At 46.1% G+C, this 144,179-nt stretch overlaps 3 protein-coding genes across 5 annotated transcripts; all 3 read right to left on the bottom strand.

Moving 5' to 3' along the window:
• Positions 1-9,293: 9,293 nt before the first annotated feature.
• Positions 9,294-12,968, bottom strand: LOC120987514 (protein kinase C delta type-like). Its single transcript, XM_040415902.1, has 5 exons — positions 12,931-12,968; positions 12,212-12,413; positions 11,066-11,209; positions 9,780-9,905; positions 9,294-9,422 (listed from the first exon to the last, which is right to left on the bottom strand). Exons 1-5 carry the CDS (start codon positions 12,960-12,962, stop codon positions 9,294-9,296), a joined length of 633 nt encoding a protein of 210 aa, XP_040271836.1. The 5' UTR covers positions 12,963-12,968.
• A 44,032-nt stretch (positions 12,969-57,000) lies between these two features.
• On the bottom strand, positions 57,001-102,947 carry PPP3CC (protein phosphatase 3 catalytic subunit gamma). 2 transcript variants are annotated; one of them, XM_040414773.1, is made up of 14 exons: positions 102,458-102,947; positions 80,115-80,312; positions 77,708-77,832; positions 74,495-74,606; positions 71,858-72,003; positions 69,470-69,609; positions 69,299-69,376; positions 68,364-68,458; positions 66,160-66,285; positions 64,534-64,611; positions 63,772-63,853; positions 63,343-63,440; positions 60,264-60,293; positions 57,001-58,732 (listed from the first exon to the last, which is right to left on the bottom strand). In XM_040414773.1, the coding sequence occupies exons 1-14, from the start codon at positions 102,510-102,512 to the stop codon at positions 58,575-58,577; spliced, it is 1,521 nt and encodes a 506-aa protein (XP_040270707.1). In that variant the 5' UTR covers positions 102,513-102,947; the 3' UTR covers positions 57,001-58,574. The 2 variants fall into 2 exon arrangements, with proteins under 2 accessions (XP_040270707.1, XP_040270708.1); XM_040414774.1 differs by lacking the exon at positions 102,458-102,947 and adding an exon at positions 102,305-102,357.
• A 13,621-nt stretch (positions 102,948-116,568) lies between these two features.
• SLC39A14 (solute carrier family 39 member 14) lies at positions 116,569-143,441 on the bottom strand. Of its 2 annotated transcripts, none has more exons than XM_040414776.1 (9): positions 143,284-143,441; positions 141,442-141,683; positions 136,523-136,703; positions 133,420-133,589; positions 127,383-127,505; positions 126,416-126,592; positions 126,118-126,325; positions 120,239-120,423; positions 116,569-117,639 (listed from the first exon to the last, which is right to left on the bottom strand). In XM_040414776.1, exons 2-9 carry the CDS (start codon positions 141,673-141,675, stop codon positions 117,493-117,495), a joined length of 1,425 nt encoding a protein of 474 aa, XP_040270710.1. In that variant the 5' UTR covers positions 141,676-141,683; positions 143,284-143,441; the 3' UTR covers positions 116,569-117,492. The 2 variants fall into 2 exon arrangements, with proteins under 2 accessions (XP_040270710.1, XP_040270709.1); XM_040414775.1 differs by lacking the exon at positions 133,420-133,589 and adding an exon at positions 130,799-130,968 and having other exon boundaries at positions 116,574-117,639.
• Between the last annotated feature and the right edge of the window lie 738 nt (positions 143,442-144,179).

Raw genomic sequence — 144,179 nt, 5'->3', positions numbered from 1 at the left:
TGCGGATCCGTCCTGTACAAGTACAGGACAGATCCGCACGAACGCAAGTGTGAAAGTAGCCTTAGAGGGTGATGTTTCCATGGGATTGTGCGTTGGAGGCGGCTGGGGAGGAGGTGATGTTATTTACATGGGACTGTATGGTGGAGGGAGGATTATAACTGCAGGGGGCACTGCAGTCCAGGGGACATTATAGGCGGTCTTATTACTACTGGGGGCTCTATAGGAGGGTCTTATAGATCCGCCTTATTTCTACTAAGCGCACTATGGGGGCCTTATTACTACTGAGGGGTCTGTAGGGAGCTTTATTACCACTGGGGGAACAATAGGGGGCCTTATTTCTACTGGGGGCTCTGTGAGGGTATTATTAATATGGGAGGGCTCTTGTAATAATGGGGGCATTGTTAAGGGAGCATTATCACGGTTGGGGCAGTGTTACTAATGAGGGCATTCTAGAAGGGAATTACTATTGGTGGGACTATGAGAAGCACTATTACTATGGGGGGGGAGTAATGTTTCTTCAGGATAGTATTTGGGGGTATTGGGGGGGGGGGGGGCAGGGGCGTAACTAAAGGCTCATGGGCTCCGGTGCAAGAGTTTAGCTTGGGCCCCCCCTTCCCTCAGTGCTTTGTGTGTCTTCTTATGCGGCACAAGTGTCTTTGGGCCCCTTCATGCTCCTGGGCCCGGTAGCGACTGCTACCTCTGCACCCCCTATAGCTACACCCCCGGGGGGGGGGGGGGGGGTGGCACATCAGGCAGCAGGATAACACTGTGGGGACTCCAGTTGGGGGATAATGATAGAATGTGAGGAAGCTAAGATGTCTGTGTGTCACACTCTGCAGAGACGAGGCGGCTGAGAGAAGTTGTCCAGACTGAGTGGAGAAGATGATGAGAGAGAAGATCTACAGAGAAGATGATGACAGAGAGGAGACGTCACCTGGAGGCCCTGGACGTGACAGGTAAGTGCTGCTGTATAGCAAGTACAGCAAAGTGCGGAGGGGGGGAGGGGGGGAGGGGGGGGGGTGGGGGGATCCAGGGGGCCCAAGTAAATTCTTGCCCAGGGTCCAATAAATATTAAAGACGGCCCTGGAAGCATGGCACCCTATAATGGGGCAGAATCATCGCTGAATCTCCCATTGAAATGAATAGGAAGCTGAAAAAAACAGCTCCATGTAAATGCATTGTTTGTGCATTTTTATGCACAGATCAGCTTTGTATTGAAGCGAACACTCATTTGTTAAAAAGAAAGATGCATCAAAAACCACACAAAAAAATTGTGTTTTTTGTGCTAAAAAAAAACACGCAGATTCTGCGCTGATTTTTTAACTTGTTATTTAAAATCAGTTGTGTGAACTGGCCAGACACCTTTGAATATTTTACCCACATAAAAGCAGCAACAGTCCCGCTGCAATGAACCTAGATGTGGGATTTTCACGTGTCAGATCAGAGCTCATGTTGATTTTGGCGCAGATTCTGCACCCACATCTGCGTGAAATTCATATACCAGACGTGTAAAGGGAGTTTGACACAATTCTGGAAATCCATGTTGTGTTGGGTGGAAACGCAGACGATTAGCCCTATTGAATGACAAGGGTCCGATCCCAGAAATACATGTCTCATCTGTTATATTTCCAGAGCAACCAAAAAGTGGTTGTTTGGTTTGATTTAAGATGTTATTTACATGAATTATCTATCTCTAACCGACCCCCTGATGAACCCTAGTGGGGAAATGCGTTGGGGTTAAAAAATACCATTGACATCATATTTAACATATAGGGTTCTACAGGGCTAGACAGGGCAGGTACGGGGACAGGGAGATCCCACCATAAGGGATTATCCCTGGGCAAAGGGCTGGCACAGGGAGAGAGCTACTCCCAGCACCTATTCAAGTGCCCCAGCCTTCCCCTAACCTATATCTATTACCAATCTCATAAGTGCCCGTGTGGAATCTGTACTATCTATACGGCATCAAACTCACCTATTCACGGTGGTAGCTGGGCGGCATCTTGTCCTCACTTTCCTAAGGTCACCCAGATATCACAGGGTGATTTATTATCTTTTAGATAGAATTAATAAAAGCTATATTTTAAAAAGGGTCCAATACTCTAAGATAATACTAAATCAGATACACTCCTCAACACTAAAATTGAAACACCAAGAGGGACAAGCCTTAAAGTTATGGAAATCGAGGAAGTAGCAGGAGTTGCTAAGATTGGCAAATTATTGGTTTTTCTAGCACCTAGCTCCAATCTATGACATGTAGGCGAAGGGCATAAAAGCCAGATTTAGAGCAAGTTTTTTTAGCCCCATGAAACCTCAAAAGTCATGTGAGATGATTGTGCGTTGTCTCCTGTTCGTTGACATGCCACTTAGGGACAGAATCTTTTGAACTGAGAGACTTTGGTTTATCACTCTGGCAGATCACTACACGCCTAGACTGTTCAACGTTGTGTGTCCTGTGGTTGGGCGAATAACTATGAACTGGAATGACAGCAAGAGGTGCACAGAGGCGAACCGCTGCACAGACGGATTGTCTTTAAAAAAAGGCATGTAGTGATCCATTCTGTAATGCCAGTGCAATTGGACATCGCATCCCAAGCCTAGGGTTGCAAACAGTGTCTGCACAAACCATCAGAAGACGTTTGCACGACATTGGGCTTGGAGCCAGACGTCCAGCTACAGGTGTTCCATCTTGCTACGCTCTCAAATGCTAGCATGGTGCACAAGAAGATGGCAATGGAGGCTGGAATGGAGGTCTATCCTCTTCATTAATGAGTCCCACTTTTGTCTTGGAGGCAACAACAGCCTCTGGAAACCATGTGGACAATGCCATGAAGAGGCCTTCACAAGGGAACATCACACCAGTCCCACTGGTGATAATGATGTGGGGTGGCATAATGTATGGTAGCGGAACCCTCTAGTCTTCATTTTAGATACACCAGATGGTGGGCTGTTTTTTGACAGGACAACACCAGGCCAAATTTTCAGAGAGGATCCCAGCAAATTCTGGGTGGGATATATGTAATCCACACCCAGAAGTAGCCATTCTGGACCTTGTTTGGGGTGTGTCTGTGCATAATGCCCCAAATCAAAACAAATGTTGGTAAGAATGCTTTACTCAGCAATTTTTATCCAAGTGTTACCATAAAAAGTTCCTGCATCACTACAGTGTGTTCTATATACCGACTCTGATATTTACTCTCCATGTTTTGTAGAAGAATTGATGGTTTTATCTTCTCTTCCACTGTGTTCTTGTATCTCCATTATGAAGAGAGACAATTCTGTATAAATGTCACCTGGTTACTAACATCCTAGGTACATTATAAGGTGAATGTGAATGTGGCCCCTGCTGTGATCTGTAATAGTGATTATATTCATTCTTTACAGAAATCCTCAAGTCCTACAGGTATTAAGTTTTTATCTTCTATACTGATGTCCTCAGTTAAAAAATTGCTGAATACAGATGAATATTGGATATTAACCACCTAACAGTTTTGCCTGAGCTCACTTCGGGTTTTGGAAAATGCACTTGAAGGGGTTGTCCAGCCATTATTATTGATGACTTATCATCAGGATAGGTCATCAATATCTGATCTGCACCCCCGCCCATCAGCTGTTAGAAGAGCAGGCGGCGCTCCATGTGAGTGCTGCTTCCTCTTCATTACACTGCACTTTGTCCAGTGTAATACAAGTACCCACTTCATTCAAGTGCTTATAATTACACTGCGCCACTGCTACAGGGGAAACAAGACATAGTGTGATGACGAGGATTGGCGGGGGAGCCCGGTGTCAGACCCCGCCGATCAGATATTGATGACCTATCCTGAAGATAGGTCATCAATATTAACTGCTGGACAACGACTTTAAATGTTCTGCCCCAGCACAGCTTGAGGAAAACGAGAAAGAGGAGGGAGGACTTCTTTAACTGCTGATATCTCTGGATTGTTAGCAGCTGGGCCTGGTCTTGTTTGAAAGCTGGCATTCAAGACTAGAATAACAACATCAGCAGGAGATGTCGCTGTTAGAAATACAGCCAAGAATAAACTCTGTAAAACGTGCTTTTACTTTCACTTTCAGAGGCATTCACCGAATCCTTATTTCTAACAGCGATATCTTCCCATGTAGTAAAGAAAATGCAGTGGTTCTGGTATTTTTTAAAAGTTTAGAATGCCAACTTTTAAACAATACAAATATCTCTAGCTGCTACCAAATCAGAGAAATGAGCAGCTAAAGCATTCTGGAGGAGGAGGGGGCAGTTGGGGAGCTGATAGCCTGCAGGAGTAAAAAATTAAAATAAAAATATATAGAAATTTGGCATTATTATCATCATTTTACTGAATTAAATAATAAAATTAACCCCTTAGTGACCAGCCTGTTTTGGTACTTACTGACCAAGCGTTTTTCTTCCTTTTTTCATTGTCGCGTTCCAAGAGCTATAACTTTTTTTATATTTTCGTCTATATAGCTTTATGAGGGCTTGTTTTTTTGCAGGACAAGTTGCAGTTTTTAATGGCGCCATTTTTGGGTACACATAACTTTCTGATTAACTTTTATTAACTCTTTCTGGGAGGGAGAAAAACAGCAATACTGCCACTCTGTTTTTACATTATAAATTTTACGGCATTCATTTTTTGGTATAAATAACATAATATATTTATTCTCTGGGTCAGTACAATTACAGTGATACCAAATACATATAGTTTTTTTTTTACATTTTACTACTTTTCCGCAAACAAAACCATAAAAAAAAATATATATGTTTTTGCATTGCCGCTTCCCAAGACCCATAAGTCTTTTATTTTTCTTTCTATGGAGTTGTGTGAGGACTTGATTTTTGCGGACGACTTGTATTTTTCACTGATATAATTTTGGAGTAAATGGCGCTTTTTGATTGCTTGTTATTACGTTTTTTCGGTGGCAACTAAGAATAAATAATAATTTCTGTCTTTTTTTTTTCTTTTACGGCGTTTACCGTAGGGGATAATTTACATGATATTTATGTAGTCCGGGTAGTTACGGACGCGGCAATACCAAACATATTGGGAATTTATTTTTTTGCCATTTTTTTCATTGAAAAGCGTATTTTCAATAGATAAAAAAAAGCGAAATTTTTTTAATGGTATTTTTTAAATTGAATAAATGAGTTTTTTTTAAAAAAATTTACCACTTAATAGTCCCACAAGGGGACTATAACAGACAGCTTCTTGATTGCTTTTAAAATGCAATGCACTATCCCTATAGTGCAGTGGTGGGCAAACTTTTTGAGCCAAATATCGGCAAAACCACGATTGAAATTTATTTTGAGAGCCACATTTTTAAAACCTAAAATATTGCGTCAACAGTACCAGTGAGGACTATTAGGGCTCATGCACACGACCGTGTGCCCGCCGTTCCCATATTGCAGGCCGCATACGGCGGGTCAGCAATACACGGGCACTGGCCGTGTGCAGCCCGCATCAAGGACTTATTCACTTCAATGGGTCCAGGATCCGGGATATGAGTGCTACAGAGTGCTTCCGTGGTGCTTCTGGCTGTGCCTACGCACCGCAAAAAAGTAGCGCATGCACTACTTTTTTGCGGTGCGGAGGCACAGCCAGAAGCACCATGGAAGCACACTGTAGCACTTATATCCCGGATCCTGGACCCATTGAAGTGAATGGGTCCATGATGCGGGCTGCACACGACCGTGTGCAGCCCGCATCATGGACCCATTCACTTCAGCATGCGCTACTTTTTTGCGGTGCGGGCAGTCAGATGCGGATCGCGAACCCCATTCAAGTGAATGGGTCCGCGAACCTCATGCAGCTGCCCCATGGTCTGTGTCCGTGCATTGCGGACTGCTATTTGCGGTCCGAAGCACAGGCACAGCGCCCTTACATTCGTGGGCATGAGCCCAGAGTGTGTTTTTACATACTTTTATATGTACTTTCTTTTATTTGTTTATTTATTTATCTTTATCATTTTTTACTTTTATTAAACTTGTCTGCAGATGTGGATGTAATGTGGATGACGCACTTATGGGGGATATCTGTGGATGACGCACTTATGGGGGATATCTGTGGATGACGCACTTATGGGGGATATCTGTGGATGACGCACTTATGGGGGATATCTGTGGATGACGCACTTATGGGGGATATCTGTGGATGACGCACTTATGGGGGATATCTGTGGATGACGCACTTATGGGGGATATCTGTGGATGACGCACTTATGGGGATATCTGTGGATGACGCACTTATGGGGGATATCTGTGGATGACGCACTTATGGGGGATATCTGTGGATGACGCACTTATGGGGGATATCTGTGGATGACGCACTTATGGGGGATATCTGTGGATGACGCACTTATGGGGGATATCTGTGGATGACGCACTTATGGGGGATATCTGTGGATGACGCACTTATGGGGGATATCTGTGGATGACGCACTTATGGGGGATATCTGTGGATGACGCACTTTTGGGGGATTTCTGTGGATGACGCACTTATGGGGGATTTCTGTGGATGACGCACTTATGGGGGATTTCTGTGGATGACGCACTTATGGGGGATATCTGTGGATGACGCACTTATGGGGGATATCTGTGGATGACGCACTTATGGGGGATATCTGTGGATGACGCACTTATGGGGGATATCTGTGGATGACGCACTTATGGGAGATATCTGTGGAGGGCACCTATGGGGGATATCTGTGGATGACACATATATAGTATAAGATGCTATATAAGTGCCCTCCACAGATATCCCCCATAAGTGCCCTCCACAGATATCCCCCATAAGTGCCCTCCACAGATATCCCCCATAAGTGCCCTCCACAGATATCCCCCATAAGTGCCCTCCAGTAAGTAAAGTAATGTATTAGTGGGGGGGAAGGGAGGAGGCAAGGACACTTGCGGTGGGGCCGGTGCACACACCGGGGGCAGCTCCTACCTTTCTTCTGCAGGACATTTCGCTCCTCTTGGACCTGAGCGGCGGTCTCTTTACCACTCCTCACATGGCCGGTGTTCTGCTGAAAGTCCACCGCTGCCCGCCCTTCTGCTGCTGTGCGCAGCGTGATATCTTACCCTCCGTCATGCGCCTCCTGCCCCGCCTGCCTGCTTCATTCATAAAGTGGAAGGAGCAGACAGACGGGGCAGGAGGCGCATGACGGACATTTTGCAAGCTTGAGCGGCGCGATATGACTGCGCGGCCGCCCACCCGCCAGCCCGAACCAAAGAGCCGCATCTAAGGATCAAAAGAGCCGCTTGTGGCTCGCGAGCCGCACTTTTCCGACCACTGCTATAGTGCATTGCATTTTAATGGCAATGCTATTCTAACTTGAGGCGCAGCCTTCTGGAAATTACTAAAGGCCCCAGGCAGCCTTCACACACATCGGCACCCCGCGATCGTATTTGCGGGGTGCCAATAGGAGACAGAGGGAGTTTGCTCCCTCTTACAGCACTTTACATGCGGCGGGGGCCATTACCCGCGGCATGTAAAGTGTTAAACAGCCCGGATCGGCACTCCTGCCGGTCCGGGCTGTTAGAGCAGGGCTGCAGCTTTCATGTGCAGCGTTCACCCGTGCAGTGCTTAGACTTGGCCACCGTAAAAAAAAAGCGGCGGCCCAGCCTAAGGCCCCGTAGTTACCGCCGTAAAAACATGTATGGGTGGTCACTAAGGGGTTAAAAGTTATGACTTCTGGAACACAAAGGGGAAAATGTTACTGGTCCTTAAGATTAAATTAATTATGTCACTAAGGGACGAAAAATGCAATTGTGTCCCATGAGTTGTGCGCCAACAGGATTTACTTCAGACACATAATAAAAATCTCAAATAAGAAAGTTACATTTTTGGGAGGGTTTTTCCAGTTTTAATGTGACTTTTAGGAGGTTAATCTTCTTTACCTTGAACTCGTATGTTCTCTTTTTACTTACAGAAAGTAGAGCAGAAACTTAATATGTAATGATATGAGGAGACCAGTGAAATACAGCCCTGAGCGGCACATGGCTCGTCAGTGGAAATAAAACCAGGCACACAACGATATAGGGGGGAATAGAGAATTTTATTTTATTTATAATTTTATTAATGATGGGACAGATGATTTGGTGTAAATACCAAATCAAAGTCAAGGATATGTTAGATCCATTGACTTTTATTGATTCAGGGGAAGGCGAAAAAAACCCCCTGTAGGGGGAAAAAGTCCTTCCCGACTCCGCTTAGGGCAGTCAGACTATTTCCCTGGATCAGATATAATCCAGAGGAAGGCGAAAAAACCTCACTGAGCCTCAGCCATCAGCTTCACATGAGGGAAAACTCCTTCCCGACTCCACGCATGGCAGTCAGATTAGTCCCTGAATCAATTACTAAATAATCTGTCCACAAAAGGTGGTCTGAATTGTACTTTTGATTAGGGGAATGGCTGAATTGGGGGAAGGGCAACTGTGTTGATCCACAGGAAGGTGAGAAAAAAAACCTTTATGACATTTGCCAATCTGTCCTGATCTAAGGGGAAAAACACTCCTTCCTGACTGCAAATATGGCAGTGGGCATATAGTCCCTGGATCAAATGCCCGTATACTTACTCACAGTCATCCAGCGCTGATCTGTGAGATCCAGGACCAGTGTCCTCTCTCATCAAGTGTCTTCTCTAGATGTTCTTTTTCTTCAGCCCAGTGCCAATCGCAGGTCCTGTTGTCATAGTTCTTCATGGTCTTCACCCTGTAGGATATTTGACAGGATGAATCAGTACAGATACCACAAGACGTGGTATAATATATAAAGACCGAGTGCTCATGTGAAGATGAGGGATTGTACACAACCATTTAAGGCACCAGGCACATGATTATATTTTTGGTCCACATCTGAATGTATTTTTTGCAGATCACAGGCGGATCCAATCCTTATGGGGTCACAATAAATGCAGACAGCACATGGATGTCATCCGTCTGTCCGCATCCATGCAGCCGTATGTAACCCTGCAAAAAATACAATAGAACATATCCTATTCTTCTCAGATTTCTGGATAAAAATAGTCATTTTTACAATATGGCGGGACATACGGAACGGGAAAATGCTGGTATCCATGTTTTGTGGACCGCAAAACACATTCGGTCGTGTACATGAAGCCTAATGGTCAGAAAACTGAAGCTACACATTTGGAGCACCTTAAATCTTGAATCATTAGGAAATTCATACAGCTATATAGGAACACCACTTATTTCCAGCTATATACCTGGGTCTGGTCTTCTGTCCGTCTCCAGGAGCTCAGGAGGACATCTTGCTCTGATGACATTAGAGCGGGTGGAGGGTTTACCGGGTGACAAATGAAAACCCTCTGAAAATGGCCTGATGTTTAGATGGTAAAGGTCCCTTCTTGGCCGCTGCTGCCTCCATTGTGCCCAGGTTGAATTGCCTGGCACAGCATTGAGGTGTAGATGGCTAAAAGCAAATAAATAGATGAAAATGAGGATATGACCATCACAAGCGGTCACAGACCTGATATGAAGCTTCTGCTGGTAGTATTTTCACATATAATATGATCACCTTATGTACTCATCCTCCACCATAATAAGATATAGTCTTTCTGGAGGAGTATAAAGCATCTTACATGCCATCTTACTCATTCAACAACTATCGATGTGGGCGTGGTTTATCGGTTTGGGGGCGTGGTCAGTGAGGTCCGGCTTTCTGAGGTGAAGCCAGTAGCCACCCTATATCAAGCCCCTGACATTGAGAATCCTATACAGTATATAACGTGTATGTAGAGCAGGGAAGAGCTTCTCTTCATGTACTTACTACAGGGATGTGTGGTGGGGCCATCCGAAGGGCTTCCACAGAGACCCAGTCAATATGCTGGAAGAAATGATGGCCTCGGATGTTCCCGTGGACTCCTAAGCGCTTGGCAGGATCTCTCTGGAGGAGCTGAAAATGAGGAATGTAATTATAACTTAGTGACTATAACGACTAATGAACACAATGACCAATCAGACTCCAGATCTTACATTTGCAGAGGCTAGCTGGGAAACGAAATCTGCAATCTGATTGGCTTCTTACATTTTTAGAGGCTAGCTGGGAAACGAAATCTGCAATCTGATTGGCTTCTTACATTTTTAGAGGCTAGCTGGGAAATGAAATCTGCAATCTGATTGGCTTCTTACATTTTCAGAGGCTAGCTGGGAAACGAAATGTGCAATCTGATTGGCTTCTTACATTTTCAGAGGCTAGCTGGGAAATGAAATCTGCAATCTGATTGGCTTCTTACATTTTCAGAGGCTAGCTGGGAAACGAAATCTGCAATCTGATTGGCTTCTTACATTTTCAGAGGCTAGCTGGGAAACGAAATCTGCAATCTGATTGGCTTCTTACATTTTCAGAGGCTAGCTGGGAAATGAAATCTGCAATCTGATTGGCTTCTTACATTTTCAGAGGCTAGCTGGGAAATGAAATCTGCAATCTGATTGGCTTCCCTGGGCGACTTCTCACTTGTCTTCTCTTTTGTAGTTTTGATAAATTTTGCCTAATGTTTATTCTGTCTGAATGCTGGACTCAGGCTGTAGTGTCAGCAATGGGAGATTTTAGAAATCTGTGGCTTCTTGTTACATAAACTCCGAGGGGTGGACTAAGTGTGTAGACATGTCCTCAGTACATTAACTACACGTACCAGGCTCTTACTTTAAAGGGAAACCAATTATCCATTAGGTCAGTAATTCCCAAAAATGTTACCATGGGAGAATAGAAATGATATTTCCTGCTGCTCCTATGTAACCTGGCTCCAGGGCAGTCCTTGGAGCTCTTGGCAGACATTTGTGCTATTGCTGAGTCTGTGCTGGAGAAGTTGTGACTCCAGCATCCTACTCGGCATCCTCTCTGGTGGAGACCAGTGTTGTCACCTTGTATACTACAGAAGTGCTGGTTATGTATTGCTATCCTGAGGGGCGACCCCTCCTGAACACTACAGTGGTGAGTATTAGTGAAGGAGATCCTGGTGCACTATGGGGCATTGTAGGGGGAGATGTCTCCTATCACAGGTTGTCATGTAACATTGTATACAGTACAGTAGTGTCATGTAGGAACATACTGACCTTTTTAATGATGTCTTTAGCGCCGGAGCGTGTTTTGTCAAACAGTGCAGGTTGGTAAGTGCACTCACTGGTGAGCATTTCATTTAAGATGACACCAAATGAATACCAGTCCACTCCGACGCCATACTCCTCCTTAGCCAGCATCTGCAAGAAAGGAAAGAAGAGTGACTACACGGCTTATACTATAAACCCGCACTGTAGGTGCTCAGGCCATTGCTGGCATAGCGTAGTATTGGGTCACACAAGGTGTTTAGCTGAATGAGGACAAGATGTTCTGCCTCCATCCAGCTGCAGATAAACTGTAACCACAAGGTCATCTGCTGCTGTCGGGGCACCTCATACACTCTGTAGAAAAAAGCATGAAAATAACTATTTGCAATAATACAGAAGTATTGCTGTTAAGAGAACACCATAAAAAAAACTAAAAAAACATCTCAACGCCAGAATTGCTGTTTTGTTTTTTGTCACAGGGGCATGGTCAGCCACCCATGAATAATTTATCTTTATTTGTGACAGTTTTCTGGTACATTTGAAGCCAGAAATGTACGGACGCTCGGAGATGTCGTAGATTTTTGGTTGGGACATGGACTGCAGGAGCAACACAGGAGATATCAATACCGGCGCAGAAAGTGCGAGTCTTGATAACTCTTCCCCTGTGTCTGTAAAAAGGAATGAGTTAAGATGAGGCATTCATCAATACATAATGATCTGAAGATGAATGATTAATAATAAGAATAATTACCATTATTAAATGGATTTCTGGGTTCAGAATATTCATTATCTTTCTTCAGAATAGGCCATCAGTATCCGATCAGTTGGGGTCTGACTCTCGACATCCCCACCAATCAGCTGTATGAAGGGCCGGGCGCTACCTGCAGGTTATTGCAGCCTTGTCCCGTTCACGTCAATGAGAAGAAGCTGCAGTAGCCGGCATCAGGTAGGTGGCGTGCAGTAATCAATGAGATAGAGCTCAGACCATCAATGAGGACCCTTCAAACAGGTAATAGGTGGGGGTGCCAAGAGTCAGACCTCCACCAATGTGATATTAATGGCTGAAGCTGAGAATATGCGACCGATATTCCAAACCTGGAAAACCACTTTAATACAAATGGAATGGTGGAAATGAGGAAACCCCCTTTTTCTCACCTCAGGAGCCACATAGCCCTTTGTCCCAGCATATTCGGTGGCTGTGCGGTCTCCAAGCATGTTGTCAAGTGCGAGACCGAAATCCGTGATCTTAATATGGCCCGTCTCAGCCACCAGGATGTTCTCGGGCTTGAGGTCTCTGTGGATGATTCCCTTCGAATGGAGAAATTGGATGCCACACACGAGCTCAGCGGCATAGAATCTGTGAGAAAAGTAACAAAATGAATATAATGCGAGGATAACACAGAAGACTGTTAGACATTCTTACCAATCAGTAAAATAAGAGGCAAAATATATATCTTATCACTGTCAACTGAGGAGGCAATTTCTTATTGCCAGGGCTGCATGGTGGCTTCACATCCCTCACCCCATTAATCAGCTCAGCTATTGGAGGAAACCAGTTCTAGTCACATTCTAGGACAGGTTGCTTGGGACCATTGACCATTCCCATTAGAACCCCTTTAATACCTGGGAATGTGACTAAGGCTTCTTAACATCACACGGGGGAGATCTGTTCTCCTGTATGTCTTTTAATATCAGATGGAGGATCAGAGCCCAAGGAAGAGGGGACATTCCCTAACATTTCTTCAATCCTTCTTTGGTAGAGAAGAAACGGGGGAGCAGATCTCATCAGTGTGATGTACATGAGGCAGGACGCTGTATATAACATTTCATGGCATCTTCTGACCGTTTAGCTGAGGTTTTGTATCCAGCCTTACCTTGCACTGGGGATGTCAAGCCGCCCCTTCATCCTCAGGAATTGATCGAGGTCCCCGCAGCTCATGTATTCCAGCCCAAGTAGAACAAGCATCTGTGACATAGAAGACGCCATTACTGAACCATCAGATCACATTTACACATTTACTGTACAGAATATAGCAGTGGCTTCTGTAATCCTTGAAGGGATATTCCAGTTTCATTAAGTAATGGTTATTCTTTGTATATAGTGAAAGATTATACAGTTTTATAATCTTTCTGTATCAGATTGTCAGTTATGATCTCTGCTTGCAGTTATTGAATAGGAACCTTCAATGGTTTCCTGTAGCTGCTATAAATCTGTCCTGGTCCTGTGATGGAGACATGGTGGACAACCCTTAGGTTCCATTCACATGACCACATCCTTTTTTCCAGACCGCAAACTGCAGATTTGCCAAAAACGGACACCGGTCCTTCCACGTGCTTCTGAGTCTGTGCAGCCATGCCTCAAAAGATGGCACACGTCCCCTCTTTAGCCGCATCTTGCAGATCGCGGAGCGTATGAGTACGCACCCGGAAGCAGAGAGCACACAGCCATTGTATGTGTTTTAATGGAGTTTTAAATAAAGCATTGGTCATGTATGCAAACAACCTCTTCATTCACATGAAGGGGGACTCAGGGACCCCTGTTCTTCTTATAACTGGGGGTCCCTGCAGTTCTACCAGACCCATTCGCTCTGACATGGATAGTCATTCTGTCAGGTCTTACAGTGAAGGGTCTTAGGTTCTCCAGCGACTGCTGCTGGCCCCTTTTATCCTGATTGGGTTATGAGTGGAGACATTTGATAAAAGTGAGGTTGTCAGTAGTGTACCTTGGTCTGAAATGCAAAGGCCGCGTGGACAAGGAAGGGGCTCCCAGATGCCAGCTGTAACACTCGGTGCTCCACCAACACATCCGCCTCCTCACAGTCGGCAAGCATGGCTCTCTTGCTGATGATCTTCACAGCATACTTCTGATGGTTAGAAGTGTCCTCAGCCAAGATGACCTTTCCATAACTTCCCTGCCCGAGCACATGATGGAATAATAATCTCTCCTTGATGTTATCGGAGATTGTGCTTCTAGAGCAGGTTGGCCGAACACCACTGTCCTCAACTGGGGGGGAAATAATAGAAAAACAGGAGAAGACATTTAAAGGGATATTCCTATCTGAGGCATTAATAATGAATCTGCATTGCCAAACACAGAGCTGGGCTATCTCCAGCAGTTCCATAGACTTGGAATGGTGATAGGTGGGGGACTATATTATTCTATTTAACCACTTAAGGACCACAGGTTTATACCTCCCTAGTGACCAGGCCCTTTTTTACAAATCAGCACTTCACAACTTTAACGGTTTATTGCTCGGTCATGCAACTTTGCACCCAAATGAATTTTACCTCCTTTTCTTCTCACAAATACAGCTTTCTTTTGGTGGTATTTGATTGCTGCTGAGATTTTTCATTTTTCTGATATTAATCAAAATACACCGCAATTTTCTCAAAAAAAGTGTATTTTTAACTTTTTCAGGTAAAATTGTTCAAATATGACTACATTTCTATACAAGTTTGTGTCAGAATTTATTGTGCTACATGTCTTTGATAAAAAAAAATCCAATAAGTGTATATTTATTGGTTTGGGTAAAAGTTATAGCATTTACAAACTATGGTACAAAAATGTGAATTTCCGCATTTTGAAGCAGCTCTGACTTTCTGAGCACCTGTCATGTTTCTTGAGGTGCTAGAATGCCAGGATAGTATAAATACCCCCCAAATGACCCCATTTTAGAAAGAAGACACCCCAAAGTATTCGCGGAGGGGCATGGTGAGTTCATGTATGATTAAAATTTTTTTCACAAGTTAGCGGAAAATGACACTTTCTGAGGAAAAAATTTATAAAATAAAGTTTCCATTTCTGCTAACTTCTGGCGGACTCACTATGTCCCTCAGTGAATACCTTGGGGTGTCTACTTTCCGAAATGGGGTCATTTGTGGGGTGTGTTTACTGTTCTGGCATTTTGGGCGGGACTAAATTGTGAGCAACCCTGTAAAGCCTAAAGGTACTCATTGGACTTTCGGCCCCTTTACGCACCTAGGCTGCAAAAAAGTGGCACACATGTGGTATCGCCGGAATCAGAAGAAGTAGGGCAATGTGTTTTGGGGTGTATTTTTACATATACCCATGCTGGGTGAGAGAAATATTTCTGTAAATTGACAACTTTGTATAATTTTTTTTTTAAAGTTGTCATTTACAGAGATATTTCTCACACACAGTATGGGTATATGTAAAAATACACCCCAAAACACATTGCCCTACTTCTTCTGAGTACGGCGATACCACATGTGTGACACTTTTTTGCAGCCTAGATGCGCAAAGGGGCCCAAATTCCAATGAGCACCTTTAGGATTTCACTGGGCATTTTTACGCATTTGGATTCCAAACTACTTGTCACGCTTTAGGGCCCCTAAAATGCAAGCGCAGTATAAATACCCCACAAGTGACCCCATTTTGGAAAGAAGACACCCCAAGGTATTCTGTGAGGGGCATGGCGAGTTCATAGAAGTTTTTTTTTTTTTGGCACAAGTTAGCGGAAAATGATTTTTATTTATTTTTTTCCTTTCAAAGTCTCATATTCCACTAACTTGTGACAACAAATAAAATTTTACATGAACTCGCCATGCCCCTCACGGAATACCTTGGGGTAACTTCTTTCCAAAATGGGGTCACTTGTGGGGTAATTATACTGCGTTGGCATTTTAGGGGCCCTAAAGCGTGAGAAGTAGTTTGGAATCCAAATGCGTAAAAATGCCCTGTGAAATCCTAAAGGTACTCATTGGAATTTGGGCCCCTTTGCGCACCTAGGCTGCAAAAAAGTGTCACACATGTGGTATCGCCGTACTCAGAAGAATGGGGTCACTTGTGGGGTATTTATACTGCCCTGGCATTTTAGGGGCCCTAAAGCGTGAGAAGAAGTCTGGAATCCAAATGTCTAAAAATGCCCTCCTAAAAAGTACTCATTGGAATTTGAGCCCCTTTGCGCACCTAGGCTGCAAAAAAGTGTCACACATGTGGTATCGCCGTACTCAGAAGAAGTAGGGCAATGTGTTTTGGGGTGTCTTTTCACAAATACCCATCCTGTGTGTGAGAAATATCTCTGTAAATGACAACTTTTTCCATTTTTTTATACAAAGTTGTCAATTTGCAGAGATATTTCTCTCACCCAGCATGGGTATATGTAAAAATACACCCCAAAACACATTGCCCTACTTCTGAGTACAGCGATACCACATGTGTGACACTTTTTTGCAGCCAAGATGCGCAAAGGGGCCCAAATTCCAATGAGTACCTTTAGGATTTCACAGGGCAGTTTTACTCATTTGGATTCCGTGAGGGGTATGGTGAGTTCATGTAAGATTTAATTTTTTGGCACAAGTTAGTGGAATATGAGACTTTGTAAGAAAAAAAAAAAAAAAAACAATTTCTGCTAATTTGTGGCAAAAAAAAAATCTTCTATGAACTCACCATGCCCCTCAAAAGTGATCTTTATAGCGCCGCACCGATTTTACGGTGTTTTTGCAGTGATCAGAAAAAAAAACATTTCTGTCACTGCGGTGGGGCGGACTGAATGCAAGTGTGCGCACAAGATCAGGCCTGATCGGGCAAACACTGCGTTTTTTGTAGAGCCTAAGGTGACCCTAATGTACTGATATAGATCTGATTGCGATCAGTCTTGATCACTTACAGATACTATATAGTACTAGTGCTGATTAGCGACAGCGATGACGCTAATCAGCGACTAATCAGTGACTGCGGTGCGGTGGGCGCTAACTACCTAACAAGTAGCTAACTAACTGGCGGTGATAAGGGACCCTTAGGCCCCATTCACACATCCGCAATTCTGTTCCGCATTTTGCGGAACGGAATTGCGGACCCATTCATTTCTATGGGGACAGACTTTGTCCCGCTCGGATCCGGAATTGCGGATCTGCACTTCCGGGTCCGCACTTCCGTTCCGCAAAAATATAGAACATGTCCTATTCTTGTCCGCAATTGCAGACAAGAAAAGGTATTTTCTATATAGTTCTGAGGGTTAGGCAATGTGCGGATCCGCAAAATGCGGAAAGCACATAGCCGGTGTCCGTGTTTTGCGGATCCGTGGATCCGCAAAACACATACGGACATCTGAATGGAGCCTTACAGGGGGGTGATCAGGGAGTCTATATGGGGTGATCAGGGGTTAATAAGGGGTTAATAAGTGACAGGGGTGTGTGTGTGTAGTGTAGTGTGGTGATTGGTGCTACTTACAGAGCTGCCTGTGTCCTCTGGTGGTCGATCCAAGCAAAAGGGACCACCAGAGGACCAGGTAGCAGGTATATCAGACGCTGTTAACAAAACAGCGTCTGACATACCTTTCTGATGCGATTATTTTAACATCTACAGCCTGCCAGCGAATGATCATTGCTGGCAGGCTGTAGTATAACTTCCGAGCAGCGCGCGCGCGTTCACACAAAATCTCGAGTCTCACGAGATGACGCCAATAGGCGTCATTGAGACCTGAGAGAGCCGCCGCACTGACGCCTTTCGGCATTAGTGTGGCGGCAAGAGGTTAATAGCATCTAGCACCCATAGATAAATACCGACTCCGACCAGACTCCAAAATAAATACAGAAAACAGACCCCCTAAATAAATACAGACCCCAGGCCAAGTACCTTAACCCCTTAAAGGGGTTGTCTCACTTCAGTACAGTAAGTTGCATTTACCATGTAGAGAAAGTTAATACAAGACACTTACTAATGTATTGTGATTGTCCATATTGCCTCCTTTGCTGGCTTGATTAATCTTTCCATCAAATTATACACTGCTCATATCCAGAGGTTACGACCACCCTGCAATCCAGTATAGGTGGCCATGCTTGCACACTATAGGAAAAAGTGCCGGCCTATCCGGACTCCTGCAGTCCCAGCCACCAGAAAGGCCAGCACTTTTTTTCTATAGTGTACAAGCATGGCCACCTCTGCTGGATTGCGGAGGGGTCATAACCTCTGGATACGAGCAGTTATATTGAATAAACAACTTTTTTATATTTTAGAGCTGTATGAGAGCTTGTATTTTACAAAATTAACTATAGTTTCTATTGCTACATTTTGTGGGTACATACAAATTTTTTGTCACTTTTTGTTAATTTTTTTGGGGGTGGCACAAGATGACCCAAAATGGTGAATTGGGTGTTTTTATTCTTGTTAAGACAATCACCTCCTTTGAAAAATATCTTGATATTTTAATACCAACCCCTTTAACCCTTCCTGACATGTGACATACATATACATATTTGGCAGTGGAGTGTATAGGGCAGACGCCATACACAGTGTGTGTCAAATGTTTAATAAAAGGTTTCAAAACATTTAAAAAATATATGTTAAACAATGAATTTTTTTTTCACATTTATCATATGAAAATGCAAACAATACCATAAATTCATAACTGGTATCACCATGTCTGTAAACTTCCAACCTATTAAAATATCCCATACAGTGAACACTTAAAAAAATACACAATGTAAGATTTGCTGCTTTTTGGTCACTTCACCTCCCAAACGATGGAATAAAAAGTGGTCAAAAAGTTGTATGTTTGGTACCAATAAAAAATAAAGGTCTGTTGAATAAATACAAAAGTTCTGGGTTTTAGAATATTTTATTTTGTACATGTAGTAAACACATATATTTAGTATCACCATGACTGTTTTATGATCCCCATAAAAACAAAAACTTTGTAAACTTGCAGACCAGACCCCTGAATACGAATCCTGGAGTTAATACTCGCCCCATAATATATATAGACCTCAAACCACCTAAATAAATACAGTTTTCAAAGCTGCTGCAGAACAGCATTACACAGCTCGGATGCTGCAGACCTCCTCCCAGTCCATTACTGGGGGCTCTTTCCCACTTACATATTCAGGTCAGTATTGGGGTCAGTATTTGTGATTCTAAACCCAGAGTGGAGCCTACACAGAGAGGAAGGATCATGGAAAACTCTGCATTTCTTATGTATTTTCTGTTCCTGGGTTTGAATTACAAAAATCCTCATGTGAAAGTGGCCTAAAGAAAGAAGTTCTGCAGCAGCTGCAGGGTGTATCACAAGAAGTAATGCACTTCCTAGAATACATTATTAAAAATATTAGAAGTCACCTTGGAGGTCAGTGAGGTGTAGACATGGGCTCGGCATGTGGCCTTGTACATTTCTATGGCCTTGGAGCTCCTGACCACTTCTAACCATTCCCATTAGGGGCACATTGCTCCATGTATCAGGATCACTCCTGTGCATGCAGGGCTGTTACAGTGTGTACTGTACACACTATGGGCTGCTGTTTATGACAGCCTGTATTCTGTCCATGCACAGGCTCTGCTGACAACTCATACAGGACACTATTGGGGGGATTAGAAATAATTGCTATAATAACATGAAATGCTTAAGATTGGACTGTGTATGGCCTAATTCACACTTCACTGCCCCAGCCCTGTATCTAAATACCCTGACCAAGACAGAATGGCTTGTTGTCGCTTCCATGGAACTGAGCACCCAGTATACATGGCGGCTAGCACCCCTCCCCCACCCCTAATAATCCCCCAGCTGTAAATGTGGAAGCCCCTTCCTTCTGCTTGTCTCAGGTCTCAGCGCTACAGATCAGATTAATGTAAAGTTATAACAAAGTGTCCAGGACGTATAACTTGTGTATTCCTGTATGTGTGCATCTACCTGAGACTCTCTGGTCCTCCTGCTGGTCTTCTGTCTTCACCGTGTCGTCCTCCTTCTTGATCAGGGACTTCTTTGCTCCTTTTGAAGAGATAAGGATGAGTTTTCTCTTCTTGGCACATTTGGGCTCTTTACTCACGTCTTCTTTCACTTGAATGAGCTGATCCTTAGGAGACGTCTTCTTGGAGGAGCTGGATGGTCTTCTCTTCTTCCTCTTCTTGCTCCTCTTGGGTGTCTCCTTCTCTTCATCCGCTGAGGTCAGGATGGTCCGTCTCTTCTTCCCTCCTTTCCTCCTGATGAGAGTCTCCTCTTCTTTCTCCATCACCTTCTGCTCATCAGCCGATGAGTCAGGAATTCCTCTTCTTTTCTTCGCTCCTCTCTTCCTCACAACAATCTTCTCTTCCTCCGAATCCATTGTAGCGCTTTCCATCCGGTCAGCAGATACAGGTATGTCCTCCGTCGCCAGTCAACTCTAACTGCCACTTCCAACTGCCACCTACCATTCAGATGCGGGCACCACAGTTGCCCTGGTTACACGGTTGTGATGTGAGCAGGAACTGACCAATAGCGTTCAGCCATTTCTGCCATCTTTTTTTTTTTTTGAATACTTATTGAAAATACATTTCTTCTATGAATGTAATGGATTTAAGTTTCCATTTTTCTTTGATTTTTAGGGAACTCATTGGAAACTTATCAAATGAAATGTGCTGCAAAGGTGGAGCAATAATCTGCATTATAAAGATGGCCATAAACTACATGTGCCATATTTATGAAATAATCTGTCTCTAGGATAAATCTCTGTATTGTCCTGTTCTTCTGTTATTCCTCCTGGAAATCTATGAACAAATTAACCCTTTCAAGACCAAGCCATTTTTGACCTTCGTGACCACGTCTAATTTTGCAAATCTGACATATGTCACTTTATGTGCTATTAACTTTGGAACGCTTTTACTTATCCAAATAATTCTGGGATTGTTTTCTCGTGACACATTGTACTTCATGATAGTCATAAATTTGAGTCAATATATTTAACCTTTTTATATATGAAAAAATCCCAAATTTACCCAAAAATTTGAAAAATTAGCAATTTTCAGAATTTCAATTTCTCTGCTTTTAAAACAGAAAGCGATACCTCCCAAAATATTTATTACTTAACATTCCCCATATGTCTACTTTATGTTGGCATCATTTTGTAAATGTTATTTAAATTTTTTAGGACGTTAGAAGGATTAGAATTTTAGAAGCAATTCTTAAAATTTTTAAGAAAATTTCCAAAACCCACTTTTTAAGGACCAGTTCAGGTCTGAAGTCACTTTGTGGGGCCTACATAGTGGAATCCCCCCATCAATGACCTTATTGCAGAAACTACTCCACTCAAGTTACTCAAAACCTATTTTCACAAACTTTGTTAACCTTTTAGGTGTTCCACAAGAATTAAAGGAAAATTTCGAAATTTCACTTTTTTGGAAGATTTTCCATTTTAATCAATTTTTTTCTTTAACACATCGAGCGTTAACAGCCAAACAAAACTCAATATTTATTACCCTGATTCTGCGGTTTCCAGAAACATCCCTGCATACAGCACAGCGCAGAAAAAAGGAGCGCCATATGGTTTTTGGAAGGCAGATTTTGCTGGACTGGTTTTTAGATGCCATGTCCCATTTGAAGCCCCCCCTGATGCACCCTTACAGTAGAAATTCCCAAAAAGTGACCCCATTTTGGAAACTAGGGGATAAGGATTTAATTGCTTTATATTGCTCTATATTTTGTGAGGCAAGGTAACCAAAAAATGGCTGTTTTGGCACCATATTTATTTTTTACAACATTCATCTGACAGGGTAGATCATGTGCTATTTTTATAGAGCAGGTTGTTACGGACGCAATTATTTAAAATTTGTCTACTTTCTTTGTTTCAGTTTTACATAATAAAACATTTTTGAAAAAAAAATTGTTTTTGTGTCTCTATTTTCTGAACGCTTTATTTTATATTTTTTCTGCCGATCGTCTTGTGCAGGGGCTCTTTTTTTGCAGAAATAATTGACGTTTTTATGGGTACCATTTTTGGGTACATTTGATTTTTTGATCATTCATTATTACACTTTATGCGGTAAGGTGACCAAAAAATTGGTTTGTTTTGGAACAGTTTTTATTTATTTATTTTTCCAACGTTCACCTGCGGGGTTAGGTCATGTGACATTTTTATAGAGCAGATTGTTACGGACGTGGCAATACCTAATTTGTAAAATTTTTCTTATTGCCGGCATTACTGGACTGTACGCTGTCCGTGACAGCAGCAGTTCAGGGGCAGAAGCTTTAATCCAAGCGCTTTGCAGCGCTTGGATTAAAGAATTGCCATGACGTTTATATACTTGCTATCTGCATGGGGTATGTGCAAATAGCACGTATATAGCCGTATGGCCCAGTGAAGAGGTTAATAAACGAGTGTTACTATTCCTCTTGTCAAATGGTTGTGTCCCTAAACAGTTTTATAGTATGGACAAGGGGAATAGTAAGAACAGTTGTCAATTGTCAATAGCTGGAGCTACACAGAAACTTTTTGTAGAACTACTGATTGATTTTGTTACATTTTAAATCTTATTACTTAAAGGGGTATTTCTACCTGGGACATTGATGACATATCGCTAGGACCCACTTTTGTCTCCAGAACGGGACCTCCAAGTGAACAGAGATGTTGGATCGGTTACGTCTGACAGTCCCAAATGTTTCAGCCCACTTGCTCGGCTATTTTCGGAACTCCCATGTCATTAAATCGAGAGCACTTCACAGTCTGCATGGCATGCTGTCCTTCATTTTGGTGGCCAAGTTCTCTAGACAAGATCGGATCCCAGAGGTGGGACCCACATCTATCGGTTTAAGTCTGGCTGAACCACTCAAGGACATTCACAGAGTTGTGCCTAAGCCAGTCCTGTGCTGTCTTGACTGTGGGCTTATGGTCATTGTCTTTATTGGAAGATGAATCCTCAGCCCAGTCTGAGGTACAGAGTACTCTGGATTGAGGTTTTCATTAAATGGGTTGTCTCTCTTCATCAAGTGGCATTTATCACGTAGAGAAAGTTAAGGCACTTACTAATGTATTGTGATTGTCCATATTGCTCCATTTGCTGGCTTAATTTTTCATCACATTATGCACTGCTCGTTTCTATGGTTGAGACCACCCGGCAATCCATCAGTGGTGGTCGTGCTTGCACACTATAGAAAAAAAGCGCCGGCCTCTCTGGTGGCTGGGACCATGAGAGCTTGACCATGAGTGCTGTATACCACTGAGGCCAGTGATTGGTTACAGCAGTCATGTACGGTATACAGGCGTGTCACTGCAGCAGCTAAAACATTATGAGGCACATTTATTAAGACCCGCATTTTAGACACCGGGTTTTAATAAATCCCATAGCTGGCAGTGGTGAAGAGGCGTCGGTGTCTTCATAACGTCGACAGATCCTCAGTCAGTTGTTAATGTAAGACAGCCTCCCGCCCACACCTCGCCCACTTTCTTAGACCTGGCGTGAGCAGGGAGACGTCACAGACTGCGGCGCAATCTGCACCTGAAATACGCCTAATAAAGGCATATATTTAAGCTTAGTAATGACCCACTATGTCCCAGCGGCAGCGTGGTGGACAGAAGAGAGCCATGGTGCTGGATCAAATAGTGGTCAGGAAAGTGAGTTTAAGTGTTTTTGTTTTTCATTTTTATTTTAATAGCCTCCCTGTAGTTTGCCCTTAAAAATTTGAACTTGGGCACCCACTTTCAAGCTCAATACCAAGATACAGTAACAGAACCAACCTGTGTGTATATAGATACCGTAACAGAACCAAGCTGTGTGTATAGATACAGTAACAGAACCAAGCTGTGTGTATAGATACAGTACCAGAACCAAGCTGTGTGTGTATAGATACAGTACCAGAACCAAGCTGTGTGTATAGATACAGTAACAGAACCAAGCTGTGTGTATACATATTGTAACAGAACCAGGCTGTGTGTATAGATATGGTAACAGAACCAAGCTGTGTGTATATAGATACAGTACCATAACCAAGCTGTGTGTATATAGATACAGTAACAGAACCAAGCTGTGTGTATATAGATACAGTAACAGAACCAGGCTGTGTATATAGATACAGTAACAGAACCAAGCTGTGTGTATAGATACAGTAACAGAACCAAGCTGTGTGTATATAGATACAGTAACAGAACCAGGCTGTGTGTATAGATATGGTAACAGAACCAAGCTGTGTGTATATAGATACAGTACCATAACCAAGCTGTGTGTATAGATACAGTAACAGAACCAGGCTGTGTGTATAGATACAGTAACAGAACCAAGCTGTGTGTATAGATACAGTAACAGAACCAAGCTGTGTGTATACATATTGTAACAGAACCAAGCTGTGTGTATAGATACAGTACCAGAACCAGGCTGTGTGTATAGATACAGTACCAGAACCAGGCTGTGTGTATAGATACAGTAACATAACCAAGCTGTGTGTATAGATACAGTAACAGAACTAAGCTGTGTGTATAGATACAGAACCAGAACCAGGCTGTGTGTATAGATACAGTAACAGAACTAAGCTGTGTGTATAGATACAGTAACAGAACCAGGCTGTGTGTATAGATACAGTAACAGAACTAAGCTGTGTGTATAGATACAGTACCAGAACCAGGCTGTGTGTATAGATACAGTACCAGAACCAGGCTGTGTGTATAGATACAGTAACAGAACCAGGCTGTGTGTATAGATACAGTACCAGAACCAAGCTGTGTGTATACATATTGTAACAGAACCAAGCTGTGTGTGTATAGATACAGTACCAGAACTAAGCTGTGTGTATAGATACAGTACCAGAACCAAGCTGTGTGTATAGATACAGTACCAGAACCAAGCTGTGTGTATAGATACAGTAACAGAACCAAGCTGTGTGTATACATATTGTAACAGAACCAAGCTGTGTGTATAGATACAGTAACAGAACCAAGCTGTGTATAGATACAGTAACAGAACCAAGCTGTGTGTATAGATACAGTAACAGAACCAAGCTGTGTATAGATACAGTAACAGAACCAAGCTGTGTATAGATACAGTAACAGAACCAAGCTGTGTGTATAGATACAGTAACAGAACCAGGCTGTGTGTATAGATACAGTAACAGAACCAAGCTGTGTGTATAGATACAGTAACAGAACCAAGCTGTGTGTATAGATACAGTAACAGAACCAAGCTGTGTGTATAGATACAGTAACAGAACCAAGCTGTGTGTATAGATATGGTAACAGAACCAAGCTGTGTGTGTATAGATTTAGTAACAGAACCAAGCTGTGTGTATAGATACAGTAACAGAACCAAGCTGTGTGTATAGATATGGTAACAGAACCAAGCTGTGTGTATAGATATGGTAACAGAACCAGGCTGTGTGTATAGATACAGTAACAGAACCAAGCTGTGTGTATAGATTTAGTAACAGAACCAAGCTGTGTGTATAGATACTAGGGTTGTCCCGATACCACTTTTTTAGGACCGAGTACAAGTACCGATACTTTTTTTCAAGTAGTCACCGATACCGAATACCGATACTTTTTTTAAATGTCATGTGACCGTTTTGGGGGATCTGTGGATCTGTGGATGACGCACTGTCATGTGGGGGATCTGTGGATGGCACTGTTATGGGGGACCTGTGGATGGCACTGTTATGGGGGATCTGTGGATGGCACTGTTATGGGGATCTGTGGATGGCACTGTTATGGGGGATCTGTGGATGGCACTGTTATGGGGGATCTGTGGATGGCACTGTTATGGGGGATCTGTGGATGGCACTGTTATGGGGGATCTGTGGATGGCACTGTTATGGGGGATCTGTGGATGGCACTGTTATGGGGGATCTGTGGATGGCACTGTTATGGGGGATCTGTGGATGGCACTGTTATGGGGATCTGTGGATGGTGCTGTTATGGGGGATCTGTGGATGGCACTGTTATGGGGATCTGTGGATGGCACTGTTATGGGGGATCTGTGGATGGCACTGTTATGGGGGATCTGTGGATGGCACTGTTATGGGGATCTGTGGATGGTACTGCTATGGGGTGGGATATCTGTGGATGGCATTGTTATGGGGTGGGGGGATCTGAGGATGGCATTGTTATTTGGTGGGGGATCTGTGGATGGTGCTGTTATAGGGGATCTGTGGATGGAACTGTTATGGGGAGGATCTGTGGATGACACTGCTATATGTCATCCACAGATCCCCCTCATAACAGTGTCCCCCAATACACCGGGCCCCGCCGCTCACCGAAGTATTTATAAACGTGAATCCTTATCCTGTTATTAAGTTGAACTAACGCTGCCCTCTCCCATGTCCCCCCTGTATCCCCCTGTATCCCCACAGCACTTACTTAAGCTTCCATAGCAGGCAGAGCGGACGGCACCAGTAACGTCACTCACTGACGTCGCGCGCCTGCTCCGCCTGCTTCACTCATAAAGTGGGCGGAGCAGGCGCTCTACGTCAGTGAGTGACGTTACTGCTGCCGTCTGCTCTGCCTGCTATGGAAGCTTAAGTAAGTGCTGTGGGGATACAGGGGGATACAGGGGGGACATGGGAGAGGGCAGCGTTAGTTCAACTTAACAACAGGATAAGGATTCACGTTTATAAATACTTCGGTGAGCGGCGGGGCCCGGTGTAAGAGTACAGTGACTGCACCGGGCCCCGCCCATAGTTATGCCCATAGTATTCTATTTATGTATCGGGGCGGGGTATCGGCGGCTGAGTACCGCCGAGAAAACTCGGAATCGGTCCCGATACCGATACTAGTATCGGTATCGGGACAACCCTAATAGATACAGTACCAGAACCAAGCTGTGTGTATAGATATGGTAACAGAACCAAGCTGTGTGTGTATAGATACAGTAACAGAACCAAGCTGTGTGTATAGATTTAGTAACAGAACCAAGCTGTGTATATAGATACAGTACCAGAGCCAGGCTGTGTGTATAGATACAGTACCAGAACCAAGCTGTGTGTATAGATACAGTACCAGAACCAAGCTGTGTGTATAGATACAGTACCAGAACCAAGCTGTGTGTATAGATACAGTAACAGAACTAGGCTGTGTATGTAACGCCCTGCTACATACACTCTTTTTGCCCACATCACTGTGGTTGCTCTGGTGTCATCATGTGTATTTATTCCATATCCTACAAAGATGTGTATATCTATTTCCTATGAAACTGTTATGTATAATGTAATGTGCCTGGTTCACCAGCAGATGGCGGCAATATTGGCAGAGCTAGTTTATCTGGAATGGAACCTTTTTGTCCATTCCAGCCCTCTCTAGAGAGGGAAAAGTTTAGTTAGTGGAAAGTCAGTCTAGAGGACCCCCTGCAAGAGGAAGGTTGTGCAGGAGGGAGCTCGTCCCTTCTGGGGGAGACCTGTCTAGGCCAGCAGAGCACCATCAGCTCTGCTGGAACCAGAGAAAAGTCCTAAGAGTCTCAAGAAAAGCCAGGAAGTGTAGTCCCCTGGATAAAGATAAGAATAAGGATAAAGACAAAGATAAAGAAAGAGAGAGAGAGAGAGACACAGAGTCAGACTACAGCAAGTCAAGTTCAGCAGAAAGGAAAGGTTTCTATTTAATCCTGTCAGCACAGCAGAGTCAAAGAGTGACAGATGTAGCATAGCTGAATGTGCTTGCCTGCCAAGAGTTAAGCCAAAACCTGCTGATGACCAATACAAAGTTTGAAGATTGTTTCTGATGCAAGTTTGTTCAAATAAAGCTATTGTTCAACAATATACCAAGGCTGGACTCAATTCTTTTCATCACTCTCATCATTCAACTACCCTTTTCTGCAGTGGACGACCACACCAGGGGTTCCAGTGAATCCAGGTAGGAGCACCGTGACACGTGCTACACCACCAAGGTACATTAGGCCACCCTTACACCACTCTGGCATTCCTATCTTGGGTACCACCATTCCTACTAAAAGGCGGACCCTGTCCCTCGTTGCTGAAATGCAACAGGCGTCATGACAAACACTTTCCCTTTAAGGGACCCCTGGCCAATGCCGTACTCCGCTGCATGTATATAGATACAGTAACAGAACCAAGCTGTGTGTATAGATTTAGTAACAGAACCAGGCTGTGTGTATAGATACAGTAACAGAACCAAGCTGTGTGTATAGATACAGTAACAGAACCAAGCTGTGTGTATAGATATATAATGCCCCAGAGTGGCATTACCACCTTTGACGCCTCTATACTAACTCATGCGGTTAACCTAATGTCATTCTATGCACTTATTTCCAGATTCTGCAAAATGTGTATTTATTTCTATGCAACTGTTATGTTAAATGGCTTCTGTCACCCCATTAAACCGTTTTTTTTTTTTTCTTTACTAATAATCCCTACACTGCGATCTCATCATCCATAAGCTAATTAATGATTTTCGTTCAGTAGAATTTGTTAAAAATCGATTTTTATAATATGTAAATTACCTTGCTACCAGCAAGTAGGGCGGCTACTTGCTGGTAGCAGCCGCATCCTCCGATGGTAATGACGCCCCCTCTGCTTGTTGATTGACAGGGCCAGCGGACGGGATCTTTCTCTGCTGGCCCTGCCTGTTTTGAATCAATATCTGGCGCCTGCGCCGCGGCCGTACCTCTCTTCAATCTGCGCAGGCGCACTGAGAGGCGGCCACTCACTCGGCCGCTCGCTCCTCAATGCGCCTGCGCCGGGTGTAGATGTGACGTCATCGGCGCAGGCGCATTGAGGATGGAGCGGCCGAGCGAGTGGCCGCCTCTAAGTGCGCCTGCGCAGATTGAAGAGAGGTACGGCCGCGGCGCAGGTGCCAGATATTGAATCAAAACAGGCAGAGCCAGCAGAGAAAGATCCCGTCCGCTGGCCCTGTCAATCAACAAGCAGAGGGGGCGTCATTACCATCGGAGGATGCGGCTGCTACCAGCAAGTAGCCGCCCTACTTGCTGGTAGCAAGGTAATTTACATATTATAAAAATCGATTTTTAACAAATTCTACTGAACGAAAATCATTAATTAGCTTATGTATGATGAGATCGCAGTGTAGGGATTATTAGTAAAGAAAAAAAAAAAAACGGTTTAATGGGGTGACAGAAGCCATTTAACCACCTCAGCCCCCAGTGCTTAAACACCCTGAAAGACCAGGCCACTTTTTACACTTCTGACCTACACTACTTTCACCGTTTATTGCTCGGTCATGCAACTTACCACCCAAATGAATTTTACCTCCTTTTCTTCTCACTAATAGAGCTTTCATTTGGTGGTATTTTATTGCTGCTGACATTTTTACTTTTTTTGTTATTAATCGAAATTTAACGATTTTTTTGCAAAAAAATGACATTTTTCACTTTCAGTTGTAAAATTTTGCAAAAAAAACGACATCCATATATAATTTTGCTCTAAATTTATTGTTCTACATGTCTTTGATTAAAAAAAAATGTTTGGGTAAAAAAAAAAAATGGTTTGGGTAAAAGTTATAGCGTTTACAAACTATGGTACAAAAATGTGAATTTCCGCTTTTTGAAGCAGCTCTGACTTTCTGAGCACCTGTCATGTTTCCTGAGGTTCTACAATGCCCAGACAGTACAAACACCCCACAAATTACCCCATTTCTGAAAGTAGACACCCTAAGGTATTCGCTGATGGGCATAGTGAGTTCATAGAACTTTTTATTTTTTGTCACAAGTTAGCGGAAAATGATTTTTTTTTTTTTTTTCTTACAAAGTCTCATATTCCACTAACTTGTGACAAAAAATAAAAACTTCCATGAACTCACTATGCCCATCAGCGAATACCTTGGGGTGTCTTCTTTCCAAAATGGGGTCACTTGTGGGGTAGTTATACTGCCCTGGCATTCTAGGGGCCCAAATGTGTGGTAAGGAGTTTGAAATCAAATTCTGTAAAAAATGACCAGTGAAATCCGAAAGGTGCTCTTTGGAATATGGGCCCCTTTGCCCACCTAGGCTGCAAAAAAGTGCCACACATGTGGTATCTCCGTATAACTTGTGACAAAAAATAAAAAATTCTAAAAAAGTTATACTGCCCTGGCATTCTAGGGGCCCAAATGTGTGGCAAGGAGTTTGAAATCAAATTCTGTAAAAAATGACCAGTGAAATCCGAAAGGTGCTCTTTGGAATATGGGCCCCTTTGCCCACCTAGGCTGCAAAAAAGTGTCACACATGTGGTATCTCCGTATTCAGGAGAAGTTGGGGAATGTGTTTTGGGGTGTCATTTTACATATACCCATGCTGGGTGAGAGAAATATCTTGGCAAAAGACAACTTTTCCCATTTTTTTTATACAAAGTTGGCATTTGACCAAGATATTTATCTCACCCAGCATGGGTATATGTAAAATGACACCCCAAAACACATTCCCCAACTTCTCCTGAATACGGAGATACCACATGTGTGGCACTTTTTTGCAGCCTAGGTGGGCAAAGGGGCCCAAATTCCAAAGAGCACCTTTCGGATTTCACTGGTCATTTTTTACAGAATTTGATTTCAAACTCCTTACCACACATTTGGGCCCCTAGAATGCCAGGGCAGTATAACTACCCCACAAGTGACCCCATTTTGGAAAGAAGACACCCCAAGGTATTCGCTGATGGGCATAGTGAGTTCATGGAAGTTTTTATTTTTTGTCACAAGTTAGTGGAATATGAGACTTTGTAAGAAAAAAAAAAAAATCTGCATTTTCCACTAACTTGTGACAAAAAATAAAAAATTCTATGAACTCGCTATGCCCAACAGCGAATACCTTGGGGTGTCTTCTTTCCAAAATGGGGTCACTTGTGGGGGTAGTTATACTGCCCTGGCATTCTAGGGGCCCAAATGTGTGGTAAGTAGGTAAATGACCTGTGAAATCCGAAAGGTGCTCTTTGGAATGTGGGCCCCTTTGCCCACCTAGGCTGCAAAAAAGTGTCACACATGTGGTATCTCCGTATTCAGGAGAAGTTGGGGAATGTGTTTTGGGGTGTCATTTTACATATACCCATGCTGGGTGAGAGAAATATCTTGGCAAAAGACAACTTTTCCCATTTTTTTATACAAAGTTGGCATTTGACCAAGATATTTATCTCACCCAGCATGGGTATATGTAAAATGACACCCCAAAACACATTCCCCAACTTCTCCTGAATACGGAGATACCACATGTGTGACACTTTTTTGCAGCCTAGGTGGGCAAAGGGGCCCATATTCCAAAGAGCACCTTTCGGATTTCACTGGTCATTTTTTACAGAATTTGATTTCAAACTCCTTACCACACATTTGGGCCCCTAGAATGCCAGGGCAGTATTCCTTTTAGGAGGGCATTTTTAGACATTTGGATACCAGACTTCTTCTCACGCTTTGGGGCCCCTAAAATGCCAGGGCAGTATAAATACCCCACATGTGACCCCATTTTGGAAAGAAGACACCCCAAGGTATTCAATGAGGGGCATGGCGAGTTCATAGAAAAAAAATTTTTTGGCACAAGTTAGCGGAAATTGATTTTTTTGATTTTTTTCTCACAAAGTCTCCCTTTCCGCTAACTTGGGACAAAAATTTCAATCTTTCATGGACTCAATATGCCCCTCAGCGAATACCTTGGGGTGTCTTCTTTCCAAAATGGTGTTATTTGTGGGGTGTTTGTACTGCCCTGGCATTTGAGGGTCTCCGCAATCATTACATGTATAGCCAGCATTAGGAGTTTCTGCTATTCTCCTTATATTGAGCATACGGGTAATGAGATTTTTTTTTTCCGTTCAGCCTCTGGGCTGAAAGAAAAAAATGAACGGCACAGATTTCTTCATTCGCATCGATCAATGTGGATGAAAAAATCTCTGCCAAAAAAAGAAAAAGGAGGGGAAAGGCGTCTGCCAGGACATAGGAGCTCCGCCCAACATCCATACCCACTTCAGCTCGTATGCCCTGGCAAACCAGATTTCTCCATTCACATCAATCGATGTGGATGAATAAATCATTGCCGGGATTTTTTTTTTTATATATACAAAGTGTTTGCCAAAGTATATGAACACCGCCACCTCCTCAGCTCATATGCCTCGGCAAACGTATCTTTTACTGCAGAGGAGAAATATCGTCTTGCAGCGCCGCATACACCGACTTGCGTGTAATCTGACAGCAGCGCAATGCTTCTGTCCGAATGCACATCAGTGCTGCAGCTAGTCGATCGGTTGGTCCACCTGGAAGGTAAAAAAAACAAAACAAAAAAGAAAAAACCAGGCCGCAACGCAATAAATTTATTAACTTTTGAACAGAACATATAAACTTTTTTTAACTGAACGTTAACTTTTTTACTTACCGGTATTTTTTTTTTTGTTTAGTTTATTTTACCTTTATAGAACAAACCTCTCCTTCCCCATGGGACAATGTGCAAAGCGCAAATCGCCCAAAGATGTGGCGAAGTACGTTATGCACTTTATCCCAGGTGAAAGGAGAGGTTTGCAGCAGCTGTGAGTAAAAGGGCCCTAATAGCCCTGTGTGCCTGTCCTGTGAGATGTGATCCCTATGCTAAGTGTACCTGTTTGTGGTACTTCCGGAAACACTCACCAAAGCATAGGGCAGGGTGGTCAGGACAGTCAGGACAGAAATAGCGGGTGTCACGCCTTATTCCACTCCTGCTACAGACACGACATCTTTTTCGGGGTGACGGTTGGGTTGAGGTACCAGGAACGACACTGGGGAAATGTCGCTCGTGTAGACGGCTAACTACACTGGTGGATGGGGCCACGGAACCTCCTGGATACAGGAGGTTCTCGATGATCTCTTCCTGGAATTTGAGGAAGGATCGTGTTCTCTCAGCCTTACTGTAGAGAACAAAACTATTATACAGCGCCAATTGAATTAAATATACAGACACCTTCTTATACCAGCGTCTGGTTCTGCGGGAAACTAAATACGGAGACAACATCTGGTCATTGAAGTCCACCCCTCCCATGAGCGCATTATAGTCGTGGACACAGAGGGGCTTTTCAATGACACGGGTTGCTCGCTCAATTTGTATTGTCGTGTCTGCGTGAATGGAGGAGAGCATGTAAACGTCACGCTTGTCTCTCCATTTCAACGCGAGCAGTTCTTCGTTACACAAGGCAGCCCTCTCCGCCCTTGCAAGACGGGTGGTTACAAGCCATTGGGGGAAGCCCACGCGACTAGTTCGCGCGGTGCCACAGGCGCAAATCCGTTCTAGAAACAAATGCCTAAAGAGGGCCACACTTGTGTAGAAATTGTCCACATAAAGATGGTACCCCTTGCCGAATAAGGGTGACACCAAGTCCCAGACTGTCTTCCCACTGCTCCCCAGGTAGTCAGGGCAACCGACCGGCTCCAGGGTCTGATCTTTTCCCTCATAGATCCGAAATTTGTGGGTATAGCCTGTGGCCCTTTCACAGAGCTTATACAATTTGACCCCATACCGGGCACGCTTGCTTGGGATGTATTGTTTGAAGCCAAGGCGCCCGGTAAAATGTATTAGGGACTCGTCTACGCAGATGTTTTGCTCGGGGGTATACAAATCTGCAAATTTCTGGTTGAAGTGGTCTATGAGGGGCCGAATTTTGTGGAGCCGGTCAAAAGCTGGGTGGCCTCTGGGACGGGAGGTGGTGTTGTCGCTAAAATGCAGGAAACGGAGGATGGCCTCAAATCGTGCCCTGGACATAGCAGCAGAGAACATGGGCATGTGATGAATCGGGTTCGTGGACCAATATGACCGCAATTCATGCTTTTTAGTTAGACCCATGTTGAGGAGAAGGCCCAAAAAAATTTAAATTTCGGAAACTTGGACTGGTTTCCACCGGAAAGGCTGGGCATAAAAGCTTCCCGGGTTGGCGGATATAAATTGTGTGGCATACCGGTTTGTCTCTGCCAAGACTAAGTCCAAGAGCTCCGCAGTCAAGAACAGCTCAAAAAATCCCAGGGCCGAACCGATTTGAGCCGTCTCAACCCGAACTCCAGACTGGGCGGTGAAAGGGGGAACTAATGGTGCGGCTGAAGTTGGTGACTGCCAATCAGGGTTTGCCAGCACCTCAGGGATTCTAGGGGCTCTACGGGCCTGTCTGTGCGGTGGCTGCGACGGGGTAACTACTGCACGTGCCACCGTACCAGCTTCAACTGCCCTTCTGGTGCTCGCCACGTCACCATGTTGTACGGCAGTGCTGGTACTAGGTCCAGGGAGGGCTGCGCTGCTGGTGTATGCCTCACCACGTGATCCGGCAGCGACAGCCCCACTCTGCTGCTCTTGAAGCGGATCCTGCACAACCTGTGGTCTAGCGACACGGGGCCTGGTACGCCTGGTGCTATCAGGGACCTCCACCTCCTCGTCCGAACTTTGGGTCAGAGAGCCACTGCTTTCTACAGGTTCATATTCTGACCCGCTAGATTCGTCAGATGAGGGTTCCCATTCCTCATCCGACTGGGTCAGAATCCTGTAGGCCTCTTCAGAAGAATACCCCCTGTTTGACATTTTGGACTACTAAATTTAGGGGTATTCCCTGAGACTACCCAAGAAAAAAAGCAAGCCTGTCTTACAAAGGGGAGGCTAGCGAAGTACCGGAGGCCGCTGCGGGTGATAAAAAATATCAAAACTGATTTTTTTATCGCCGCAGTGCGTGTAAAATGAATGTGCAGTGATCAAAAAAATATATATTTTTTGTCACTGCGGTGGGGCGGGCGTGGGTGAACGCACGTGTGGGCGACCGATCAGGCCTGATCGGGCAAACACTGCGTTTTGGGTGGAGGGCGAGCTAAGGTGACACTAATACAATTATAGATCTGACCGTGATCAGTTTTGATCACTTACAGATACTATAAAAGTACAAATGCTGATTAGCGATACGCTAAACAGCGAATAAGTGACTGCGGTGCGGTGGGCTGGGCGCTAACTCACGCTAAACTACCTAACCAAGGGGCCTAAACTATCCCTAAAACCTAACAGCCAATACTAGTGAAAAAAAAAAAGTGACAGTTTACACTGATCACTTTTTTTCCTTTCACTAGTGATTGACAGGGGCGATCAAAGGGGTGATCAAAGGGTTAATTGGGGTGCAGGGGGGTGATCTGGGGCCACAGTCAAGTGTTTGGTGCTACTCACAGTTCAGTCTGCTCCTCTGCTGGATCCAACCGACGAAAAGGACCAGCAGAGGAGCACACAAGCCATATAACAGATCATATTTACTAATATGATCTGTTATATGGCTTGTGATTGGATTTTTTGAAAATCGCCAGCCTGCCAGCCAATGATCGTTGCTGGCAGGCTGGTGACGAACTTGTTCTTTAACTTTTGCCGGCCCGCGATGCGCATGCGCGGGCCGGCTTTGAGCGAAATCTCGCGTCTCGCGAGATGACGCGTATATGCGTGACTGTGCGCAGCGCTGCCACCTCCGGAACGCGAATCTGCGTTAGGCGGTCCGGAGGTGGTTTAGTGTAATGTACCTGGTCCTTGAGCAGATGGCAGCAATAATGGCAGAGCTAGTTTTGCCTAGAATGGAGCCTTTCTGTCCATTCTAGCCCTCTCTAGAGAGGGAGGAGTTCAGCTAGTTAGAGGGAGTTGAGAGTACCCCCTCTAGGGGAAGGAAGCAGGGGAACTCGTCCCCCGCTGGGCGAGCCCTGCCTTGGCCAGCAGAGCACCATCAGTTCTGTTGGACCTGGAGGCCCAAGCTACAAGCCTCAGAAACCAGGAAGTATAGTTCCTTGGATAAAGCAAGATAGAGACAGACCAGATGATAAAGTTAAGTTACAGCATACAGCAGAAAGGAAAAGTTCCTATTTAATCCTGACAGCACAGCAGAGCTAAAGAGTAGCAGATGTAGTAGAGCTGAGAGTGTTTGCCTGCCAGAATTTGTGCCAAAGCTCGCTAGTGACCAAGATAAAGTTGAAAGATTGTTGCCTGATGAAAGTTTATTCAAGTAAAGCTGTTGTCAAGTTCATTACAAGGTCTGGATTCAATTTATTTCTTCATCCCACCATTCAACTACCCCCTTTTCACTGCAGCGGACGGCCACACTTGGAGTTCCAGTGTATCCAGGTAGGAGCACCATGACAAGTACAACACCTTTAAGGGACATTAGGCCAACCCTACACCACTCTGGAATTCCTATCCTGGGTACCCACCATCAGCACCATCTACTAAGGGCGACTCCGTCCCTCGTTGCTGAAATGCAACTGGCGTCACGACAAACACTTTAACGTTAAGAGACCCCAAGTAGTGAACACCTCCACCCGTCTATTGCATAATTTGGCGTCACGAACAGGATCCGAATCCGTTAAATTTGTGTGCCTATGAACTAGCCTATTGGATTTACAAAGACACTTTTAAAAATGACTTAATTGTGTTTACTGCGGAGCGACAAGGCGCAGCAAAGTGCGTGTTGGCATCCGAAGGGTTAGTCAGCCATCTTTGACTGTGATGGTGCAGCTTCTTCATGCTCAGCTAAAGCGGGAAAGTCTAGCAACGCCCCCAGTTAGAACGGGAGAATCTAGCCCTGCCCACCGGGAGCAATGTTACTGCAAGAAGAGAGGAAGTGGAAGCTCCTCCTCTGAAACCCCTCCATTTCCTGTCTGTACCAGCCCTGAGAAAGACAAGATGGTGCGTCAACTGCAGCCGGACTGGGATGGCATGTGCTGGAGTGATGAGGACCCCGAAGCCAAGCCGGAATCCGAGGAGATCTCTGTCTCGCAAGTACGGCGACCCTCTCCAAGGGTACTGCGGGCATTCCCTATGCCAGCTGCCGTGGCGGAGGCGGTCGGAGTTTCCACTCTGCTGCCCATAATACATGGGTCGTTCGATGGACTTAATTCTATCGTCCCCAAAGAGGTCACCGCCCACTCCTATAACATGTGGGATTATCATAAGGCCATAGAGAACTGGGCCATTAGAGTGTGGGACGGCCTTAGCCCAGAGACCCAGTATTTAAAAGGAGAAAGAGGTACGTAGTCTGATTCTCCGTTGAACGTGGGTCTGGATTCGTCAAAGACGCCGAGACCGGACGGGAGCACTATGTAATTAGGCGCTCCGTGAAGCGGCTTTATCTCCCGCAAGAATGCCATAGCTTGTACAAGCGGGACACCGTTGAGTTCACTCCCATGGAGTCCCAGCAAGGACCCTTCGCGGTGGCGGTAGTCTGCCTGCCCAAGCCTCTTGTACCTCTCACTGCACCTGAAGAATGGCAGGATGATCCCCAGGCCACAGGCAGAGTGAGATGCCTTCAGGAGTCTAATGATGACGTGCTCCGATTTAGGGAAAGACCCCAGTGACATAGCCTATTGCTACACCAGAGAAACCAAGCAGTAAAAGTCACAAGCAGGTCTAACATCTGCCAGAGTTCAAACGCAGATGTGAAAACCATAGACCCCCCCTCCCCACCTGTGTAACATATAGACATGGTAACAGAACCATGCTTTCTACACAGACACAATATACGTACATTTTACACATAAATATATATATATATATAAGAAAGAAGATCCGCAGCACTCCTTGAAAAATAAATCTTTATTCACACATATCAAATATTGACAACGTTTCGGTTCTCTCACAGAACCTTTCTCAAGTCAGGTGACGTCACCTGACTTGAGAAAGGTTCTGTGAGAGAACCGAAACGTTGTCAATATTTGATATGTGTAAATGAAGAGCACATTTTATTTTTCAAGGAGTGCTGCGGATCTTCTTTCTTATCTTCCGTCCTGAATCGAGGGACCACTGCCTGCACCCTGCGACACTGCTGAAGGGAGTGCTGCCAGATTTTCCTTATGGATATATATATATATATATATATATATATGTACAGTAGACGTTGGGGTATATATATATATGTAAAGTGTATGTGTGAGTATATAGATATATGTACAGTGTATGTGTAAGTATATAGATATATGTACAGTGGACCTGTGAGTATATAGATATATGTACAGTGTGTGTGTGTGTATATAGATATATGTACAGTGTGTGTGTGTGTATATAGATATATATACAGTGTATGTGTGAGTATCAGGGGCGTTGCTAGGTTAAAACATTCGGGTCCTGGGCCCCTAGATGTTTTGTCCCAGGCCCCGAATGTACTGCCTGCCTGCTAGATACAACTGTATTGCCATCTTCAGGACAGCAATACAATTGACTCTAATGCCCTGCAAGAGCTGAAGGACCTGTGATGACATCACAGGTCATGTCATCAGTGCTAAATGCAGTAGCTGAAAAGGACCTGCGATAATGTCACCGTCATGTGACCAGTGCAGGAGAGGAGGGCTCAGCAGTGAAGAGAAGTCCTGGGAAGAAGCTGTGGTGAGGTCCGCTACATGAGGAGAGGTAAGTAAAGGGGTAGATTACTCAGTGTGAGAGGCAGAGCAATGGGACTGAAAGTTGAGGGAGTGATGCTATTTACATGGGAATGCATGTTGGAGGTGGCTGGGGCAGGGTGATGTTATTTACATGGGACTATATGTTGAAGACGGCTTTTGGAGGGAGTGATATTATTTACATGGGACTGAATGTTGAAGGGTGTTGTGATTTACATGGGACTTCATGTTGGAGGTGGCTGGGGAGGGGTGATTTTATTTACATGGGACTGTATGTTGAAAGTGACTGGGGGAGGAAGTGATGTTATTTACATGGGACTGAATATTGAGGGGGTGGTTATTTACATGGGACTGTATGTTGAAAGCGACTGGGGAGGGGGTTATGTTCTTTAAATGAGACTGTATGTTGAAGACGGCTGGGGAGGGGGTAATGTTATTTACGTGGGACTGTATATTGAGGGGGCAGGAGAGATGGTGTGATGTTATTTACATGGGACTGTATTTTAGAGGGGGCTGTAGATAGAAAGGGATGTTATTGACATGGGACTGTATATTAGAGGGGGCTGGAGAGATGGTGTCATGGTATTTACATGGCACTCTATGGCAGAGAAGGGAAATAATGTTATTTACATGGGACTGTATGGTGGAGGGGCTGAGGAAATATGATTTTTGAGGACAGTAAACAGAGGGATATAACTACAGGGGGCACTGCAGGGGGCATTATAAATACTGGGAGGGCTTCAGGGCGAGCGATATAACAGTAGGGGGTGATATAAATACTGGGGCACTTCAGGGTGAGCATTATAACAGTAGGGGGCATTATAAATTCTGGGGGCACTGTGGGGGCATTTTAAATCCAGGAGACATTAGACGTTCTTATTACTACTGGGGGCTCTAAAGGAGGGACTTATAAATCCGCATTATTTCTACTAAGAGCACTGTGGGGGGTCTTATTACTACTGAGGGGTCAGTAGATAGCTTTATTACCACTGGGGGAACAATAGGTGGGCCTTATTTCTACTAGGGGCTCTGTAAGGGCATTATTAATACTGGAGGGCTTTACAACTAATGGGGCACTCTTGGGGAACATTATCACAGTTGAGGGCATTGTAGGGGGCAGTATTACTAATGAGGGCATTCTAGAAGGGAATTTCTATTGGTGGGACTATGAGGAGCACTATTACTATGGGGGGATCTCATTTTTCTTCAGGATAGTATTTGGGGTACAGAAAAATGAGGAAGCTAAGATGTCTGTGTGTCACACTCTGTAGAGACAAGGCGCGGCTGAGAGAAGTTGTCCGGACGGAATGGAGAAGATGATAACGGAGAAGATCTACATCAGAGGAGACGTCACCTGGGAGGAACTGGATGTGAAAGGTACGTGCTGCTGTATAGCTGTATAGCTATAGAGGGCTTAGGGGTCGGTTGGTCGACTTAGAGAATTGGGCCATATACATTTGGGCTTGGGCCCCGGATCTTTTGAGACCCTAGCAACGCCCCTGGCGAGCGGATTACAACTATTAATATTTACCACAACAGTTGGCGACCACGAATTAGAAAGCTAATTTCCCCCCCCCCCCCCGTTATTAGCAGAACTTAAAGGAGACACAGCTTAATTTTCAAAAAGCAAAAAAGGCCGGCATAAGGTAATATCCTTTTTCCTCACTCTCATTGTTGAGAAAGTTTTGCTCTTTGTGAATTTAAATCTGTGTACTCCAATCTGCTGATATCGGGAAAGAAATCTACCTAAAAGAACCTGGTTGTTGTCTGCTGCGTCAAAGGGTGTGAGGATAAGGTAGGTTGATTGTACAGAGGTTGTATGATGAGATTGTATGATGAGTAGTACAGGGTATTGTGTTTTTTGCAACTTCTTAACTTTTATGTTACTTTGATTTTGTAAGAGGCAATTTTATAGAGGTTTATAGAGGCAGCAATTGGTTTTAGTGTTTGTACATTAGAGACAGCATTTAGAGAGTATTTTTATATTGTTAACCTATAAATCACCCACAGAGTGGAGGTTTTGCTCTGGTTTCAAGGGGTAGGGAACAGGAAATATAGAAACTGTTTTTATTGTTGGATATTGTAGACACTATCTTGATTTCCTTTGTGTGATGACCATGTGCTTGTCGGCCATCTTTACTATGTGCTTGTCGGCCATCTTTACCATGTGCTTGTCGGCCATCTTAGTCAGTTTACTATGGAAAGCGATCTGATTGTTTTTGCCTGAAATGTTAGTTTTGTCCAGAATAGTTATCTTGTCTTTTTGTAACCTTTCTATGAACAGTTTGATTTTGTTTTGATAAGTTTTGTGCTGGATATCAGTTGAGTGTTCGGTTATGTTATAGCTCAGTGACCAGTCTGATACAGGAATCATTGTGTGAGCATGAGTGGCAGTTTAGTGGTGAAATCGTCCTATAATTGATGATTCTGCTTAATGTTTGTATATCTGTGGCTGTTACACTGAATTGTGGACTTGTTTGGCATAATTAATACGGGTACTACAGTGTAGAAAGGTTCTGTGCCAAAAGTATTGGGACAACTCCTAGAAATTGGTACTAGTGTTTTGTTTTTTTGTAGCAACCATTGTGGTGTTTGTTTTTGTGCAATGGAAAGTATTTTTAAAGAAGTAGCAAAGTTGAAGGATACGGCGGCCATTCTTCAGGCTATGCAGGGATCTACTGATCCATGGCTGCAGGCTCAGAATTGTGTAGCAAACCTGATTGGTACCAAAAAATGGCGCAAAAGGAAAGGGAAGTATGCTCTGATTTTTGCTGCTGGGTGGATAGCGGATAAATATCAGGAGTCTTGTAGGCTGAAGCTGAATTTGGAAGGAGAAGTGGAAGATTTAAAAGTGGAAATTGTTAAATTGAGAACTCTTCTCCAGCAGGCAGCTGAAGCTAGCGCTAATTATGAATGTACTGTGAGGTGTAATACTGAGTTGCGCAAGGAAAATGAATGTTTATCTGAAAGCCTGACGCAAGCACAGGGTGCTGTAAGGGAATTGTCTGAGTCATTGAAACAACCGTTGGAGAGTAATGTGTCTGGGATTAGAGGAAATGTATGGGCTGTAAGCATGGAGAAGTCTGAGGATTGTGGTTCAGATAGTGGAACTGACTCAGGGATGGAGATGGACAATGTGTCTGACCCTGGAGTTGGAAGTATCAACACAAGGCCAGAAGATTCCTCAGATGAGTCTGTGGTAAGTGGACTCAATACAGATTGTAGTGTGGGGTCTAGTCATGCTGGGATGGTTAATGTGCGCCAAGTCAAATCGCCATGTGCCCAGACAAGGTATTGTGCAGGGAGGCGAGCTATCCTTTGTTTTGCATGCAGGGAATACGGGCACATTGCACGATATTGTGACGTTGCTAATGGCAACAGACACAGGTATGTTAAGTACCCCAGAACCACACCTAGAAGTGAAGTGGTTTATTCAGCAAGGTGGGGTAATGGTCCCAGACATGCTTCTTTGCAAAGGCAGAGAACCCAGGGACAGCCAAGGTCTTTAAAAAAACGGTTTTGGGACATTGAAATGTTAAATCCTGCTTCTCTGGTAAAATGAATCTGAAGCTGTTTGGGGCTGGGCAAATTAACATTTCAATTACTGGGTGGGTAGGAATTTATCCTGTACGGTTTCAGGGGAACCCTCCAGGACATTGATTTGTTAATTCAGTCCTATACAATTGTATGTGTTCCTAAGGGTTTAGTTTTTGTATGAGTTTTGGGTTTTAAGTTAAAATTTACTTTTTACTGAATCTCAATGTATGTAGCAGGACTGTCTGTAACTGAAGTTTATTATGTTTGTTTTTCTCTCCTGTTTACAGGTCTCCTTCTTTTACTAATCCATTTTTTTATTTTTTTTAGGTTTTTATTAAGTTTCTTTCAGTTTTTCCTTATTTACCAACCCATTTTTATTTTTTAGCCTATTATTAATTTTTTCCTTTTTATAAATTTTTTAGGTTTTTCATATTTTGGCGCTTTTCTTTTTTTCTTTTTTCTTTCTTTCCCTCTCTTTTTTCTGCAGATTTGGTTAGGAGTACTGGGGGTCTCATGATATTGTGTGGGAACTACTGTCTGAATTCAAGGGTTGCTGCTGAGTGAGAGGTTTCTGATCAGTCACTGCAAAAAGGGCTTTGTGTGCTGTTCAACTTGACTATATAGAATCATATCGGCAAAGGAAAGTGAGTTGATGACCATTTTTTTTAAGGAGACAAGGTGATATATATCCCCTGGGCATACCAATAGCTGTGTGAGTAACCCCATTCCCACAGGAGTACTGTGTGTTTGTTTCCTGTGCACCCCTCGTCCCCACAGAAGGTACTGTGTGTTCTCTGTGCACCCCTTTTTCCACTCCAGGTCAATTGGAAGCCCTATCCTGTGGTCAGGTCACTATTCAGAGCCAAAACCGAGGCTGGTATATCTCATTAGGAGACTCAGAGGGCTGCCGTGTGTCGGCGAGAGCCCTTTTCCTCACACTGATTACTCCTTTTCCTGAGGTCTAACTAGGGTGAACGGAGTCCGTGTGTCGGTGCCAGAAACCCTGGGGCACCTCAGAGGCGAACGAAGGGGAGTAACAGCCGCCCAGTGTGTGTCGCAGGGCAGTCCTTGCATAGGTCGCGGGACAATTCCTTGCGTAGGTCGCGGGAAAATTCCTTGCGTAAGTCGCGGGTAACTGGAGATGGACGCATCTACTTTTAGAAGGCTCGAGCATGAGTTTAGGGTAATTTAGGGAACAGAAGGGTACCACTTCTGACTATAGGATAGCCAAGCAGTACATGAAATCCATCTATGGAGGAGGAGTTGTTAAGCCCCTCAAAGATTGGCACCAAGGGACTGTAGGTTCAGAGTGGACCATCCCAAAGAAGGGACCTTTGAGGTCTGGATTGGGAAAAAGTTCGTCCGTAACCTCCCCACTAGACTCCAAAGCCATGGTTCCCTCCAGAAGGCAGAACTGTGGCTGCACGAATCCATCGAGCTCCAGCAACAGGGCATTCAAAAGTCCCAGACAGTGAGAACTAACACTGTCATGTACTCCCGTCCTGCAAAGACTGCAGAGTCCAAGAGAAGCACCCTATCTCTTTCTCCTTTTCTCTTTCTCTCTCTCTCATCCCTTCATCATCTCTCCATCTAACCTTGAGACGATGCACCATGTTTAATCCAGCTTCTCTTCGTCCTGGTTTTAAGGACGATGAGAAGGGGGGAAAGTGGTGCAGAAAACAACGATCTTCAAACTTTCTAACCTCTCAAATGTCAATCCTTTTCTTTGCTGGTACTTGGGTCCGATTTTTGCAAAGAAGGTAAAAATCACGGCCGATCCATGGCCTGAATGTTCCACTGTAACCCTTTTTTTCCATCAGGTATGCCCCCAGGCAGCCCCACGGGTTATCACCCGATGTCCACCACCGGGTTCGAGAGTTCTCTTCCGGACCCAGACTCAATAACCAGTGTTCATTCTAGTCAACCAGGTGATTGGGTCGTGTTAAAGAAACATCCGAGGACGGGACTAGAGCCGAGAAATCTTGGGCCATTCCAGGTGCTGCTGATGACACCAACCTCTCTAAAGTTCGAAGGACGAGACAACTGGATCCACACCGGTCACTACAAGAAGCTGCTCAACTAAGTCAAAGAATGCAGAGTATCACTTTTGTTTATTTGTTACAAGGAGGCATTTGTTGATAGAAGATACATTATTAATATTAGCTCTGGCTCCTGCTCCTTGCTTATTAATCCTGTATGGGTGTCCGGGCAGCTAGGCGACCCGTAGATGTGGGATCCTCCGGTTGTGAGGAAGGTTATGCCTGGCTAGCAGACACCATTAACAAGGGTCAGGCCCATACTGACAGGAGCAGGACAGAGGCGGAGCTATGACTAGTGAGGGTCAGAATCCTTTTTAAAGCTTTGGGAGGTCTTGGGGCTCACTGGTTTTCCATTGGATCCTGGTGAAAGGAAATGGGACATGTACTTATGTCGTTTTTTTCCATTCCTTCTATACGCCGGAGTGAGATGTTCCTGATGTCTAATCGACTGAGTTACCGAGGACCGAACAGACAAGACGCCCTGAAGACCAAACCATGGACCAGATGCAGAGGATCCCAAACCAGCCGGCGACCAACGCGAAACGCCACCTCCTAAGTCACCTTCCGAAGAAAAGAAGACGTGTCAAGATTGACTTTCTGTCTTCCATCATCTGTTCAAAGAAGAAGATCGAGATCCGTCGAGGGACATTGGCGAGCATATGACAAAGAGGAGGGACTGTTGTGGAAATTTTATTATGCGTACATTTTACTTTAGGATGTGTGTGTGTTTTTATAGTTTGTCATCTGTCTCCCTGTGTCTGATTTAGCCAAGGAGCGCTCTAGCAGAGGGTACTTTGGCTGAATCGGGACCAGTGGCAAAACCGTCAGTATGAAAACCTTCTCATTGGCTTGGAGACATATCTGCTTTTAAGACATGCATATCTGCCTTGTCGGTATACTAGTACCGTATACTGACAATAGCTGTAGCAATGTCTCGCAGATAATTTCAAACCTATGGGAACCAGTAGAATGATCTTTATTAGATACTGATCACCTTTGAGCAGTATTGAATGAGGTCCATGCTGACAGTGATGGGGGGTGGGCGGCCACCTGGCTGATCAGACAATGGACATGACTCATCCTTCCTTATACAGGGATGGGGCGTGTGCATTGTCTGCCTGGCCACATTGATTGCCCCGCCCTGTCCTTTGACATCACTTCCTGCATGTTATAACTTCCTGTATCCTTGTCTTGGGCCAGCCCCTTTTACACCTTTAGTTGGTAAATAAAAGGTGAGCAGACTGAGCAGGGCGGAGGAGTTTGCTCAGAATTTTCAACCAAGATGGTAACGCCTGGGTTTGTGTCTGACTGGGGCTGAGAGAAGGGATTCACCTTTTTCCTTACACAAGCGGATTACAACTATTATTATTTACCACAACAGTTGCTAGTATTGAAAGGCTTAAAGGGATATTCTCATCTCAGACATTAATGGCATATCACTAGGATATGCCATCAGTGTCAGATAGGTGCGGGTCCCACCTCTGGAACCAACTCCTATCTCCAGAACAGGACCCCTCAAGTGAACAGAGAGCAGCTGTGCATGCACGGTCACCCTCCGTTCACCACTATGGGAATTCTGAGCCAGCGCTTGTCTATTTTCAGCAGTCCCATATCGGTGAATGGAGAGGTCATGCCTGCGCAATTACTCCCCATGTACTGCTATGGGACTTCTGAAAACAGCCGAGTGTACCCGGTTCAGTCCCATAGCAGTGAATGTAGAGCACACTGTGCATTCGCTTCTTTTACTAGGTGGGAACCACACCTATGCAGCATTGGTGAGATATCCTAGTGATATGCCATTAATGTCTGAGATGGGAATACCCCTTTAATGGGTGGAGTTTAAGAAGCCTATCTCCTGAGATGTACTGTGGTGGGTATACTTAAAAGTGGTTGTCCAATTAAAAACACATCCCTTATCCACAGGGGCCCCTGATTATCATGAGAACAGGGGCCCTGAGTTTCTTCAATGGAATGGTGTGGCATGCATGCTGCCTCTCCATTCGTGTTTCAACATTTTGGGCAATATCAGTGTATCATTTTGGTTTTGTATAATTTTAGAGTAAAAAATAGAAAAGAGTAGGTTGCAAAAGGAGATTTGAGATAGCAAAGTTCAAAGCTTTTTAAATACCCAGATTCCTCTAACCTTTATATAATGTCCCCATAATGCTCCTCTCCCCTCTTCCCCATAATGCCCTCCATAATTTGTGCCAGTATAAAATGCCCTATATAGTGCCCCCATATTACCCCTCTACTTCCCTTCCCCATAGTGCCCCATAACATGTACCAGTATAAAATACCCCAATGCAGCACGCCAGACCTGCAGGGTATAGCGAAGTGAGGTCACGGTTATGGGCAATCGAGGGTTGCTCACTGTATTGGAGAACCCTGGGCAGGCATGCGGCAGTGAAGGAGAGGTAGACACAGTTCCTCTGGGGCACACTCGGTATGTAGGGACCAGGCCTGATGGTGGATGAGGTGCCCTGGATGTTACAGGTATTTTGAGTGCCTGAAGCAAGGTCCCTTTTGGATTCGTGACGCCAGTGCCTGTAACGGTGGCACACCGATTTATAGTTGGAATAATTGAGGTACACAGGTGGTATAGTGAACCAAACGTTGCTTTACTTAACAGTCCAACTTTGTACATGCAGATGGTAATGCAGTCCTTTAGATCACAAGCAGGCTTAGTTCAAAAGATGGCAGGTATTGATCATGCAAGATACTCAGAGGGTAAATCCACAACACACTCAGAATCAGGTTGTACCTTTCCTCAGAAATAGCATACAGTGTTCCTTTCTAGAACTCCTGTCTGGTTTCAATCCCAAGGCCCGGATGCCTAAATGCTGGCTTAAATCCTTGGTATATATATATCTTCCTCTCGTATTAAATCCTTGCTTTGCTTTCTAAAGCATCTGCCTATCAGTGTTACTTATCTTTGCTTGTAATATCCTGACTTGTCTGGTGAAGGACTGTGGGTTTCTCCCAGGAGGTTCTGTCCTGCAACTGGGGTGTCTTCAGAGCTAACTGAGGCTCACTTGGTCTACAGGCAGGCTAGGGTTCCTCACTAGCCTCCTGGTCATAGCTAGCAGCCAGGGCTATCAAGCTGCATGTCAGGAGGAGGCCCTCAGCATATCTCTGGCTGGTGCCTTCTAACTTCTGTCTCTGCAGACTCCTGACTCTGAACTCTCTCTCCCTGTCTGGGCCTGGATATTTATACTAGGGGCTCCCTATCTCCCTCTAGTGTCTGGGATGTCTAACTACACCCAACTAGGCCTGCTAAGCATTTACACAGGGGAACATTGCATATTAAAACACATTAGAAAATACATTAAATGCATAATTAAATATAACATTTCTGTCCCTTGTGAGTAGGAGTAACATGCACACCAATTGACCCTTGTGTAGTGCCCACCTTTACCTAGTGGGACACTACACCTATATAGGGCTCCCAGTAGATGATCCCATAGTGCTTCTCTCCCCCCTTCCCCATATTGGCCCAACAACATGGTGTCAAATGAAAAAAAAAAAAACACTAATAATTACATCCATTCAGCTGTCAGTGATGCAGTGCAGGGCCCCTCTGGCCTATGTCCCGCACTGTGTGCTGCCCAATGATGATGACATCATTGCGCTGCCTCGCCGGGCTCTGATAGGCCACAGGTACTAGGCCTGAAGCATATGAGAAGCAACGGGGAGGGTAGACGTGCTCTAAAGCCCCGCCACAGCATTCAACTATGTCACCATCCTGTGGAATATAGAGAGATAGAAGAGCTCATTTCTCTCGACCTTGGCGCCGCCCCTTCCTGTCTCCAGGGTTGAGCCGCCTGGGGCGGTTGCCTCACCTCGCCTAATTGGCTGCTGGTAGGATTGCTAAAAAGGCAAATCAGAACCCTTGCTTGACTGCAAAAGACCTTCAGAAAGATTTAGCAGACTCTGAACAGGGGTGGGGCTGTTTTTGGAAGAGAGCAGACATGTTTTTCTAAAGACTGCATTACGGTGCCCTATTTTTCAGCAGATAATTGCTAACTAACGCTCGCAGCGATCATCTTGCAGTGTAATACGCTCGATCATCGGGCAATCCAAATCTTTTTACATGTTAGAAAATTATCGTTTGACTGTCTAATACCGATCTACCACCAGCAAACCACTATACAGCATGGGGAGGAGTGATTGCATAGCGATCACTCCTCCCCATGCTGCGGAGGAGATCACTGCTTGTAATAGCAGTGTTCTCCTCCACTAGCGAGCAGGCGATTGCCGGGAGGAAACGCTTTCCTCCCGACAATCGTCTGCCACATCAGGCTGTGTAATACAGTCTTGATCCGGTACAATTCCTTTAAGATTAGTGCAGAAAACCAGATACATCCTTTCAAGCATTCATACTTTCTAACATGTTTATCTAAAGGGCGTTGTGGACTAATGACAAGTATTCAAGCGACTTTACACCCACTGACTGATCCTGAGAGCCATTGTAGGCCTGGTGTCAACCAATAAACATTTATAGACTCCACTCACTTTTACTAAATGGCAGTAAAGCTGACACTTCTATATTACTAGAGATGTACAGAAACTGATATCAGGGTCAGGGTCACTGAATTTTACTCCTTAGGGGAATATATTACCATGTTCTTAAGGATAGAGAGTGACTTGTAATGTCAACAATCGAAATACTGATCGATTATTTCAGGTTTAGTGAGCGCAGATCTTATGGGGGTCATTTATTGTACTGAAATATGCCTAAACTAGGCATATTTCAGGCGCAGATGGTGGTTAGTTGCGCCGCCATCTGTGCCTTTGCTAGATCTAAAATTGTGGGCGTATCATGGCCGGAGAAGGGCTGGTAGTCTCATTCATCATTTTCTACGTCTGGTTTAGGTGTAGAAAATGGTCTAAATGTAAGGCCTCTTTCACACTACCGTATGGCTAATTTCAGTGTTTGCGGTCTGTTTTTCACGGATGCGTTGTTCCGTTTTTTTGTTTCCGTTGTGTTTCCGTTTCCGTTCCGTTTTTCAGTTCCGTTTTTCCGTATGGCATATACAGAATACAGTAATTACATAGAAAAAATTGGGCTGGGCATAGCATTTTCAATAGATGGTTCCGCAAAAACGGAACGGATACGGAAGACATACGGATGCATTTCCGTGTGTGTTCTGTTTTTTTTTGCGGACCCTTTGACTTTATTGGAGCCACAAAACGCGATTTGCGGGCAATAATAGTACATGTTCTATCTTTCAACGGAACGGAAAAACAGAAATACGGAAACTGAATGCATACGGAGTACATTCTGTTTTTTTTGCGGAACCATTGAAATGAATGGTACCGTATACGGAACGCAAAAAATGGCCCGCAAAACGAAAAAAAAAACGGTAGTGTGAAAGAGGCCTAAGACAGCTCGGAAGCTGTCTTACATTTAGACTGGCTCTGGATGTGCCGAAGTTATGGAAAGGCAGGCGCCTCTTCATAACTTTGGCGGATCCACCGCCAGCTATGGGCCTTTATTAAGACCGGCGTCTAAAACATTGGTCTTAATAAATGTGGCCCTATGTATCAGAATCTCATATCTTAGGCCATGAGATTATGGTTTTGGTGACTATTTGTTGGGAGTGAAGACCGTCAAACCGCACCTATGTTTTTAAAAATAACCCTCACTTGGTGGCAATTCCCTAAACTGCTTACCCAAGGTATGTTAATAAAAAAAATGACATATAACCGCAGACACAAAACAAAGATTTATCAAAACTAGTCTAAAGGAAAAAAGGCATGCAGACCATGTTGGAGATCTCGGATGATGTCATGGAGCGGATGGTATCCTTAGGAGCATTCTTCTAAACTAGTTTACTACTGTTTTGCCCTGACTCTGATCCTGACCTTTGGATACTGCTCCTTTGGGTTTGTCACTGGTCTTCACCCTTTAACCTCTGCACAGGGACCTGGATTTCACTGCAGGGGAAACACCAGGCCGCTACCTCCTGGAGTGGTCTCTGTTCAGTGACAGCTGACCCAGGAGGGGCGAGAGACGACACAAGTGCAAGGGGACAAATGAGAGCAAGGTCAGAGAACAAGACGAGGTCAGAGCAGGCACAGTCCTTTCAATCCGGTAAACAGGCAGAAGGTCAGGGCAGCCAGCACAGGGTGAACACGAAGGTCAGGCAGTAGTCAGAGCAGGCCACAGCGGCAGAATTCGAGCACAGGAAGTTCGCAGGACTAGACAAACTAAGATCTTATTGCTCAGGCATCATCCCATAGGGGAAAGGCCACCATTGTTTGGGGACTGATTAGGCCATGCACTGGAGCTTTAAGAGCCGAAGAGAGCATGTGCACCCTACAGATGCAGAGAATAGCAGGCAGGAGGTGGAGGCCAGAAGAAGCCTACAGCGCGGACTAGGCAGAACTACACACAACCCGGCAGCCGAGGCCGCCATGAAGGAGAAGAGGGATGCTGGCGGCCAAGGCCCACTGGCAGCAGAACAGTGAGCATTCTGCCAGTGGACACAAACCATCGAAATTACACTCACCATTCAATGACAGCAAGCAGAGATCTTAAAAATGTTGAGGAATGGAAACAATGCATATATGTAATAAGCTTTATATCTTATCATTGTATGTACTTAAGGGCTCATGCACACGAATGTATTTTCTGTCCGTGTCCGTTCCGTTTTTTTTTTTTTTTGGTGGACCGTATGCGGAACCATTCATTTCAATGGGTCGGCAAAAAAATCGGAAGTTACTCCTTGTGCATTTCGTTTGTCTGTATTTCCGTTGGGCAAAAAATTAGAACTTGTCCTATTATTGTCTGCATTACAGACTAGGATAGCAGCTGTTCTATTCCGCAAAATCCAGAATGCACATGGACGTCATCCGTATTTTTTGCGGATCCGTTTTTCTGCGGACTGCAAAATACATACGGTCGTGTGCATGAGGCCTAATATGGGAAACATCTACAGGAAGCGGACAGTAGTGGACGTCTCCAGATCGTTCATTTTTGGAGGAATGCTCTTGATGCGTGATCTCAGCACTGAATAGCTCTTCATATGCCACTGCAGTTGGGTGACTGTTGGCACAGATTTGCATTAACCTTCGGCCACTGCCCCACGCAGCGTCTGTGGGTATAGAGGAGCCATTGTGTATCTGCCATCCACTTAGGATGCATATTTTCTCTGGTACAACGCTTTACATTATGACAGCTATTGCTGTGGGCAGGGGGTGACGTGTCCTGGATGGGAAAATTGAATCCAGGGGGATACAATAGAGATTTGGGTGGGGAGGACAAGGGGAGCGGTTGCCCACAGCCTTTAGTTTTCAGTGACTCTATTGACAATAAACGCAACAATCGAATTGGTTGCTATGGGTAACAGCTCTACTTCCCCCATTGCATTGTGCCTGAGGCCTCTTGCACTATCCGTGTGACAGCCGCGACAGATCCAGACCCATTCAACTTGATCCGTCCGCACCGCAACAAGTTCTATTGTATCTATCTGTAATGCTTCCGTGCCTCCGTTCCGCACTCGACCTTCCGGATTGCTGAGCCATTCAAGTGATTTGTAATGGGTGCACAAGGCCAGTGCCCGCATATAGCGGACCCGCTGTTTGTGGGCAGCAATACGGGCCACAGCCGGCAACGGCCATGTGCATGAGGCCTAAATTGGGTTGCTATGCGCAACAAGAACACTTTTTGCACCCGGGCAGTTGTTTCCACAGTTAATATTTAACCATAAAATGCCATAAAACTACTCAAAGGTCATATGACAGCGGGGTGGTATAGTGTGCAATGCCGCACGCACATCGATGCCCAGATAAGGACATGTATAGAAGGTGTACAGAAGTCTCTATTCATTATTCCAGATGCTAATCCGCTCATTTCTCAATTCTGCTAATTATTGCTGCAGTAAAATTGGTTAGCAGCACAGCAATATCCCTTTACCCTCCTAAGGCCTCATGCACACGACAGTATTTTTTCACGGTCCGCAAAACTGGGTTCCGTTGTTCTGTGATCCGTTTCCGTTTTTGTTTCCGTGTGTCTTCCTTGATTTTTGGAGGATCACCAGACATGAAAAGTGAAAAAAAAATCTAAGTCAAGTTTGCCTTGAAAATGATAGGAAAAAAACGGACACGGATCACGGACGCGGATGACAATCTTGTGTGCCTCCGTGTTTTTTCACAGACCCATTGACTTGAATGGGTCCGCGAACCGTTGTCCGTGAAAAAAATAGGACAGGTCATATTTTTTGGACGGACTGGAAACACGGACGCGGATGACAAACGGTGCATTTTCCGAGTTTTCAACGGACCCATTGAAAGTCAATGGGTCCGCAGAAAATCACTGAAAACGGAACAACGGACACGGAACACAACAACGGTCGTGTGCATGAGGCCTAAAGGTGTTGTCCAAGGTTTTCATACTGCTGGGCTATCCTCAGGAGAGGCGGTCAATGACAGGTCGGTGGTGCATCCCCGCCAATCAGCAGTTACCCTGTAGCTCTGGAACTATACAGCGCCATCAGATGTGCAGTGGACAGAGCTGGTAACTGCACCGCTGATCCCATTCACTTCAATGGGAGCAACCAGTTCTGTCCACTACACAATGAACTGAGCTGCATAGTTCCAGTGTCGGAAGGTACAGAGTCACAGTTGAGGGGGATGCAGGGTGTCGGACCCCCTCTGATCTGTTATTGATGACCCCTTCTGAGGGCCTAAAAGACTTACATACAGTATGTGGATGGCAGACCTGGCCTGGAGGTTGCAGAGGTGTCAATAGGCCCATGACTCTGTAAAACCACTTAGGGAGAGTTTATATTACCGTTTCATTTTCCATTCTTCTGATCCGTCCGATCCATATTTCCGGTCAGAGATAGAACATGTCCTATTAAATAATAGGACATGTTCTATCAGGGGCCAGCTGTTCCGTTCCGCAAAAAATGGAATGCATCCGTGTTTTTTGTGGATCTGTTTTTTGCAGACCGCAAAATACTGAAAAAGCCATACGGTCTATGGTCGTGTGCAAGAGGCCTTAGGGCTCACGCACACGAACCAATTTTTTTCCGTGTCCATTATTTTTTTTAGAGCCCATATGTGGAACCATTCATTTCAATGGGGCCGCAAAAAAATGGAAATTACAGCATTCCGTTTCCGTACGTCCATTCCGCCAAAAAAATAGAACATGTACTATTATTGTCCGAATTACGGACAAGGATAGGACTGTTCTATTAGGGGCCGGTTCTTCTGTTCTGCAAAATATAGAATGCAAACGCCGGGGTGTCCGTGTATTGCAGATCTGCAATTTACGGACCGCAAAACATCCAACCGTTGTGTGCATGAGCCCTTAGCATCCGTTTTAGACTACTTTCACACTCGCGTTTTGTGCGGATCCCTCATGGACAGATCCGTTCAGATGATACAACCGTCTGCATCCGTTCAGAACGGATCAGTTTGTATTATCTGTAACATTGCCAAGACGGATCCGTCTTGAACACCATTGAAAGTCAATGAAGGACGGATCCGTTTTCTATTGTGTCAGTGAAAACGGATCTGTCCCCATTGACTTACATTGTGTGCCGGGACGGATCCGTTTGGCTCAGTTTAGTCAGACGGACACCAAAACGCTGCAAGCAGCGTTTTGGTGTCCGCCTCCAAAGCAGAATGGAGACTGATCGGAGGCAAACTGATGCATTCTGAGCGCATCCTTTTCCATTCAGAATGCATTAGGACAAAACTGATCCGTTTTGGACCGCTTGTGAGAGCCCTGAGCGGATCTCAGAAACGGAAACCAAAACGCCAGTGTGAAAGTAGACTAAGATCTGTTTTTTTAGACGGAAAAAAAGTCCTGCATGCAGTACTTTTTTTCTGTCTAAAAAAAACGGATCTCAGACAGAAATGGCTCAAAAGGGTGCCAACTGATGCAACAGGTTCCATATTTTATTTTTTTGGTTTTGTTTCTCTCTTCTTCTGAGACATCACAAGAACGGAAATCTAAACGGTGATGTGAACTCAGCCTTAGGGGACGAAGTTGCCATCGATCGAGGGATTTAAAGGCGTAAACGCCCAATATCTAAGGTATCTCCACTGACAGCTGTGATAGCGGCACAATAAAACCAAGCACCTAGAGGAGGAGGAGGAGGAGAGCTGGGCGGTTTGGTTCAGACCTGCAATATTGGATGATCTGGTGAGACAGGGTCTTACCTTTCGCAATCTTGTAAGTGATATCATTAGTAATGAGAATGCCAAGTAATGGATAGCCGTCGTGCAATGAGGTTACTATGAGCTCTGACATTTCTTACCGCATACTCCATTGTGCAGCACATAAACAAGTTCTCAGGAGCCTCTTTGTATTCCTCTAAGGCCTCGTGCACACGACCGTTGTTTTATTCCGCGTCCGTTGACCCGTTTTTCGTGATTTTCTGCGGACCCATTGATCTTTAATGGGTCCGTTGAAAACTCGGCTAATGCACCGTTTGCCATCCGCGCCCGTGATCCGTGGTTCCAGTCCGTCAAAAAAATATAACCTGTCCTATTATTTTCGCGGAAAACGGTTCGCGGACCCATTCAAGTCAATGGGACTGCTAAAAAACGCGGAGGCACACAAGATTGTCGTCCGCGTCCGTTTTTTTCCTATCATTTGCATGGCAAACCTGTCTTAGACTTTTTTTTACATTCCTTTATGTCTGGTGGTCCTCCAAAAATAAAGGAAGAGACACAGAAACAAAAACGGAAACGGACAACGGAACAACGGAACCCCATTTTGCAGAACGGAACACAACAACGGTCGTGTGCATGAGGCCTAATAGAGCAGACACATTTAACCTTGAACCACAAGATTTTCATAATAAAGTGAAATTCCGTCTTTACCACTGGTTCAGTAGTCAATGAATGTAAAATCCAGCATCTGTGTGACATGGAGATGGCATGTTATCCCCGTGTTTGGGTGGGTTTCCTCCGGGTTCTCCGTTTTCCTCCCACTTTACAAAGACAGACTGATAGGGACCCTAGATTGTGAGCCTCATTGGGGACAGCGTAATGCTAATGTCTGTAAAGTGCTGCGGAATAAGTCAGAGCTATATGGGTCCATTCGCATGTCCGCAAAATGGGTCCGCATCCGTTCCGCAATTTAGCGGAACAGGTGCGGACCCATTCATTTTCAATGGGGCTGGAATGTGCGGTCCGCATCCGCATTTGCGGATCCACACTTCCGTTCCGCAAAAATATAGAACATGTCGTATTCTTGTCCGAAATTGGGGATAAGAAGTCTGTGTTTTGCGGATCCGCAAAACACATACGGACGTGTGAATGGACCCTGTAAGTGAGGAAGATAATATTTTTCTTAAGATTTTTAATGATTTTGTGCGTCTTGATTTTGTTTTACTTTGGAAAGTACAGAAAACATTGTAATATCTGGAAACTGTCAACAAGCTGCTGTTAACTCCTCAATGGCTTACCAGCACTGCCTTACTGATAGCCTATTCCCCAGTCAGCCTGGAGTCAGACCCCCCATGAGAAACCCCCTTTATTATCCGTTTAGTATGGTAAGTACATAATGGTGTCTGCAGTGAATGGATCAGTATAATCCTTCCGTGCATTGGGGACAGCAATTTGCGGTCCCCAATGCATGGGAAACATCCGTGCGGATTCCTTAGACGCATCCAACTTTAACGGGCCCGTGATCCATCCGTACCGCAAAAATATAGAACGTGCTCTATTTTTTGGCGGTGCGGAGGCACGGAGAAAAACCCAATGGAAGCACTCCGTAGTTCTTCCGTCGGGTTCTGTGCCTCCGTTCCGCACCCGTGGTACAGTGCAAAAACGCCCGGGGTACGTATATTGCGGACCCACTGTTTGCCATTGACCATTTTAGTAGTTTTCAGAGTCCTGTTCATGCTGGAAGCTGGGGGGGGGGGGGGTCCGTCTGCCATTCAGAACACAGTGGTGTATGTATACTATACACTCTGTATACACAGGTTGGCAGCAAACCACAAACACCCGGCAAACAGCCGCTACAGGTTCAATGTAGTGTGGACAGTCATTCCAATGAGTCTGCTCCATACTCCTGCTCATCCTGGGATCCTAAGTGGGGCAAATATCCTTCCATGTATGGGCATCTATAAGTCTATATAGGTGCTTTACACAGGGTGGGCTATTGGACTGTGGGTAATAACTTTTGTTGTAGATGTGATGTAGTAACAGAATCAAGAGGCTCGGAGAGCATTTACCTGATCTTGCAGCTACGCTACCATACAGTGCACACTCACATTTCATACTATACAGTGCACACTCACATTTCATACCATACAGTGCACACTCACATTTCATACCATACAGTGCACACTCACATGTCATACCATACAGTGCACACTCACATTTCATACCATACAGTGCACACTCACATTTCATATCACAGTGCACACTCACATTTCATACTATACAGTGCACACTCACATTTCATACCACAGTGCACACTCACATTTCATACTATACAGTGCACACTCACATTTCATACTATACAGTGCACACTCACATTTCATACCATACAGTGCACACTCACATTTCATACCATACAGTGCACACTCACATTCATACCATACAGTGCACACTCACATTTCATACCATACAGTGCACACTCACATTTCATACCATACAGTGGACACTCACATTTCATACCATACAGTGGACACTCACATTTCATACCATACAGTGCACACTCACATTTCATACTATACAGTGCACACTCACATTTCATACCACAGTGCACACTCACATTTCATACTATACAGTGCACACTCACATCCAATGCTGTACAGTACACTTATGTCTGATGTTGTACACTAAACACTCACATTTGGCGCTGTACAGTGCACACTCACTTCTGATGCTGTAAGTACACACTAATTTTTTATGCCATACAGTGCACACTCATTTATGATGCTGTATAGTGCACACCCTTGTCTCATGTCATACAGTGCACACTCACTTCCGATGCCTTACAGTGCACGGTCACCTTTGATGTCATACAGTGCCCACTCACATCCGATGCCGTACAGTGCCCACTCACATCCGATGCCGTACAGTGCCCACTCACATCCGATGCCGTACAGTGCCCACTCACATCCGATGCCGTACAGTGCCCACTCACATCCGATGCCGTACAGTGCCCACTCACATCCGATGCCGTACAGTGCCCACTCACATCCGATGCCGTACAGTGCCCACTCACATCCAATGCCGTACAGTGCCCACTCATGTCTGATGCCATATAGAGCACATTCCCGTTTGATACCATGAAGTCCACATTCCCGTTTGATACCATGCAGGTTCACACTCACTTTTGATGCCGTACAGTGCACACTCAAGTCTAATACCGTACAGTGCACACTCACATCTGACACATTACCACGGACAGTAATCAAAACCAAGTTGCGCTTCATTTAACTATTTTGCAGTTTAATCTGAACTTTTTTTTTTTTTCTCCCAATCTCTTGTGGAAAAAAATCATTTACTTTTTAAAAACATTTCCTCTGTTTTATTACAAGACAACTCAGCAAATCATAGACTTAATGAAGAGAAGAAAGAATGAAGAGAGGGCGTAGAGAAACAAGCATATCACCCGACCCCCTCCATGTGGGCCATCGAAATCAAACTGAAAGATGGGAGCAGTGAAAGAGTTAATCATTGTGCTATTCATCACCAGAGGACACAGGCAGCCATAAGGTGGCTCTTCCATGGTGCTTTCAAGACACTGCAGGAGATGTGCTGAAGATGAGATTGTCTGAAGGTAACCCAACTCCTGAGTGCCTTATTGCGATGGCAGTATGGGTCCCTGGTCAATAGGGAGCCCAGTCACTGAGTGCCACACTAAAGATACAACTTTGTGTCACCTCAAGCCCTTGTGGTTCAAAGGTTTCCTATGTAGTTAGCCCTAAATGCACTCCCTTAATATAATGGATGTGCCCTGGAGAAGAGAGGAGGATGGACAGGTGATGGGGAGTGTTCAGGCGGCAGCGTAACCCCTCAAAAATAAACCCCCAAATAAGTGATCTCTCTGGTATATGATTATTAGTGCTTGAGAGAGCAGCGACAAACTGCAGAGCAAGCACCGCAGTGCAGTCCACGTGCGCAGAGCCACCCACGGCAGTGCAATCGGAGTCGCCCTCGACGGAGTGCTCAGGGGACAGCTGTTTGTTCTCACGTGTTCAGTGCAATGTATGAGTGTACCCCATAGTCGTTTCCATCACAGGATGGTTACGTGTGCAGTGATCATGCCATGCTATGCTCTGTGCCCCCAGAGGGCGGATGGGTTATTACGCTTCACTGGCAGATAGCCAGGCTCTGCATTTATCAGATCTGGGGATGTCCTTACATCATGTAAAAAATACATCTCCGACTTCTAGTACCTGTATCAATAAACACGGCGTGTCCGGCTATACAAGAAGTAGATGGCTTAAATCTGTATCCGGGTGCAGTGCCAGTGGCTCTGCAGGAGGGGGCGCTGCAAACTGGCCCTGGTAATATGGTACAATACTGCAGCTGCTGCCGCTAGATGGACCCTACATTAAAAAACAGGGCATTTATATTACACATGTATAAATATATATATATAGAACGCAAATAACATTTACAGAGAGGATACAAACTGGAGGACGGACCAGCTCGTGTGTGTATGCTCACAAACCGTGTGTGTGTATCAGTCTGTGTGTGTCTTCCACGTCTGTATGTCCATGGATCTGTAAGTGCATTTATCAGAAGGGTTATGTACGGACCTTGATTCATATACATACCTGGAGGAGGAGGACACTTGTGAACAGGATTATGGTACTTTTATGTCTGTAGGGTGAGCAGCATGGCTGCAATGTATGTGTATGTGTCCCTGGTGTACAAATGGTTGTCTACATGGTTTTTTTGTCTTTTTTTTTTTTAATGTTGGACTGGTTTCCGAGTCCTGCCCTCCAGCATGTGTTGGTGGTAGATGACACAATGTGTGATTGCTGGCGGCAGTGTCACTGCTGGCTTCTGTTACTGTTCTTGTCGGCCGAGTTCAGGTTGACGTCTTGGGAGGAGTTGGGACGGCGAGGTGGCATACGCTCATTGACGCGGTCTAGGCCCCTGGCTTCTTCGAAGCTGCGGATCTTGTGCTGGGGAGAGAAGCTTTGGACGGCTGTGGGGAGAAAAAACTGCAGTGAGAAGAGCCCTCAAAAATCTTAGCTGTTAATTAGTTATATAGGTAAAAAGCAGGCAACTGGTGACGTCCTATGTGGCCGACAGGTTGTCACATATCATCAGTAAAAGCTTGATGAATACCCAACGGGGCCATATTTGTTGTACACTTTAATGGGGCTCTCCAAGCCCGCACCTAAAAAGCTAACCTGCGCAGAGAAGACACTTTAAGCAATACCTACCAGTCCGTTGCCCCCTTGATTTCGCGATCCTGGATAGGATAAAATGGTTGCCTGACTGGAAGCATCTCCTTCCTCTGACGTTGTGCTCCTCTTTCTTCCTGTTCAGCTACACAATGTAGATGCAGCTGAACAGGAATAAAGAGGAGCACATCCAGTTGGGACATCACGTGATCCCATACAAGATTGCCGAATCGGCGGAACGATGAAAAGGTAATCGGCGGAACTGCTCAAAGTGTCTGGCTTTTTAGGTGCAGGCTCGGAGACCCTCTTTAATTTAATGTGAACGTTTGGACAAACATCAGAGCGTTCGGAGAGTGCTGCCCTAATGTTAAAGGGGTTGTCTGGTTTCCTATATTGATGACCTAATCTCAGGACAGGTCATCAATATCTGATCAGTGGGAGTTCGACTCCAGCCCCCCCCCCCCTGATCAGCTGTTTTGAGAGAACGCAGCGCTCCTGTGAGCGCTGTGTTCTCCTGCATGCCGCGAGCAGGTGTAATTACAGCTCCTCCGTCCCATTCACGTCAAACTACAACTGCTTCTTCTCATTCAAGTGAATGGGACGGGGCAGTTGTAATTACACCCGCTGCAATGCCAACGGCGAGCAGGTAAACGGTGAAGAGAATGCAGCATTCGCAGGAGCGCTACATTCTCTTCAAACAGCTGATCAGCGGGGGTGCTGATCTGATATTGATAACCTATATGCTGAAGATATATAGGAAACCAGACAACCCCTTTAATAATAACCTAAAGTGCACCTGTCATGAGAAGGTGCTGGATGGAGCCCATGAACTGTGCCTGACAAGCATACAGCGTGCAGTCAATAGTTTAAAGGGTCATTTCAATGTTATATTATTAGGATACCGATCCTGAGAATGAAGGGCCGGTGGAGTACTGCGTCCCCTTCCAAGTTTCCGTTTCACACTGGTGCTCGCAGTCTCCTGGCTGGGCAGGGAACTGTAGCCGGCTCCATTTTTTTAAATGGGGCCATGCTGCAGTTCCATACACAGCAGGTGGCTGGGGGTGATACTGTGGGTCTCTGAGATTGCCCCCCCACCACCACCAATCCGAGCACTATGCTATCACTTTATGAAATAGTAACAGCCCTTTAATTTCAGCGCCCCTGTCATGATATATCTTTACGATATTAGATATGCAAAAATGCATTGAAAGGGTAAGACATGGCCATGTGACATAACAGGATGCCTCCTCCGTGCTTTCATTTCCTATTAGCATAGCACCCCCTAGTGTCAGTTTGGTTAACTGATGCTCCAGGCAGATTGGACTTTACCTTCTTGTGCCTCGACGGCTTCTTCTGTAGCTGTAAGGGAGACAAAGACAATGCATCAGATGTATATTTGGGTCCATCCCATGCACATGATGCCTGGGCTACGTATATGAGCTCTATGGACCAAGCAAATGGAAGGCAGAAGCAGTAATAAACAGCCAGGAAGCCGACCTGCTCCCGCACTATGCCTAAATGGAGTCTGCACAGCAGGTCCAGTACTACTCTGAGTAGTACTAGTTACATATCCATGGGCCTGCTGTGAAGACACCACTTAAAGGGTTTGTGCAGTGCAAAGAAATTGATGACCTATCCTGAGAATAGGTCATCCCTATTAGGGTCCATTCACACGTCCGTATGTGTTTTGCGGATCCACAAATTGAGGATCCGCAAAACATGGACACCGGCAATTTGTGTTCCGCATTTTGCGGACTGCACATCGCCGGCACTCTCATAGAAAATGCAATTGCGGACAAGAATAGGAAGTGCGGATCTGCACATTCCGGCCCCATTGAAAATGAATGGATCCGCATCTGTTCTGCAAAATTGTGAAACGGATGCGGACCCATTTTGCGGACGTGGGAATGGATCCTTAGATCGGCAGGGGTCCCGATCCGCTGTGTGAAGAAGTAGCAACATAGTAGTGCGCATCCCACTGTCGCCATTCAGTGACCCATTTACTGAAGAGCGGGGGCAGGATGCGTGACTGCCTGCGACAGAGGGAACGGCATTGTGTGTAACAGTGCCCAGACGGCCGGGCACCCCCTTGCAGTTTGGTGCCCAGGGCAATCCCCTCCGCAACGTAAAGATGTTCTGAAGAAAGAGCACGCAGAGGGAAGGAAACCCTGGAGTTTCTGACGATGATCCTGACAGGTTATTCCAGTTCATCCCCTCGAATACAGAACTCATTATTGTCACGTCCTCCAGCACAATATAACATTGTACCCCTACCAGTGTGGACTTGTGAGCTGCGGAAAGGATGAAGGTGAGCATTCCTCACATCATTTCTCTCATATAAGGACTACACTAGACACATGTATGAACCCCCCACATCCCTCTCCATGCACTGCTCACAGGGCGTAGCGGTGTAAGCTGACACAGAGCCAGGTTTGACAATCATGTGCCTACCATACCAGGCAAATGACATGCCCTCACACAGCTCTATTACAGCATGCGCTTCCTAAGACGCAGCTGTATCTTACCCCCTTAAAGGGGAGGTCCCACCAAACACCCGATCGGTTAGGGTCTGACCACTGGGACTGCCACTGGTCAGATACTTGTCCCTTATCCAGTGGATTAGTGATAAGTTCTTATAGTGGAACAATACCTTTAATGACCAGGCCTGTTAAGAGATTGTCCATGATTTTGATATTGATGGCCTGTCCTTATGATGGCTATCAACATTAGACTGAAGTGGGGCCTACTCCCAGCACTCCCAACGATCAGCTGTTTTGCAGCAGCTCCGGTGCTGAAAATGGCTACTAAAACGACACAGCTCAAAGGGCGCAGCGCTGCTATAAGCTTCGTCCACTAAACAGTGGATGGGGCTGGGTAGTTCCAGTGCCTATTGGCGAAGCTGATCGGACCCCCACCGATCTGATATCAATGACCTACATGCATTTCAGCATCCAAAAATGTTCTTATTTTGTTATTGACATGGCTGTACAGGCGTTGTCCTATGCAGCAGAAATAACATGAATTTTTGGCACAATTTGATGTTATTAAAAGCAATTTTTTTGCACTGTGAATATAGAAGTAAATAATTTTTCGCCATTGCTTTTTTTTTTTTAAACCATTCACGTTTCACTCAGAATGAGCTGATAAAATAATGATTTGGGTTACAGTAGGGTTTTTTACACTTTTATTATGTGAGTGTTTGGCTGTTTCCAGTGGTAACATTCTTTTCGACGGAAAAAGCCTGGCAACCCGCTACAGCTGAAAATGGGAACTTGATGAACCAGATTTTTTTTGTGACAGTCCCAAAGGTCACCCCCCCTACCCACCTATCATACCTTTATGACTGGTGATAAAACTCTCATAGGGAAACTTCACATATAAGGGCGGGTTCGCATTGGCGTTATTGAATTCCGTTACAGGTTCCGTTCTAACTGAATTCTAGGATGGAATGCAAAACGGAAGCCTTTAAGAGGCATTCTGTTTTGCTCCGTCCTATTACATGTCTATGTGGCCAAATAACTGTTCCGTTTGGTATAATGGTACCTATAACTGAATTCAATCATGCCAATGTGAACCCGCCCTACTTTGTGTATATATAAGGCTACTTTCACACTGGCGTTTTGGCTTTCCGTTTGTGAGATCCGTTCAGGGCTCTCACACGCGGTCCAAAACGGATCAGTTTTGCTCTAATGCATTCTGAATGGATAAGGATCCGCTCAGAATGCATCAGTTTCATTCTTGGTGTTCAAGACAGATCCGTGTTAAAGATAATATAAATGGATCCGTTCTGAACGGATGCAGACGGTTGTATTATTTGAACGGATCCGTCTGTGCAGATCCATGACGGATCCGCACCAAACGCGAGTGTGAAAGTGGCCTTAGCTGTTTGTTTTTAACAGATCTAAGAGTTCAGGTCCCTTTACACTGGCCTAGCATTAAACAGATAATCGCTAACAATTATCTGCCAGTGTAAAGGTGCCACGCTCTTTCATTGGGTAATCATATCTTTCATGTGGTCACCTACATCATCGTTTGCAGGCAGCAGGTCGTGCCATCTAAACAGCCTCTGCTGCCCGCAAACAAGCGATGGCATTAGGGATTGCTCCTCCCTATACCGTGGAGGGGATCGCTGCATGTATATACCGTTTTCTCCAGCGATTGCTGGGAAGGAACGCTTCTGCTAGATTGTGAAGAAAAAAGGTGAAGAAATGTTGATGTAAAGATCTGTCTTCATTTAATTCTTTGGGCCGCCATTATTTTAGCATTGTGATAATTTTCTGGGTTCAGTCTCACGCTTATGACCTTATTATGGATAAGGGCCACAGTAATCCTGTGCACCTCGTAGACACCACATGGTGGCAAAAAGACTGAAATCCACAATACAGTACAAGACAACAGTAAAAGTTACCGCTCTGCAGAGTCTGTCTCCCGCCAGACAGCACTCCCTGGGGAAGTGTTCCTGTGGGTGTCAAGCCCTTCAGCGTCAGCACACTCTCACTTTCCTCCCTGAGGATAAAATATCACAGGTCAGATAATAGCAGACTAGTAACAAAAGTGCAAAAGTATCCATCCCCCACCGTACACATTATTAACCCTACAGATATCAGGGGGACCAGCGGACAATCTAAAGTGCATGAGGGTGCTGGCTAGGTCAACTTGCCAGATCCTTTTGTTCTCGAGGTCCCTGACAGCTGCTTACTCTGCTCTCCCCATTCAGAACGCACGCACCACATGCAGACTGGTTTGGGTGGATCCATTCTTTTTATGGAGCCATTTTTGTTGGCATGTCCCTGAAAGTGTGGTGTGCTATATGTACGAAGAAGATCAGAAGAGTCACCTGAGCACAGAGAAGACGCGGGCCATCTTGCCGATCGCTCGGATCTTGTTCCGAATAATCTCTTTGCGCACAGAAGCTCCACCTGGAGGGAAAGAGAAGGAAAGTTTATGATTTCAATGGAAAAAATTATTTCATTTAACAACTGCACTTACTAGAATTTATCATGCTACACATAGTGGTGGTGGGGGAGTCTCATGTATTGGACTGCCACCAATAATTAAATCTGAATAAACCTTCAAATATCCCGTTCATGTTGGGGGTGAACACTTGTATAGCGCACACACACGCTGCAGGTTTCTCTACATCGGCTATATCATAATAGGCCAATAAAGTGAAATTATCCCATGCAGCTATCTGTGTGGGAAGCTGCCAAATCATATTAAATAAGGACATATATGAAATTCGTGAAGGAGGTGTTATGAAGGGTGTGTCTACCATAAATACAGCCCTAAAGGCGAGAGGAGGCAAAGTCTCGACCACCCGCCGGCCAGGGAATAGCAGAGAGGGCCAGTGCCCGCTGTTTCAGTAGCGGTCATTGCGGTACATGGGAGCTAAGGAAACAGTATGGCGCAGCAAGCTATGACTCAGAATCCGGATCTACTGGGGTTTCTGGGTTGTTTTTCTAACAGCACACACACTGTACTAATTCATACAGTAACATGCAGTATAAAAAAAACACATACCGAGCCTATGGGGGACAGATATCACTCAAAATTCTCGGACACAGACTGATAATGAATCGTGCAAGGATAGCCAACTTACTTTCCAGCGTGTCTTCTCCATCCGAAATCAGCTCATCATCCGAGCATATGCTGAGAATGTTCACTAGCATTTCCGTAACTGGGGAGAAAAAAACCCCGTAAGCTATCGCACCAAGAATCACTCTGCTGTCGACAACATGATGTCCAAAGCTGCAGCACTGCCATGATGAACACATGGAGCAGTTCTAGAGCAGATTCCATGTTGTAATAAGATACGGATGTCACTGTATTCATGGTAGCATGTAGCTGCGGGGGGTGCAGAGGTAGCAGTCACACCCAGGACCTGGTGATTTAGACTCAGGACTGCAATAGATTTTGGATTGTGGCCAAGGACCTTCATGTTACACCTGTACACTCCGTCCAGCAGGTCACTTTAGTGATGCTAATAAGGGTATGTTCACACAATGAATTTTCAAAATCTGCCTACAAAATTCAGCTCAAAATCCGCGCATGTTTTTTTATGGCGCGTTTTTGATGCAATTTTTCAACTTTTAATTTATTTATTTTTTAACCGATGAGTGTTTGCGTCTATACAAAACTGCATTTCAGCTCTTGGTTGTTGTCAGATGTGCGCAAAAAATGGGCACATAGAAGCGTGTTTTTTCTACACTTCCCATTTATTTCAATGGCAGATTCAGTGCGGATAGGGCATGCTGATTGCCACATGGAAGTGCTGCTTCCCATTACATTGAATGGTTGGTTGTTGGTGTTTTTTTTTAGCTGATTTTGGGGTGGAAAAGAGCTAAAATCAGTGCCAAAAAGAACACCCAACCAGGCCAAAAGAGTGTCCTTTTAGCCTTTGCTGGGCAAGTATATATATATAAAAAAAAAAAAAAAAAGTCATGGAATAGAATAAGACAATACAACAGTGTACAGTAATATACAGTATACGTGTCTGTCTCAATAGGACCCCATGGACGATGTATCCCACAATGCACGGGCATAACTATAGCCATAGCACTTGCTATGGGGCCCAGAGGTTGTGGCGGCCAATCAGGTGCAAGATCATGGTACTTATAGTGGGGAATAACAATATGGCAGCACTGGTGGATTTTCTGATATACGGTCTATTATACACACTTTTAATTCATGGCACATATGTTCCTGTTTCAATTTTCTTCACCAAGTGTTGAGGGCCCTATCTTATTTTGCTATGGGGCCCTCTGAAATATAGCTACACCCCTGCCACAATGCCTATACACAGGGAGTTTATATGTCAAACAGGAGGCCAATAGGGGCTTAGTTGTAGGTAAGAGAAATCACTGTCGAGGTTGCAGACATGTTTCTACACCCTCTAGTGGTATTAAGTGGTACTGGAGTGGGAGCACCCAAGCCTATCATTGCAATAGTGAATTTCGGTATCGTGCATCTTGCTTCTGACTGACGTCTTACCCCTTCAGATCCATCTCCATCTGGATCCAACCTGGATAACGTCCCCCTATTCTCGTACGCTGTCCTCATCTCTGCCCCCCCCCCTCCAATAAATTCAGAGACATTCCTGCTAACCTCTCAGTATACAGGCAGACGCTTGAATCGCACAGCCTTTCATTTCCTTTTTGGACCTTCCCCATCGTGATAATACCCCGGGGGGCAGGTAATGGGTGATTACCATATTGTGCATTGTTACCTTTCTCCCCTACAAAGGGCAGGGACCATGTGAACACGTCCATGAAGTTTGGCAGCCAGTAAGGATGTGGCGAGCAATTAAACTGACGGATGTTCATGACATTGTTTTCATACTTCAGCACTGCGGCTGTGAGGAGACAATAAGGAGAGATTTTACATGCACAAGACTCCCACACACACAAGAATCGGCAGTAGCTGCTCCGCGCAGACGTGTGGCGGTGGAACGAGCTTCCAGCAGCCTCACACGTATATGGAATATGTTCTTGTCTTATGTCACATAGATGTTTAATCCCTCGTCAGTACAGCCTGATATTAAAGGGGTATTCCCGTATTCGCTAGGATTACGCCATCAGTTTTCGGTCTGACTTCTAAGACGCCTACTGGTCCTGGTTTGGCACTGCAACTTCTTCTGAAGGGAACTGTAGCCAGTCCTAGTTTCTTGACATGGGTGGTCAGGAGAAAAACCAGTGCAGGCACTGCAGTGCCATATCAGAGCCCCCTTCATTCTCAGATTCTGACCCCCCAAGTGAAGGCATAGTCAAGCAATACAGAGTATACCATCACTTTACAGTAAGGGAACACAATTGGTGTTGTCCGGGAGCATAATAAATGAAAGTACCATATAAAAAAATCCATTAATTACCTGTAAAACCCAGCACCGCGCCAGCACTGATGCTCTTGTGGCCGCCGCTGGTCTCTGCTTACAATGGGGATGCTAGCATGCAGAGTATGTGAGTGCAGAGGCCGGAGATTGTGTGCAGCATGTCATCACTGCAGGACAAGAACACAATGACCGGCAGGGAGCACCACAGCATCGGCGCTGGAACAGTGCTGGATATGACACAGGCAATGGTTGTTTTCAAACAAGCTAGACATAGTGCAGGTAAACAACAAGCTCAGACTAGTGCCGCTGCCTCTTCAAACAGCTGATGAGCGGGGGTGCCGTGTCTACGGACAAGAATAGGACATGTTCTATTTTTTTGCAGGTCCGCGGAACGGAAGTGCGGATGCGGACAGCACACTGTGTGCTGTCCGCATCTTTTACGGCCCCATTGAAAATAAATGGGTCCGCACCCGTTCCGCAAAATTGCGGAACGGATGCGGACCCATTTTGCGGACGTGTGAATGGACCCTCATCCTGATAGCTCATCAATTTCATGGCACTGCACAACCCCTTGAAGCATGTGATGCTGTAGGTGACATTTCTACACATCTTTCTCTGGTGTTTTTGCTTTCATGCACAATGATTGGTCAAAGGAGGAAAGACAAGCAACCTCAAAAATGATCAAAATTCCCCCCCAAAAAAACATGATCATTGTGTCATAGAAACATTATGCCTTTCAAATGTTACTAACTCGTTATATCGCTGATTGGCAAGAGATGCTCTGGAAATTCTCTTTTAGCAGTGCATGCGGTAAACGGAGGATACACGGAGCCTTTGGGGACATTTTCACAGATTACACACTGACCGTTTTTCACAGACTTCATCATGGACGTGTGAATTAGGCATTAGGCTACCTGCACACGAAATCCGTTTGGATTTCCGTGAGTTGAAGCAGCAAATCGGCATCAAAATCCGCATGTGTTACGTGTGGATTTTGTTGCGGCTTTTATGTGATTTTGTTGCGGATCTCACCCCTCCATTAAAAAAGGGTGAAATCCGTACAAACAATCGACAGGCTGCGGGTTTCAAAATTCGCACGGCAGGTCAATTTCAGGACGGAAGAAAAAAAGCTAATTCTACATGAGTTCTGTCTAATCTCATACACTTCGCTGGTACTGTATTACTCGGTGGTTTTTCTGCCCAAAAAAAACGTATGCAACCTGCAACGTGTAGCCATATGATGGGTGGGGTTGCAGACAGCTCCATCTTTACCCTCATCAGACGATGAAGAATATTGCACAGATACACAGAGCAGCAGAGAAGTTTAACCCTCGTTTAGTCCCCAGGAGCTCTGAAGTCAGAATTTCTAACAGCGCTCGTTTTTGAAGTTCCATTAAATCAATAACGCCTTTGAAGAAACCCTGAGTAGAGATCCTGATTTCTGGACATCTCTGACCAGCTTCAAAGAGGCTTCACCGAGAGCTGCGCTTTCTTCCTTCTGAGAGTCGGCTGCAGTTCCCGTTCCCATGAGCTACACGACTCTTCCCCTGTAACATGCATGAACGCGGCAGCAGTGGCACTGAGCCACAATGGCATCTAACCTTTGTTGTTGTAGACGTCAAGGTAATTCGGTGCAGAAAAAATGGTGATGAGAGAAGGAAAACCGGTTGTCTGACTTTTCCGATACATTCGGTAACTGCAGGCAGGAATACAAATATCACAAACTGTCCACCTCATCTATCGGTTTATAAAAAAATCTGTAAGACAATCAGGTCCTCAGAAGGTATTTTCTCACTTTTTGGGATACATCATGAAAAAATAAGGTAAAATAGAAAAAACAATCATAATAAAAAATAATTGATAAATGCTAGCCAATCATATGAAAAGACTGCCCCCGAGGAGAGAACCTGGCTAGGGATTGTCTTATATAAAGATAAACATTGCCCAATGGTTGGGGGGAAAAAAAACACAATTTTTACTTTAGGATTTTTGGTCTAGACTAGATTTTTCACATAAAAAGGACACCTATTTGGTAAAAAATGGAATCAAAGGACAACCCTATTTGTCCCAAAAAAAGGTTATAGCCGTCTGACCAGTACATGCAAAAATTAAAACAGGGATCCAGTGTCTACAGAATAGGTGACAAGTGTCTGATCGGTGGGGGTCCAAGTGATGGAACACCAGTCGTGAGCATGGGGGTCTTGTGTTCCCAACTGGAATGGAGCAGCGGTCAAGCATGCGCACCACCGTTCCAATCAAAATCGATGAGACAGCTGGAGATCCATTTTCATTTACAGCATTCTCCTATCTCCGGCAGTCCCATGGAGTGGCAGCACGACCACTGTTCTGTTCAAATGGGGCACGCCGTGATAACTCTGGGGTCGGACCCAAACCGATAAGACACTTGTCACTTATGCTGTGGGTTAGGTGACGATAACGTGCCTTTTTGGAACAATCCCTTTAAGGCCCAAAACAAGATCTGTATTAAGTGGTTGAAAGACTTTTATTTGGGATGACGTTGAAAATGAAGCATTACCCAGCATCCTGTGCCTCGTGGGCTCGAATCACTGACAGGAGGTTGTTGCTCTGCAGGAATTCACAGACGGCGGGGTAGCTGGAATACACAAGGTACTAATGAGAGTGGCAGAAACCCCATCAAACCCACATAGCACTTGATAGGTCCAGTGAACGCAGGAGGTCCTGTTACCTGTAGAAATAGGAGCACCCGCGAACTGTGTTGTGGGTGAAATGTTCCAGAGTCTTCTCATTGCCGTAGTCCTCAGCGGGGTCAGACCATAGCAGGTCGCACATAGGGCCAAAAGCGGGGGGTTCCTTAAATCGGTCTAACTAATGAGGCGGAGAGAACGAGCAGAATGTGAAAGGAGGAAACCACCAAGGATCCCATAAACCTAAGGGCTGAAATGGGAAGAAAGGAGAGACAGGACGTCTAGAGCCCCTCAAAGCTCTCTGAATGGGGGGCACGGTCAAAGGGGGAAATTACAAGGGGATCAAGTACCTGATTAATTAGAAACTGGGATACACAAGAAAATTGCAATTAAACTGCATCTTTGTGGTCGCACTGAAATCTTGCTAGCAGACTATAAGCTGCTGTTTATGGCAGCCTGTAGCCTGCAAATGGGAAACGACGCTGTCACTACGCGATTGTACAGTGTAAATACAGCTTAAAAGGAGTGGACATTTATGGCGTGTCGATAGGATATCCCATAAATGTCTAATAGGTCCCGCTCCTATCTGAAGAAAATAGAGAGTACTTGGCTTGTGCTACTCTCAGAAATCCTGTAGCAGTGAATGGAGAGGACGCTGCGCATGCGCAGGCTACTCTTTATTCACGTTGGAGCCCTTTTCTTGGGATAGGAGTGTTTCTCAGTGCTGGGACCCACATTTATTGTATATTCATGGTAGTTCCTATTGATATGCCATAAATATCCAGATGAGACAACCCCTTTAATCATTGTATAATAACATTTTCAAGACATCTGCTTGCTGTCAGGACATCCACACTTGATTACATTCACAGGCTGAAAATGTTCCTGACCTTGCCCTGCTCACACAGACAAATAGCAATCCTCTAGGACCTAAACACTACAGCATACGCATCATACATTGTAACAAACCCTCAGATGTTCTCTGCAGGATGAGTTGTATTTTCTAATGTCTTTTTGTGGTGTGACCAAAATCTGATCGTCCAACACCCCACGCCCCCACTCCTACTGAAGTGCCTGGACGTAGCAATGGACGGAGCTGTGTGGTTCTAGTGCCGACTTCTGGCGCCAAAGCGATTTCTGAACCAATGAGATATTGATGTCCTATGCTGAGGACATGCAGTGGAATACACAGTCAGGACGGCTGTGCCATTCTAATATAACGGAGAGCACAATGCCCACCACAGATGTATTTTTATGGTGAACTATTATTTATAAAAAAAAAATAAAAATAAGATCATTTTTATTGAAACAAAAAGAATGAATTTTTTTTATTATTATTATTTATTTTTGGGGGGGGGAGACTTTTAAATTCATTAAACTTTATTCAGCTTCATCTTCCTTTGCAAAGGGTGAAATTTGCAGCCGCCGTGGATTTTGGACAGATACTTGCCACTGCTTCTAAAGGGTTAAAAGGGTGGGATCAGAGAACGAGTCGATCAGAACTGTGCTCCCGCAGTGATTGGAGGGGCACAGGTTCTGTGTGATCCCTGGGCAGACCCTGCACGGCATGCTGCTGCCATGACGTCCCTGTGCGACCAGATGCATCAAGCGGTGACACTTTACATAAAAGTAGAAAACGGCTGTGAGTGATGGCAATTAGTGTTGAGCGAACTTATGTTTTAAGTTCGGCGTCTAAAGTTCGGGTTATCGAAGAAATGCGTTATGGATTCCAAATTCCGTTATGGTCTGTGGTAGCTAAATCCATAACGCGATTCTTCGATAACCCGAACATTAGACGCCGAACTTAAAACACAAGTTCGCTCAACACTAATGGCAATCCCTGTACGCCGCTGCAGAATATGCTGGAGCTATGTAAGCAACATAGTGGGGAGTATAGGGACATTGTAAAACCAGTCACTGTGCTACATGTGATTAAAGTCAATATAAATAAATATTTCAAGGACATCTGGCAGCAGGATCAACCCAATAGTAGGGTCGATACTGCTGATTAAAATGACACCCGTCTTGTGACAACGATGGCTCCAGTGCACTGAGGGGTGTGGCCAGAGCCGAGGAGCAACGAGGGGCACAGTGCACTGAGGGGTGTGGCCAGAGCCGAGGAGCAACGAGGGGCACAGTGCACTGAGGGGTGTGGCCAGAGCCGAGGAGCAACGAGGGGCACAGTGCACTGAGGGGTGTGGCCTAAGCCTAGGAGCAACGAGGGGCACAGTGCACTGAAGACCTCATTTGCATAAATAATAAAAGTCTTTTTTCCCCTCAGGTACACTGCAGACAGGTATGACTTAAATCAGCAGGATTAACCCTACCGGGCAGTGTGCACGGTTTGATGCTCTTCAATCCAACAGCCCAGTCTTAAGATGGCGTACTTCTAAATATCATCACATTACAGAACAGAGGGTGGGATTCACCTTTCTGATGTCGTCCAGGCAAGAGATTTCAGGGGAGAGACCCCCGTGTACACACAGGAACTGCTGGTTCAGCAGAGCTGCTAGTGGGAGGCAGTCGAAGGCATCCATACAGGAGTCATACACTCGCTCCGAATACTTAATTTTACCTGTGGGGAAATCCTATTATTAGGATGCGTGGACATATTCACACCCTGAAGGCAATAAATACACAATGGCGCTCGCCCGGAATCTTTCCCTAACTCCCTGCGCACATGCTGGATGCAGTCAGACCCCTATTCTGCTGACAGATTCCACCTTTCATTTTGGAAAATGAAAGGCTCAATCTGATTGGTTGCTCTAAGGAAATAAGTCCTTTTCCTTTACACCAGTTTTGATAAGTTCCCTCCATGTGTAATATATGGAGCCAACATTTTTTTTTGCCTAAAAAATGCAGCAAAAAATGCCCAATAAGCCCATGTGTGACACCAACTTAAAAGGGTTATCCAGCTGTTTTTAAGTGATAATGGCACCCCGCATTTAATAGGAGCCGTGCTGCAGTGACGAGCGCTGTCCACCACAATGCTGATGGCGCTGTGTAGTTCCGATGCTGACTTTCGATGAGGTGACTGCATAGAAAACCTCATTGGCAGGGGAGTGGGGTGTCACACCTGATGATAGGCCATCACTTAAAAAATGGCTGGACAACTCCTTTAAAGGAATTGTCCAGCTTTATTAATTTTTTTAATTTTCACCCAGCACACATGTTACCTCTGAGGCCAGTCATTGGCTGCAGAAGCACATGTGACTCTATCCATGTGGTACCTGGATGACCAGTAAAGAGAGTCGGGAGCCGGAACGATGCGGAGCAGGTGAGCAACAAAGGGAACTTTCCAGGGACACACATCCATTATACATACACTGTATGGTATCAGGTAGGGGTTCCCAAAACCGATATGACTGCTGCACACAAATCGGTGTGGGGACCCCTCACAATGTTCCTTAGCAGTAGCTGTGACCTGTGCAAGGGGCACCCAACATCACCACAGACACAGGCAAGGCATGCGGTAGGCACACGGATCTGTGCTTGGTCCTGGCAGCAGATGGGCGTGTGGTAACAGATCGGACTAACGTTACAGGGCGCAGCATGCAAACAGTTAGCAGAGCTCATGGGCACGCAGAGTACAATTACAGGTACAGCACAGAGCACAGTCTGCAGTCAGAGGTGATTATGGGATAGGCACAAGCCGCACATCTAAGAAGCTGGAGACGAGGTGCAGCGAAGCAGATAACAAAGCCACAGCCCTGAGGGCAGCAAGTGACATAGCAGAATCCAGGGAGCACTGGGCAAGGGGCATGAGTCAAGATCAGAAGGCGACTAACTGGCATAGGGAGCCATGTTTTCTGAATTCCTGGACAACCTCTTGATTGTAGCCATATCACACTGCTGTCATGTATTCTTTTAAAGGGCATCTGTCAGCAGATTTGTCCCTATGACACTGGCTAACCTGTTACATGTGCACTTGGCAGCTGGTCCCATGTACATATGTGCCCGCATTGCTGAGAAAAATGATATTTGAATATATGCAAATGAGCCTCTAGGAGCAACGGGGGCGTTACCATTACTCCTATAGGCTCTTCTCTCTCTGTAACAGCTGCGCCCTCTGCACTGTGATTGACAGGTCCAGGTGTGATCACATTTACACTGCCTTCCCTGTCAATTAAAGTGCAGAGGGCACAGCAGTTGCAGAGAGAGCAGAGCCTCCAGGTGTAACGGTAACGCCCCTGTTGCTCTTAAATGCTCAGTTGCATACATTTAAACATCATTTTTCTCAGTAATGCGGACACATATGAACATGGGACCAACACAGATGCCTTCAGCTGCCAAGCGCACATGTAACAGGTCAGGCAGTGTCATAGGTACAAAACTGCTGACAGACGCCCTTTATGCCCAGCAGCAACATCCACACATGGACTACATGTTTAAAGGGGTTATCCGAGGTTGGAAATGCCTCCCCATATGCCAGGGCCTCTCACACTGATTCTACTTACCTGGCTCCCCGCGTTGCTCCTGTCCCCGCACGGCCGCCGCTGCTTCTCCCCGAGCGCGGATGAAAACACCCGGTGTCGGGGGGGAGCAGCCAATGGTTGGCGGTGACAGGGACGAGCCTCCCTAGCATCGCGGGTGGGCATTTCCAGCTTTGTATAACCCCTTTAAAAGTAATCTGTCACCATGATCTTGGACTGCACTAAAATACACAGAGCTAACATAATGGAGAGGACTCCTGTGTGCGCTCACAGCAGTCGTGACAATGCATTTCAGCACAGCTCTGAGCGCTGACAGCCGGTGGGTGGGGAGTAGGAATAGCACCTAGATCAGATAATTGTCTAATATCACGGTGACAGAGTCCATTTAATCCTGAAATATTTGCCATGATGGGTAATACCATACAACACCATGGTAATGACAGGTACAGCGCGGATGGGTCCCCCCATGTCTGGCCATACACTGCACACAAACACCAGAGGAAAACTAATGGCAGAACTGATCCCGGGGTTTATCTGGTTGTGGATGCCGGACTGATGTGTCCTGCTCGGACAGAGCGGATGTATGTGAACGCCGCCTGACACATCCCACGACGGGGTGTAACACACACTCACATTCTTGCTTGAAGGTGAAATACTCTGTCAAGTGTCGGCACTCATGGTTCCCTCGCAACAAGAAGAGTGTTTTGGGGTGAATGATTTTCAAGCTCCAGAGGTAGAGAACGCACTAGAAGAGACAGAAAATGGGTTACAACTGCCATGTACATGGTAAGAGGTAATAAAAGGCTTTTCTGATGCCAGGAGCAAACTCTTTAGATTGTAAGCTCTACGGTCAGGACCACCTGTAGGCACAATCGCTATATACTACCTGGTAGGACTGAAAGAATTCTGTGTGTGTGCCTTTAATTGTCTACTAATATGTCATTAGGACTTATAAGAAGACAGTATGGGGGAGACCGCGCTGACGGCAAGTGTTCTACCCCCTTGTAGTGTGCGTGGGGCCCTTCATTCTTGCTGTCTACATTGATGAGCCACCGGGAGGGTCACCCCAGCAGATCAGATGAGATCCCGCAATGACTACACAGTGTCTGGAGTAAGCATTATGTAGCTCATAAAGCAATTAAAATGGTGCTCTGTAAAAACACTGAACCAGCAGGGGGGGAAGGGGGAGCTGCTAACGAGTCGATGAGATTACGCAGCCAGAAAGGAAACAGAAAACCGATAGCATTCTGAATGCATCGCCAGATGTGACAGGGGAAGAAAAACTGATGCAATGAACCAGATAAGCAAAACTGCACTCGAACACTGTCACGAACACTGGTACTTTAGAGGGGTTCGCAGCGGCACCGCGGCCTTCTCTCAGCTCACCAAGCACAGCGCCATACATCGTATAGCAGCTCTGCCCCATTGACTTTAATGGGGGTGCGCTGTGGCTAGGCCATGTGACCGATGAACGTGACGTCACACGACCTAGGCTAAGCTGAGAGAAGGCCGCTGCGCTCCAGAGCGTAGGTCATCGGTAAAAAAAAGAAAATCTCAGAAAACCCCTTTAAACACAGGCATCCATAAAATACCTAGACTGTCAGTCAGCGGTTCTCCAGTCGTCGTGGGCAGCACACTGCTCTGTGGAAACAGTGAGTCTGTATGGGGATGAACGATCGCAGTAGTGATTGTTTAACCCCATACAGGGGCGACTGCTCTATGTGATTGCAGCTCTACTGTGGCTTAACCATCAAGCAATGATCAGGAAGGGTCCCATTCCCAATCGTTGCTCCGTGCATCGGACTGTGTTACATGTCTTCTTCTGGATCAGAGCCATGTGCCAGCTGTCACTTACAGAGACACTACCATCAGTGATTTGTGAGCCAAAACCAGGTGCGGACCGTTCCCTTATACCCCATCTCTGTGGTGGCTTCACCTCTGGTTCTGGCTCACATATCACTGATGGAAATCACTGACCAAACTCTGAATTGTGAACGAGGCCAAAGGGGTACATTTATTTAGACTGGCATTTTAGACGCCGGTCTTAATAAAGGCCCATAGCTGGTGTAGGTGCCAGCCTCTCCATAACTTCGGTACATCCAGCGCCAGTTCTAAATGGAAGACAGCTTCCGAGTGGTTACATTGACACCATTTTCTACACCTAAAACAGGCGTAGAAAATGGTAAATGAGACGGTCTGCCGGGCCTTCCCTGCCCATGCCACACTCACAATTTTAAGATTGGCGTGAGCGGGGCGAAGTCGCAGATAGTGGCACAACTAATCGTTGCACCCCCTATCTCAGCCTGAAATATGCCTAATTTAGGCGTATTTCAGCTTAGTAAATGACCCCCTAAATCTACAAATGAGTAATAAAACGTATATCCACTGGGACCCCCACCGAACACAAGAACAGGGGTCCCGTACCCTGAGGTACCCCCTGAAATGGACAGAGCGGCTATACTCAGCTATCTCTGGCACTCTTAGGCTCCATTCACACGTTCGTGGTGTATTGCGGATCCGCGATATACCCGGCCGGCACCCCCATAGAAATGCCTATTCTTGTCTGCAATTGTGTGCTGTCCGCATCCATTCCGTCCCCATAGAGAATGAATGGGTCCGCACCCGTTCCGCAAAATTGCGGAACGGATGCGGACCACAATTGCGGTCGTGTGAATGGAGCCTTATAGAAATAAATAGAGAGGCTGCTTGCATTTCCGATCAGCGGTTCCATCCATTTCAGGGGAGCTGCAGGGGGTTCCTATGGCTCATGGAGGTCCCAGCAGTAGGACCCCCCATCGATATGATAGTTATCTCCTATCCTATGGACCGGGGAAAACTTGTTATAACCCGGAATACCCCTTTAACAGGAGATAACCTTGTCCCCGCTGTCAGTCTGCAGCATTTTAAAAAAAACTGCTGAGGGGACGGAGCTTAAAGGGGTTATCCAAGTTCTGAAACAGCCCCCCCATGTGCCGGACCCCTCACCGGTAATATACGTACCCCGCTCCCGGCGCCACTTCTGGTCCCCGCAGTGCCGCTGCTTCTTCTCTCTGTACACGGATGAAAACATTCAGTGTTGGGGGGTGGGAGCAGCCAATGGCAGGTGGGGACAAGCCTCCCTAGCGTCACCTGCAATGCTCGTCCCCACCTGCCATTGGCTGCTCCCACCCCCCAACACTGAATGTTTTCATCCGTGTACAGAGAGAAGAAGCAGCGGCACTGCGGGGACCAGGAGCGGCGCAGGGAGCGGGGTAAGTATATTACCGGTGAGGGGCCCGGCACATGGGGGGGCTGTTTTAGAACTTGGATAACCCCTTTAACAATATTTAAAGGGGTCTTACAGCCAGTGAGGAGTGAGGAGGAGGAGGGAGGACATGACTGACCTCATGGGACGCACACAGATTTCCTTATAAATTTCCCGGTTTTAATTATAATATGAGACAACACTGGATCAACAGAAAGAAGGCAAAAAAGGAGAATGGAGTATTATTTTATTATGGATTTTCTATGTTTACTGTTCCTTTAAAGGGTTTTTTTGATATTTTTAACTGATGACCTATCCTCTGGATAGCTCAATTGTTTCTAATCAGCAGGGGCCAGACAGCCTGATCCTAAAATATGGGAAAACCCCTGTAATATACCTGCTCAGCTGTGTTTATACACCCTGTTTCTGGGCGAGGACCTTGCTGTATGTCACACGTGACCCACCCCGTGCCCATGCTTTTCTCACCAAACAAATGAGCATTCAAATATCTATTTGCATTGGCCTAACCTCACGTAGGAAGCACTCGGTCCGCTCTCCTCAATCAGGGAGCATAATAAGTAATAAGTCGCTATCGGACCAACCTCTATGCTGAAGTATCCCCGATCCACATAGTCCCCTAGGAAGAGGTAGCGCGTGGTGTGAGGGGAGCCTCCAACCTCAAACAACTTCATGAGGTCAAAGAACTGTCCGTGAATATCTCCGCATACTGCAAAACAAGAGGAGGGAGGGAGAGAGAGGGAAAATTAAACGCTGAGAGCCGCTAGAATACATCAGCCTGTGCAGGGAAGAAGAACATGCGAAAACCGTGCCGAGGACACTGGGTTGTGTTGCTTGTAGCAACTAGCAAGATCCTGGCACCCTTCCAGCACCGTTCTCCTTTTCATCGGCTCCTCTGTACGTCCCCGCTGTGCTTTGCAATGCATATGAGCAGATTTCACCACGGCGGCTCCAGGGATTTGTGCTGGCAACTGCGAGATCATTACCATAAAACTTCTAATGAAGAAAGGATATAAAACACATTTTACCCCAATATGGAGTTTTGTATTAATAAGCTGGACCTCCTCAACCTGCAGTAGTGATCATAGAGCACTGCTGGCGAGGTGACTCAAACCTGTCCACCTGCCCGGGCATAGATGACCCATCATGCAGGGGAACAGTTAGCCGGGCACTGGTGCATATTTCTTCATTAACATTTTTTTTATTTGATTTCTTACATGTAATAGATCACCAAGCAGCACTTGCTGAGTAAACCAGCAGCTGCTTTGGGGGGAGGGGAGCAGCAGACGGGCATACGGCCCAGTACTTAGATGCAGGAAAGAAGAGCAGAGCTGGGGCTGCAGCGTGCAATAGACAGCAGTCAGTCATCGGCAGTGGTGCCGACAGCTGGTGGGTGCAGCAGCCTCGGCACTGCTAGATCAAGCTCTGATTCAGTCATACGAAGGGTACGGCATTCTCCAAAATGGATCGTTTTGCATAATAGATGGGGGACATAATTATGTGTGGGCGATGTGAGAGCGGCACCAGTCTTACTGCCTCTGGCAGAACAAGCTCTAAATAGAACCCAAGGGTCTTGATTCAATGCATCGTGGTGCTGAACATGACAAATCTGATTCTGATGGGGGGGGTTTTTCCTAGATAGATAGAAAGGTAGGAGAAAGAAAGAAAGAAAGAATGAATGAATGAATGAAAGAAAGAAATTAGATAGATAGATGGATAGAGAGATAAAGATAGACAGACTATATGGACAATAGTATTGGGAAACATCTAGTAATCACTAAATTTAAGGCCCACTGTCACAGGTGTATAAAATCCAGCACCTTGTCATGCTGTGCGCCATTACCACAGGTGTATAAAATCCAGCACCTTGTCATGCAGTCGCCTTTGCAGACATTTATTGGTCATAGTAAACAACTCCAGCCTGGTCCTGTAATAGGATGTCACCGCTGCCACAAGTCACTTCAGGACATGTCTCCCACCATCAGCTGTGAGTGGAGACCACGTAAAGCTACAGAGCGGGGTCACCGAGTGCTGAGGAGCATAAAAGTCACCCTCGCTCTGCTGACTCCATAACTGCAGAGTCCAAACCTCCTCCGATATCAGCAGAAAACCTGTGCTGTGCCGGCAGCTTCATGACATGGGTTTCCAAGGCTGATCAGCCGCATACAAGCGTCAGATGGAGGGTTGTAAAGCACGTTACCATGTCTTCTGTGGAGTAATGGATCACAGTTCTCTATCTGCCGGTCTGATGGACGAGTCTGGATGGAGAACGTTACCTGCCTGACTGCATTGTGCCCGCTGTAAGGTTTGGTTGAAGAGGGATAATGATACGGGGATGTTTTCAGGGGGTCGGCCGCAGCCCCTCAGTTCCAGTGAAGGGAAATCTTAATGCTTCAGCATAACAAGACATTTTGGACAATTGTTGCTTCCATCTTTGTGGGAATAGTTTGGGAGAAAGGCCCTTTTCTGTTCCAGCATGACTGCGCCCCTGTGCACACAGCAAGGTCTATAAAGGCACGGTTAGGGGAGCCTGGGGTGGAAGAGCTTGACCGGCTGTACAGAGCCCTGACCTCAACCCCATCCAACACCTTTATAATGAACTACAAGGGAGATTGTCAGCCCGGCGTTCTCCTCCAACATCAGTGTCTGAAAGCCTTCTCAGAAGAGTGGAAGCTGTTCATCTGCTATGAAGGTGAACTCCATATTAATGCCTATGGATTTAGAATGGGATGTCATAAAACCTCCTGTAGGTGTCCCCATACTTTGTCCATATAGCGTAGATAGATGGCTGGCTGGTTAGCTTAGATAGACAGATTAGATGGATAGATAGATAGATAGATCTCGGACTCTGCTTTGCAGAGCTGTTCTCATTATTTAGCAGAGCTCAGATGGACATGTCAATGCGATTTCTGTACATAACAAAAAAACGACACTGAAGGAACCTTTTCAGATAATCAGACTGGACGTTCTTACAAACAATGGCCGACTTGCCTGTGATGGGAGCTTCCACCTCCAGCATGGTTTTTTCATGTCGCAAAATGGCAGCACCTTCTCGGATGATACGTAAAGCCACTTCTTCCTCCAGTCTTCCCTCTTTTACCAAATGGTTCTTCAAAGTCTCCAGCTGTGGACGGCCATCCACAAATACCTCATTCATAGCCAACCGTCGCGTTGGAGGGAAAGGGACGGCTGCAAGACAAAAATAACCAGATTTACTAATCCTATAGACGGCATACACTAAGACTGGCTGTCTAGACCTGGACTCAGGCTGGATGATACAGTGCCATGAAAAATTATTCATACTCCTTGAACTTTTCCACATTTTTTCACGTTACACCCATAAACATAAATATATTTTATTGGGATTTTATGTGATAGACCAACACAGAGTAGCAAGCATGTGTGACGTGAGAAGAAAATGATACATGGTTTTCACCATTTTTAATTAATAAAAGGTGTGACGTGCATTTGTATTCAGCCCCCTGTATTGATACCCCTAAATAAAATCCAGTGTGACCAACTGCCTTCAGAAGTCACCTAATTAGTAAATTGAGTCCACCAGTTCACCGGTTCTCAGTATAACTACAGCTGTTCTGTGAAGGCCTCAGAGGTTTGTTAGAGAACATTAGTGATCAAACAGCATCATGAAAACCAAGGAACATACCAGACAGGTCAGGGATAAAGTTGTGGAGAAGTGTAAAGCAGGGTTAGGTTACATAAAAATATCCCAAGCTCTGAACATCTCACGGAGCACTGTTCAATCCATCATCCGAAAATGGAAGGAGTGTGGGACAACTGCAAACCTACAAAGACATGGCTGCCCACCTAAACTGACAGCCCAGGCAGCCAAGAGTCCCATGGTCACTCTGGAGAAGCTGCACAGATCCACAGCTGAGGTGGGAGAATCTGTCCACAGGACTACTATTACTCGTGTACTTAACAAATCTGGCCTTTATGGAAGAAAGTTGCAGGAAGAAAGCCATTTCTGAAAGCAAGCCATAAGAAGTCCTGTTTGCATTTTGCCACAAGCCATGTAGGGGACACAGCAAACCTGTGGAAGAAGGTGCTCTGGATACAAATGCACGCCACACTTTCCAGATTTATTAAAAGTTTCGAAAACCATGTATAAATCACACATACTTGCTACTCTGTGTTGGTCTATCACATAAAATCCCAATAAAATACATTTAAGTTTGTGGGTGTAACGTGAAATAATGTGGGTCAAGTGCAAGGGGTATGAATACTTTTTCAACGCACTGTAAATATGGTGCTGGGACAGGCACTTTTCTATGACTCTATACCAACTATTGGTTGGCTTTGATTTTTTCTTATGCCAGAACTGTCCCGCCTCCTTGTCGAGTGTGTCAGTATTACGTGCAGAGACCCTAAATGCACCAAATTGCCCCACTTTTCAGACCGATTTTTTTCTGATCAAAATATATTGGCTGAGAGTCTCGGATTTTATCATATCAGAATGAGCGCTTAGTCCATATATAATGTCTTTTTTTAATAAATGTAGCCATGCACATCTGATTTTTTGGTTGGTACAAATACAAACCCATTAATAAATCTGGGCACAAGTGCGCTAATGAGGGAGGAAAGAGCGAGATGATAGGTTTTATAGACACAAAGACCAACGTTGCATCCTTTACTCTGATACACAAACTAGAGACCAGTTCCAGCGACATCCCTCCAATGGATGCAGACACACAGCTGCTTTGGCCCCCCCGACCCCCTGTGGTGGACAAATTGCCCCACACCCTAATTACATTCAATACAGGTATCTGTCCAGAATCCCTGTCATCAGTGCAGTTCGGAGGCTCAGAAAACTAAAGGACGTGATAACATCATCACAAGTCCTGCACCAGCTAAAAAAGTAATTGCACAGAGAACTGGGTAGTTTCCAGGTTAGGAAGGTACAGCTGCCAGGACCTGTGATGACATCATCACAGGTCCTTCAACCCCCAACAGCATGGAGAAGAACTGCAAGAGAAGCTCTCTATTGAGTCTAGAATAGAGTGGGTGCTCCCCCAATTCCTCTTTTCTGCTTAGAAGTAATACCTCATGCCTCACTTATTATTATTCTCATATTATACGGAATAACAGATGCAGTGGGTACAGAACAGATATATAGTATATACAGCAGTGTACTGATATGTGAGGTACGTGGTATAATATATGCGGTGTGTACAGATATATAGTATATACAGCAGTGTACTGATATGTGAGGTACGTGGTATAATATATGTGGTGTGTACAGATATATAGTATATACAGCAGTGTACTGATATGTAAGGTACGAGGTATAATAGATGCAGTGTGTACAAATATATAGAATATACAGCAGTGTACTGATAAGTGAGGTACAAGGTATAATATATGCAGTGTGTACAGATATATAGTATATACAGCAGTGTACTCCTATGTGGGGTACAAAGTATAATAGATGCAGTGTAAACAGATATATAGAATCCTAAACAGAGTACTGATATGTGAGGTATAATATATGCAGCTTGTACAGATATATAGTATATACAGCAGTGTATTGATATGTGAGGTATGAGGTATAATATATGCAGTGTGTACATATATATAGTATATACAGCAGTGTACTGATATGTGAGGTATGAGGTATAATATATGCAGCGTGTACAGATATATAGTATATACAGCAGTGTACTGATATGTGAGGTATGAGGTATAATATATGCAGCGTGTACAGATATATAGTATATACAGCAGTGTACTGATATGAGAGGTATAAAGTATAATAGATGCAGTGTGTACAAATACATACAGTGTAGTATAATACAGCCGTGTGCTGATATGTGGGGTACGAAGCACAAGAGATGCAGTGTGTTCAGATATATAGTATATACAGCAGTGTACTGATATGTGAGGAACAAGGTGTAATGTATACCTTGTATCTCACATATCACTACACTGATATATATATATACTATATATCTGTTCACAAGGCATCTATTCGACCTTTAAAACATGTGACCTGTGAGTCATCACACCTTCTTATACCCACTTCATTCTATCTTCTACCAGAAGGCTCTCTCCCTCCAACTCCAGCCTCACTGCTCCTGTCCTGCTAATCATAAACAGAGGTGAGACATTTAAATGGGGACAATGCTGCCGCCAGTGAGGGAGGGATTGTCAGGGAACTATACTGCTGGGCATTTTGTACTTCAGGGTGGTATTTATTTTGCACTTTTAGGGAGATATTTTGAGCTGCAATGTGGTATTTATATGGCGAAGGTGGGGAGGTATTTTGGGATGCACTCTGGTATCGAATGCTGCTGGACAGGTATTCAGAGCTTTATCATAGTATGTGTTGCTCTTGCGATTAGGCATTTTTGCATTCCACTTTTATTTCCTTTGTTGTATTGATGGTTTATATAGGATCATGACCAAGTAATGCAAAATTCACCTCCACAGCGTGCATCATATGTGGCTGGTGGGGTTTGTGTCCACGGCTGTATTTTAATCGCAGTCTGGCCCTAATAGACCGCAATATAACATGCAGCAGCAAGCACAGTTCATGCAGCAAGGGGAGGGGCCAGCAATCGGTAGTAGGAGGAGCTATGAGAATTTAGATTCTTGCAATGGGGCCTAATAATATCCATTAAAGGGAACCTGTCATCAGCTTTACGCTGCCCATACTAACGGCAGTATAAAGTAGAGACAGGTGAGTTGATTTCAGCGGTCTGTCATTTATAAGTAAAAAGTAAGTGGTTGCTGAGAACCAACATCACAATCATTGCAGACTGGGCCTGGAAAAGAGTCACGGCCACCTGAGAAGAGTCCTGGTTATTCATGAATTCCTGCTCTCCTGCCCATCTGCTGATGATTGACAGTCTTTCTTCTACCTCGTTTTCTCCCTTTCCCTCTAGGAGAGAACTGCCAATCATCAGCAGATGGGTGCGAGAGCAGGAGATTATGGATAACCAGGACTCTTCTCAGGTAGATTTGACTCTTTTCCAGGCCTGGGCTGCAATGATTATGATGCTGGTTCTCAGCAACCACTTAGGTTTAGCTCATGTGTGACACACCGCTGACATCAGCATGTCTGTCACTAACTTATGCTGCCCTCAGTGAGGTTAGCATAAAGTTGATGACAGGTTCCCTTTAACGCCCCTTAACAGTTGTATTATATAAATGATATACACTGCTCAAAAAAATAAAGGCAACACAATGTAACTCCAAGTCAGTCATACTTCTGTGATATCAACCTGTCCAGTTATGAGGCAACACTGATTGTGAATCAGTTTCTCCTGTTTCTGTGCAAATTGAACAGACAGCAGGTAGAAATGATGGGCAATTAGCAAGACAACCCCTATAAAGGAGTGGTTCTGCAGGTGCTGACCACAGAGCATTTCTTTGTTCTCATTCATTTTGGCTATTGTTTTGGTCACTTTTGTCATTGCTCTCACCCCTAGAGGTAGAATGAGGCAGTATCTACAACCCACAGAAGTGGCTCAGGTAGTGCAGCATATCCAGGATGGCACGTGAATGCGAGCTGTGGCAAGAAGGTTAGCTGTGTCTGTCAGCTTAGTGTCCAGAGCATGGAGCAGATACCAGGAGACAGGCCAGTACATCAGGAGACGTGGAGGGGGTCGTAGGAGGGCAACAACCCAGCAGCGATCCACTATCTTCTCCCTTGTGCTAGGAGGAACAGGAGAAGCAATGCCAGAACCCTGCAAAATGACCTCCAGCAGACCACTAATATCCAAGTGTCTGCTCAAACTGTCAGAAACACACTCCATGAGAGTGGTATGAGGGCCCGACGTCCACAAGTCAGGTGCAGGGCGATTGGCATTTGCCAGAGAAGACCAAGATTGGCAGATTCGACATGTGCTCTTCACGGATGAGAGCAGGTTCGCACTGAGCACATGTGACAGACGTGACAGAGTCTGGAGACGCCGTGGAGAACGTTCTTCTGCCTGCAACATCCTCCAGCATGACCGGTTTGACAGTGGGTCAGTAACGGTGTGGGGAGGCAATTCTTTGAAGGGCCGCACAGCCCTCCATCTGCTAGCCAGAGGTACCCTGACTGCCATTAGGTACCGGGATGAGGTCTTCAGACCCATTGTGAGACCATATGCTGGTGCGGTTGGCCCTGGGTTCCTTTTGATATAGGACAATGCTAGGCCTCGTGTGCCTGAAGTGTGTCAGCAGTTCCTGCATGATGAAGGCATTAATGCTATGAACCGGCCCGCCCGTTCCCCAGACATGAATCCAATCCACTGTCCAGGAGTGGACTGATGCTTTAATCCAGATCTGGGAGGAGATCCCTCAGGAGAACATCCGCCGCCTCATCAGGAGCATGCCCAGGCGTTGTAGGTTGTATGCCTCATTTCCTTGTCTTGAGGCATTTCCACTGAAGTTGGATTAGCCTGAAATTTGATTTTCCACTTTGATTTTGAGAATCATTCCAAATCCAGACCTCCATGGGATATAAATTTTGATTTACATTGATCATTTTTATGTTTTATTGTTCTCAGCGCATTCCACTATGTAATTAATAAAGATTTGCAACTAGAATATTTCAATAATTGAGATCTAGATTGTAGTATTTTAGTGTTCTCTTTATTTTTTGAGCAGTGTATACACACTGGAGACTGTGTCCTATACACAGATATACAGACAGACCAGAGAAAAGTCCTACTATATGAATGATATATATATATACACTGGAGACTGTGTCCTATACACAGATATACAGACCGGAGAAAAGTCCTACTATATGAATGATATATATATACACTGGAGACTGTGTCCTATACACAGATATACAGACCGGAGAAAAGTCCTACTATATGAATGATATATATATACACTGGAGACTGCGTCCTATACACAGATATACAGACCGGAGAAAAGTCCTACTATATGAATGATATATATACACCGGATACTGCATCCTATACACTGATATACAGACCGGAGAACAGTCCTATTATATAAATGATATATATACACAGGAGACTGCGTCCTATACACTGATATACAGACCGGAGAACAGTCCTATTATATAAATGATATATATACACAGGAGACTGCGTCCTATACATTGATATACAGACCGGAGAACAGTCCTTTTATATAAATGATATATATACACCGGAGACTGCATCCTATACACTGATATACAGACCAGAGAACAGTCCTATTATATAAATTATATATATACACCGGAGACTGCATCCTATACACTGATATACAGACCGGAGAACAGTCCTATTATATAAATTATATATATACACTGGAGACTGTGTCCTATACACTGATATACAGACTGGAGAACAGTTCTATTATATAAATGATATATATATACACTGGAGACTGCGTCCTATACACTGATATACAGACCGGAGAACAGTAATATTATATAAATGATATATATACACCGGAGACTGCACCCTTTACACTGATATACAGACCGGAGAACAGTCCTATTATATAAATGATATATATACACCTGAGACTGCATCCTATATACTGATATACAGACTGGAGAACAGTCCTATTATATAAATGATATATATACACCTGAGACTGCGTCCTATACATCGATATACAGACCGGAGAACAGTCCTATTATATAAATGATATATATATACTGGAGACTGCGTCTTATACACTGATATACAGACCGGAGAACAGTCCTATTATATAAACAATATATATATACCGGAGACTGCGTCCTATACACTGATATACAGACCGGAGAACAGTTCTATTATATAAATGATATATATATATACACTGGATACTGCGTCCTATACACTGATATACAGACCGGAGAACAGTCCTATTATATAAATGATATATATACACCTGAGACTGTGTCCTATATACTGATATACAGACTGGAGAACAGTCCTATTATATAAATGATATATATACACCGGAGACTGCATCCTATACACTGATATACAGACCAGAGCACAGTCCTATTATATAAATGATATATATACACTGGAGACTGTGTCCCATACACTGATATACAGACTGGAGAACAGTCCTATTATATAAATGATATATATACACAGGAGACTGCGTCCTATACACTGATATACAGCAGGAGAACAGTCCTATTATATAAATGATATATATACACTGGAGACTGCGTCCTATACACTGATATACAGACCGGAGAACAGTCCTATTTTAAAAATGATATATACACTGCTCAAAAAAATAAAGGGAACACAAAAATAACACATCCTAGATCTGAGTTAATTAAATATTCTTCTGAAATACTTTGTTCTTTACATAGTTGAATGCGCTGACAACAAAATCACACAAAAATAAAAAAATGGAAATCAAGTTTTTCAACCCATGGAGGTCTGGATTTGGAGTCACACTCAAAATTAAAGTGGAAAAACACACTACAGGCAGATCCAACTTTGATGTAATGTCCTTAAAACAAGTCAAAATGAGGCTCAGTAGTGTGTGTGGCCTCCACGTGCCTGTATGACCTCCCTACAACGCCTGTGCATGCTCCTGATGAGGTGGCGGACGGTCTCCTGAGGGATCTCCTCCCAGACCTGGACTAAAGCATCTGCCAACTCCTGGACAGTCTGTGGTGCAACGTGACGTTGGTGGATAGAGCGAGACATGATGTCCCAGATGTGCTCAATTGGATTCAGGTCTGGGGAACGGGCGGGCCAGTCCATAGCATCAATGCTTTCGTCTTGCAGGAACTGCTGACACACTCCAGCCACATGAGGTCTAGCATTGTCTTGCATTAGGAGGAACCCAGGGCCAACCGCACCAGCATATGGTCTCACAAGGGGTCTGAGGATCTCATCTCGGTACCTAATGGCAGTCAGGCTACCTCTGGCGAGCACATGGAGGGCTGTGCGGCCCTCCAAAGAAATGCCACCCCACACCATTACTGACCCAATGCCAAACCGGTCATGCTGGAGGATGTTGCAGGCAGCAGAACGTTCTCCACGCGTCTCCAGACTCTGTCACGTCTGTCACATGTGCTCAGTGTGAACCTGCTTTCATCTGTGAAGAGCACAGGGCGCCAGTGGCGAATTTGCCAATCTTGGTGTTCTCTGGCAAATGCCAAACGTCCTGCACGGTGTTGGGCTGTAAGCACAACCCCCACCTGTGGACGTCGGGCCCTCATATCACCCTCATGGAGTCTGTTTCTGACCGTTTGAGCAGACACATGCACATTTGTGGCCTGCTGAAAAGCACAACCCCCACCTGTGGACGTCGGGCCCTCATATCACCCTCATGGAGTCTGTTTCTGACCGTTTGAGCAGACACATGCACATTTGTGGCCTGCTGAAGGTCATTTTGCAGGGCTCTGGCAGTGCTCCTCCTGTTCCTCCTTGCACAAAGGCGGAGGTAGCGGTCCTGCTGCTGGGTTGTTGCCCTCCTCCACGTCTCCTGATGTACTGGCCTGTCTCCTGGTAGCGCCTCCATGCTCTGGACACTACGCTGACAGACACAGCAAACCTTCTTGACACAGCTCGCATTGATGTGCCATCCTGGATAAGCTGCACTACCTGAGCCACTTGTGTGGGTTGTAGACTCCGTCTCATGCTACCACTAGAGTGAAAGCCCCGTCAGCATTCAAAAGTGACCAAAACATCAGCCAGGAAGCATAGGAACTGAGAAGTGGTCTGTGATCACCACCTGCAGAACCACTCCTTTATTGGGGGTGTCTTGCTAATTGCCTATAATTTCCACCTGTTGTCTATCCCATTTGCACAACAGCATGTGAAATTGATTGTCACTCAGTGTTGCTTCCTAAGTGGACAGTTTGATTTCACAGAAGTGTGATTGACTTGGAGTTACATTGTGTTGTTTAAGTGTTCCCTTTATTTTTTTGAGCAGTGTATATACACAGGAGACTGCGTCCTATACACTGATATACAGACCAGAGAACAGTACTATTATATAAATGATATATATATACACATCGGAAACTGCGTCCTATACACTGATATACAGACCAGAGAACAGTCCTATTATATAAATGATATATATATACCGGATACTGCGTCCTATACACTGATATACAGACCGGAGAACAGTCCTATTATATAAATGATATATATACACAGGAGACTGCGTCCTATACACTGATATACAGACCGGAGAACAGTCCTATTATATAAATGATATATATACACTGGAGACTGCATCCTATACACCGATATACAGACTGGAGAACAGTTCTATTATATAAATGATATATATATATATACATCGGAGACTGCGTCCTATACACTGATATACAGACCGGAGAACAGTCCTATTATATAAATGATATATATACATCGGAGACTGTGTCCTATACACTGATATACAGACCGGAAAACAGTCCTATTATATAAATGATATATATACACTGGAAACTGCGTCCTATACACTGATATATAGACCAGAGAACAGTCCTATTATATAAATGATATATATACACCGGATACTGCGTCCTATACACTGATATACAGACCAGAGAACAGTCCTATTATATAAATGATATATATACACAGGAGACTGCGTCCTATACACTGATATACAGACCGGAGAACAGTCCTATTATATAAATGATATATATACACTGGAGACTGCATCCTATACACTGATATACAGACTGGAGAACAGTTCTATTATATAAATGATATATATACATCGGAGACTGCGTCCTATACACTGATATACAGACTGGAGAACAGTCCTATTATATAAATGATATATATATATATATATATATATATATATACACTGGAGACTGCGTCCTATACACGGATATACAGACCGGAGAACAGTCCTATTATATAAATGATATATATATATATATACACTGGAGACTGCGTCCTATACACTGATATACAGACCGGAGAACAGTCCTATTATATAAATGATATATATACACCGGAGACTGTGTCCTATACACTGATATACAGACCGGAGAACAGTCCTATTATATAAATGATATATACTGTATATACACTGAGGTGTTTATTATTGCCATCATTATTAGCAGTTATGGAGGAGAGTATATTATGAAGCTTTGATAACGTGAAGCCGTCTAGTTTCTTCTTTGTGGTGAATAATCCCGTTAATGGAATAATGAAGGGAATTGAACAATGAATCAACGCTCCATAGAGTGAAAGTGGCACACATAACTCAGACAGCGCTGCACATACACACGCGGTGCCTGCTGGTGCCGGGGAACACAGTATTCCCAAATATAGGGTCTGTCTGTGCAGTTTCTGTGGCAATGCCAAGGGGCTGTCAGTGTGTGAGGAGCAGAGTGCTAATTACATGGCAGGGAGAGAATCAGCCCCCACAAGACATGGCTGCCCGCACTGCACAAGTGTGTGGGATAGAGATGTACATCCCAGATAAACAGCAGAGCACGCCGTGTAACCCTTTCGTTGCAAAAATCCTGCAAACAACAGCCGAATCATGTACACAGTGGCGGCAGGGATACAGCACATCCTTCTAATGACAGCTATGGGCAAACTACATTCAGTGTCCCATAGGAGAATATATATAGTCAAGACGGGGAACCGTACAGATGGATAGTTTATAGGAAGTGGTAGAAATGTGATGCCATAGGAGCACAACTGGGGACGTGCCCAACTCTTACAGGGGTTGTCCAGGAATTATATTGATGACTTATCCATCAGTATCTGATCAGTGGGGGTCCGACTGCCAGCACCCCTGCTGATCAACTGTTTGAAGGGATGAGCATTGGGGCACCTTCCTGGAACAGTATATCACAGAACAGCGCCCTACATTACATAGTGGCTGTGCTTGGTACTGCAGCTCAGGCCATGTGACCGAGGGATGTGACGTCACAGTCCAAGCAAGAGGCCGCAGCACCTGTCCAAATCAAATTCCAACAATCTGATATATTCTCAGGCTAAGTCCCAGAAAACCCCTTTAAAGGGAATATTAACGTTTTCCTTTCCATAAAACCATAGATTAAAGGGCATCTTTCAGCTAGAATACCCCTTTAAAGGCACTCTCCACTTCATGAGTGCACTTAGGGGGGGAAGGGGTCACATATTTTCAATTCAGATGATATGAAAATTTGGTGAAGGCCAAGGTGCGTATCATGTGCACCATGGAGGAAACCTGACTTTACCCATTATGGTCAAAGGGGTCTTGATGTTCCCCATCATGTAACGGATCAGGCCCTACCGTCAGTTACCTGACCGCTGTAGATGTGAACAGAGCCTAACACAGACTCGGTACGGCAATGCATTTACTAAGTATCCATGTCGTAGAGTACTGAACTCACTGGTATATAGAGGCAAAACCTAAGAAAGAACTGCTGCTCTGAGGTCAGAGAACGCAGCACCTGTTTCTCAAGGTTATAGTCGGGCGGTATGTGTGAAAAGATGTTGATAAATATACCCACAGATATAGTGTCCATAGCTGAGACGTACAGTGATACGCTACAGCGCCCCCCTCCTCCCAAGTGATCCAGATAATTAGGGCACGTCTCTCCTGAGCAGTCAGAAGGTTGCACGCCCAGCGGCTAAAGGTGCTATAATCTTACCAATGCTGGCGTCTCTGCCAGGGAAGGGCTTCTAGCAGCGTTTGATACCAGATCACTGCTGGGTGCTGTGGCGGGTGCACTGCCAGATCCCATCCCTGAAAAGTAACACATAAGTCTGCTGCTAGGAGGGGGGCATAGCACCATTCCATGGCATGGTGGGCATTTCCCTGCTAGGCACCCTACCTATTTTGGGCTCTGAGCGTGGCAAATCATTTTCATTTGCTGTAGATTACGTCCTGCATTGAAGCCTTGTAATGTAATGCCTTAAAGGGGTTGTCTCATCATAGATAATGGGGGCATATCGCTGTCTTCTAGGTACGCACCTATATCGAGAACGGAGCCCCGCAAGGTGGTGGCTAGAGGACTCCGTTCTGGCCACCACCAAGCCGGCTCCCCCATAGAAGTGAATGGGACCATACCGCGTATGCGCGGCCCCCGCTCCCATTCATTTCTATGGGGGCGACGGAAATAGCCGAGACAGCTCTCGGCTATTTTCGCCGGCCCCATAGAAAATGAATGGAGGGCGGCTGCGCATGCGCAGTGCGCCCTCCTTCACTTGCGGAGCTTCGTACTCGATATAGGTGCGGGTCCCGCACCTATAAGACAATGGGGGCATAGCGATATGCCCCCATTGTCCATGATAAGACAACCCCTTTAAGGCATTATGGGACAGCAGACACATGACAAACCAGGAAGTAGGATTCAAGCATGGGGGGTAGGAGAAAGTTAGAAGTTAGTCTGTTCCCATAGCTTGTATAGCGCCACTATGTTCTGCAGCATAGTACAGACATATCAGTCTGTACAATGGGATTTTAGAGGTAATGCCAGAATATAAGCCGGCAAGGTGGTTCAATAGTGCCCTTTTGGGGAAGCTGGGTGTCAAATGCAGCAATGACATTGCTTGTACTGAGCGTCCACAGAAACAGATATAATTAAAGGAATTTTCTAGGACTTTTAATAACCTATCCTTAGGGTAGATCAATATGAAATCGGTGGGAGTCTGACTCCTGACACCCCTGTCGATCAGCTGTTTCCAGTGGCTGTGGCGCCGGGACTAGGCAGCGGTACTACACAGCACCATGTAGTGGCCTGGCCTGGTTACTGCAGCACTGGCACCACAGATAGCAAAAATATCCGATATGTTAGGTATTGGGACCCCTGCCAATCTGATCTTGATTAGCAGGGGTCCCGACATCTAAGGATGGATCATCAGTAGTTAAGTCCTGGAAAATCCCTTTAAGCACTGACTTTTATAATATCTTTTAGCTTTAAGATCATTTGACAATCACCTGATGAGATAAGCAGTGATCTGATGGACTGGTTTTTAAAGGGCCTCTGTCAGCAGATTTGTCCCTATGACACCGGCTGACCTGTTACATGTGCGCTTGGCACCTGAAGACATCTGTGTTGGTCCCATATCCATATGTGCCCGCATTACTGAGGAACATGAGGTTTTAATATAAGCAAATTAGCCTCTAGGAGCAGACAATAATAAGACATGTTTTATTTTTTTGCGGAACGGAAATATGGATATATGGAAAGGGAATGCACACGGAGTAACTTCCGTCATTTTTGCGGACCCATTGAAGTGAATAGTTCCGCATACAGTCCGCAAAAAAAACAAACGGACACGGAAAGAAAATACGTTTGTGTGCATGAGCCCTAGTATAAATGTATCCCACCCAACAGATATCGCTGTTATATCACTTTCCCCAAATACAACCATGTAAAGTTACTAGCCTGCCACTGCGCCCTGGGGGGAACCTGTGTGATATTCACTTGCTGTAGGTTACGTCCTGCATTGGAGACTTGTAATGTAGGAAGCTTCATTGGTAAGAACAAGGGGCGTGGTTAGTGTCACATGATCTGCTGATGTCAGAACACATCTCAGGGACAGCAGTCACATGACAAACCAGGAAGTGGGATTCAAGCATGGGGGATAAGAGAAAACTGAAAATGAGGTAAATCGTAACAAATAAATGGGAAGAGACGAATGGCAGCTAGAGCAATTGATGAAAATACACTTTAGAGTCAAAAGTAGTTTGTGGCCCAACACCTTTAATTTCTGTAAGTAGCGTGGGGTGGCCTCCATTGAACAGACTTTCTCCAGCACATCCCACAGACGATCAATTGGATTGAGATCTGGGGAATTTGAAGACAAGTCATCACCTTGAGCTCTTTGTCATGTTCCTGGACAATTTTTGTAGTGTGGCCCAGGGCATCATACTGCATCCTGGTGCCATCTCTTCTAAGGTAAGTGACGCACATGCACCCACCCATCCACATGATGTAAACATGGTTCATGAGACCAGGATGCCTTCTCCCGTTTCTCCACGGTCCAGTTCTGAGGCTCACGTGACCACTGTAGACACATTAACTGGTGGATAGTTGTCATTACAACGATCTGACGCCTGTGGTTATGGAAGATCTTCTGTGGGAGCAGACCAGGCATGCTAGCCTTTGCTCCCCACATCCATCAATGAGAATTCGGTGACCACAACCACGTTGCCGATTCACAACCCAAACTGTCCTTCCTTGTATAACTTTTGGTAGCTACTAGTACTGCTTTGTGGGTTCCTGCCGTTATGGAGGGGCCCTGACCCTGTTGTCTTGCCATCACAATTTGGCCCTTGTTACGCAGATCCTTGCATGTATTCAGCATTCCTGCTTCCAACACATCAACTTCAAGAACTGATGGCAAAAACTCCCCCCCCCCGCCCCCCCTCTTAACGAAAGTAGCTATTGTGATCAGATAAATATTATACACCTCCCATATACATAAGCAGGAGGCCAGACACATTAGATGAATGTTTGGTGAAGCCGGCAACTCTCCTTCAAAGGCAGATGTTGGGGCATGGGATGGTTCATGCATGATGGACATGCCCAATCATTTCGTTTTCATGGCAGATAAACTGCTACCAGAGGTATCTGGAGGCGGCTGCTTCTCCTCTCCCGATTGAGAAGCCTCAGCACTCATGTGTATGTGTCTTGGGAGGAAGTATGAATATCTGGAATAGCCATCAAAGGTGTACTATATCTTAAAAGGGTTGTCCATGATAGGCCACTGGTATCTGATCAGCGGGGTCTAAGTTCCGCCGATCAGCCGTTCTGCGGTAGCTCCGGCGCTGTGTCCCCTGCATGGTGCTCGGAGCTGGTTACCGGAGTATTCACGTCTGCAGTGGGAGCAGCGCCATCCGCTATACAGTGCTCAGAGCTGTGTAGTTCTGGCCCCGGAGATACTGCAGAACAGCTGATTGGTGGGGTTGTCAGGAGTCAGACACCGCTGATCAGATATTAATGGACATCAATAGTAAAAATCCTGGACTACCACTTTAAAGGGGTTATCCCACAGAAGGTATTACTATGAAAATAAACCCAGCATTTTAAATGACGTATCTATATATACATGCAATAAAAATATTGTCCTTTTTTAATGAGCATTATATTATTCTCTCTGGTGGCGCCCCCTGCTGTTTATCCTTCTGGTCCACTTTCTCCTGCATTCAGTGGTGGACGGACATGCTCAGTAGCTTCCCTGCTCCCTTCCCCTCAGGGATGATGTATTAATGTCCTAATGAAGCGCTCCAGACACCTTTCTTCATTCATCCCTATTCCTAAATGTATAGACCCATCTCTCTCTCTAGACCAGAGCCACTCTAGTACTTCTTGTAAAGGTCCACATACCTGGGTCTGCCGTCTGGGTCCGAGCCACAAAAAAGAAAAATAGAGTGTGTTGCTGCAATTTTTTTATATATTTTTTTTTACAGTAAGCCACACCTCTAATCCCACACAATCCCTTTAGTTGAATGGGGTTGAGCTGCGCCAAGGCCACGTGACCAATGGTCGTGACATCACTGGCCTAAGGTAAGCAGTGAGAAGGCCGCGGCGCTCACAGTAGCACCAGTGCCTTCTCAAGCAGCTGATCGGCGGGGGTCCCGGGTGTCAGACCCCCATCAATTAGATGCTGATGACCTCTCCAGAGGATTAGCTCTTTAAATGCCCCCCACACCATGATGCCCCCTTAAGTGCCCCTCTTACAGTGATGCCCCCTTAAGTGGCCCCTCAAACAGTATGATGTCCCCTTAAGTGGCACCCACACAGTGGATCCCCCGTAAGAACCCACCCATAAAAGAGGGCCCTTTAAGTGCCCACCCACGAAGTGATGATCCACATGCCTCCAATTTAAATACTTACCTATCCCAGTTACCGCCACCATCAGCTCCTGCTTTAACATTCGTGATCAGTGGTTCAGTGCAGGGAGGCGCAATGTGATGACGTCATCGTGCCTGCCATGCTGAGCCACAGACAGTACAAGGCGGAGCAAGCTGCCTGCGCCGACCACGGATAGCTGACGGCCGTCTGCTTCACCACTGTACCCAACTGTGCCTGCATCCTGAGGACACAGATACAGTTGAAATCGAGACAAGCAAGCGTCCGGATAGCTGGCGACCATGGTCCGGATAACACCTTGAAGGCACCAGAAGGTCGCCCTGATGAGTCAAACCCATAGTTACCCCCAATCGATTTGCTTTATTCTAATCATTTTACAGATACCTTCAAATAAAGCAGCGTGCCCCGCAGAGGAACTCTCCTGAGGCCCGTCTGAGGAAAGGACATGGGTCTAAAATTCTAATAATATATTAGTGTACATGCCACATGACAGGAACCAGGGTCAGAGAGACCAAACGTCTACGACGCTGACAAGAAACAGCTTTACAGGGGCGTTTTATATTCAACTTGCCCCAATGTGATCGTTTTTAACCTAAAGTTCAGATTATGGCCTAAAACACCCCACATGGTAAACCTTTTGCTGACAGAAAATGGTCGAAGAGCAAACTACAATTCCCCCCCCAAAAAAAAGAAGATCCTAATGACGCGTTTCGGTGACAATTATCTCTCGTCTAATGCCGGGTGAACCAGGACATGCAGGCTACAGGTTTCTATGGCTGGTACGGCTATGCTGGCTATAAAGGGGACACCTCACCTATGCAACAAAGCACTGTATATGGCAGGTGTATGTGTGCACGCGTTTCATGCCGACGAGGGCTTATGCACCCTAAAATATCAAAGCTATTACTAATATAGCCTGGCGTATGAGTGACATTCATCCAAGAAGTCACATGAACATTACAAAATTGCATTGCAGTCTATGTTATAGGAAAATGGGAGTAGTAGTCCACTATCATCTACTAGCTATGCCGCCTCCATCCCAAATTTACCCCATACCGGATGCTCCCCTTGCAGCTTCTGGGATCACAGGAGGCGGAGTAACGAGGATCCTGTCCTCTTCCTCAGCCTGTCCCCCTGAGGTGTCCCCGTCATGGGCGACCTGGCTGTTACCTGTCCCCATGCTGCCTCTGTCCCACCAGGCAGAGGATTACCTAGGCACAGAGGCACTTTAAAGCCGCGCCACACACCTCAGAGCAAAGCTGGCGTGGGGGAGGAGGGCAGGAAATCCTATTAGTGAGTCAGGAGGGGGAGGGAGATCCCTGATCAGGGACACAGGACTGCTAGATTACCCTGCAGAGAACTGGGATAGTCATCTTAGACAGATCGTACATACCTGAGCCAAATGTATTCTAGACGCAAGCAACGCATACGAAAACTAGGTCATACTTGACAAGGCGTGCACAGACGATCATCCGAAAAAAAAATTCTGATGTGATAGGTACTCGCGGGTTCTTGTCTGCCTGGAACGGTTCCAGGGAAAATTATATGATCGTATCTTCGCCTCTAATGAGACGGACCTGTCAGGAAAGTGTGAGCACCAGCAGATTCAAACCAGAGCTGACAGCACCCCTAAAGTAAGGGGGAGGGGGGGTCCTTGGCTGACCCCAGGGAACATAGCGGACATGGGCTTACCCGTTTCTGAGGAATATGGGTAAAGACCAATATGGCTGCCGGAACCGTTGTCACCTGGTCACCACATTTTGCAGACAGGAAGGACTCAAGGAATTTCAGGGTGAAAGAAACTGAACAGGTCTTAGGCCCCTTTCACACGGGCGAGTATTCCGCGCGGATGCGATGCGTGAGTTGAATGCATTGCACCCGCACTGAATCCCGACCCATTCATTTCTATGGGGCTGTTCACATGAGCAGTGATTTTCACGCATCACTAGTGCGTTGCGTGAAAATCGCAGCATGCTCCTCTTTGTGCGTTTTTCACGTAACACAGGCCCCATAGAAATGAATGGGGTTGCGTGAAAATCACAAGCATCCGCAAGCAAGTGCGGATGCGGTGCGATTTTCACGCACGGTTGCTAGGAGACGATCGGGATGGGGACCCGATCATTATTATTTTCCCTTATAACATGGTTATAAGGGAAAATAATAGCATTCTGAATACAGAATGCATAGTAAAATAGAGCTGATGGGGTTAAAAAAAATAATAATAATTAAACTCACCTTAATCCACTTGCTCACGCAGCCCGGCATCTCTTCTGTCTTCATCTTAGCTGTGTGCAGGAAAAGGACCTTTGATGATGTCACTCCGGTCATCATATGATCATCACATGATCTTTTACCATGGTGATGGATCATGTGATGGACCATGTGATGACCGGAGTGACGTCACCACAGGTCCTTTTCCTGCAATCAGCAAAGAAGGAGACAGAAGAGAAGCCGGGCTCCGCGATCAAGTGGATTAAGGTGAGTTTAATTATTTATTTTTTATTTTTTTAACTCCTCCAGCGCTATTGTACTATGCATTCTGTGGTGAGGATCACTTTAAAGGGGCTCTCCGCTATGCACCTATTAGAAGGGTCTCTTGACAATAAGCTGCGATCAGTAAGAGTTTTGCTACACGGCGCGCGACTTGCGACACAAAATGCAACTGCCGCGTTAGGGCGACCACCAACGGCAAGCATTACATAAAAATGTCACCGCGTCGCTGCACCTTCACTGTTGAATGTTTGTGTAGCGCCCCTGCAGGGGAAATGAAGCATTACACATTCCCATCAATGGGTGGACAGGGCAGGTCCTCCAGAGCGAGAGACACTCGCTTAAAATTAAAAAGGGGTTCTCCAGGATGGCCTAATCTCAGAATAGGTCATCAATATCAGATTGGCGGGGTCGAACACCCAGCACCCCTGCCGATCCTAGGCCATGTGGCATCACATTCATTGGTCACATGGCCTCAAGTGAATGGGGCTGAGCGGCAATGCCAAGTGCAGCCGCTAGGCAATGGATGGCGATGTTCCAGGTAAGCTGTAAGGAGGCCGAGACGCTCATAGGAGCTCCGGTGAGTGTCGCGGTTTCTTCGGGAGGGTGCCCGGGAGTCTGATCTGAGGATAGGTCATCAATATTAAAATCCTGGACAACCTCTTTGATAAGCAATGTGTCTTTTCATCAGAAATGTCTATCGCCAAACACAACTGGGTCCAAGGACTTCAAGGAGAGACATTTTATGGGCACCACTGCCCACTTGGCCTGTACGACAATTTCACTCGTTCTTCCCTTGTAATCAGCACTTGACCCCTAGTAAGATGCGAAATAACTTAGATAATACATGGACTGGCGGCAATCATACATTTGCATAGCTCGGGGCCTGAAATGCGTTGACGCTACTTGTGAGCATCGGCTGGAGGAATGACATTGCTCATAAAGAGCTGATAAAGGCAGCAGAACAAACAAGTGAAGGTATGAGTCCATGCATTACCATGCCGAGACAGGGCAATAAGGCAACGGGAGTGGCCCCCGTGCAGCATTACGTGGGGTCGCACAAGTCTCCACCAAAAAAAAATATCTGCAAATCTGTGTGCAGTTACACAATGCCCGGCATTCGCCGGCACGCAGATGTGAACGCAGGTGTGTGAAGCAAAGGAGGAACAGGAGGCTTTTGTGTTCCGAGTACTGTAATGATACCGCTACGAGCGTCATCACGCAGATGATAGCAAGGACCGGCCAAGTCCTAGGAGGGATGGAGCGAGACCTACACAAGTACCATCATTACTTGTGGGTCCCAGTACAAGTAGCTGAGAAAATGGAATCTATTTCCTTGGCTGAGGAGACAACTTAAAGGGATTGTCTAGGAGGGATTCAGGAGGCTGGGAAGGTGGGCTGAGTATCTGTCAAACATCTTTACCAGAAGAAGATGTACCCAAGAAAAGGCCTAATAGCTGGGGTATTCCCATCTTATAAAGTGATAACTTGCCTCCAGGACATGGCATCACCTCATGATCGTGGGGTTCCGGCCTCTGGGATCCTGAAGATACACTAGTCTAGCGCTGTGGCCCCTTCTGAGTTTTTCCAGTACACTGGCCCCCCAGCCATCCAGGGGACTGCTGTGCAATGGAACCGCTGCAGCCAATGACTAAACCAGCACTGCATCCCCTTCATTCCCAGAAGCTGGACCTCCACTGATCTGAGAGTGATGGCATCTACTAGCGATATGCTAGAATACTCCATTAAAACCAACCATGTGCACGGCTTAAGGGGGTTCTCCAGGAAATAATGCCGTTTTACCAAGTGCCAGCAGCCTGGTCCACTAAGCTAAGGATTCATACTTACCTGCTCTGCACCTCTCCGGCGTCTTCATCTTCTGGTCCTCACATTGGTTACATCCGGCTGGCAATTATCTCATGCTCTGTTGCAGCCAGTGACTGGCTTCAGCAGTGACGTGTTGCTTCTATGTCACCACTGAAGTCAGTCATTGGCTGCAGAGGAGCATGAGATAATGGCCAGCCGGATGTAACCAATGTGGGGACCAGAAGATGAAGACACCAGAGGCAGCGAGGAGGACCGAAACAGCAGGAAGCAGATAAGTATGAATCCTTAGCTTAGTGGACCAGGCTGCTGGCTCCTGGTAAAATGGGAGAACCCCTTTAAAGGATGGGAAGAGGAAAGGGTTAGAAGTTAGATAGAAGTTAGTAATTAAAAAAAAAAAGCAAAAGGTAGGTAAATGAAAACTGTCATGTGGTAGTCCACTATTAGGAATGACCCAGTAGGTTGTCCTGAAGATCTAAAATGTGCTAGACTCAACAGATGTGAATGGTCTTGGGATAGTAGCTAGGAAAGGCCATGCTGTGAATAGTGAGGAATGACCATGGGTGAATAGTCAGGACCTGACCTGACATGAGCTGAATTCAACCAATAGGTTATGAATACCAAGCTGGAAACTGCTAGGAAGACCTATGGGTGACTAATTAGGACCAACAATAAGGGAACAGTCAAAGATATAAGTATAGGCCATGCTGTAAACTTCAAGGAACAACCATGGGTCAGTACTAAAGGCCAAGCAAGAGCTAAACTGATCACCTGTGGGTTAGTAGGCAAGAAAGGTCATGTAAAGTGATAGGAACGACCATGGGTGACCAGTCCAAGACCAACCATGGGCTAAACAAAACAGAAAGGTTTGTAGATAAAAAGTTACCACTCTGCAAAAATCTAGGAACAACCATGGGTGACTACCAAGGACCAGACATGGGTCAGTTAGCAGGACAGGCTATGCTGTGAAAAGCTAGTGATGACCATGGGTGACAAAACCAGAACCAAACATGAGAAAGAACACAACAATATGGAACTACTAGACATAGTATCTACATTCGAGAGAAGGTTACACGCAGTGATACATAGTTGCAAATAGTTTTGAGGTGGTTCTCACAATGGCCAGAAGGTTAGTAGCAGTAGGAAAAACTAATGGGGAATACCTAGGGTGATCACAAAGGTCGTCGAGTCATGAGAAACAGTTATTTGGAGTCATCAGGGGTCAGTAAAGTCTGTTGAGGCATCTGCAATCCTAAGGAAGGATGTCTAAGGATGGACAAGAGGGGTCAACCTGCAACTCAAGTCTGGCTCAAGTTGACCAAAGACCCCAAACCCGATGGACATCCACATAATTTCCAACCACTAGATGTCCATCTTCTGAAATTATGTGACCAGAGCCTTGATGCATCTGCAGAATGAAAGTGTTCCAACCGCAACTAGAGATAACCTGACCACAAGATGGACCTTCATCAATCTATGGGGGGGAAACCTGTTCAATTTCTCTGCAGCGCCACCACAGGGTAAGTGGAACATTACACAGTTCTCATTGAATTGATGGACTGTCTAGGTAATGCATGGACAGGTCAAGTCCTCCAGATTGATGGACGCTCTTTGTAGCCACCCTGGCTGATAGGTTTGGGTCCGGAACAAGGGCCCCTCAGCGATATTAACTCAATAATGGGTTTGTAAATGGAGATTAGCGCCACTCAACATCTTAACAAGGTGGTTACAACGGGTATGAGCATCCATGAATAGTCGGACTGGTCAGCTTTGGTGGGATATATGGGGAAGGGGGGTGCCATGGTCAGTGGGGTCCCATCGTGGTCAGTCGGGTGGTGGTACCTCGGACAGGACGCTCAGTGCTGGACGGCTTGTTCGCAGCCCTTGGGTATGAGCGTCCATGAATGATCGGACTGGTCAGCTTTGGTGGGATATATGGGGAAGGGGGTGCCATGGTCATCGGGGTCACATCATGGTCAGTCGGGTGGTGGTACCTCGGACAGGACGCTCAGTACTGGACAGCTTGTTCGGTGCTCATGGGTATGAGCGTCCATGAATAGTCGGACTGGTCAGCTCTGGTGGGATATATGGGGAAGGGGGTGCCATGGTCATCGGGGTCACATCGTGGTCAGTCGGGGGGTGGTACCTCGGACAGGACGCTCGGTGCTGGACAGCTTGTTCGGTGCTCATGGGTATGAGCGTCCATGAATAGTCGGACTGGTCAGCTCTGGTGGGATATATGGGGAAGGGTGGTGCCATGGTCAGTGGGGTCACGTTGCGGTCAGTCTGGTGGTGGTACCTCGGACAGGACGCTCGGTGCTGGACAGCTTGTTCGGAGCCCGTGGTGCTGACATGGTGGGACGTCTCTTCTGGTGGCCGGGCAGGTGTCACTCTCGCCGTCTGTCACTTGCTCGCCATGTCCTGGCCTCACCACAGAACCTTATCCCCTGAGGTCTCTGGCTGTCTCTATAAGCAGGCCCCTGTCACAGACTCCTGGATATAAGCTCTCTTCACATTGCTTTCATCCCAGGCCTGTCTCTTCTCAGCTGATAATCTCCCCCCCACCCCCCTCTCTCTCTCTCTATGTCATCCTCGGACTCCCTCTCTTGTAATTCTCCCGTCTTACTCCCCGGCTGTCTCTCTCTACCTGCTACACCCAGATAAGCCTAGTCTACAACACAGCGCTCTCTTCCTTGCTGTCTCTCCCCCCACCGGCTGTCTCAGATGTCTCTATCTCGGGCGCGTACCCCCCGCCCACCTGCCGGTGTCGGGACCGCGCCCGCAGGAAACGCCGCCCCCCCCCCCCCCCCCCCATATGCGTCACATGACTGGAAACTACGTTTCCCACAATGCATCTCCTGCGGGGGTCTGAAAGAAAAAAAAAAAAAAAAAAAAAAAAAAAAAAAAAAGGGCCGGGAAACACGTGACCTGAGGAAATAACGCGCCCAGATAGAAGAAGAAAAAAAAACAACTATCGGACAAGGAGCCGTTATGTGTGCTAACCAATCAGATCACTTCTTTCATTTATTAACCTAGCTTCATCTCCTAAACTGCTCTGGAAAAATGAAAGCTGAGCTCTGATTGGTTGCTATGGACAACAGACTCTTCCATGGGGCCCTATGTGACTATTCGGCAACATTTGGTGCACAGAGGTCTAGACACAGTTGTGTACATGCAATTAAAAAAATTACTAATTTATTTATACAGCACCTATGTAGAGCTAGGTGTTGCCATGGTTACAGACTACTTACTTAAAGCGGTTATCCCATCTTAGACAATGGGGGCATATCGCTAGGATATGCCCCCATTGTCTGATAGGTGCGGGACTCACCTCTGGGACCCGCACCTACAAGGAGAACGGAGCGGAGACAGTTAAGGAGAGCGCACTGTGCATGCGCAGCCGCCCTCCATTCATTCTGTCAAAGAGGGACACTTATGAGTTATTGTTTGAAAGATCTACTTTTCCTGAATATTTATATACTTTGATAGTTTTTTTTTTTTACACAATAGTGCAAAAATTATTTGAATATAACAATCTTTTAATTCCATATTGCATCAAATAATGAAATAATATGCAAGGAACCAGGGAAAACATTCTGGATCAATATTGTGAATGTAATATTGCAAATCTATCCCTCTGTTAAAGGGAATATTAAAGGGGTTGTCCAGGTTCAGAGCTGAACCCGGACATCCCTCCATTTTCACCCCGGCAGCCCCCCTGACTTAAAGGAAACCTGTCACCAGGATTTAGTGCACAGAGCTGGGGACATGGGTTGCTAGATGGCCACTAGCACATCTGCAATACCCAGTCCCCATAGCTCTCTGCGCTTTTATTGCGTTAAAAAACTGTTTTGATCACTATGCAAATGACCTGATATGAGTCCTGTGTCCGGAGATGAGTCCAGCGGAAAGGAGCCCAACACCGCCCCGCGTCCTCCGAATCTCCTCCTTGCTGGCTGACGTCACAGAGCTGGAGCGCCGAAATCTTGCGCATCGCGAGCTAGCGCATGCGTAGTTCGTTCCCTGTGCTGATGCCAGTACAGGGAATGAACATGATGCCGACACTGTGCAGGCGCTAGCTCGCGCATCGCGAGATTTCGGCGCTCCAGCTCTGTGACGTCAGCCAGCAAGGAGGAGATTCGGAGGACGCGGGGCGGTGCTGGGCTCCTTTCCGCTGGACTCCTCTCCGGACACAGGACACATATCAGGTCATTTGCATATGGATCAAAACTGTTTTTTAACGCAATAAAAGCACAGAGAGCTATGGGGACTGGGTATTGCAGATGTGCTAGCGGCCATCTAGCAGCCCATGTCCCCAGCTCTATGCACAAAATCATGGTGACAGGTTCCCTTTAAGTATCGAAGCAGTTCATGCTCCGATGCTCTCCTTTGCCCTGCGCCAAATCGCGCAGGGCAAAGGCATTTTTAGGAGTTCCGGTGACGTACTGGGGCTCTCCATGGGGCTGACAGGAACCCCGGTGACGTCATCGGCACTGAGGGGCGGGATTTAGCTCTGCCCTAGCCAGTAAAACGGCTAGGGCAGCACTATAGCCCGCCCCTCAGAGCCAGTGACGTCACCGAACACACTGCAGGGCGGAAGTTACTGCCCGGCAGTGTGTTATTGAAAACAAAAAAGCCCGTGCTCTGCGCGATTTAGCGCAGGGCACGGGAGCGCATCGGAGCATGAGATGCTCCGATGCTAGCCTCAGGGGTTCTGTCTGGGTGAAAAAAAAAGGGTATGTCCGGGTTCAGCTCTGAACCCGGACAACCCCTTTAATTAATAATATTTTGGTTACTATCGATAATTAATATTCCTAAATAGGCGTGAGGTGTCTATTGATGACTCCGCCTATTTATCCTAAAAATACTAACTAACTAGTTACCTAACTATCTTGTTGCATTTACACTTTTTCCCTGAACTACGTGCGTTCACTATGTTATATACTACGGCGCCTACCAAAAATACTATACACTAATGGACAAACTAATCCGCCAGGAGTCAGTGTCACTCAAGTCCCAATGGGGGCTAGAGAGACACGGAGTCACAGACAGGGATTGGCACTATTCATGAATTCCAATAAAGTGGTATCCCAAACAAAATGGATTATTTTGTAACATGTATTAATGGATCGCCTGCAAAGTTCCTCCAGTCTTCACCAAACGTGACCATTTGGTTTGTCCATTAGTTATACACTATATTATATCATGTAATGCTCCGATGCAGTCTATCCGTGACTCCCCCCGCTTAGGGAGGGAATCGGGATTACATCATTGTGATACCCTGATGCCCATACCTAGTGCGGTGGGATTTTGACATGGAGCGGACATGCTGACAGGTCTGGACAGTGAGGTATATACGGTCTGACACTCCGTGATGCCCCGCTGATACAGACATTCCGGCACGGAGACTGGTGGTTACCCGCCAATCTTCTGTCTGTGGATCGGCTTTTGTCTGCTGAAAACTGCGGAGCTTTGGACACTTTTAGTGTGTCTTTGCAATTCTGTATGGGGAACTTGCCGGTGTTCTGCCAAATCTCTATACCTTGCCAAAAGTCTATACCGGAAGTGACGCGGCCGCACCGGCCAAGGAATCAGCTGGAGGAGGGTGTGCGCGGCACTGCGCAAGCGCACATCCTCCGGCTTAGCAAAGAATTATTGCAGCGCCGCGATAGAAGTACTTCGTACACCACGCGTGCGCACTTAGGGGTATAGAGATTTTGCAGCGCAAAATGTTTCATCAGATCTCCCTACCCCTGAGTGCGCAGGCGCCCACAAATCATCAGTTGCAGTTCAGCTCTACTATGTGGTGAGCTCGGTATCCAGCACTCAGCTCTGCGGTAAGGATGAACTGCAACTGATGATTTGTGGGCGCCTGCGCACTCAGGGGTAGGGAGATCTGATGAAACATTTTGCGCTGCAAAATCTCTATACCCCTAAGTGCGCACGCGTGGTGTACGAAGTACTTCTATCGCGGCGCTGCAATAATTATTTGCTAAGCCGGTGGATGTGCGCTTGCGCAGCGGACACCCTCCTCCAGCTGATTCCTTGGCGGACGCGTCACTTCCGGTATAGACTTTTGGCAAGGTATAGAGATTTGGCAGAACACCGGCCTGTATGGGCATGAGCATATGCCCTGCTAGAAAGTTAGATAACGGCCATCTTTATTGTGGTTCCCATATTCTCCTATAGTACTACGTGTCTCGCGAGAGCACATGGAGCAGCGCATGCGCAGACCGCCCTTCCGGACGCCAGCAGACTCCACTATGTCTCCATGACTTAACGTGACTCATCCAAAGTTTTTTAAGGTTTTAATCAACTTGTGACTGTTATGCGCTGTGTACACTTTATACGTTGATTGGTAATCATGTATGTTTATTGATTTTTCCACTGTACGGATCACGTTATGCACTTTATATGACGATGTTCACAATCAATTTAGATATAATCATGATGATAGATGAATTGTACTTTTAATATTGCTATATTCTTGATGCACTTGCACTTTATTACTTAAAGGGACTCTGTCACCACTTTCTAACCCCCCCTTTTAAAAGTATTGTTATCTCCATGGCGCCCCTGTGATTACAAAGCTGTTGTTAGAAGATAAATTCGCCGTCTCCTTTTGATAAAAAGAGCTTTTATCTAACCTGTCAATCTTCTTGATAAGGTGCCCAGGGCGTTTCTGTTGGTCTCAAGCTGCCGCCCGCCGCCGCCGCTGTTGGTGCCCAGCTCCTCCCCTGATGCTTTCAGCGCCGCCTGAATATAATGAAATACGCCTCCGGCTCTCGCTCAGTGCCCCCTCCTTTTAAAAGATCCCGCGCGTGTGCACAGGCCCTGATTGTAAATGTCCGCACGGGCGCATCAGGCACAGGCCTGTGCGCACGCGCGGGATCTTTTAAAAGGAGGGGGCACTGAGCGAGAGCCGGAGGCGTATTTCATTATATTCAGGCGGCGCTGAAAGCATCAGGGGAGGAGCTGGGCACCAACAGCGGCGGGCGGCAGCTTGAGACCAACAGAAACGCCCTGGGCACCTTATCAAGAAGATTGACAGGTTAGATAAAAGCTCTTTTTATCAAAAGGAGACGGCGAATTTATCTTCTAACAACACCTTTGTAATCACAGGGGCGCCATGGAGATAACAATACTTTTAAAAGGGGGGGTTAGAAAGTGGTGACAGAGTCCCTTTAATCATTGATTTGTGATTATGAAATTGTTTGCACTATTTATGAATGCCACTCTGCACATGTAAGGCCTCTTTCACACTTGGGTTGTCCGGATCCGGCGTGTACTCCATTTGCCGGAAATGCCCGCCGGATCCGTAACACCGCAAGTGAACTGAAAGCATTTGAAGACGGATCCGTCTTCAAAATGCGGTCAGTGTTACTATGGCAGCCAGGACGCTATTAAAGTCCTGGCTGCCATAGTAGTAGTGGGGAGCGGGGGAGCAGTATACTTACAGTCCGTGCGGCTCCCGGGGCGCTCCAGAATGATGTCAGGGCGCCCCATGCGCATGGATGACGTGATCCATGTGACACGTCATCCATGCACGTGGGGCGCCCTGACGTCACTCTGAAGCGCCCCGGGAGCCGCACGGACGGTAAGTATACTGCTCCCCCGCTCCCCACTACACTTTACCATGGCAAACAGGACTTTAGCGTCTTTGCAGCCATGGTAACCATTCAGAAAAAGCTAAAAGTCGGATCCGGTAATGCGCCGAAACGACGTTTAGCTTAAGGCCGGATCCGGATTAATGCCTTTCAATGGGCAAGTGTTCAGGGTTTTTGACCGGAGCAAAAAGCGCAGCATGCTGCGGTATTTTCTCCGGCCAAAAAACGTTCCGTTCCGGAACTGAAGACATCCTGATGCATCCTGAACGGATTTCTCTCCATTCAGAATGCATTAGAATAATCCTGATCAGGATTCTTCCGGCATAGAGCCCCGACGACGGAACTCTATGCCGGAAGACAAGAACGCAAGTGTGAAAGAGCCCTTATTCAGCTTGACAAAGGCTCCAATGAGAGAGCTGAAACGTTGCAGCTAGATGGGGGAATAAACCATCCACTTTTTTTCACTAATCTGGAGTGATGCCTTTTTTCTTCTATATGTACTTGGGACCTTGGTCACAGGCCCCTATAAGGACTTGCACCCGCGTTTAATGTGTGCTGCTTTTTTTCTTTTCTTCTCTATAACAATAACTATATATATTTATATCAATGGACATATAAATATATATACACTGATGGTCGCAAACAGTAATATATATATTTTAAAAACACTACAATACACCTAAACTATGCTACGCACAGTACAATATTCTAATATTCCACCCCAAACTCTGTCTAAAACATAAACCCACATACACCCGTTATTTAGCAGCCCAACCTCCTGGCTCTATACACTGTCCCTATGGGCACTGCAAGGGTTAACACATGCAGGCCAGGGGTAAATCCGGGGTGATGGTGGCACTGCAAGGGTTAATGCAGGCCACAGATACACAGGGCTAAAGGCTGCTGCAGGGGTACAGCAGGGGTTAATGCTGAGGCTCCATCAGGGAATATAAGGGTAGATGATTTATTGGTGGCTAGTGGACTATATGTATTGCAGGAGTTGATTGGTGGTTCAGGGTTATGCAGGGGCAGAGGTGGTGATACTTAGCCAGCTTGGTTGTAGAGGATGATTCTCGCTCCCATGCTCGTTGTCCAGGGCATGATCCTCTCTTCACAATCGGGCTGCACGGCTCAACTTCTGAGCGCAGTGCCGTCAGACTATTTAAATCCGGCGGCGCTCGCTCCTGAGCGCCCGCAGACAAGGACACGTGGGCTGGTGCAGCAATATGACGTCACCGCACCAGCCCGCACGTCCTGGCGCGTGCTTCCAGGGACCGCGCATCTCCTGGAGGTACGTGGAAATACCTCCGGAGATGTTATGAAAAGGGCAGGGGATCATTATTGATCCCCTGTCTTTTGAAGTGGCCGCACCTAGCCAGCCATCTAGGCGGCATCTCTCTTCTGCAGGCTCGCTGGTATGTGCCTGCAGGGAGATTAGGCTGGGAAGGGGGCACCCTGTGACTAGGGGGGGGGGGGGGGGGGGGGTATTGGCCACATTTAGGTATATATATATATATATATATATACACACACACACACACACACACACACACATACAGTCAGGTCCATAAATATTGGGACATGGACACAATTCTAACATTTTTGGCTCTATACACCACCACAATGGATTTGAAATGAAACGAACAAGATGTGCTTTACCTGCAGACTGTCAGCTTTAATTTGAGGGTATTTACATCAAAATCAGGTGAACGGTGCAGGAATTACAACAGTTTGCTTATGTGCCTCCCACTTGTTAATGGGACAATTGTCTTCTCAGCTGTCCCATGGCCAGGTGTGTGTTATTCCCTCATTATCTCAATTACAATAAGCAGATAAAAGGTCCAGAGTAAATTTCCAGTGTGCTATTTGCATTTGGAATCTGTTGCCGTCAACACTCAAGATGAGATCCAAAGAGCTGTCACTATCAGTGAAGCAAGCCATCATTAGGCTGAAAAAACAAAACAAACCCATCAGAGAGATCGCAAAAACATTAGGCGTGGCCAAAACAACTGTTTGGAACGTTCTTAAAAAGAAGGAACGCACCGGCGAGTTCAGCAACACCAAAAGACCCGGAAGACCACGGAAAACAACTGTGGTGGATGACCGAAGAATTCTTTCCCTGGTGAAGAAAACACCCTTCACAACAGTTGGCCAGATCAAGACCACTCTCCAGGAGGTAGGTGTATGTGTGTCAAAGTCAACAATCAAGAGAAGACTTCACCAGAGTGAATACAGAGGGTTCACCACAAGATGGAAACCATTAGTGAGCCTCAAAAACAGGAAGGCCAGATTAGAGTTTGCCAAACGACATCTAAAAAAGCCTTCACAGTTCTGGAACAACATCCTATGGACAGATGAGACCAAGATCAACTTGTACCAGAGTGATGGGAAGAGAAGAGTATGGAGAAGGAAAGGAACTGCTCATGATCCTGAGCATACCTCCTCATCAGTAAAGCGTGGTGGTGGTAGCGTCATGGCGTGGGCATGTATGGCTGCCAATGGAACTGGTTCTCTTGTATTTATTGATGATGTGACTGCTGACAAAAGCAGCAGGATGAATTCCGAAGTGTTTCGGGCAATATTATCAGCTCATATTCAGCCAAATGCTTCAGAACTCATTGGACGGCGCTTCACAGTGCAGATGGACAATGACCCAAAGCATACTGCAAAAGCAACCAAAGAGTTTTTTAAAGGGTTTCTACCACTTCGTTTTCACATAATTAGCTTTCAGACACTAGCGATCTCGCGCATGCGCCGTGCGCATCTGTCTTCGGCGCATGCGCAGAGAATGTCTGACCGCTTTCTGCACAGACATCTCCACTGCGCCTGTTCCTCGGAGCACTATGACGTCATCGGCGCAGGCGCAGTGGAGATGTCTGAGCAGGGAGCGGTCAGACATTCAGTGCGCATGCGGCGAAGAAAGACGCGCACAGCGCATGCACGAGAATTCGTCCACTGGCTCACAGGGAGGATCGCATTCCGGAGGAGATGGGCAGGCTGGAGGGACGCGCTGGGCGGCGGCATTTTGTGAAGGTAGACCGAGCCTCTAGGTGCTAATGACGCCCCCATAGCACCTAGAGGCTCATTAACATATTAATATAAGTTCGTTTTTTAGCGAAACGGCTGCCCATAAAGCTCTTATATTAGGATTGTTTGGTAGAGCAGACACTAGCGGATCGCTAGTGTCTGAAAGCTAATTATGTGAAAACGAAGTGGTAGAAACCCTTTAAGGGAAAGAAGTGGAATGTTATACAATGGCCAAGTCAATTACCTGACCTGAATCCAATTGAGCATGCATTTCACTTGCTGAAGACAAAACTGAAGGGAAAATGCCCCAAGAACAAGCAGGAACTGAAGACAGTTGCAGTAGAGGCCTGGCAGAGCATCACCAGGGATGAAACCCAGCGTCTGGTGATGTCTATGCGTTCCAGACTTCAGGCTGTAATTGACTGCAAAGGATTTGCAACCAAGTATTAAAAAGTGAAAGTTTGATTTATGATTATTATTCTGTCCCATTACTTTTGGTTCCTTAACAAGTGGGAGGCACATATGCAAACTGTTGTAATTCCTACACCGTTCACCTGATTTGGATGTAAATACCTCAAATTAAAGCTGACAGTCTGCAGGTAAAGCCTGTCTTGTTTGTTTCATTTCAAATCCATTGTGGTGGTGTATAGAGCCAAAAATGTTAGAATTGTGTCAATGTCCCAATATTTATGGACCTGACTGTATATACAGTTGCAAGAAAAAGTATGTGAACCCTTTGGAATGATATGGATTTCTGCACAAATTGGTCATAAAATGTGATCTGATCTACATCTAAGTCACAACCATAGACAATCACAGTCTGCTTAAACAAATAACACACAAAGAATTAAATGTTACAGTGTTTTTATTGAACACACCATGTAAACATTCACAGTGTAGGTGGAAAAGGTATGTGAACCCTTGGATTTAATACCTGGTTGAACCTCCTTTGGCAGCAATAACTTCAACCAAACGTTTCCTGTAGTTGCAGATCAGACGTGCACAACGGTCAGGAGTAATTCTTGACCATTCCTCTTTACAGAACTGTTTCAGTCCAGCAATATTCTTGGGATGTCTGGTGTGAATCACTTTCTTGAGGTCATGCCACAGCATCTCAGTCGGGTTGAGGTCAGGACTCTGACTGAGCCACTCCAGAAGGCGTATTTTCTTCTGTTTAAGCCATTCTGTTGTTGATTTACTTCTATGCTTTGGGTCGTTGTCCTGTTGCAACACCCATCTTCTGTTGAGCTTCAGCTGGTGGACAGATGGCCTTAAGTTCTCCTGCAAAATGTCTTGATAAACTTGGGAATTCATTTTTCCTTCGATGATAGCAATCCGTCCAGGCCCTGACGCAGCAAAGCAGCCCCAAACCATGATGCCCCCACCACCATACATCACAGTTGGGATGAGGTTTTGATGTTGGTGTGCTGTGCCTCTTTTTCTCCACACATAGTGTTGTGTGTTTCTTCCAAACAACTCCACTTTGGTTTCATCCGTCCACAGAATATTTTGCCAGGAATGCTGTGGAACATCCAGGTGCTCTTGTGCAAACTGTAAACGTGCAGAAATGTATTTTTTGGACAGCGGTGGCTTCCTCTGTGGTATCCTCCCATGAAATCCATTATTTTTTTTAGTGTTTTACGTATCGTAGATTCACTAACAGGGATGTTAGCATATACCAGAGACTTTTGTAAGTCTTTAGCTGACTCTCTAGGATTCTTCTTCACCTCATTGAGCAGTCTGCACTGTGCTCTTGCAGTCATCTTTACAGGACGGCCACTCCTAGGGAGAGTAGCAGCAGTGCTGAACTTTCTCCATTTATAGACAATTTGTCTTACCGTGGACTGATGAACAGCAAGGCTTTCGGAGATACTTTTAGAATCCTTTCCAGCTTTATGCAAGTCAACAATTCTTAAATCGTAGGTATTCTGAGAGCTCTTTTGTGCGAGGCATCATTCACATCAGGCAATGCTTCTTGTGAAAAGCAAACCCAGAACTGGTGTGTGTTTTTTTATAGGGCAGGGCAGCTGTAACCAACACCTCCAATCTCATCTCATTGATTGGACTCCAGTTGGCTGACACCTCACTCCAATTAGCTCTTGAAGAGGTCATTAGTCTAGGGGTTCACATACTTTTTCCACTTGCACTGTGAATGTTTACATGGTGTGTTCAATAAAAACATGGTAACATTTAATTCTTTGTGTGTTATTAGTTTAAGCAGACTGTGATTGTCTATGGTTGTGACTTAGATGAAGATCAGATCACATTTTATGACCAATTTGTGCAGAAATCCATATCATTCCAAAGGGTTCACATACTTTTTCTTGGTGTGTATGTATATATAGCAACTTACACATATAAAACCTGGGGAATATAGTGTATATATACACAACCTGGCATTTCCCTCTACAGGGGGCATATTATATATCACACATATACATATACATATACACACATACACACACACACACACAACCTGGGGATGCAGATCTATAACCACAAATATATACTGGCCACACAGGGCCTAATATATTTTATATATTTATTTATATTTAAATCGCACCCTTAGATCAAAAAGAGGGACGTTTAAGGAGCAAAGGGGGACTTAGGTCAAAAAGAGAGACACTTGGGAGGTATGAGTCCCGGAAATAAAAAACTAAAAAGTGGTCCCATGCTATAAGCAGGTCGAAACTGACAGAAGCCGGACCAACACAAATACCACAGCGCAGCACAATATACTGCCTGCAGAACCAAATACCACAGTGCAGCACAATATACTGCCTGCAGAACCAGATACCACAGCGCAGCACAATATACTGCCCCAGCAGAACCAAATACCACAGTGCAACACAATATACTACCCCAGCAGAACCAAATACCACAGTGCAGCACAATATACTGCCCCAGCAGAACCAAATACCACAGTGCAACACAATATACTGCCCCAGCAGACCCAAATACCACAGTGCAGCACAATGTACTGCCCCAGCAGAACCAAATACCACAGTGCAGCACAATATACTGCCCCAGCAGAACCAAATACCACAGTGCAGCACAATATACTGCCCCCAGCAGAACCAAATACCACAGTGCAGCACAATATACTGCCCCCAGCAGAACCAAATACCACAGTGCAGCACAATATACCGCCCCAGCAGAACCAAATACCACCGGTCAGGTGCATAAGTATATCATGCTCCTACATTAATTAATGCTGAGAGCATCAGATCTTTATGTACCTGGATGGCGACCATGAGGACGGTTTGGGTGGCCGATCAGGAAATTTCCCTGTAGGGTCTATGGCCAGTCCACCCATGGCCTAGACACACAATCCTGGCTCATAATATTGGGTAAAGCTCGAACTGCTCATAAAGCAATTGTGCCAAAGCCAATAATCCACTACGCTTAGCTCGACTATTTTGGTTTTTACATCTTAATAAAATGGGCTGTAGCATAAGGTGTGACAACCTGCATCAAAATTGACACAAAATTTGGGGCAAAGTAAGCAATAAATCAGTGGTTGGCATAAGGTTAACTAGATAGAAGACATTCAAGCAGGTGCCCTTTAAAACAAAGATGCACCATCGCTATGAACAAGAACCCAGCAGAGTTCGAGACTCATGGGACGTATCACATATTTTATGGAATTGAGATTTTTTTTTCAAGGCGCTGGTCTAATATGTTTTTTGTTTTTTTTTGTAATGCTTACCTGATTCTGGGCACCAGCTTCCATGTATTGGATGATACCAGCTGCCAGTCTGATGGCATGGAGCTAAAACTTGCGAGCGTCCAAATATATTCAAGTTAGTGCCGACGCAACCTCGATAAACTGAAACTAGCATTGCTGTTTTTTGTTCATCCTCTCCAAAAATATAAAATAAGTACAAAAAAAATAAAATTAAATTAGCAGATCCCCAATATGGTACCAAAGAAAACTACAACTTGTTCAGCAACAAACAAGCCCTCATATAAAATCGACTGAAAGATATAAATGTGGAAAATGATGAAACTAGATTTTGTCGTTTTGTTTTTAAAGTGCTGTTATCATGGAAAAATAGAAAAAAGATAAAAAATAACCTTTGGGGGACATTTACTAAGACTGGCGAATTAGATGCCGGTCCACTCCCTACCACTACATAACATAGGCGCTTCACTGGCGGCCGTGCGACTTGTTTAAATCAACGCCTGCTCCCTTGCTAGCGTACATTTAAAGGGGTTATCCAACCCCTATAATGCCCCCCGAAATGCCCAGGCCCCTCATACTGGTCATATTTAACCCACTTCTGAACCCTGCACGGCCGCCGCTGCATCTGCGTCACTTGCGATGCTAGGGAGGCTTGTTCCTGTCGCAGCCAGCTATTGAGAAATTGCATAGCTTTCAGATTCTTGTGCATGGGTCAGCCCTGATGTGCCAGAATTATTAAGTTGTGTGCGCCTGTTAAAGGGGTTGCCTAACATTTTGATATTGATGGCCTATCCTCAGGTGGGGGTCTGACTACCTGCAGCCACACTGACCAGCTGTATGAAGAGGCCGCGGCGCTCCAGTGAGTACTGCATTCTCCTCACAGAATACCAAGCACAGCGCCATCCATTGTATAGTGGCTCTGCTTGGTATTGCAGCCCAGGTCAATTCACTTGTCAGAGACTGACCTGTGCCTAGGCCATGTGACCTAGGAAGAGGCTGCAGTGCTCTTCAAAACAGCTGATAGATGGGGGTCCTAGGAGTCGGACGCCCACTGATCAGATACTAAGGAACTATTCCGAGGATCAAAACCTAGGACAACCCCTTTAATAATTTTGGCGTATTTTGCGCCACCGCACTGGAGATCTGTAACGCAATGCACTGTAACGCCAGCCTTGATAAATCTCCCTCATTGGGTTTTAGACACTTTTCAAAACTAAGAGAGGTGTACAGTGTCTTGAAGAGGTTGCAGGAGTCAGACCCATGATGGCTGATGGGCGAGGTGGGTGATTTTAGAAGAAGGGGTTTTCTTGATGAGATATCCCCTTTTGAAGAAACATGAAGATAATAATGGAAACTGTTTAAGTGGTTGGCATATCATTATGACACGCCATCACTTTATGATTGGTGGAGGATCATCCTCTGGGACTCTGCAGCACCACAACCCACCATAGCAGGACAGCTCCATTCAAGTCAACAGGGAGGAGGCTGCAGTTCCCTGCACAGACTGGTGGCTGCAAGTGCCGCAGCGCACGGAGAACCAGTGAAGGGGACGTTACACCTTCCTTCTAAGGATCGGTGGGAATCCCAGAGGTCAGACCTCCACCAGTCATAAGGTGATACCATAGGCCAGTGATGGCCAACCTCCGGCTCTCCAGCTGTGGTGAAACTACAACTCCCAGCATGCTCCATTCATGTCTGTGGAGTTCTGAGAACAGCCAAGCAAGTGTGCATCATGGGAGATGTAGTTTTACCACAGCTGGAGTGCCGGAGGTTAGGCCAACCCTTTCAATAAGGCGTTAGATCAGGTTGTCTAGGAGTAGTCCCTTTCCAGTCCTTACCATCCAGGAGATGCCACCATTCTGGTGCTGTGACCAGTACTATGGTAAATCCCCATTACCTAGTCAAGCAACTTCGCAGGAAAGTTTCCAACATCTGCTCTGAGAAAGGACGCAACGACACTGCAATTAAATATTTTATTGTCACAACCTGAGATGGGATTTTTCAGGAGGAAGAAGAGAACAAACAATGGCTGCCATCTTCTCCTCTGCTGTACTGCCAATCCGGGAAACAGATGGCGTCCCTGGATGCCGCTTAAAAAATAATAATAATTATGATGAAGTTTCTTCCCAACAGAGTATTTCTAAAAGCATTGTGGGTAAGGAATGATGGCAGTACAGCGAAGGAGGGCTGTACTATCGTAGCTACAGGACCACACACACACTCAGCTCTGCTGCTCTAGAAGACATACTAGCTCAGCATTCTCTAATAAGTACTATTACTAACATGCACACAAATCCCAAAAATGTGCAAATCCACCCCCAGCACTGGAAGATCCCTCCCGTGACGGTGCTATGTCCACTATAATATGGCAAGCTTACAGCGCAGCACCAGTCATGCACAACAAGATTTCTACTTCTCTTCCCCCTTGTACTTCGGGATACACTACTTTGCTTTTGGACAGAGCAGCAGCATGGGACGCATTCGGTCCCGTCAGTCTGGGTTGTTCTCTGTAACCGGCGGCTCTTGGGTCAGTTCATCGGACGCCGCTGGATGAAGAAATAACGGAACGGCTATGGTGCCAATGAAGCAGTGGTTCGGTTCGGCACGGCTCCAGCATCGCCTCTGTTGCACAGGACATGGAGAAAAGTCAACCATTTTGTCTAGTCGCTTTGGTCCATTGGAATAAAATCCACTTATCAATATGATAAGATAAACGTCTAAAACCAGAGTCCTCAAATCTCCAAGTCAGAGACTGATGTGAAAGGAGAGCGAGCGGTGGTTGGTTTTGGTCGTGACGGATTTGGTACAGGCCTCGTAATCGAATCGCATTAGGAAGAAATAGTCAGTCACCCCTGATGCTCCTTGGGTGTGGGACGGGACACCATGTAGGTAGAGGGAAGGCCCTCTTCAGGTACAAATGGCGGCATTTCCACCAGTATGCGGGGTTAACACTGTGCTGTAAAATGCTCCTCTTCCCTTGGTCCAGTTTCCTCCTCACAAGTCTCCATCCTTGGCCTATCCCAACTGGATCTGACCAGAGAACGTTGTCAGTAGCAGCATGATGGCAAACCCCGTCAGCAGGCCGGCATTCTGTATGAGAAAGGCAGTGAGGGGACGTCCTCCCTCCTCATCCTCTTTACTGACTTCATTCATCTCTGGGAACTGAAGCAGAGAGAAAAAAATAAAGTGTTATGATGGGCAGGAGAAACGTAACCTCTGTGGGACCATGAGGTCTATATCATGGAGTCTGAAGAACAATAGGAAGGCATCTCATGTTACAGGAGACCTTCTCGGTTTTTAATCTCCTTGGCCACATGACCATGTAACGTGCACATATAGATTCACGTAAAACGTGCTAGCGAGCTTCTAGCAACCCTGAAGGGACATGAGCATCTAGGGTAAGCTCAGGATGGGTGGAATGTATTTCCAGAGAAGCAAAATTTGCACCAAAGGTTGCAGTTTTCATATAAAAAAAAAAATTAAAAAATCCTAGAAGGGGGGTGGGGGGGGGGGGGGTAGTTTGACGTAGGCGTCACCCTCTGCACTGCAAACAATGAAAATCTGCAACATAAATGGAAATGCTACAGATGGAGTCCGCCACCACAGGTCAAGTTAAAGGGGTTGTGGAAGAAGAGGATCGGCACTCGCAGATTAAATGCAATTCTTGTATATTTATTGCCACATCAGAAGAATTGATGCGTTTCGACTCACTTGACCTACTTGAGACAGACTTAAGTGTGAGTCGAAACGCGTCAATTCTTCTGATGTGGCAATAAATATACAAGAATTGCATTTAATCTGCGAGTGCCGATCCTCTTCTTCCTCTATTTGTGAGCTGGACGGCAGCCCCGGACAGGTGCACCGCACTACGGACAGCGGAGTGCCGACTGTGTTATAGTGAAGTCAAAGGGGTGGTGTCACTTCAGCTAGTTGCACTTACTAATGTATTGCGATTGTCCATATTGCTTCCTTTGCTGGCTGAATTCATTTTTCCATCACATTATACACAGCTCGTTTCCATGATTATGACCACCCTGCAATCCATCAGTGGTGGTCGTGCTTGCACACAATAGGAAAAAGCTCCAGCCTCTCTGGGGGCCCGGGACTGTAGGACCGCACATAAGCTGGTGCTTTTTTTTTTTTTTATAGTGCAAGAGCACGGCCACCGCTGCTGGATTACAGGGTGGTCGTAACCATGGAAACGAGCAGTGTATAATGTGATTGAGAAATTAATCCAGCCAGGAAAGGAGGCAATATGGACAATCACAATACATCAGTAAGTGCCTTGTATTAACTTTCTCTACATAACAAATGCTATTTGCTGAAGTGACACAACCCCTTTAAGTGAGGATTTCTTGCTGTGTGTGGATGAGAAATTTTTACCATTTCATCCACTTAGTGGCTACTGTATTACAGTGTGTATTTTCTGTACACAATTCCACTGCTAATAAGCCACAGAGTATGTGCCACATGTGGCTGTAACCTTAGAGGGCTTGTCTAGAAGTGATCACTGCGTCTGGCGTTTTGCTGACAAGTCTGCCCTCTGCCGCTAGATATATCCCATCGGCGCCCCTCCTTCTGTGCATCCCCACCACTGCCTTCTTCCTCCATCATCACCATTACCCAAGCCAAAGAATTACACCGGGGTGTGCAGACTTTCCCATCTCATCTGACATCAGGCACGGGGAGATGCAACTGCACATGGTACGACATCCAGCAAATATTGTGCATCCATTAAACGATATGGTCGCCCCTTTCTATAGGTTGTCCCATTATAAAGGACTTATCCCCTCTCTACAACATAGGGAACCAGTGTCTGATCGCCTGTTGGGACCCCCGCCGATCATGGAGGATTCAGTGCTCTTCTGTTTGACTGGAATGGCACGTGACGGGGACATGCAGCAGCGACCATTTGGGCATCAGGAGAGATGCGGGTGACGGGGGCGAGGCAGGTATAACCTATGACAGGGATCAGCAACCTTCGGCACTTCAGGTGTGGTGAAACTACAACTCCCAGCATGCACACCTGCTTGGCTGTTCTCAGAACTTCCATAGAAGTGAATGGAGCATGCTGGGAGTTGTAGTTTCACAACAGCTGGAGTGCCGGAGGTTGCTGACCCCTGACCTATGAGGTGCCCGGGAATTTGGAGGGGCATTATAGAGGTCGGATAACCCCTTTAACTCTATGGGACTGTCTGAGATGGCAGAGTACAAGCGCTCGGCTATCTCCGGCAGTCCACCAGAGTTAAATGGCGCATGTGTGACCCCCCCCCCCATTCCAATAAGAAACAGTGGGTCCTGATTCTTGTGATCGGTGAGGGCCCATCAGATCAGACACCTATCCCCCTATCCTACAGGTCTTTATAATGGGATAACCCCTTAAAGGCTCTGTTCACATCACATCTGAGCCGTCTGGAGTATTGCCTGTTCCTGATGGAAGGCACTGACCTATTGTACAGGCATACAGCGGCATAGGTTATCCATTGACTCCAATAATAAAACCACTAACACAGTTTATGGGGTGCCCTTGTATAGAAAAGCATAGTCAACTATGCATTTCTACGCACACAAAAGTAGTATACCAGCCCAACAGAGGCCATATTTTTTGAATGGCCAGAAGCCTATGTATACGTTTGCCATATACTCCAAACACAATGTGAACAGAGCCTAATAAACATGTTCATTTCCACCGCCCTATCCTACCACACCCCTGTGCCAGTCCTCCTTCAATATCTTGAATGATCAATCCGGTATTACTCACCATATCGGCCAGAGCGATGTACAGAAACATTCCTCCAGCTAAACCGAAGATCCAATTGGAAGAGAAGTGGCTGCCGGCGAGAATCCCAAAAGCCAGGCCGAGGTAGCAGCAGCAAGCGGACAGGAAGTTAAAGAAGAGCGCCTGAGGGATGCTCATCCCAGCATTCAGCAGGATGACAAAGTCGCCTGCAACACAACATAGCAGAAGGTTCAGATCCACAAACAGATACCAACCTGGAAATAATGACTGGCACAGACCGTGACCCGCGGGCCACACAATCAGCTTCTTTCCAAGGTTAATGACCATGTTGTGTAACCATCATAAAATTCCCAAACTGTACCGAGTGTTCATAATGACTTCATTAAGCTTTTTTTTGCACCGACGGCAGTCATAGGCAGTTCATCAAGGACATGAACTGATAAGAATATCATTAGGAGCAGCTGATGTCTGGTATTTCATTAGATCACAATGTGGCAATGCCATATGACCCAGCTGCGGTGGCACACCCTGTGTATTAGAGCTCTGCCCATCTGATACGTGGTCTTTTCTTGTGCATCACAAAGGGGGGTCACTGAGTTTCTCTTAAAACTTGATAGGTCACACAGAGATATCAAAAGTTTTGATCAGTGGGGGGGCTGAGTGCCGAGACCCCCACTGACCACTAGAATGAGGAGAGAGAAGAGCTCCCATATCACGCTCGCTCTCTCCTCACTGCACGGGACGGAACTGAGACGGGTCCATAGACTTTCTTTTGCGCCCATTTCTCTTCTATCTCCTGCCATGAGAAGAGGGCATGAGATGCGAGCGCGTCCCTTTCCTTAGGGTCCATTCACAAGACCATATTTGGTCTGCATCTGATCTGCATGTTTTGCGGATTAGATGCAGATCCATTCTTTTCAATGGGGCTGCAAAAGATGAGGACCGCATCAGAGAAAAAAATAAAAATAAAATAAAAATACAATGGACTAAAATGCGCCAAATTTATTGAGAGACGTACAAGCTACTAATTTTGCTGCATTGTAAGAGTACTGTAGAGTAACATTTTTACAACGCAGGACGCGCAGAACCGGAAAGTGCGCAACGCACACGGCTGGTATCTATTTTTTTATTTTTGGCGTACCCCAAAAACAGATACAGTTGTGTGCATGAGGCCTAAAACAGGAAAGGGGAAGAAAAAAAAAAAAAAAAAAAAAAAAAAAAATAAAAAAAAAAGAAGGAGCTCACATTTTTGGTGGAAACAAAGCAATGAAACTTTAGGCTGCCACTTCTTTGGTGCAGGGGGCTCAATAAAAGCCCTTAGGCCTCTTTCGCACGAATGATACGGATTGGCTCAGGATGCGTTCAGTAAAACTCGCACCATTTTGCAAGCAAGTTCAGTCAGTTTTGTCTGCGATTGCGTTCAGTTTTTTTTTTTGCGCGGGTGCAATGCGTTTTTCACGCGTGTGAAAAAAATTAATAAAACACGAAAGGTTTACAAACAACATCTCTTAGCGACCATCAGTGAAAAACACATTGTAAGGCCTCATGCACACGACCGTTGTGTGCATCCGTGGCCGTTGTGCCGTTTTCCGTTTTTTTTCGCGGACCCATTGACTTTCAATGGGTCCGTGGAAAAATCGGAAAATGCACCGTTTTGCAGCCGCATCTGTGATCCGTGTTTCCTGGCCGTGAAAAAAATATGACCTGTCCTATTTTTTTCACGGCCAACGGTTCACGGACCCATTCAAGTCAATGGGTCCGTGAAAGAACACGGATGCACACAAGATTGGCATCCGTGTCCGTGATCCGTGGCCGTAGGTTAGTTTTTATACAGACGGATCCGAAGATCCGTCTGCATAAAAGCTTTTTCAAAGCGGAGTTTTCACTTCGTGAAAACTCAGAACCGACAGTATATTCTAACACAGAAGCGTTCCCATGGTGATGGGGACGCTTCTAGTTAGAATACATTACAAACTGTGTACAAGACTGCCCCCTGCTGCCTGGCAGCCCTGATCTCTTACAGGGGGCCGTGATCAGCACAATTAACCCCTTCAGGTGCGGCACCTGAAGGGGTTAATTGTGCTGATCACGGCCCCCTGTAAGAGATCAGGGCTGCCAGGCAGCAGGGGGCAGACCCTCCCCCCTCCCCAGTTTGAATATCATTGGTGGCCAGTGTCTCCCCCCCCTCCCTCTATTGTAATAATTCGTTGGTGGCACAGTGTGCGCCCCCCATCGGCCCCCCCCTCCATCTATAGCATTAACAACATTGGTGGCCAGTGTGCGGCCTCCCCTCTTCCCGCCCCCCCCCCCCCATCATTGGTGGCAGCGGAGTTCCGATCGGAGTCCCAGTTTAATCGCTGGGGCTCCGATCGGTAACCATGGCAACCAGGACGCTACTACAGTCCTGGTTGCTATGGTTACTTAGCATCCCATCCCCCCCCCCCGATCATTGGTGGGAGCGGGTTACTAGCAATAGTACAATAGTAGAAGATTCATACTTACCGGCTGCTGCGATGTTCGTGTCCGGCCGGGAGCTCCACCTAGTGACAAGTGACAGGTTTGTGCGGCGCATTGCTAAATGAACTGTCACTTACCAGTAGGAGGAGCTCCCGGCCGGAAGCAGACATCGCAGCTCCCAGGTAAGTATGAATCTTTTACTATTGTACTATTGCTAGTAACCCGCTGCCACCAATGATGGGGGGGGGGGGGGAGAGATGGGAGGCCGCACACTGGCCACCAATGTTGTTAATGCTATAGAGGGAGGGGGGGCCGATGGGGGGCGCACACTGTACCACCAACGATTGATACTGTACCACCACCAATGATATTCAAACTGGGAGGGGGGGGGGGGGGGGGGGGGGGGGGGGGTCTGCCCCCTGCTGCCTGGCAGCCCTGATCTCTTACAGGGGGATATGATAGTACAATTAACCCCTTCAGGTGCGGCACCTAAGGGGTTAATTGTGCTGATCACGGCCCCCTGTAAGAGATCGGATGCTGCTAGGCAGCAGGGGGCAGTCATGTACACAGTTTGTAGTATATTCTAACTAGAAGCGTCCCCATCACCATGGGAACGCCTCTGTGTTAGAATATACTGTCGGAAATGAGGTTTCACGATCTAACTCATATCCGACAGTATATTCTAACATAGAGGCGTTCCCATGGTGATGGGGACGCTTCAAGTTAAAATATACCATCGGATTGGAGAAAACTCCGATCTGATGGTATAAAAGGGACTCCAGACTTTACATTGAAAGTCAATGGGGACGGATCCGTTTGAAATGGCACCATATTGTGTCAACGTCAAACAGATCCCTCCCCATTGACTTGCATTGTAATTCAGGACGGATCCGTTTGGCTCCGCACGGCCAGGCGGACACCAAAACGACTTTTTTTTCATGTCCGTGGATCCTCCAAAAATCAAGGAAGACCCACGGACGAAAAAACGGTCACGGATCACGGGAAAACGGAACCCCGTTTTGCGGACCGCAAAAAAATACGGTCGTGTGCATGAGGCCTAACCGGAAGCCCCATTCACTTTTAAGGGGCCAGGGCTACGTAAAAAACGCAAAATGCTGCGATTCTCACGCAACACAGAACTGATGCGCGATAAAAAAATAAAAAAAATAAAAAATACACGCTGATGTAAAACAGACTTATTGAAATGAATGGGTAAGGATTCAGTGCGGGTGCTATGCGTTCATATCACGCATCACAACTGTTCAGAAAATTTGCTCGTGTCAAAGGGGCCTTATACCTCATTCACACGTCAGTGTTCCACGGACAGCACACGCCCTTATTCATTTTAATGTGCGTATTCACACATCAGTGTTTTAGCACGGATGCACGCTCTATTTTGTCCATGTTCACGGATCCATCACGCGCATTATAGTCTTTGGGTCTGTGAAAACCACGGATGTAAGACGAATGCCGACCACGCTGCATCCGTGTTTGACGGATGATTAGGAAAAGATGTCACTGAAAAACACAGATGCAACATGGACAGCAAAAAACGGACACACGGGACCCAACACTGATCCTTCACGGACAGCTTCATGGATGCATCACTGACCACCTGCTCACGGATTTGAGCACGGACACGGACGTGTGAATGAGGCTTTATGCAGGTGATTTAGATCTTTGTATAAGAGAAATATATATATATATATAGCCCTGACCCCTAAAATTATAAAACAAAATAAAGGGGGTTTCCCCACAAAACAAACTTAACCCCTATCCACAGTATCTGGCTGGTGGTGACCTGAACGCTGTGACCCCCACTGATCAAATGAATGGCTCGGCAGGTCAAGCCTGCTTGCTGCTCTCCCATTCACTCTCTATGGGACGGCCGCATAGGGGATAAGTTTGCAATGTAAGAAAACCCTTTATTCAGAATAAAATTTTGGACTTATAAATGACATTCTGATAAAACAGTGGAATATATTAAAGGGCATCTGTCAGCAGATCTGTCCCTAGGACACTGGCTGACCTGTAACGTGTGCACTTGGCAGCTAAGACATCTGTGTTGGTCCCATGTTCATATGTGTCCGCATTGCTTAGAAAAATGTAATTTGATATATGCTAATGAGCCTCTAGGAGCAACAGGGGCGTTACCGTTACACCTAGAGGCTCTGCTCCCTCTGCAACTGCTGCGCCCTCTGCACTTTGATCGACAGGGCTAGGCAGTGAATGTCCACACTCCCGGCCCTGTCAATCAACGTGCACAGGGCGTGGCCGTTGGAGAGAGCAGAACCTTTTGGTGTAATGGTAACGCCCCCGTTGCTCCTAGAGGCTCATTTGCATATATTAAAACATATTTTCTCAGCAATGTGGACACATATGTACATGGGACCAACACAGATGTCTTCAGCTGCCAAGTGCACATGTAATAAGTCAGCCAGTTTAATAGGTACAAAACTGCTGACAGATGCACTTTAAAACGGCAATCACCTAAAATAAGAACTACGGGAATAATCCAATGCAGCCTGTGTCTGCTGAGAGATCGCAAGTATGAAAGTCCCCGCAGGCCTAGATCTTATTACCGCAACCTTACTACAGTGGATTTCCTCATGGAATTGTCATTAAGGGTCCATTCACAACAATACACCCAGCCGGCACCCCCATAGCAACTGCGGACAAGAATAGAATAGGGCATGTTCTATTTTTTTCCGGAGCCGCGGACCGGAAGATTGGGGCCGTGCTCCGGGAATGCAGATGCGGACAGCACACTGTGTGCTCTCCGCATACATTCCTGCCCCATAGAGAATGAATTGGTCCGTACCGGTTCTGCAATTTGCGGATGGATGCGGACCCTTTCTATGGACGTGTGAATAGACCCTTAATGCAGTTCTTTCGCACATTTTTCAGCGGGAGGCTCTCACCTCCAAAATCACTTTCAAAGTAAGCATACATGTAGTGTAGGGTAGGTGTCCCGAAACATACCCATACCTTTCTTGTGAAAATCCAGCCTGATAAAAGCTTCTTCGTTTTAAACAAAAAAGGGTGTTTTTTTTAAATGCAAATACGTTTTTGGTGCGCAACAGGCGGGGCTACTCCATTCGGAGCATCTAGCTTCCCCTGTGTAATCTATACAGGGTGAGAAATCTTAGGGGCTGTCACTCAAACAAGAGGGGGAGCTGTTCGGCAGCACAATGTTGGATTAATGGTGCACCAAAAACCACAAGAAGCCTTTCTCAGGATTGGAGGACTGGGTTTTCACAAGAAAGGTATGGTCATGCTGCAGTGTACCTACCTTTCATGGAGATATGCTTACTACCAATTTTGGAGACAACAGTCTCCCTTTAAAAATGTTATCCAAGATAGGACTTTCACTTAGCACACAATCCAGAACATGGAGAGCCCAATATGGCAGATCTTGCTTTGGTTGGCATCGGTTAACATACCAAGTTCATGGGGAAACTCCTCACACAGGATGGCGATAGACGTGCTGACCCCTTGGAAGACGGACACTGTAAACGAGGCGCCGATAGCTAAGCCATCTATGAAATTATGGAGTCCGTCACTCAGTGTGATCATCCAGGCAAGTGTGCCAATGTCAGAATACTGGATCCCTTTGAGCCAGTAACAAGAGCTTTGCTTCCCCGGGAGTTCCTACATCAGAAGATACAGGACATGTAAGTGTGCGCCAATTGTAAATCATAAGGGATGCATGCATGGAGGAGAAGGAGATTCATCACTAACCTGCACAGCCAGAGACCCCACCACAACCTTCTCATCACCCGGGTGTTGTCGCAGGTCAGACTCACTGCCACCTGGTGGAGGAATCATGTGATCCAAGTCGCCATTCTGCAGCTTCTCCGTCACCCCTTCTTCGGCATCCCGTTTGCTGGTGTCGGCAGTATAGTGACTGTGCCCGTGCTGAGGAGGGAACGGAAAGAAGGAGTCACTGACAGACACTACAGGGCCCATTCACACTTTGGGGATCCGATGATGATGATGGATTAGTGTTGAGATTTGTCTCCGTACAGTATTAGAATGTATGGGCTCCGATGAGCTGAAGTAAGTTATTCTCGAAGTCGGGTGTGACTTCGCTGAATAACTTCAGGAGTTGATTTTTAAAGTGGAAAACCAACTAGTACCTCGGAACCGAAGTCGAGTCCGGTTTAACTTTTTAAAGTGGTTTTCCCACTTTAAAAATCAACGACCGAAGTAATTCAACGAAGTTACGCGTCACTTTGAGAATAACTTATTTCGGCTCCTCAAAGCCCATACAGTCTAATACGGTACGGAGACTGATCTCAGTACAGTATTATTCCGAAGTTTTGAATGAAGCAAGTTCGGATGAAGCATCCGAAGCTCGCTTCGCTCAACGCTAATGATGATTTCAGCATGGATCTGCTAACATTGCCTATATCACAAAAAAATTAATAAAATATTACTACTACGAGCGCTGGTGCCTTCTCAAACAGCTGATCAGCAGGGCTCCCGGGTGTTGGACCCACCACTGATCACCTATTGCAGAGGAAAGGACATTAGTATAAGAGTCCATTCACACGTCCGCAAATGGGTCCGCATCCGTTCCGAAATATCGGGAACGGGTGTGGACCTATTCATTCTCAATGGGGCAGGAATGGATGCGGAGGAAGCTCGTTATTACAACGCTGCTCCCAATGAAGTCAGCACGGCGCCATCATTGCCGAGACATTACCTCATGTTTCCGATTGAGAAGCATCTTCAGGACCTTTTCGGTGAAAAAGAAAAGATAAAATCCCCCAAAGAGGACTGCGGATGTGGCTATGTAAGAGTCTTCCTGCGGGTTAAAGCCGAATGCCTGCAGTACAGTAAGAAATAAGAGTCACGACCCAGTATTGGCATCAGTCAAAGGACATACATCCCAGTAATGTCCATTATGGCAGCTTCTCCACATACACCATGACACTGCTTAAATAGCAACTCCCAATTCTGTTACTATTGGAATCGCTTACCTAGCTGGGACTGCGCGCAGTAGATGCAAAAGGCAGACTTCATAGCTGGGTGGATTCACCAAGACCAGCCCTAGTATAAAGCCCGCCGGCATAGGATTCATAAAAATGATCGAGGGACTTGCGACTTTATAATTTTTTGGGGGGGGGGTCGTAGGAGCTCTGGGTGCCCACGGCTGAAACGTACACCAGATCAGAGCTGGCGTAGATTCCAGGTGCAATTTACGCCAAAAGTAATCTTAAATCTGTCAGGGTGCACAGGCCTTGCCTCCTCCTCCCTCTAAAAAATAAGTTCAAAGCGCAGAATACACCGCCATAAAGCTGGCCAATTTTTGCGCAAAAATATGCGACTTCTCTATGGCGCTGCTGTAGAGGCATTCAGAAAGTCTCCTGATGAGCAGCAATAAGTGGAGGTGATGCCAATCACCAGCATCTGAAATCCGATTGCTATAGGCAATTGCTCCACTCTTCCTCTGCATTAGGGGGCATTCACACGGCCGAATCCGTTTGGCGGTCTGCCAACTGGGGATCCACCAGACACGGACACCGGCTGTGTGTGTTCCACATCTTGCGGATCAGCATGTCCCGCCCTTTGTTAGAAATGGCAAAACGGACAAGAATAGGAGATGTTATATTATTATTTTTTTATTGTAGGGCCACGGAAAGGACATATGGATGTGGACAGCACACGTTCGCTGTCCGCATCTTTTGCAGTCCCATTAAAATGAAACAATGCGCAAAAATGATGATCGGATGCGGATCTAAAATATGGTCATGTGAATGCCCCCATTAGGCTGGGGCTAGGTCGCGAGGCATCATAGCACCTGACCATCACCGGGGGGTTGCGATGAGACATGCCGCAACTGTGACTACTGCAGAAATTTCAAACGTGTTGGCTTTTTTGGGGGTCGCGACTTTTCCCAGACAGCAAGTTGCGCAAATGTTTTCAGTCACACGACTTGCTCTCATGAGATACTATTAATAATTAGGTCCGGCCTGGACGTTTACCCTGCATCACCCTCAACCTGCCTGGATTCCTAGTAATTCATTATAGCCTTCTGCACACGCAGTGAGAAGAAGGCCTTGTGGTTTTGGTGCCCCATCGATTCAGGATGAGAATGGGATCACACCTACCTATGTAAGTGGCCAGCTTTAGGGGTGTGCGACCTGTGCACCTGCCCATGGCACTTCACTCTTCACTATTGTAGAGGGCATCACTGGCCTGATCGGCCAGAACTTTCACCTTATATTAGTTTGGGCACAGGAAATCGAGCACGCCATGGGCAATTCTGCTAGGATTTCATAGACTTCCCACAGCTAGTAGGAGCACCTCCAATAAGAACAGTATAATAGGGAGTTGCCATTGGAGCAATGACCAAGAAAGCGGCTCTAGAAGTGGAGTTTTCCTTGAACAGAGGTAAAGCACCCATGGTTCTCCGGCCGGATCTACAAGGAGTCCGGCCTGGCAAGCTGGGGAACCACTACAAGGAGCCCGGCCTGGCAAGCTGGGGAACCACTACAAGGAGCCCGGCCTGGCAAGCTGGGGAACCACTACAAGGAGCCCGGCCTGGCAAGCTGGGGAACCACTACAAGGAGCCCGGCCTAGCAAGCTGGAGAACCACGGGGCTTTCCACAGTTCTGGAGAATGTGTGATTGAGGCCGAGATCACACAAGCAGTTTTTGATGCAGTTTTTTTAGCCAAAGCCAGAAGCGGGAAGTAGCAGTCTTCCTCTTCATAGCCCATTCCCTTTGCAAACTGCACAAATTCAGCCTCAAGTGGAAAACAACCTCCGCTTCTGAGCATTTTCTACAACGTTTCAGTTTAAATGTGCATAAAATGAGAAATAAGGTTTTTGTTTTGTTTTTTACGTTGCTTGTGCTTTCTTCTCCATTCACATCCAAAGCTGAAGTCATACTTTACTACTACTCTGGAGCGTCTCAAAATAGAGAGATCTCTCAGAAACCCAAACAGGGCACTCCGATTCATAATTTATAGTTTGATAGGGGTTTCTTTGTCGAAAATGGCTGTCAGGAAGGGGGGGGGGGGGGGGGGAATTAAATGTGCCATAGTTCAGGAGATTTAAAGGGACTGTCCAGCTTTTACTCAGGATAGGCTATCACTGGCAGACTGGTGGGGTCTGTCCGTCAGCCCGCACCCCCACCAATCGGCTGTTCACACAGCACTGTCAACTGCAGCACTGCTTCCATTGACTTCAATGGGGAGCGCAGTCTGAATAGCTGATCGGTGAGGGTGCAGGATGCCGGGCCCCACCTAACAGCTAGTGGAGGCCTATCCATGCTAACTCCACCATCCCACCTGACGATAACTTTTTGGCTTGGATGACGTGTTATAAGGCAGGATAACGGCACTTTACAGACAGTCTAAGGGTCCAATCACACGTCCGCAAAATGGGTCCGCATCCGTTCTGCAATTTTGTGGAACAGGTGCGGACCCATTCATTTTCAATGGGGCCGGAATGTTCTGTCCGCATCTGCGGATCCGCACTTCTGGATCCACAATAAAATAGAACATGTCCTATTCTTGTCCACAATTGCGGAAAAGAAAAAGGCATTTTCTATGAGAGTGCCGGCGATGTGCGGTCCGCAAAATGCGAAACGCACATTGCCAGTGTCAGTGTTTTGCGGATCCGCAAAACACATACGGACGTGTGAATGGACCCTAAGGCGGTTTCGATTTGCCACAGTCAGATAAGGCTGTGGAGGGGAGCAGGGGAAAACAGACTCTGCGGAGGGTCTCCAGTTTGGATGGACTCCCATGAAGTTTTGTCAGCGGGGGCTCTTAGCTGGTGGAAGGGGCAAGCTCGCCCCGGTCTATTGTGTGGGGTGCTACAAATGGTCAGGTTCACCCAACTGAGCCTGATGAAAGACAGGCCAAATTTTTGCCACATAGGAGTTGTGTGCACTGCTTCATCAGCAGAATGTAAACGTTTGCTGTGAATGGAGAAGAAAACATGTACAAGTAAAAAAAATCCATAGTGGAGAAGTAAAATAAAGTGACCCCCATTTTAAGTAGACCGTAACTGGAACGTTGTAAGATGTCAGCGACTAAGACTACGCATGCACTGTCTCACACCACGCAGCACACACACGGTGTCTTGGGATTGTACGAGGTCCCCCATACCTCGGGGATGAGCTGAAAGAGAGCGTTGGAATAGAGGGTCCCAATGGCGAGAGCAATGAAGAAGAGGAGAAGACGCTTGTAACAGGCTTTCTTCATGAAGGGAACCACGCCGGCCCCCAGGAGGGAGGAGAGGGAAATGACCGTGACACATAGGAAGCCATAACCCCACACTAAAGAAGGAATTAAGGGGGGGGGGGGGGGGGGGGGGGGGGGACAGAGACATCAGGGAGAGATAAGGATGTTAGAGAGGAAAGAAGGACAGAGGATTCAAATCACAGGGACGGGAGAGAGAACAAAAGATGATTAATGATCTGATTCCATAGACACAGTCTGATCACATCTATTAAGTCATGGGCCTCATGCACATATCGCTCCAGTCCTGCTCGGAGTCTACATCTCAAACCCAGCAAGATCCAGCTTCTCTCCCAGTTAACAAGGTTGCACAGATCACAAAAACATGGCTGCTCCTTCCAAACACAGTGCCACGCCTGTCCACAGGTTGTGTGTGGTATTGCAGCTGAGCGACATACACTTTACTGAAGGAGATCCGCTTTACCAGGCATAACCCATGGAGCATTTTGTTGCCGGAAGAAAGCAGCCATGTTTTGCTTATCCTGTACAACCCCTTAAAGGGGGTTTTCCAGGAGTTTGACACTGATGGCCTAGCGTCAGGATAGGTCATCAATATCTGACCGGTAGGGGGGGGGGGGGGGGTGACACTGCCGGCACTCCTACCGATCAGCTGTCTGAAGAGGTCGCGATGCTCCGGTCCTCCTCACAGCATACCAAGCACAGCGCCATACGTTGTATAGTGGCTATGTTTGGTATTGCAGCCCAGGCTTATTAAATTGAATGGGACATGTGACCGATGAACAGGACGTCATTGGTCTAGAAAGAGGCTGCAGAGCTCACTAGAGCACCAAGGCCTGTTCATACAGCTGATCAGCGGGGGGTGCTGCAAGTCAGACCCCCACCCGTGTATAGGTTATCGGTGTCAAACTCCCAGAAACCCCCCTTAATGAGCTGTCATGACTATATTGCATGTATTGCGCTCAGTATAAACGTGCATGAGTCCCATGATTTCCACCAATCTCCGATCAGAGGGCATTGCACCAGCACATTCTAATGAATGGCTCTTCATAAAATGGATCCAATGGCCCAGCCATATATAACCGAGGAAACCAAAAACTCCAGGTAATTCTGCTGTAGCCGATACTCCCATAGGAGGGGTCATCTAGATTTTTTTTATTTCCATTTCCTCCCCCCTTCCACCAAGGACAGAAGAGCATGGTCTCCATTGCTTCCTCACACCGAGAGGGAGGTTTCAGCTGCAGCATGCTGCCTCCCTTACAGCCACCTATACCCCATCTCTCACATGCATAAGTAAATAGTGATGAGCAGCAGGGGTCATATTCGAATTGGTTATATTTCGCTAATATTTTGTAGAATACTCGTCATATATTTGCAAATTGGTTATATTATACTTTTTTTTTTTTTACGCGAAAATCGGCAAGGTAATGATCGCGTAATATGCGAATATTGCGCGCTCAATACAGGCGTGGGTCAAAAACAAATATATAGCACTATAGAATATAATGCTATATATATATATATTAGTTTTTAAAATATTCGTCATTTTTTACATCTGAACACCTGATTCCAATGACTCATTGGCCCACAAGCAAGAAGCAGGGAGGAATCATGTGTTCAGATGTAAAAAATGACGAATATTCTAAAAACGAATATATAGCGCTATATTCTAAATATTTGCGAATTCTCAAAGTGCCGATATTCGCGATTAAAATTCGCTATTCAAATATTCGCGCTCAACACTATTAGTAAAGGGGGCAAATGGAACCAGATAAAGGAAGAGAAGGGAGGAGGTCACGGGAACGGCTGCCATATTTGAACGTTTGGGTTGAGTTTTTTTTTGTTTTTTTACGCTCCTTTTACAAATAGATCGGTTACAGCAGAAATACAGACGTTAATTACACCCTGAAAACAAGAAAGAGGTTGAATTGACATAAAATTAACAATATCATTAAAAAAATATTCTATCGCTGTATTCAGTAAGGACCGGTAGACACATCACAGCGCGGCGGTTCTGATTGAGTTAACAGTCACAGTGGCCGCCATTTTGATTTGTGAACCAGTAGAGGAAGTATATCACAATGGTATGCCACGTGACGTTGCCAAACTTTTGCAAATATGACTAGTGGCTCCTCCTGCAAAATGGCGGCTAAAGGGCATCAAAAACATATACACTGAATTACAGATAGATCTGTCAGCTCATCAAGGACATGGGGGAATGGAGGCAGCACCTTCCGAGACGTCAGCATTCACCAGGACCCCCCCTTTAAATGAATGGCTCAGCTTTTAGGGCATGTTGTATTACATGAGACGGATGCGCTCTATAAGGGTTACATGAAGGCAGAAGCTAGGTGGAGACACTGAATGATGCTTTAGTCTTCTACCACAGATAGGTCATGGAAAAATAAATAAGGCGATGAAGATACAACTATAACCACCACCCTCCCCCGTTGTACAGTATATGAATGGTCAGTGTGGTTCAATGTTCTGTAGAGCGTGGGTTCCCTCTGTGGTGGAAACTGGTACTGCACCTCTGGGATCAACTGCAGGAGAGCATTAGACAGCAGCGTGCCAATGGACAGGCCGATGAAATAGATAAGTAGTCGTCGGAAGATGGGTCTCTCTACGCATGGGGCAAAGAACACACCCAGGAGAGAGGACAGGCTGATCAGCGTGACTGCCACGAACCCAAAACCCCAGACTGTGGGACAAGAGGACAAAGTAAGGGATGTGTATGCAGTAGAAGGACATAGAAACAGACTTACAGCAAGACTAAGCATGTAACATCCCACTTGTATTGCATCCCCTAAGGCTGCAGGAGGCATAAGAACTGGTCTAACAGAGTCACGTCGTTAGTACCCTCCAAAAATCTGCCGATCTGTCTCGGCTCTTACCAGTCATCCTCGTCTGACAAGTTCTGAGAAATTCTATTCACTTGTTCCTCATTACATATGGGATCAGGGCCGTTCAGGACCCTTAGGCCTCTTTCACACGGGCGTCATGGTTTTAAGCCGGATAAGATGCGGGTGCGTCGCGGGAAAATGCGCAATTGCAAAAACATTTTAATGCGTTTTGCACGCGCGTGAGAAAAATCTGCATGTTTGGTACCCAGACCCGAACTTCTTCACAGAAGTTCGGGCTTGGGATCAGTGTTGTGTAGATTGTATTATTTTCCCTTATAACATGGTTATAAGGGAAAATAATAGCATTCTGAATACAGAATGCATAGTACAATAGCGCTGGAGGGGTTAAAAAAATAAATAAAATGTAACTCACCTTAATCCACTTGTTCGCGCAGCCCGGCTTTCTCTTCTTTCTTCATGGTGATGGATCATGTGACGGACCATGTGATGAGCGCAGTGACGTCACCACAGGTCCTTTTCGTCCTGCACAGCAAAGATGAAGACAGAAGAGATGCCGGCTGCGCGAACAAGTGGATTAAGGGGAGTTACATTATTTTTTTTTTTAACCCCTCCAGCCCTATTGTACTATGCATTCTGTATTCAGAATGCTATTATTTTCCCTTATAACCATGTTATAAAGGAAAAATAATAATGATCGGGTCCCCATCCCGATCATTTCCTAGCAACCGTGCGTGAAAAATCGCATCGCATCCGCACTTGCTTGCGATTTTCACGCAACCCCATTCACTTCTATGGGGCCTGCGTTGCGTGAAAAACGCACAAAGTAGAGCATGCTGCGATTTTCACGCAACGCACAAGTGATGCGTGAAAATCACCGCTCGTGTGCACAGCCCCATAGAAATGAATGGGTGTGGATTCAGTGCGGGTGCAATAATGCGTTCACCTCACGCATCGCATCCGCGCGGAATACTCGCCCGTGTGAAAGAGGCCTAAGGGAAGATGCAATGGCATATAATGGTTATCACCTGGCCTTTAGCACTTCTCAGAAGGATGACCTACTATTCTACTATATACAGGGTTACTGCCGCTGAATGCAATCAAGGGTTCTCATTCACTGACAGCAAGCTGATATCTTGAAGATGGGACAGAACTGTAATACAAAGCATATGAGAAAACTGCACAACTGTTCATGTATACAGTGATTAAAGGGGTTGTCCAGCTTTTTAAGCCTTTTTGGCTGTCACACACCCAGCCGGACGTGTGGAGGGATGCATACTTACCTGCTTCCCGCTCCTTTAGTCACCCTCCGTTAATGCAGCACTCCAGTCCCAACTTGTGGTGGACAGAGGTCTCATGCCGCTTTGGGAGACAGGTCACCGTCACCAGTCATCAGATGCACTGGCCCACGTGATGGGTTGCCAATGGAAGTTTGAAAGCAGGAACCAAAGTGCAGCAATGACAGAAGAAACAAAGGAGCCAGAACCGAGTGGCAGAAAGCAGGCAAGTATGCGTCCCTCTACAGGTCTGGCGGGGTGAATGGGTCAGCCAAAAACGCTTAAAAGGGTATCAGTCAGCAGATTTGTACCTATGACACCGGCTGACCTGTTAAGCTCCATTCACACGTCCGCAAATGGGTCCGCATCCGTTCTTCAATTTTGCGGAACGGGTGCGGACCCATTCATTTTCTATAGGGACGGAATGGATGCGGACAGCAAACAGTGTGCAGTCAGCATTTGCAGAGCGCGGCCCCGATCTTCAGGTCCGCAAAACATAGAACATGTCCTATTCTTGTCCACAGCTTGCGGACAAGAATAGGCATTTCTATGGGGGTGCCGGGCGGGTGTCTTGCGGATCCGCAAATTGCGGGTCCGCAACACACCACGGACGTGTGAATGGAGCCTTAGATGTGCACTTAGCAGCTGAAGGCATCTGTATTAGTCCCATGTTCATATGTGTCCACATTGCTGAGAAAAATTATGTCCTAAAATATAAGCAAATGAGCCTCTAGGAGCAACGGGGGAGTTACCGTTACACCTAAAGGCTCTGCTCTCTCTGCAACTGCTTCACCCTCTGCAATGTTTATACTGCTTGGTCCTGTCAATCAAAGTGCAGTGGGTGCAGCAGTTGCAGAGAGAGCTGAGCCTTTAGGTGTAATGGCAACGCCCCCGTTGCTCCTAGAAGCTCATTTGCATATATTAAAACCATCATTTTTCTCAGCAATGCGGGCACATATGAACATGGGACCAACACAGATGTCTTCAGCTGCCAAGAGCACATGTAACAGGTCAGTCAGTGTCATAGGGACAAATCTGCTGAGAGAGGACCTTTAAAAAGCTGCACCCCCCCTTTAAGTGTCATTTATAAAAAACTTGAAATAAAAAGGACAACATGGACCTATAGTTACGGATGATTTTTTGGAGGAAGTGCCCTTATAATAAAGTGACATAAAGGGGGTCAGACCCACAGAGGTCTTCACAGATGGGCTTATCCTGGGGAGAACCAAGACTGAATGAAACCCCATAAACAGGAACTCCTAACGCCTTACAATGACGTGACCTGGAAAAGAAAGCAGCCGTACGGTCCACATTAATACCTTCTTACCGCCGCCAATGCCGTTAGGCTCTTGCCAACTAAAATCAAACACATTAATCAAAAGGAAGTTACAAAACATTTTTAAAAAAGGTGCCAGACGTGCCCGCAGCCTGAAATCCCTGATGTCCTTCAGTCACTGACCCTCGAAAACATGTGGTGAAGGTGGCTTCTTTCTTACCTTCAGCGCTGCTAGGTCTTCCCTCTGTCTCGGTGTCATTGTGAAGGATGGCATTCTCCTGGCACGCTTTTGTTTCCAACTGCTGAAGGATTGATGGGCAGAGACTTTGCAGACCCCCTGCGTCGACCGTGGAATCAGAGGTCAGGTTGTGAGCAGAAAATAGGGTAGAGGCGCTGAGACACTGCAAGAAAGATACAGACGGTGACACACAGAATATACACACAGAAGACGTCAGGTTAAGGCTACTTTCACACTTGCGTTAGGAGCAGATCCGTCTGGTGTCTGTACAGACGGATCCGCTCCTATAATGCAAACGCTTGCATCCGTTCAGAACGGATCCATCTGCATAACTGTTTTTTTCACATCTGATTTTTCACTTCATGAAAACTCAGATCCGACAGTATATTCTAACACAGAGGCGTTCCCATGGTGATGGGGACGCTTCAAGTTAGAATATACTAAAAGAACTGTGTACATGATTACCCCCCCCCCCCTTCCTGTATTTAACTCATTGGTGGCCAGCCACCCCTGTTTTTAACTCATTGGTGGCCAGTGCGGCCGGCCCCCCCTCCCTAATTAAAATGACGCTACTGCATTCCTGGCTGCCATGGTAACTTAGCAATTTTTGCAAATTATACTTACCTGCGCTGTCTGTGACCGGCCGGGAGCTCCTCCTACTGGTAAGTGAAAGGTCTGTGCTATAAGCAATGCGCCGCACAGACCTTTCAATTACCAGTAGGAGGAGCTCCCAGCCGGTCACAGACATCGCAGGTAAGTATAATGCTTCTAAAATTTCTAAGTAACCATGGCAGCCAGGAATGAAGTAGTGTCCTGGTTGCCATGGTTACCGATCGTAGTCCTAGCGATTAAACTGGGACTCCGATCGGAACTCTCGTACTGGCCACCAATGAGTTAAATACAGGGGAGGGAGGGAGGGGTCTGCCCCCTGCTGCCTGGCAGCACCTGCCAGGCAGCAGTCATGTACACAGTTCTTTTAGTATATTCTAACTTGAAGCGTCCCCATCACCATGGGAACGCCTCTGTGTTAGAATATACTGTCGGATCTGAGTTTCACGATCTAACTCAAATCCGATGGTATATTCTAACAGAGGCGTTCCCATGGTGATGGGGACGCTTCAAGTTAAAATATACCATCGGATTGGAGAAAACTCCGATCTGATAGTATATTAATAGGGACTCCTGACTTTACATTGAAAGTCAATGGGGGACGGATCCGTTTGAAATTGCACCATATTGTGTCAACGTCAAACGGATCCGTCCCCCTTGACTTGCATTGTAAGTCTGGACGGATCCATTTGGCTCCGCATCGCCAGTCGGACACGAAAACGCTGCAAGCTGCGTTCGGGTGTCCGCCTGCTGAGCGGAACGGAGGCCAAACGGTGCTAAACTGATGCATTTTGAGCGGATCCGCATCCACTCAGAATGCATTGGGGCCGTACGGAGCCGTTCGGGGCCGCTTGTGAGAGCCTTCAAACGGAGCTCACAAGCGGAACCCCAAACGCAAGTGTGAATGTAGCTTAAGCTGGACATACAGACGTACACGTGCACACTGGGCTTAGCCGAGCATGCATGTGGAGAAGCTGCTACCAAACCCTCTATTGATAACCAAGGGATCTGACACATTGAAATCCAACTTCCCCCATCCTTCGAGGAGGTTTGGGACACGCGCCATACGCATTAGATGGCGGCTGACATGCATTTAATGTGTGCGGCCATCTTTAGATACATACAGGAACCGATATTTGTGGTGGTAGCCAATCAGCAATAGGGATCCTGTAAGCGATCCTACCCCAAAATTTTAAAAAAACTAAAAGCCAAAATGTTAAAACCTTTAGATGACACGAGGGTGTGTGTCTAGGACCCTGCAATTACAAACCGTACCCAGGGGGGTTCTGCATCTCGGAGCTGATTGCAGAGAGCTTCACTGAGCAGATGCATTACAATGTAGGTCAGAGATCTAAAAATGTCAGGAAAGAAGGCCCAGGGCTCCAAAGAGGGGGGGGGGGGGGGGGGGGGTGGGCAAGTATACAATGATGTGAATGCAATACAGTTTGGGACATCCTTGTAATAGTTCTGACCCAAACTCAGACCAGGAAGAGTTGTCATGGGCGCACAGGTGCAACATGCTGCGTCCTCCAATTTACTACTTTTCATACACGCCATGTCACCTCTTATGGCAGCAGCATTAGGTACCTGGAGTGAATTCACCCTCTTCCCTCCCCCTCAAAAATAATCAAAGATGCATAAAGAATTAAAATTGCCATCATTTGTGAAACATTCTAGGGCTGCTTCACCCATTCTGTCAACAAGCCCGGAAACCACCACTAGGGGGCAGAGCTGTCCCTCCAAGGAGGCCAAAAGGGATCCAGCGGATTCACCAGGACGACGCAAATCACGTCAGCGGCCAACCATCCGCATCCATCACCAAAAAGGTGACCACGTGGAGTGCATTGAGGACTACCCTCAAAATATGGACATGGGAACCCGAGCGGTTCCTATGGGCGACTCCTACAGTTTTGCTTTGCACTAGCGTTGGCAGGGGTTGGCGTGTCCCAGACGACAACATTTTAGCTGGATTCCTTCCTCTTCAGGTACATTTACTAGGATTATCCTGTAATCTAGAATAGCTGGCAGTCCAGCACGCCTCAGGTCCCATTACGGTGGAACGTGTAGGACTCATGGGCTGCAGATGAAAGGACTGGGCGTTTGTGGCGATTACGGTCTCTATAAAGAGCCCTCTGTTCAGTAAATCCTCGCTGCGTGTGTTAATCTATTGGAAAACCCCAGATAAACCACTTTACACCATTCACACGTATTCTGGACGGAGAGAACACCCCGCTCTACAACGGCTGCCGCCCCCTTCCCGTCAGCACTAATCGTGCCAGGTAAGATTAGCTGGAGATTACCTGTTCATCCGCCAGGCCATATACACGTACTCTATATACACCATACTAGGCCTCATGCACACGACCGAGTCCCTATTGTGGTCTGCAAACCACAGGTCTGCAAAATACAGAACCTTCATTGTGTGCACTCTGCCTTTTTCTCACTCCCATCATCCGCAATACAGAAAAGGATGGGACATAGGAAAAATGCGGACTGGACGCAGATGCAGAACACAGTCGTGTGCATGCGTCCTTACGGGAAGTTTAAATCCAGTGAAAATGCTCGGTTGTAGATCCATATGCAAGATCACACATCAGTAAGTTTTAGGATCCCCTCTCACATCCAGGACAAAAGGGATCTATGTAAAGACCAAACCCCTTTGGCACAGCACAGATTTCTGATAATCTGAAGCAACTTTCCGAGCAAAGGGCATTTTCTAGCAATCAGAAATCACTGTGCGGTGCCAAAGGGGTTTGGTCTTTATGTGGATCCCTTTTGTTCTGGGAATGAGTGGAGATCCTACAGTTTACCAGGAGCAGACGAATAACCGCTGGGGATCCGGCAATGCTGGATCGGGTGAAATCTGGTTGCAGATGTGAACGTACCCTAGCAGAAATCTCATTGCTGTGCCAAAGGGTGCCCTGCTACATACAGTCCTTTTGTGCCCAAAAAGGCCCTGTAAACGGGGGTAATATAATAAAAGAATTGATAAGCACCCCTTTCGCCACGCTGCGGAAGAAGCTGCAGGGTGAGCACCCAGGTCTTACAACAGCTGATGCATCCATCAGATATGATCTGTCCTTGGTATTATTACCACTCAAATCTACAGATCAGACCGCACACACTATAGAATTCCACTTCTGAAGGATTGGAGAGGATTGATCGGATCACTAAAGCGCAAACCGTTATTAGGGGGCGTTCACACGATGGATTTGACTGCGGAGTTTTGGGGCGGACAGCGGAGCTGAAATTCTGTCCTTTTTGCCTCCCACACCCCTTGATAGGAGGCAGGGATGAGGATGGCGAAGAAGCGGCTTATAGCTGCGGGTGCTTCGAGAAGGGACGTGTCCCTCAGCGCTGCCTTCCACTGAAATGAAAGCGAGGCAGAAAAGGACACGGCCGCCATCGGGTTTTCTGCGAAAATTCAACAAGGACAACATTTAGCTGTGGACATCCCCTAAGGCCGCTTTCAGACAAGCAAGTGTCACGCTCCGGACTCGCAGCACCCGTCCTGAACTCCCAGCATTATATTGATTTATGATGCTGTGTAACCCTTACAGTTCTGGAATGTATTAGATAACACTGGGAGCATTATCCAATACATTCCAGACCTCTAAGGGTTACATAGCATCATAAACCAATATAATGCTATGCGCCACAGTCAGTGCTGGGGGGTCAGGACAGGAGCTGCCGCATACTCACACTGCGAGTCCAGAGCATGACACTCGCTCGTCTGAAAGTGGCCTTAGGGCTCATGCACACGACCGTATGTATTTTGCGGTCCGCAAAAACTGATTAGAAAAAAAAAAAAAAAAAAAAAAAAAAAAACACGGATGATGTCCGTGTGCATTCTGTATTTTGTGGAACAGAACAGCCCTATCCTTGTCTGTAATGTGGACAGTAATAGGACATGTTCCTTTGCACACGGAGTAACTTCCGTTTTTTTCGCACCCGTTGAAAAGAATAGTTCTGTATACAGTCCGCAAAAAAAACAGAACAGACACGGAAAGAAAATATGTTTGTGTGCATGAGCCCTTACTCTGAAAATACTACTGCAGGAATGATTTACATACATGTGGGAATATGGGCAGCTGGTCTTCCCTCCACAATACACTGGTGTAAAGGAAAACTGGTTTAGCTTCCCGCTTCCAATCAGATTCCACCTTTCATTTTTCAGAGCTTCTTTGGAAAATAAAAGCTGGAATCTGATTGGTTGCTATGGGCACCTAAACCAGTTTTGATAAGTCTCCCTCCCGGCTCCAGGATTAGCGCTCTGCTGACATATAACCCACCTGTGATATGTTGCGGGACTCCCTGGCCCCTCGTCCAACCTCCAGTCTTTCTAGCAGAGTCTGCAGCTGCGGCAATGAGAGGGTCTCATTCTCCCCATACCGCTCCAATATGTCCTGCAGGAAGGAAGCCGCACTCAGCCAATCACGGGAGGCAGGAGCAGCCAAATCGTCTGAGGAGCTCACAATTACAGAACCAAGCAGCAGGGAGGCGAGAAGGAGCCATGGACCAGACATGATGGATTCTATAGGGGGAGAGATGCAGACAATATTAGTGGCAGTGCCCCGGTCCATAATGGAGGGGGGGATGCCGTATAACCTACAGGACGGCGTTCACTGAAGACACAAATACGTTTGACTTTTCATTGTTATCTGCTCAGCATGAGGACAGCGGGGAGACAGCACAAGGACGCTGAGAAGTAAAAATGGTCCGTAGTAATGAGGGCATGAGAACCACCCTGTGGTGCAGGGCACGAGGGCGACCACCAGCAGTGTGGGGTCTGGAGGCAACCGTCCATTATAACAAGGCAATAGAGTGACAGCACGGGGCAAGAAAGGTGACAGCTCAGTGTAGAAGTGCGACAGACAGAAGAAAAGGGCGCCAAGACACTGAGACGTACAAATGGGCTATAGTAAGGAGGGCAACCACCCCGCAGTGCAGGGCACAGAGGCAACAGTCCAATATAATAAGGTGGTATAGTGAGAGCCAGGAGCACAGGGTGCCAAGACCCACGGACATTGAGACACACAAATGGGTTATATTAATTAGGGCACGAACCCCCCCCCCCCCCCAGAGTATACGGCATGAAGGCGATCCCCCCCCCCAGAGTATAGGGCACGAAGGCGATCCCCCCCCCCCAGAGTATAGGACACGAAGGCGATCTCTCCCCCCCCAGAGTATAGGGAACGAAGGCGATCTCTCCCCCCCCAGAGTATAGGGAACGAAGGCGATCTCTCCCCCCCCCAGAGTATAGGGAACGAAGGCGATCTCTCCCCCCCCCAGAGTATAGGGAACGAAGGCGATCTCTCCCCCCCCCAGAGTATAGGGAACGAAGGCGATCTCCCCCCCCCCCAGAGTATAGGGAACGAAGGCGATCTCTCCCCCCCCCAGAGTATAGGGAACGAAGGCGATCTCTCCCCCCCCCAGAGTATAGGGAACGAAGGCGATCTCTCCCCCCCCAGAGTATAGGGAACGAAGGCGATCTCTCCCCCCCCAGAGTATAGGGAACGAAGGCGATCTCTCCCCCCCCAGAGTATAGGGAACGAAGGCGATCTCTCCCCCCCCAGAGTATAGGGAACGAAGGCGATCTCTCCCCCCCCAGAGTATAGGGAACGAAGGCGATCTCTCCCCCCCCAGAGTATAGGGAACGAAGGCGATCTCTCCCCCCCCAGAGTATAGGGAACGAAGGCGATCTCTCCCCCCCCAGAGTATAGGGAACGAAGGCGATCTCTCCCCCCCCCAGAGTATAGGGAACGAAGGCGATCTCTCCCCCCCCAGAGTATAGGGAACGAAGGCGATCTCTCCCCCCCCAGAGTATAGGGAACGAAGGCGATCTCTCCCCCCCCAGAGTATAGGGAACGAAGGCGATCTCTCCCCCCCCCCAGAGTATAGGGAACGAAGGCGATCTCTCCCCCCCCCCCCCAGAGTATAGTGCACGAAGGCGATCCCCCCCCAGAGTATAGGGCAATATATAAGGTGATAGGGTGACAGACAAGGGCTGACACTACCATGTACCATGGTTTCTAGTACTGAGGGCACAAGATGACAGGTCGCCAGGATCCACTGACATTGAGATGTATAATTGGGTTATGGTAAAGAGCACAAATAATAAAATGAAGCCTCACCTTGCCGGGCCGCTGCCCTCACGCTCACACAAGTCCAGCAGCTCACGGTGTCCCGGTCACTCTGCTCATCACGGCCTCCCTGTCAGCAACGTGGAGCTCGGGAGCTGGCTCTTTAAACCTTGACGTCACATCACTGTTAACCCCACCTCTTTTCCGTGACGAAGGGGGCGTCACTACCGACATGGAATCGTCAACACATCACCCACCTGTATTGATAAACCATTCACTGCTACAAAATAACGACGTCAAGTTCAACCGCTCAACCTTTGTGCAAAATAAGCCCGCCGCAGCCGCCATTTTACCCGAGACCACATCTTAAAAGCTATGGAATAAGGCTCCGGCAATATGTCTTCTCTAAAGACCCATTGCCCTCTAGTGTTAAGACGCCGAGTACTAGGTATGAATGGAATACTATTTAGCCCTACTCTGCATGTCATTGGTTGTGTGTAACCACGTGACCGGCTTTCCAGTCGCTTACGTTAAAATACAGCGGTGGGTCACGTGATGTGGTGGCGGGATTTGATTTGTAGTCCGTGTGAGAGAAATGTCGCCCACTTCTGGGACTGGGACATTTCTCCCGCCAGAACTGTACTGTCAATTATCACGCAGGAATGTGGAAAAACGAAGTGAAAACTATTATAAACAATAAATGTCAATCAACAAAAGCATGCGGCTTTATGAGAAGTGTATATTCACACATGGCAGTTTTGTTGTAGAGACTTTTACAACTGAGTATAAATCCCATTCTTTTGAATGGGGTTGATTTTCCCCCCAATATATTTCTGCAGGGCCCATTCAGATAACCTGGAGTGCTGAAGGTTGCTGACCCTTGGCCTACAATAACATCCACCATGCATAATTGGGCACTTGCTTCCTGATGCGATGCGTTTTTCACT

The sequence above is a fragment of the Bufo bufo genome, chromosome 1 (assembly GCF_905171765.1).
Source record: "Bufo bufo chromosome 1, aBufBuf1.1, whole genome shotgun sequence".
Lineage (NCBI taxonomy): Eukaryota > Metazoa > Chordata > Amphibia > Anura > Bufonidae > Bufo > Bufo bufo.
Note: the sequence above shows the minus strand (reverse complement) of the source record. Positions and strands in the feature narration are given on the sequence as shown.

Coding starts and splice junctions, on each gene's coding strand:
- SLC39A14 (XM_040414776.1), bottom strand. CDS start 141,675: ATGTCTGGTCCATGGCTCCTTCTCGCCTCCCTGCTGCTTGGTTCTGTA. Junction 126,593..127,382: donor TTCTCAATCGGAAACATGAG/GTAATGTCTCGG, acceptor TTCCCTCCTCAG/CACGGGCACAGTCACTATAC. Junction 117,640..120,238: donor ACATCGCTCTGGCCGATATG/GTGAGTAATACC, acceptor TCTCTGCTTCAG/TTCCCAGAGATGAATGAAGT.
- PPP3CC (XM_040414773.1), bottom strand. CDS start 102,512: ATGTCAGCACCACGGGCTCCGAACAAGCTGTCCAGCACCGAGCGTCCT. Junction 69,610..71,857: donor GCCTGGACGACATCAGAAAG/GTGAATCCCACC, acceptor CCGCCTCATTAG/TTAGACCGATTTAAGGAACC. Junction 63,441..63,771: donor CGCGTCTTCTCTGTGCTCAG/GTGACTCTTCTG, acceptor TTTTATCCTCAG/GGAGGAAAGTGAGAGTGTGC.
- LOC120987514 (XM_040415902.1), bottom strand. CDS start 12,962: ATGAAGGGGCGGCTTGACATCCCCAGTGCAAG. Junction 12,414..12,930: donor CTTGACATCCCCAGTGCAAG/GTAAGGCTGGAT, acceptor CTTTTCTCACAG/ATTCTATGCCGCTGAGCTCG. Junction 9,423..9,779: donor CCCCACCACACATCCCTGTA/GTAAGTACATGA, acceptor ATTTGCTTTTAG/CCATCTACACCTCAATGCTG.